Raw genomic sequence first — 135,096 nt, forward strand, 5'->3', positions numbered from 1 at the left:
ACCTAGCACCCAGCCCTGCCCAATCAACCAGCCCATGGCACTCAGTGCCCCAGCCAGGCTTGGCTTCAACACCTCCAGCCACAAAGACTCCACCACCTCCCTGGGCAGCCCATTCCAGCGCCAATCACTCTCTCTGCCAGCAACTTCCTCCTCACATCCAGCCTCAACCTGCCCTGCCACAGCTTCAGCCTGGGTCCCCTTCTTCTGTTGCTGTTTGCCTGGCAGCAGAGCCCAACCCCAGCTGGCTACAGCCTCCCTGCAGGCAGCTGCAGGCAGCAATCAGCTCTGCCCTGAGCCTCCTCTGCTGCAGGCTGCACCCCCCCAGCTCCCTCAGCCTCTCCTCACAGGGCTGTGCTCCAGGCCCCTCCCCAGCCTTGCTGCCCTGCTCTGGACATGCTCTCTTCACTCTGCTCCCTGCTGGCCGTTCCTCAAGGACTGAGCAGAGCTTCACCTCCTCCTTCACCTCTCTTTGCAGACCTCCCACGAGGGGAAAAGAGAAAACGAAATCTAGAGGATGAAGGAGAGGAAGACCCAGAAGATGAAGAGGATGATGAGGATGACTGATTCGAGGGAGCCAAGCAGTTTTACAGACTCTGACTGTGCTTTGTCTTAACCTCCCCGTTGTGTCTATGTGAGACTGTAAACCCCCATTCTCCTCTTCCTCCTCCTCCTCTTCCTCCTCCTCCTCCCCCCTTTGTATGGCTGCAGCCTCCACAATATATTTTTTTAAGATGTAGAATACTGTAGGCATTCAGGGGAAATCTTCCATCCAAGGCTCACTTTTCTTTTTGGGTTTATTTTTTATGGTTTTGGGGGTTTGGTTTTGTGTTGTTTCCCCACCCCCGCCCCCCCCCCTCCACCAAGTATCTCATGACCAAAGGCTTTCTCCTTCCTGTGCTTCGTGCAGCAGTTTGCAAAACAAAGAAATGAGACAACCCCTCCCGCCCAGAAAAATACAAAGGACTCCCCCCCCACCCCAGAAGGGACAGAATCCTCCTCCCCTCCCCCCCAAGAAGGGACAGAATCCTCCCCCCCCAAGAGAAAGGAGAGTCCTCCCCAAGGACAGAATCCTCTCCCCCCCCCCCCCCCCCAAGAAAGGACAGAATCATCATCCCCCCCTAAAAGGACAGAAAAAGGACAGACTCATCCCCCCCCTAAAAGGACAGAATTTCCCCCCCCCAAAAGGGACAGAATCGTCTCCCCCCCCAAAAAAAAAGGACAGAATCCTCTCCCCCCCAAAATAGGACAGAATCCTCCCCCCTAAAAATAGGATAGAATCCTCCCCCCAAAAAGGACAGAATTCCACCTAAAAAAGGACAGAATCCACCCCCAAAATAGGACAGAATCCTCCCCCCCCCCAAAAAGGACAGAATCCTCCCCTCCAAAATAGGACGGAATCCTCCCCCCCAAAATGGGATGGAATCCTCCCCTCCAAAATAGGACGGAATCCTCCCCCCCAAAATGGGATGGAATCCTCCCCCCCAAAAGGACACAATTCCACCTAAAATAGGACAGAATCCTCCCCCCAAAAAGGACAGAATTCCCCCCCCCAAAATAGGACAGAATCCTCCCCCCCCCCTAAAAAGGACAGAATCCTCCCCCCCCCAAAAAGGACAGAATCCTCCCCCCCCAAAATAGGACAGAATCCTCCCCCCCAAAATAGGACAGAATCCTCCCCCCCAAAATAGGACAGAATCCTCCCCCCCAAAATAGGACAGAATCCTCCCCCCCAAAAAAGGACAGAATCCTCTCCCCCAAAAGGACAGAATTCCACCTAAAAAAGGACAGAATCCTCCCCCCCCAAAATAGGACAGAATCTCCCCCAGAAGGACAGAATCCTCCCCCCCCAAAAAAGGACAGAATCCCCCCCAGAAGGACAGAATCCTCCCCCAGGAGACACACAACTCCCCAGATGCACCAAGAAAAAAGGACCACAAAAAACCCAACCCCCTCCCCCCCCAAAAAGAAGACCCCAAGGAAAGGTCCTCCCAGGGTGGTTGTGGTGTCTGGGCTCAGCCTGGCCACGCTGCACCCGGAGCTGCTTCTCACCTCCCGGCAGCCTCCGAGGCCTCTCTGCTCCCCACCTGCCCTCAGCCCCAAAGCTCTCTGAAGATCCACCTGGAGCAGTCGAGTTCCAAACTGCTTCCTCTGCCTCTGGACTCCCAAGCTGAGCTCTCTCCCTCTCTCCCTCTCTCTCTCTCTGATGGTGATGTGATCTCTGGAGATGCTGCAAGATACTTTAGTGATGGGGGGTCTGGGGGTGGGGGGGGAGATGCCTGAGGATGGGGTGGGCTCGGGGAGAGGAGGGAGGTGGCTGCTTGCAAGCCCCTGGTGCCAGCCCTGCTCTTGCTTTCCTGGTTTGGGGGGGGGGGGGGGGGGAGGGTTATTTTTTGATGATAAACTGGAATGTTGTTGTTTTTTTTTTTACTGGTGGCTACCTAAGAAGTCTGATTTTGGGGGCTGTGAGCTACGAGGAGGTTCTTCCACCCCCTCCTCAGCTACCTCTGCCTTTAGGAAGGGCTAGGGAAGAGCAGGTGAAAGGGATGCTGCAGCCTGGCAGCCTCCGTTCCTCGCTGTACAGAACACGTTCAGCCAGTAGCACTGTGATGCACCTAACTCGGCGTGCCCCAGGAGCCCACCGTGTTAGCCTCTATCTTCTCAGGGTCCTTCTGCTAGCCAGAACCAGCTCTGGACAGCTGCCTCACCATCAGCCTGGGCTGCACCTCCTCCTCTTCCTCCTCCTCCTCTGTTCTCCTTCCCAGCGCCATGAGCAGAGATGCAGCACCCACTGGGCACTCAGCAGCGTGGCAGCACAGATGGTGGTGCCCTCAGAGCACCACCACTACCCCGTGGTGTTCCTTCCACCCACCCGCGGTGGCTGGAAGGTTAGGGTGGGACTCTAACCAAGGTTGCCTCTTCCACCGGAGAGATTTCTGCCTCCTGGTTTTGCCCCTTTCTTGCCCACCCTTCCTTAACCTGGAGGACGTTCAGCTGCCCGCGGCTGGGCAGAGCTGGCCCTTGGGGAGGGAAGGTGCTGGGGATGAGCGAAGCGCTGCTCTGGGAGCTCTCCCAGTGGCACTTTGTGGCATTCCCGGTGGGATCTGTCGGCTCTCCCTCGGGGAGGGGAAGGAAGGGGGGGTGGGGAGGGGAGAGAGAGAGAGAAAGGGAGGAAGGGAAGGGGGTTGGGAGGGAGGAGCAGGGTGGGTGTCGCAGCAGCAGAGCTGAGTTCCTGTCGCTTTGTCCTCTCCTCGCCGTCCTCCTCTCGCTTTGTACAGTAGCTCTTAAACCCTTGGGAGAAGAACTTTAGTCCTGTAAAATGCAAACACGGAGTTAACTTATAAATGTTAAGAGGGGTAAGGAAAAAAAAAGGAGTTTTTAAGAAAGGAAATTTCAGAGCAGCAGCTGCTTTAATTTTGATTTAGTTTGGGGTTGGTTTTGGTTTGGTTGATTATTTTTTTTCCCCCCCCTGTTCTTTTGGGGTTTATTTTTGGGGTTGGTTTTTTTTTTAGTTTATTTTTGGGGGGGTTGGTTAATTTTTTTTTTGCCTGCATTTTTTTAGCAGATTGAAAGGATTTTATATTAGCTTAGGAACTGTTGGGTCTTCATTTGTCAGACTTAGTCCCAGGAAGAAGAAGAATTAATAATAATTAATAATAATAATAATAATAAAAATAAATCTCCAACCCTTTTGTATCTTTTGTTATAAATAAAAGGAAATGAAAAGGAAAAAAAAAATTGGATTTAAAAAAAAAACACCAAAAAAACCCAAAAAAATAAAAACCTTTTAAATAAAGACTTCAGTTTTTCAAAAGTCACTGTCCTGAGCATCCCTCTTTGCTGCCTCTCTGCTTCTGGACCAGCTCAGCTGCAGCTCTGCCTGCAGCAAACTGCACCTGCTGGAATCGTTGAATTGAGCAGGGTGGAAGAGAGCTCCAAGCTCAAACAGCCCAACCCAGCCCTGGCCAATCAACCAGACCATGGCACTCAGTGCCCCAGCCAGGCTTGGCTTGAAATGTCAACTTCTTAACATCCAGCCTGAACTTCCCCTGGCACAACTTGAGGCTGTGTCCCCTTTTATTGCTGCTTCTGTTGCACCCAGCCCTGGCCAAGCACCAGACCATGGCACTAAGTGCCCCAGCCAGGCTTGGCTTCAACACCTCCAGCCACAGCCACTCCACCACCTCCCTGGGCAGCCCATTCCAGTGCCAATCACTCTCTCGGCCAGGAACTTCCTCCTCACATCCAGCCTCAACCTGCCCTGCCACAGCTTCAGCCTGGGGCCCCTTCTTCTGGCCCTGGCTGCCTGGCAGCAGAGCCCAACCCCACCTGGCTACAGCCTCCCTGCAGGCAGCTGCAGGCAGCAATGAGCTCTGCCCTGAGCCTCCTCTGCTGCAGGCTGCACCCCCCCAGCTCCCTCAGCCTCTCCTCACAGGGCTGTGCTCCAGGCCCCTCCCCAGCCTTGCTGCCCTTCTCCAAACACCTTCCAGCACCTCAACATCTCTCTTGAATTGAGAAGGCCCAGGGCAGCTCTTCATGGATCCATGGAACAGACAGGTTTGGAAAGGACCTTAAAGGTCATCCAGCTCCAACCCCCCTGCCATGGGCAGGGACACCTCCACCAGCCCAGGTTGCTCAAGGTCTCATCCAGCCTGGCCTTGAACACCTCCAGGGAGGAGACATCCACAACCTCCCTGGGCAGCCTGTGCCAGGGTCTCCCTGCCCTCACTGGCAAGAATTTTTTCCTCTTCTCCAAGCCTCAACCTACCTTTTCCTGCAGGAACCTCCTGGAAGACTTGGGGCTGCTTTTCCTGAGCTGCTGCTGCAGGTGGTGCCTCTCCTGTGTCCTGAGCCCCAGCTGGGGCTATCCTTGGTAAGTACAGCTCAGCTCTGATGGGGCTGATGTGGGCACCTCTGGGCTGGGCTGGAGTGGGAGAGGTTCTCTTGTGGGGTGGCACAGACCATGCCAAGTGCTGGTATGGCTGTGTCTGCAGGACCTGCACAGGCTGGGGCAGCTCCTGCCTTTGGAGGTAGCCACAGCTTGGGTAAGGAGAGGTTAGGAGAAGATCTCACTGCTGGCTTTTAGGGTGGACACCTACCCTGCCCTGGAGAGGAGGAAGCTGGGTGGGTGCTGGATGCATGAATGCAAGGCAAGGAGGAGAAACCCCCTGCAGGCTGAGCTGAGGGGAGGAGGGGGGGGTCAGGGAAGCTGCCTGTGCTCGAGCTGGGGGGGTCCCAGCTGTGCCCAGTGCCAGGGTGCTCCCCCTTCACTGGGGCTGGAGGCTCCCAGCTGTGCCCAGTGCCAGGGTGCTCCCCCTTCACTGGTGCTGGAGGGTCCCAGCTGTGCCTGGTGCCCCTTCACTGGTGCTGGAGGGTCCCAGCTGTGCCTGGTGCCCCTTCACTGGTGCTGGAGGGTTCCAGCTGTGCCTGGTGCCCCTTCACTGGTGCTGGAGGGTCCCAGCTGTGCCTGGTGCCCCTTCACTGGGGCTGGAGGGTCCCAGCTGTGCCTGCTGCCCCTTCACTGGGGCTGGAGGCTCCCAGCTGTGCCTGGTGCCCCTTCACTGGGGCTGGAGGGTCCCAGCTGTGCCCAGTGCCAGGGTGTCCCCCCCTTCACTGGGGATGGGGTCAGTCCCAGCTGTGCCCAATGCCATGGCAGGCAGCAGGGACACCTCCAATTAGATCAGGTTGCTGAACCCCCACCTTGAATCTCTCCAGGGCTGGGCTGTCAACCACCTCCCTGGGCAACTTGTTCCAGTGTTTCACCAACCACATCGTGCAGAACTTCCTCCTGATGCCCAACCCCAAACCCCCACACCAGGCTGGGCAGTGAGGCCACCAGCACATGGCTACAGGAGTGAGCTGTGGGTGGTCTGTGATGCTACTCCCCCAGCTGCAGGGACTGCAGTGAGAGGATGGCATGGCCAGCCCTGCCAGGCAGCCTTCAGAGCCCTCCTGAGTGCCCATCGTGGGGCACTGGGGGCTTGGCTCTTGTGTGCTCCCTGCTTGGCACAGCCACACTGGGCTGCAGGCTTGCTGCTGGCTCCAGGAGGGGAGGTGTGAAGGTGGAAACAGCTCCTTGGGAAGGTGAAAGTAGGGAAAGGGATGTGGTGGAAGCAGGGGAGGTTGGAAGGTGAAGCTTCCCCTCAGGAGCTGCCTTCTGGGGTGAATGTTTGGGAAAGAGGCTGAGTTTGGGGGGGGGATGGGGGGGAAATCATCCCCTGGGGGCTGTGTCCCCTCCCAGGGCTGGCAGCAGCCTCCCACCCACACCGGGGAGCAGAGCAGCAGGATGCCAGTGCTCTCCTCTGCACCCAGAGAGGCTGGCAGCAGGCCAGAGCCAGCGTGGGCACTGGCAGGTGGGGGCAGGCCTTTGCCCAAACCAGTTTGGTGCAAACCTCACCTGGCTGGCACGGGGCCAGCACCTGCAGAGGCAGAGCTGGGCCTGGGGAGCTCCAGGGTGGGAATGTGCAGCAGCTCCGCTCCCACGGAGGCTGTGGGGGGTGGTGCAGCCCCCCCCCCCCCACCCAGGGCTGGGGGCCAGGGCACGGAGGAGCCTGTGGGGTGCAGCAGGGGCTCTGTTCCCTGCCTGCTGCCTGGCACCGAGTGGCCTCCTGGCACCTCTGCCCGTGGTGGGGAGGGCACAGGCACTGAGACTGGCTGGGTGCTGGAGGAGGGAGCTGAGCTCCTGCCCTGGTTTGGGTGCCCAGTCGAGATGTTTGGGGTGCTCCAACTCCAGGTGCCAAAGCAGGTCGAGGGAGGTTCTGCTCTGCCCTTAGGGAGGGCACAGCTGCAGTGCTGGGTCCGGTTCAGGGCTCCCCAGCTCAAGAGGGGCAGGGAACTGCTGGGGAGAGTCCAAGAGAGGTTGCAGAGCTGCTGAGGGGCCTGGAGCAGCTCTGGGAGGAGCAAAGGCTGTGGGTGCCCTGCTTTAGCCAGGGGTGGGAGGGACTGGAGGGGCTCCAGAGGTCCCTTCCCACCTCTCCGTGTTGGCATTCTCTGTCTCTGCTCCTCAGCAGCCCTTCAGGGTTTGGGATGTGTGGCTACACCACCTGCACCCCACCCTCACCTGGCCCTTCTTTTGGGCTGGGGCATCCTTAGAGGTGGCACTGCTGTGCCATCACCTTCCTCCTCCCCCCAGCCACCCTGGCACTGGCAGAGGCTTTCCTGTACCATTCCCATTTATTGTTTCAAGCCCTCACTCCAGAGAAGTCCTCTAAGTCCTGAGCAACCTACTGGGCTCCCTGAAAGGAAACCTTCAGGGGAGGGAGAGGTGAGGGTCCAAGTGCTTAGAGTTTCCAAGAAATAAAAGGGAGGGGGAAGAAATCCAAGAGGCAGCAAAGAAAACAAAGCCCCTTTGCCACCCAGCACAGTGGCACAGGGCTGGGCAGTGCCCCCCACCCCCTCTGCCCAGCTCAGGGTGGGGAGGTGCAGCAGCAGTCCCATGGGAGCTGGGTTGGGGGGGGAGGCATCAGAGCTGGGAGTAGAGAGAGTTCTCCATCTCTGGCGTCAGCTTGGTGTGGAAGGAGGTGAGGCCCACCCCGAAATCTGGAGAGAGAGAAGGGAGAAGCTGTGAGCTGCGGCAGAGCCCCTGGCAGCCTGGCTGCCCTCTGCCCTCAGGGGGCACAGGGAGGGCACCTGAGGAGCTCCCACTCCGGGTACCAAAGCAGGTCGAGGGAGGGAGGTTCTGCTCCTCCTCTGCTCTGCCCCAATGAGGCCACCCCCTCCATACACCTTCCCCTCCCACCCCCTCCATACACCTCCCCCTCCCATACACCTTCCCCTCCTATCCTCTCCCCTCTCCATACACCTCCCCCTCCCACCCCCTCCCCATACCTCTTCCCCTCCCATCCCCTCCCACCTCCCCATCCCATTCTCCCCCCAATACACCTTCCCCTCCCCCCATACACCTTCCCCTCCTATCCTCTCCATACACCTCCCCCTCCCCTCACACCTCCTTCTTCCTTCCTCTCTCCCATCCCCTCCCCATACACCTCCCCCAGCCATCCCATCCCCTCCCCGTACACCTTCCCCTCTCCCCTCCCATCCCCTCCACCCCCCCACACACCTCCCTCTCCCCATACACTCCCCATACACTCCCCCTCTCATCCCCACCCCTCCATACACCTTCCCCTCCCCACACACCTCCTCCTTCCCTCCCCACACACCTCCCCCTCCCATTCAAAAATCCCAGGAACATTCAGGTTGGAAAAGAGCCTCAGGATCAAAGAGTCAGGGAATGGTTTAGGTTGGAAGGGAGCTCAAAGCTCAGCCAGTTCCAACCTCCCCTAACCCCTAGGCAGGGACACCTCCCTCTTCATCCAACCTGGCTTTGAACACCTCCAGGGAGGTTGTGGAGCACAGAAGCACAGAATGGGATCTTTGATCCTGTGCTCCACAACCTCTCTGGGCAGCCTGTGCCAGTGTCTCACACCCTCAACCTGTGCCAGTCTCTCACCACCCTCCCTGCAAACAACTTCTTCCTAACATCCACTTTCAATCTCCCCTCTGCCACTCCAAACCCATTCCTCCTCCTCCTCTCATTCCAAGCCCTTCTCAATAGTCCCTCCCCAGCCCTCCTGTAGCCCCCTTCACATCCTTGAAGGCCACTCCCAAGACCTCCTCCAAGCCTTCTCCAGAACTCCAACTCTCATCCTCGCAGGATCACCAAGTCCTAACCCATAAAGAGCTGCAGGCTGCTCCCCTACCCCCGCAGGCTGCTCCCCTCCCCCTGCAAGCTGCTTCCCTACCCCTGCAGGCTGCTCCCCTACCCCTGCAAGCCGCTTCCCTACCCCTGCAGGCTGCTCCCCTACCCCTGCAAGCCGCTTCCCTACCCCTGCAGGCTGCTCCCCTACCCCTGCAGGCTGCTCCCCTCCCCCTGCAGGCTGCTTCCCTACCCCCGCAGGCTGCTCCCCTACCCCCGCAGGCTGCTCCCCTACCCCCGCAGGCTGCTCCCCTACCCCCGCAGGCTGCTTCCCTACCCCTGCAGGCTGCTCCCCTACCCCGGCAGGCTGCTCCCCTACCCCCGCAGGCTGCTCCCCTACCCCTGCAGGCTGCTTCCCTACCCCCGCAGGCTGCTCCCCTACCCCTGCAGGCTGCTCCCCTACCCCCGCAGGCTGCTCCCCTACCCCCGCAGGCTGCTTCCCTACCCCCGCAGGCTGCTTCCCTACCCCCGCAGGCTGCTTCCCTACCCCTGCAGGTTGGCACCCACAAGCGAAGGGTTGTGTTGTCCTCTTTCCCCGTGGTGCCACCCACCCCTGCCCGTACCCATCTCAGCATCCAGGTGCCCGGGCTGGGAAGGGTTCTTGCGATGCTCCTCGATGTGCAGAGTCATCTCCTGGCGAGAAGCCGCGGAGTAGGCACACTGCATGCAGGTGTAGCGGCCCCGAGTGTGCTCCCAGACGATGCGGCTGTTGGAGGAGTGCCCTGCAGGGATGGGCCAGGAGGGATGCACAGAGCTCACCTGCCTGCCAGCCTCCCCCACCCCCTCCCAAGCACCAAGCGGGGAGGGCACAGGGCTCCAAGTGCCCAGGAGCACCCCCGCGGACCGATGGCAGCCGTGCCAAGCTGGCAGCACTGGGTGCCAGCTGTGCTGTGGGGCTCAGGCAGGTCAGGGATGGGGGGGGAGGAGGGGTGGGCAGGTGGCCACCCCCCAGCTCCAAGCCTCTAATACGCAGAGGTCTCCTTCCCGGGGTGGAACCCCAAATACCTGGGAGCAGGGAGCGAGGCTGTGCCGCTGGGCTCTGCCCTCCCTCTGCCTGTCACCTGCCTGCACCCGTGGAGCACAGGCAGCAGTCCCCAGCCCCATCTCAGTGCTGGACACACACACACAAGCCCAGGCCTCTGCTGCAGCTCCTTCTGCCCTTGGGTGCTGGATGAACCAAGCTGCCTGACTCCTGGCAGGGGAGGGGGCCACAGCCAATAACTGCCCCCTGCCTCCGAGCCTACCTGTGTGGCTCCTGAACACGAGTGAGCCTGCCCCCTCCTCCCTGCTCCCTGGGCAGCGTCGTGGCACCACCCCCTGGGGCCATGCCCATCAATCACAGGATGGGTTAGGTTGGAAGGGACCTCAAAGCTCAGCCAGTTCCAACCCCCCTGCCACAGGCAGGGACACCTCCCACTGGAACAGGCTGCTCAAGGCCTCATCCAACCTGGTCCTGAACATCTCCAGGGAGGGAGCATCCCCTGGGGCCCTCTCCACCGACCTCCCACCCCCACCTCGCCCTCCCCACCAGTGATGGAAAGCAGCCCCCACCCCAAACTAACCTGGAGTCACTCCTGAGCCAAAGCATGGGAGGAGTGGGCTGACGCTCACACCTGCGGAGGGAATCGAGGGGGGAGGCAAGCATTAGGGCTGCCCCTCCCCTGGGTGGGGGCACACGGGTGGCAGGGCAACCCCTGCCTGGCCCTGAGCACGCCACTGAGCAGCAGCAGGGCTGGCTCGGCTTGGAGCCTCCGCTGCTCCCTGACCCTTTCTCCACTTGAGCATCCCCGAGAGAGGGGTGGAGTTGGTGGGAAGGAGGTGGGCAGAGGTGGGATGGGGGTTGGGGGGGGGACCAGGATGACCCCAGCGTGGGGCTGGAAGGAAGCAGCGGGGAAGTAGGGCTGGGGAATCCTCGGCTGGCCGGCGGTGAGGTCCTCCCCTGGGAGCCGCTGCGGGGGGAAGGGGCAGCAGCAGCAGGTTTGGGGCTGGCTCCGCCGCGGGCTCACCTTGGCTCTTCTTCCAGACGGCGTTGGAGGCGCCGTGGGCAGGCGCCAGGGGCCGCAGGCGGTGCTGAGCCGAGGGCTGGGGCAGGCTGTAAGCCGAGGGGTGCACGTAGGGCAGGAACGGCCCCGGCACCGAGGAAGGGGGCGGTGGAGGCGGGGGCGGAGGTCCCGAGAAGCGAGTCAAGGAGGACGGCCCGAAAAGGTTGGGCTCCAGCAGCGGGAAGGGATGCGCAGGGGGCGGCGGCGGCAGCGGCAGCGCCTCCAGCGAGCCGGGCGGCTCGGGCAGGCTGGTGGGCAGCGAGCCGGGGGCCGTCGGGGCAGCGTCCGCGCCGGGGGGGGCTGCAGCTTCTTTCTCCGGGGGTCGTAGAACGCTCGGGAGTTTGGGGAGCCCCTCGGGGGCGGGGGGTGGCTTGGCCGGGGGCTGCTTCTCCAGGGCAGGTCTGTCGGGGCGGGGGGGCGGCGCGGGGCTGCCGGCGCTGTCGGAGCAGACGTGCAGGTGCTTGAAGAGGGAGCGGTGCGTGCGGAAGCGCAGCAGGCAGTTCTCGCACCTGCGGGGGCAGCGAGCAGCGGCGGCCCTCAGACTCCCCGCGGCACCCTCCCAGCCTGGTCTTAGGGGTGGTGAGCCCCCTCCATGCCACCCTCCCACCCTGGCATCAGGGGTGGAGAGCCCCCTCCATGCCACCCTCCCACCCTGGCATCAGGGGTGGTGAGACCCCTCCATGCCACCCTCCCCACCCTGACGTCGGGGGTGGAGAGCCCCCTCCATGCCACCCTCCCACTCTGGTGTCAGAGGTGGCGAGTCTCTCCACATCACCCTCCCACCCTGGCATCAAGGGTGGTGAGTCCCTTCCATGCCCCTCTCCCACCCTGGCATCAGGGGTGGTGAGCCCACTCCATGCCACCCTCCCGCTTTGGTGTCAGAGGTGGTGAGTCCCTTCCATGCCACCCTCCCACCCTGGCATCAGGGGTGGTGAGCCCCCTCCATGCCACCCTACAACCCTGGTGTTAGGGGTGGTGAGTCCCTTCCATGCCACTCTCCCACCCTGGCATCAGAGGTGGTGAGCCCCTCCATGCCACCCTACAACCCTGGTGTTAGGGGTGGTGAGCCCCTCCATGCCACCCTCCCACCCCGGTGTCAGAGGTGGTGAGCCTCTCCACATCACCCTCCCACCCTGGCATCAGGGGTGGTGAGCCCCTCCATGCCACCCTCCCAACCGAGCCCCAGCATCTGCAGAGCTGTTTGGGAGCTGCCAGGTGGCCACAGGTAGGCCATGCCAGGAGAGAGGTCTGCAGGATGGCACAGGACAGGGGGGCAGGGAGCAGTGGCACTCACTTGAAGTAGCGGTTTGGTTTGTAGTGCACCTTCATGTGGGCCATGAGGTCCTGCATGCTGGGGAAGGTCTCTGTGCAGCCCAGCGTGGGGCACTGGAAGGTTTTGCCTGAGCAGAGAAACAGGGCAGAGATTCAGCAGCACCCCCAGGGGTTGGGGGCAGCCCCACCAGAGGCTCTCCAGCACCTCCCAGGCTCTTCCCACTCCGTGCAGCGCTGTGCAGCTTCTCCTGGAGGCGCTGGCACCACCACCAGCAGAGCTGCCTCAGCTTCAAGCCCCCACCCCAGCCAAAACAAAAAGGCTCCCTGCAGCCACGTGGGGGTGTCCTGGCCTTACCCTCGAGGGACTGCGTGGGTCTGTAGTGGACCTTCAGGTGGTCCATCAGCTCCTGCATGCTGGAGAAGGAGAGCTTGCAGCCGTAGCTCGAGCACTGGTAGTGCTTCCCTGGAAGGACAGAGGTCTGTTGGCACCACCCTTGCCCTGGGCACTGCTGCCACCTCCCCGGGGGGCAGGGCAGAGGCTCACCTGGGACTGGTCTGCGCTTCAGCGGCCGCAGCTCCTGGGCTGGGGTCCCTCCACTCCCTGGCACTGGGCCACCAGGCAGAGCTGCTTCTCTGGAACCTGCTGGGGAGAGGCTGTCAGGCAGCCCCCAGCCTCGGCCCTACCCCAACCTCACCCAACCATCACCCTCCCTCAGACCCCTACCGACAGGGGTGCAGGACACTGGGGGGCTCTGGTGGGGTCTGGTTTGGAAGGGGCCAGACAGGCAGAAGCCTCCCAGGGTGGTTAGAAGCAGGAGGGCCTTTGCTCTAGGAAAAGCTGCTGGGACAAAGGCAAAGCTGCTGGTGGCTTCAGAACCTGGGTGATGCCAGCTTCATGCCCATGCAGACCCTCAGAGTGCTCCCAGCCACCCCTCTTGGGTGGGGCTTGGCCAAAGGAACCACACAGCTAGGGGAGGGGAAGTTTTTCTCCTCAGTCTTGCCCCAGTTCCTTTCACTCACCCCACTGTGGCACCAAGGACTCACCTGCCCCCTCTCCAGCATATTTACCCCCCATGGAGAAGCTGGGCACAGCCTCCTCCTTCTCTGTCTTCATGGCCTGGGCAGTGGTGGGCACAGGGTGAGGTAAGTGCTGCTGCTGGTGTCTGCTCCTGGCAGTGCTGCACCAAGCACAAGGGAGAGAGGTTAAATGCCAGCATGAAGCACTGTTAGTTGCCTTCCCCTCCTCCTCGGTGCCCTGTGGCTGTGGGACCTCCAGGGCCAAGCTGGCAGGAGATGCCAGTCCCTGGGGCTTTGCAGCACCTCTGCACAGCAAAGGCAGCACCTCACAGACTGGCAGAAGCAGTCTAAGCAGAAGAGATCTGTAAGAACAACTCGAGCTCTTAACCCAGCACTGCCAGGGCAGCACCAAACCATGGCCCTCAGCACCACATCTCCACAGCTTTAAACCCCTCCAGGGATGGAGACTCCACCACTGCCCTGGGCAGCCTGGGCCAGGCCTTGGCAACCCTTTGGAGAAGAAATTGTTCCTCACAGAATCACAGAACCAAGCAGGTTGGAAGAGAGCTCCAAGCTCAAACAGCACAACCTAGCACCCAGCCCTGGCCAAGCACCAGCCCATGGCACTCAGTGCCCCAGCCAGGCTTGGCTGCAACACCTCCAGCCACAGCCACTCCACCACCTCCCTGGGCAGCCCATTCCAGTGCCAATCACTCTCTCTGCCAGCAACTTCCTCCTCACATCCAGCCTCAACCTGCCCTGCCACAGCTTCAGCCTGGGTCCCCTCCCCAGCCTTGCTGCCCTTCTCTGGGCACCTTCCAGCACCTCAACAGCTCTCTTCAACTCAGGAGCCCAGAACTGGACACAGCACTCCAGGGGTGGCCTGAGCAGTGCTGAGCACAGGGGCACAAGAACCTCCCTTGTCCTGCTGCCTACACTGCTCCTGAGCCAGCCCAGGATGCCACTGGCTCTGCTGCCCACCTGGGCACTGCTGCCTCCTCTGCAGCTCCTCTCTCCCACCACCCCCAGCTCCCTCTCTGCCTGCCTGCTCTCAGCCCCTCTGGCCCCAGCCTGCAGTGCTGCTTGGGGTTGTTGTGGCCAAAGTGCAGAACCTGCCCTTGGCCTTGTTCAGTCTCATCCCCTTGGCCTCTGCCCACCCATGCAGCCTGGCCAGGTCCCTCTGCAGGGCTCTGCTCCCCTCCAACAGCTCCACAGCTGCTCCTAGCTTGGTGTCATTTGCAGACTTACTGCTGCTGGACTCAATCCCCTGCTCCAGATCACCAATAAAGACATTGAACAGGACTGTGCCCAGCACTGCTCCCTGGGGCACACCACTGGTGCCAGCTGCCAGCTGTGCCACCATTCACCACCACTCTGTGGGCCCAGCCTTTCAGCCAGTTCTTGACCCATTTCAGAGTCAATCTGCCCAAGCCAGGAGCTGCCAGCTGTGCCAGGAGCTGCTTGTGGCAGATGGTGTCAGAGGCTTTGCTGAAGTCCAGGCAGACTACATCCACAGCCTGCCCTGCATTCATGTCCAACCTAACCCTCCCCTGGGGCATCCTGAGCTCATTTCCTCTCCTCCTATCCCTTGTTCCCCAGAAGAAGAGGCTGATCCCCACCTCACTGCACCCTCCTGCACCCAGCCTGTGGCACAACAGCCAGAGTCTGCCAGAGCAGAGCTGCTCACCATGGCTCAGCAGTGCACACAGAGTCCAAACATCAGCCTAAGACCACCATGGCCATTAAGCCATGTCCCCAGGTGCCATGTCCACACAAAGACCTCCCTGGCAGCACTGTGGCATCACAGTGTGCTCAGCCCAGGGCCTGTTCTTTTGGGGGAGGAGCTGGTGGCACCTGTGCCATTTGGTTGTTATTTGCCACCTCCAGGACCCTCCATTCTGCAGCTCTCAGCATGATGCTCCAGCCCAGGTGCTGCTGCTCTGTCACTGTCCCCATCCCCAGTGACTCCATCTGGCTACTGACAATGTGACCCTCTCCCCCCCTACCCCTAGTGCTGCTGCAAACCCTGCTTTGGAAACCCAAATTATGGGTTGGAAAGGACCTTCAAGATCATCCAGTTCCAACCCCCCCCCCACCCTGCCATGGGCAGGGACACCTCCCTCTAAACCAGCTTAGCTCAAAACCTCATCCAACCTGGCAACACCTCCAGGGAGGCAGCATCCACAACCTCCCTGGGCAACCTGTGCCAGTGTCTCACCACTCTTCACTCTAAAGAGCTCAAATTTGGTGTCCCTGAGATGATTTTCAGTCCTCTGGCACCGAAGTCCCTCAGTCCAGCCTGGAAAAAGCCTTTCTGTGTGGGATTGACAAGGCTGAGCAGGAGGGTTTGCAGCTCCTGGTCACCCACAGCAGCTTCTGCTACTGACTCAGTTAATAATTAATACAGCTCATCTGCCTCTAACGAAGCAAGGGCTGGGGTGGGGTCTTTATAGCCATTGCCCAGCCCAGAAAACCTTCACAAAGCCACCCTGGGTGCTTAAATAGGACAAAGAAATCCTGCGGGAGCATCTGGCCAGGATGCTGCTGCTGCTGCTGCTGTTGCTGCTGTTGCTGCTGCTGGAGGTTGTGGAGGTTTCCCCCAAAAGGCAGCTCCAGGCTGTAGGAGATGAGAGACAAAGGCTGCGGAACAAGGGACTCGTGATGGCTCCGGCGGTGGGAGGGAGGGAGGGATGGAGGGAGGGAAGGAGGGAGGGACCCAGGCTGTGACAGCAGCACAGTGAGCCCCGTGCCTGGCACTGCCCAGGGGGTAAACCCCAGGTCCTACATCCAACATGCCCCCAGCATGCGCTGTGAGAGAAGAGAGGGTCCCCTGAATCCCGTGGGGAAGGGCAAAGAGGGTCCCCTGAATCCCACGGGATTGGGGTAGAGAGGGTCCCCTGAATCCCACAGGATCAGGGAAAAGAGGATCCCCTGAATCCCATGGGTCAGAGTAGAGAGGGTCCCCTGAATCCCATGGGATTGGGGAAGAGAGAGTTCCCTGAACCCCATGGGGAAGGGTAGAGAGGGTCCCCATAATCCCACGGGATTGGAGGAGATGGTCCCCTGAATCCCACAGAACAGGGAAGAGAGGGTCCCCTGAATCCCATGGGTCAGAGTAGAGAGGGTCCCCTGAATCCCACAGGATCAGGGAAGAGAGAATCCCCTGAATCCCATGGGTCAGAGTTAGAGAGGGTCTCCTGAATCAGGGAGAAGAATCCCACAAATCAGGGTCAGAGTAGAGAGGGTCCCCTGAATCCCACAGGATCAGGGAAGAGATAGTACCCTGAATCCCACAGGATTGGAGGAGAGGGTCTCCTGAATCCCACAGGATCAGGGAGGAGAGGGTCCCCTGAATCCCACTGATTTTGGGCAGAGAGAGGTTCCTGAATGCCAGGAATTTGGGCAAGAGAGGGTCCTTCGAATCCCATAGGGAGAGGGCAGAGAGGATCTCCTGAGTCCCATGGATCAGGGTGCCCTGAATCCAAGGGGATTGGGGCAAAAAGAGTCTCTTGAATCCTGGGGGATCAGGAGAGAAAGGATGCCCTGAGTGCCAGGCTGGGGCAGAGAGCTGGGGAAGGGGGGAAGATGCTTTGGGCATCTTGGGCACCCAGCAGCCCTGGGCTGCACTGTGCCACCTCCCAACTCAGGTTCCCTAATCCCAGCTTTGGGCTGGAGCAAAGCTGCTGCCTTGATGCTTTCCTCCTCTACCTCACTCCAAGGGTGGGCTCCCAGCTTTCCAAAGCAGAGATCCCCGTGGAGCCCACCCTGAACCCTACCACAGCTTCTGCCAGGGGCAGTGTGGGCACCCAGGGGGATGAGCTCTGAACCTTGTGCCCAGCCATGGTGCCACGTCCCCACAGTGGGGATGGCTCAGCTGAGGCCTTCCAGTGATGTGGAACATCCATCAGCCACCCTGGGCTCCCTGCCACCCACCCTGCAGCTTGCTCCAAGCCACTGCTAACCCTGGTGGCGGGCAAAGAGGGCAGAGCCATCCTGGTGCCCACCTTTACCTGCATGCCCACCACTGCTCCAGCAGCTCTTCAGCTGGGAAATACAAAACCACTTTGCTCTCAGGAGCCACCTGGGGAGGAAGGAGCTCCCCTCCTGAGCCTGGGCAAAGCTCCCTCCTGAGCCTGGGCAAAGCTCTCTCCTGAGAGGGCAGCCCTGGCATGGGTCAAGTTCACATCACGGCCAAGGGGACAGAAGCAAACAGCTCCCACGTGTGTGGGAAGATGAGGAGAGCCTGGGAGAGCCTGGGAGAGCCTGGAGAAAGCCCAGGGAGAGCCCGGGAAGAGCGTGGGAGAGCCCAGGGAGAGCCCAGGGAGAGCCTGAAGAAAGCCCAGGGAGAGCCCGGGGAGAGCCCAGGGAGAGCCCAGGGAGAGCGTGGGAGAGCCTGGGGAGAGCCTGGAGAAAGCCCAGGGAGAGCCCAGGGAGTGCAGCCTCAGGATGCTTGGCAGCAGAGTGTGGGGGGGGAAATGGGTCAGGGGGCTCCCACGAGCCACAGCTGCCCTCAGAGCTAGCAGCTTCCATGGCTACCTGTCCCTGTGCTACCAGCCCCCAAGTAGGAACCCCATGGCTAGCACCCCCACCACGGCTACCAGCCCCCCAAGGGCAATACACCCATGGCTACCAGCCCCTGTGCCCACAGCTAGCAGACCCCCATGGTTGGCACCCTCCACAGTTAGCAGCTCCCCATGGTTGGCACCCTCCACAGTTAGCAGTTCCCCATGGTTGGCACCCTCCTTGGCTAGCAGCCCCCCATGTTTGGAACCCTCCACAGCTAGCAGCCACCCATAGTTGACACCCTCCATAGCTAGCAGCCCCCCATGGTTGGCACCCTTTAGCTGTCAGCCCCCCAAGGCTGGCACCCTCCTTAGCCAGTATTCCCCCGTGGTTGGCACCCTCTAAGGTAAGTGGTTTCTGTGGCTAGCAGCCCCCTCCCCAGCTCGGGTCCTACACCCCCGGGGTGCTGGCACTGCCATTCTTAGCTCCCCTACAAGCAGTGCCCCCCCATAGTCCCGGGCAGGGAGGCTTTGCCCGGAGCTCCCCTCGCAAGCATCACCACCCGGCAGGCCCCGGTGCACGTCCCCGCAAAGCCCTGGCACTCCAGCCAGGTACCCGCTCCGGTGCCGGTACACTCCCGGTGCCGGTACCCCCCTCCCGGCGCTGACAGTCCCCCCGATGCCATCACCCTCCCTATACCCCGCGTTGCCTGCACACTCCCGGTACCGGTACCCCCCTCCCGACGCTGACAGTCCCCCGATGCCAGCACCCCCGCTATAACCCCGTTGCCTGCACTCTCCCGGTACCGGTACCTCTCTCCCAGTGCCGGTTTCCCGCTGGTGGCAGCACACCCCCGGTGCCTCTACCACCTCCGGTGCCGGTACACTCCCGGTGCCGGTACCCCCCTCCTGGCGCTGACACAGTCCCCTGATGCCAGCACCGCCTCTATAGCCCCCGTTGTCTGCACACTCCCGGTACCGGTACCCCCCTCCCGGCGCTGACACAGTCCCTCGATGCTAACACCCCCGCTACAACCCCGCTGCCTGCACACTCCCGGTACCGGTACCTCTCTCCCACTGCCGGTTTCCCGCCGGTGCCAATCACACCCCCGGTGCCTCTACCACCTCCGGTGCCGTTCCCTTCCCCTGGTGCCGGCAACACCCTACGATGCCAGCACCACCTATGCGTGCCGGTTCCCCCATCCCAGTGCCGGTTCCCCCATCCCAGTGCCGGTCGGCTCCTCGGTACCATTTCACCCCGGTTGTCGGTACCGTCCGAGTGCCATCAACCCCCTCCCCCCCCGCCCCGCCTCGGTGTCGCTCGCTCAGCGCCTCCCCCACCCCTTCCCGTGCCGGTGCCCCCCTTCCCTGTGCCGATGCCTTTGATGTCATCCCCAGCGTCGCCCCCCGCCGGTGCCGTCCCGCACCTACCGGGGCCGCGGCGGGGCCGGTGCCGCCCGGACGCGCATCAGCAGCGGCGGCGCCGCGGGGCCATTTTCTGCGCGGAGCTGTCGCGAGAACGGGGGGAGGAGGAGGAGGAGGAGGCTGGGGGGGGGGGTGGGGGTGGTGGGAGGAAGGAGCGATGCGGAAGGGGGGGGGGGTTGAGAGTTAAGTGGGGAGGGGCTGGGCCCGGCTCCGCCCCGGGGCTCCCCGGTTGTTTTTATCGGGGGGGGGGGGGTTCGCAGCCTCTGCCCCTCCGCCGCCGCCGCCTCCTCCTCTGCCGCCAATGGGAGCTCCGCACCTCGACGTCTGCCGGAGCATCCCCAGGGGCTCGGAGGATCCCGGGACGGGAGGGGTCTTTGAGGCATCCTGGGGTAGGGGTGCGAGAGCTCGGCGCATCCCGGGGGCTTCTGGAGCATCCTGGGGTCCTCCGAGCATCCCTTGGGAAGTCCTGGAGCATCCCAGGGCGTTGCTATGGAGCACCCCAATGCCCTCGGCACAGCCTGGACCGCTCAGAGCATCCCAGGGCCCTCTGAGCTCCCCCAATTCTTTGGAGCACCATGGGGACGCTCCTGGCCCTTCAGATCACTCAAGTGCCTTGGAACCCCCCTCCCAGGGCCCTCAGAGCAACGAAAGCCCCTCAAAGACACCCCCCACACCCCCCCCAAGTTCTCCGGAGCCCCTCTGAGCATCCCAAGCCCCTCTGAACACCCCAGTAAGTGCCAAGCTGTCCCAGCAGGACTAACTGGGAGCATCCCACTCGTACAGCACCCACTGCCAGGATGCTGCCCCTCACCCCAAGCCCCAGAGAAGGGCTGGAAGGCACAGGAAGGAGTTTCCTAAAGCCTCAAGAGTTTCCAAAGCCTTTTTTTTTAATCCCCTGCCGTGGAAATAACCCCCAGAGGCTGTGTCTGCTCCCCCGTGCCAAACTGCAGTGCAAAGACTCCTAAACCCCGGGGATTCCCAGGAAAAGTCACCCCCGGGGGGGGGTCACAGGGCTTGCAGAATCAGAATTCCCATGGCCATGAAGCCCAACCCAGCTGGAGGCTGTGCAGGACTCTCCAGCCCAGCAGCAGCCTTCTGCCCTGGGCCATCCTCGGTCTCCCCCGAGCTGCTTTCCGCCTGCGGGGCAGGGGTTTGCCTGCTGGCAGGCAGCTCTGGTGGAGGGAGGAAGAGGAGGGATGGGAGGCGAGGCTGAGGAGCGGCTGGCGTCACTTCCTCCATCTGCCCTGCGCAGGGCTCGGCGGGGGCAGCAGAGGGCACCCAGCATGTTGGCACCGTTTGGCTCTCTGCCTGCTGCCAGCCTCCTGCAGCAGCCCCCCGGCAGAATCGGCAGCCCCCACCCTCGGCCCCAGCTGTCTGCCTGCCCTGGGGGTTGGGGCAGAGTCCCCTGAATCCCAGGGGATTGGGGCAGAGTTCCCTGAATCCCAGGGGACTGGGGCAGAGAGAGTCCCCTGAATCCTAGGGGATTGAGGCAGAGAGAGTCCCCTGAATCCCAGGGGATTGGGGCAGAGAGTCCCCATAATCCCACGGCATCAGGACAGAGAGGGTCCCCTGAATCCTAGGGAACTGGGGCAGAGAGAGTCCCCTGAATCCTAGGGAATTGAGGCAGAGACTATCCCCTGAATCCTAGGGGATTGGGGAAGAAAGGTTCTCCTGGATCCCAGGAGACTGGGAGCAGAGAGTATCCCCTGAGTCCCAGGGGACCAGAGGAGAGGGGTTCACCCCCAAATCCCGGGGTGCTAGTGCAGAGAAGGTGCCCCAAACCCTGGCAATGGTGCAGCCACCGATGGTGGTCTCCACCCCACACATCGACCCTGGCCCTCAGCTGTGGCTCAGGGGACTTTGAGCCCTCTCAGCTTTTCCACCAAGGAATCAGGGCATGGTGGTGGCACCTGGGATCCTGCTGCACCTGGGGTCCTGCTGCACCTGGGGTCCTGCTGCACCTGGGATCCTACTGCACCTGGGGTCCTGCTGCACCTGGGGTCCTGCTGCACCTGGGGTCCTGCTGCACCTCGGTCCTCCTGCCCCCCAGGGCCCTGCTTTGCCTCTCCTGGCTGTGTCCTGTGGTTCAGAGCTGTGCTGGGCTGTGGAGCCCCCGGAGCTGGGCTCCTGGAGGAGCTGCTTTCTCTACCCAGCATCTTCTGGAGGGTTCAAGATGGGGTGGGCAGGGCTGCCTCTGATGTGTGTCCTGCCGTGTAGTGGGGGGACACACACACGTGGGTGCAGGGCACTTGTCACCAGCAGCAGGGTGAAAGACAAAGCCTGGACTCGATTTCTGAGTCTGATTATTTCCCCTGATTATTAACAAGAGTTCTTGTTTGTAGCCCAGATCCACCGGAGCAGCTCCACTGCCAGGCTGTGAAGCAGCAGCCAAGTGCCAGTCTTCGCTGCGGGCAAGGTCACTACCTGAAGCAGCTGCTGGAGCCCATCGGTTGGCACTGGTCCAGCCCAGCAGCCAGCCCAGCCCGTGGTTGGGGTGGGGGTGGGGGTGTGTGTGTGGCTCACCAGGAAGCATTTACTCAGTGCCAACCTTGGTGGAGAACCACCACAGAGCCACCACCGGTCCCTGAGCCGTGACCTCAGCCGGTGGGGAGATGGTGACCTCCTCCTTGCCTCTGGCTGTGTGGGCACTGTGCCCGGGCTCAGATCTTCTGCACGTAGTTGCCAGGGAAGAGCCCCTCCTTGCCATGCAGCCTGCCTTTCCACCAGCCCGAGATATCTGGGGAGGGAGGAGAAAGGAGCTGGCACAGGGGCGGCGCAGACCTCCCCAGCGGGCAGGAGCTGGGCAGGGCAGGGCAGGACCCCGCTGGTACCTTCCAGTAGGATGTCGATGACGTCGCCCGCGTTGAAGCTGAGCTCGTCCACGTCCTGCCCGATGTACTGGTAGAGAGCCTGGCAGCGTGGCATGGTGGCCTTGGGCTGCGGCTTGGGACGTCGGGCCGGGGGCGGCCGCTGGCTCAGGCTGCGCCGGCGCTGCATGCTGCAGGGCGGATGGCAGTGATGGGGGAGGAAGGGGAGGTCCTGCACCCTCCCTGCCCATCCTGCTCTGCCCTACCGACAGGATGCTTTGTCACCTCAGCTGGGCACTCAGTGTGCTGGGAATGCCCAAGGGAGTGTGGAGTCACCATCCCTGCCTTGGAGGTGACCAAAAATGAGGTGTGGTGCTGGGGACCACACGGCCAGGTGGGCATGGAAGTGGTGGGTGGAAGGTTGAGCCTGGTCTTAGAGGTCTTTTCCAACCTTCCTGATTCCATGTCTGGGAGAATTGGGGTGTGCAGGAGATTTGGGGATGCCAGTGAGGCATTGGAGGTGCCAGTAAGGAGTTGGAGATGGCAGTATGGCCTTGGAGATGCCAGTGAGGCATTGGAGGTGCCAGTAAGGAGTTGGAGATGGCAGTAAAGCCTTGGAGATGCCAGTGAGGCATTGGAGGTGCCAGTAAGGAGTTGGAGATGGCAGTATGGCCTTGGAGATGCCAGTGAGGAGTTGGAGGTGCCAGTGAGCAGTTGGAGGTGCCAGTAGGTCCGGATAGTCCAGACCAGGTTGGATTTCTGGGCCCCACCAAACTGCCCTGGGCACTGGGACCAACAGGAGGGGAAGATGAGGCAGGGAGGGGGCTGCTGGTGCCAGCAGAGGACCTACCCAGCCACGCCCTGGTCGGGCACGTTGAGGAAGTCCATGTTGTGCCCGGAGGGAGGCCGTGCCCTGGGCTGGCGGGTGGCATTGCGGGGGGGAAGCGCTGCAGCCGGTGGCCCCCGCGCCTGCTTCTGGGGTGCTGTGTAGGTGTCCCTCTGAGCCCTGCTGTCAGCGTGGGGGAACTGGGGTGCCCCATTCCTGCATGCCCCTGGAAGACCCCACCCCAGCATGGTGTATTTTGAGGGAGGTGGTGTCCATGCTCAGCCTGCACCCCTGCTCTGGGAGCGCAGAGTGGGCTGCATCCAGGCTGGGGGTCCCCCCACGCCCCACCTTGGCACTGCCCTCCTCACCTCTGGGTGCTGCTGGGGCGCTTCGGGATGGTGCTGGATACCTGCTGCCACCCCTGCTCTGTGTCACTGCTTTCCTCGTGGGCTCTGGGGGGACATGAGCCCCCCTGTTAGGTGATGGTCCTCGGAGCCAGCTGGCGGGGGGTGTCCCCACAGTCTGCACCCAGCTGTGCCACCACCCGAGCAGGAGCAGGTATCTCCAGGGTGAAACATGGGGCCAGGCCACACGCTGCCTCACCCAGCTGTGACCTGTGGCTCCAGCATCCCTATCTCCCCCTCCTTTGATAGCCCCTCAGGTTCCCCCCTGGCACTCACTGGCATTCCTGGGGAGCCCATCCCCGATGCTGACCGTGAGGGTTTTGCCTCCAGCTTTGAGGGTGGCCACATCGCCCTGGCCCCTGAGGAAGGTGACGTTGCGGGTGCCACCGCCGCCCCAGCCCTCCTTCTTCACCCGAAACTGTAGTCTAGGGGAGAGAGAGAGGCTGTGAGGCCACGCTGGCAGCACCCAGCTGGCAGCACCCAGCTCTGCCACCTCTCCTGGCACCCGTCCTTACGTGTCCTTGAAGGAGAGGCAGAGCTTGGTGCGGGTGAGCTCCTCGTAGCGCTTGCACAGCAGACTGATCAGCTCCGTCTTGAAGATGGACTCCAAGAAGCTGTCAGTGTCATTCTCGTGGAGGATGAAGAAGTCATCCTGCCTGGTGCTGAGGGAGAAACCCCAGGGCAGGGGTGTCAGTGGGGGGCAAGGCCACCTGGTGTCAACCAGTTCTAGGGTGAGGGGGGGGGGGGAACTGGGAGCCTCGCTGGGTCTGGGTCCACCACGAGCAGATGTGGAGGGGGATTGGTAGAATCACAGAACCAGTTCATAGCATCACAGAATCAGTCAGGTTGGAAAAGTGCTCCAAGCTCATCCAGTCCAACCTAACACCCAGCCCTGTCCAGTCACCAGACCATGGCTGGTGAGAGGCTGGCAGGGGTTGCCCAAGGAGGTGGTGGAAGCCTCATCCCTGGAGGTGTTTGAGGCCAGGCTGGCTGAGGCTGTGGGCAGCCTGCTCTAGGGTAGGGTGTCCCTGGGCATGGCAGGGGGGTTGGAACTGGCTGACCCTTGTGGTGCCTTCCAACCCTGACTGATTCTAGGATTCTATGACTCTAACCAACAGCCCAACACTGCCAGGCCAAATTAATCTCCCTTTAAGGTCACCAAGTCCAACCAATAGCCCAACACTGCCAGGCCAAACGGAGCTCCCAGGCCTCCAAAGCACTCTATGGGGAATCTCCTCCCCATGGCAGTGTCCTGCTGCCTCTGCAGGTGAGTTGCTGGAGCCTGGGCAAGGACACCAAAGCCACAAGAGCTTGCTGGAGCTGCTGGGTGAATCTAGACCCCCTGGACCCCCTGGGCAGAGCCTGTGCTGAGGGACACACCTCAGTGAGACGCCGCTGACCGCCTGGAGCTCCACTTTCTTCTTCAGCACCTCCTTGATCTGCCCCTTCTCAGGACCTTTCTTCACCTTCTCCCTCCCGATCAGGTAGAAGCACTTGGGGGTGAGGATGAAGTCCCGCTTGATGGGCTGGGGAGAGGGGCCAGAAGCAGGGGGTGGGGTGAGGAGGTGTTTGGGGTGCACAGACACAATTCCCATCCAAGGGCAGCCACTGTGGCCTGTCCCAAGCCCAGGGGGGGTCTCCCTACCTTGAACCTGCGGTCGTACTTGGTGATGGAGTCGGCGAAGTCGACCCTCTCGCGCTTGGCCAGGAACCGCCGCAGCTCCGGGCGCTCCTCCATGCCCAGGTAGTCGCCCACGAAGTTCCTGTTGATGCTGTTCCTCCTCCTCTCTTTGAAGTTGTAGAGGATGTTGGATGCTGCCAAGGAGCCCAAAGAGATGCTGCTGGGACAGGTGGCTCAGCCCTCAGCCTTTGCCTGCCTGCCCAGCCGCTGCCTGGCTCTCCCAAAGTGTGTTCAGTTCTGGGCCCCCCAGTTTAGGAGGGACATTGAGATGCTTGAGCGTGTCCAGAGAAGGGCGACGAGGCTGGGGAGAGGCCTTGAGCACAGCCCTACGAGGAGAGGCTGAGGGAGCTGGGATTGGTTAGCCTGGAGAAGAGGAGGCTCAGGGCAGACCTTATTGCTGTCTACAACTACCTGAGGGGAGGTTGTGGCAAGGAGGAGGTTGCTCTCTTCTCTCAGGTGGCCAGCACCAGAACAAGAGGACACAGCCTCAGGCTGCACCAGGGGAGATTTAGGCTGGGGGTGAGGAGAAAGTTCTTCCCTGAGAGAGTCATTGGCCACTGGAATGGGCTGCCCGGGGAGGTGGTGGAGTCGCCGTCCCTGGAGCTGTTCAAGGCAGGACTGGACGTGGCACTTGGTGCCATGGTCTGGCCTTGAGCTCTGTGCTAAAGGGTTGGACTTGATCTGTGAGGTCTCTTCCAACCCTGGTGATACTGTGATACTGTGATACTGTGAAAGTGGCTGGAGGGGGGGATGTGGGAGCTGTCCTGTGGATCCTGGCGGCTTCATCATGTGGGTCAAGGGGCAGTGGGCACAAACTGGCACCCAGGAGGTTCCACCTGAACTGGAGGAGAAACTCCTTTGGTGTGAGGGTGCTGGAGGCCTGCAGCAGGCTCCCCAGAGAGGTTGTGGAGTCTCCTTCTCTGCAGAGCTTCCAACCCTCCTCTGGCCATTGTGCTCCTGGGCAAACTGCTGTGGGTGCTCTGCTTTAGCAAGGGGGTTGGGCTGGATGATCCCCAGAGGTCCCTTCCAACTCCCAGCATGCTGGGAATTCTGTGACCATTCTGCCTGTAGGAGAAAGACCCTGAGAGGGCTGCAGGGACGCTGCTGTCCCCAGCCTTGCCTGTCCTTACCCTCCTCTCGCATCTGCTCGTACTTGCGGACAGCGACGTGCCGGCGCCAGGCCTTCTGGATCACCCGGGCAAAGCCGTCGAATTTCCTCTCCCTCATCTCCTCGAGGAGGAAGAGCTGGGAAGGACAGGGGGTGCTGAGCACCAAGCCCCAGCTGCATCACCTCCCCTGCACCCCAAAGCCTCCCCAGCTTTGCCCAAAGCCCTGCTCAGCTCCTGCGTCTCTTTGTCACCCTCCCAGCTCTTCCTCCTCGGGAATCAGTGCACCCTCAGCAAGCTGGCAGATGGCACCAAGCTGTGTGGCACAGTCGACTTGCTAGAGGGCAGGGATCCAGCCAGAGGGATGTGGACAGGCTGCAGAGGTGTGCCCAGGCCAACCTCATGACATTCAACAAGACCAAGTGTAAGGTCCTGCAGCTGGGTGGGTGCAATCCCAAGCACAGCTCCAGGCTGGGTGGGGAATGGCTGAGAGCAGCCCTGAGGAGCAGATCCTGGGGGTGTGGGGTGAGGAAAAGCTCAACAGGAGCCTGCAGTGTGAGTGCAGCCCAGACACAACCCTGTGCTGGGCTGCAGCAAGAGCAGTGTGGGCAGCAGGGCCAGGGAGGGGATTGTGCCCCTTGGCTCTGCTCTCCTCACACCCCAACTGGGGTCCTGGGTGCAGTTCTGGAGCCCCCAGCACAAGCAGGACATGGAAGTGTTGGAGCCAGTCCAGAGGAGGCCACCAAGATGCTGAGAGTGCTGCAGCAGCTCTGCTCTGAGAACAGGCTGAGAGAGTTGGGGCTCTGCAGCCTGGAGAGGAGAAGGCTTGGAGGAGACCTTGGAGTGGCCTTGCAGGATCTAAAAGGGGCTCCAAGAGGGCTGGGGAGGGACTATTGACAAGGGCTTGGAATGAGAGGAGGAAGAGGAAGAATGGGTTTGAAGAGGCAGAGGGGAGATTGAAAGTGGATGTTAGGAAGAAGTTGTTTGCAGTGAGGGTGGTGAGACACTGGCACAGGCTGAGGGTGGTGAGACGCTGGCACAGGTTGAGGGTGGTGAGACACTGGCACAGGTTTCCCAGGGAGGTTGTGGAGCACAGAAGCACCCAATGTGATCTTTGATCACATTGGGTGCTTCTGTGCTCCACAACCTCCCTGGGGATGTTCAGGACCAGGTTGGATGAGGCCTTGAGCAACCTGTTCTAGTGGGATCTGTCCCTGCCTATGGCACAGGAGGGTTGGCACTGGCTGAGCTTTGAGCTCCCTTCCAACCTAACCCATTCTACGACACTATGCCAAACACCAAGCCTCAGCTGCATCGTTTCTCCTGCACCCCAAAACCACCTCAGCTGTGCCCAAAGTCCTACTCAGCTCCTTGCAGCATCTCCTGGGGGTGCAGGGCTTGGTTACTCACCGACTCAGGGTTCTTCACAAAGACTTTGCTCCGACCCATCTGGTACTGGTCAGGGTCCATGTTGACGGAGCACAGCAGGTGCTGCACCCCTTGCCGCTCATCCCCGCGCCAGGATGGCCACGTCTCGGGGGTGAGGATGGCATAGCTGTGGGGAGAGGGGCTGGGAGTCACTGCTGGGGAGCAGGACCCTCTCCCCAACCCCCCCCTCCACCCCCACCTGGCGCTCACTCACCGTTGCAGGAACTTGTGGAAGAGGCGGCGGTAGGCGAAGCCTGCCCTGCGCACGCGGATGTTCTCCTTCAGGCCCAGGTACTCCACTTGGTGCTTCACCCTGGGGAGCCAGGAAGTTGGCAGGTTGTGGGGAGGACCTGTTTGGGCCCTTCCACCACTGCTTTGCACGGGGATGCCCATGGCTGTGCAGGAGTGAGAGCTTCTGGGGCTCAGGTGGAGCCCTTCTGTGATGCACGTAGAGGGATGCCTGGTCCCAAGTCCTCCTTGCCAGTTCCTGGCCATATCTCTGTGGCTGGATCCCATTCCCCAGGCTCTGTGGGTTCCTTCCTGGCTATATCTGTGGCTGGATCCCATTCCCCAGGCTCTGTGGGTTCCTTCCTGGCCATATCTGTGCCTGGATCCCATTCCCTAGACTCTGTGGGTTCCTTCCTGGCCATATCTCTGTGGCTGGATCCCATTCCCCAGGCTCTGTGGGTTCCTTCTTGGCTATATCTGTGGCTGGATCTCATTCCCCAGGCTCTGTGGGTTCCTTCCTGGCCATATCTGTGCCTGGATCCCATTCCCTAGACTCTGTGGCTTCCTTCCTGGCCATGCCTGTGCCTGGATCCCATTCCCCAGGCTCTGTGGGTTCCTTCCTGGCCATGCCTGTGCCTGGATCCCATTCCCCAGGCTCTGTGGGTTCCTTCCTGGCCATATCTGTGCCTGGATCCCATTCCCCAGGCTCTGTGGCTTCCTTCCTGGCCATATCTGTGCCTGGATCCCATTCCCCAGACTCTGTGGCTTCCTTCCTGGCCATGCCTGTGCCTGGATCCCATTCACCAGGCTCTGTGGGTTCCTTCCTGGCCATATCTGTGCCTGGATCCCATTCCCTAGACTCTGTGGCTTCCTTCCTGGCCATATCTGTGCCTGGATCCCATTCCCCAGGCTCTGTGGGTTCCTTCCTGGCCATATCTGTGCCTGGATCCCATTCCCTAGACTCTGCAACTTCCTTCCTGGCCATATCTGTGCCTGGATCCCATTCCCCAGGCTCTGTGGGTTCCCTGATATCTCTGTGGGTTCCCTGGCATCACTGTGGGTTCCCTGGTGCCACTGTGGGTTCTCTGGTACCTCTGTGAGTTCCCTGGTACCTCTGTGCATTCTCTGGTGCCACTGTGCATTCCCTGGTACCTCTGTGGGTTCCCTGGTACCTCTGTGCATTCCCTGGTGCCACTGTGGGTTCCCTGGTACCTCTGGGTTCCCTGGTACCTCTGTGCATTCTCTGGTGCCACTGTGCATTCCCTGGTACCTCTGTGGGTTCCCTGGTACCTGCTCTCCTCCCAGTCCCGCGGTTTCTTGGTCTCGTTGGGTTTGATGCAGCGGATGTAGTGTGGGGTGCACTTCATGAGCCTGCTCACCAGGTCGTTGGCCTGTTTCTGTGGCAAGGATCAACCTCTGTAGCATCAAAGGTGCCGCTGGGAGCCTCTCGCCCTGCCCCGAGGGCAACGACTCCAAGCCCAACCTTCTACCCCACACCTCCGCGACCATGAGACGTGGGCTGGCGATCGTGGAGGTGCTGGGTGGAAGGTTGGACTTGGTGCTCCCCCCCCCCCCCCCCCGAGGTCTTTTCCAACCTCAGTCCTTCCATGGCTCTCTGGCTCTGCCGCCCTGCAGCCTCGTACCTTGATTTTGGAGCCGGCGGTGCTCGGCCGTCCCTTCTTGTCAGCATCAAGCTTTTCTGGGAAGAGCATCTGGATGAAGCCACTGAAAGGCAGGTGACAGTCCCCAGGTGAGAGCCTGCTGAGCTGGAGCCACCCAGGCCAAGCAGGATTGGTGCTGGTGGGTGAGGACCTCAAGCCTGCAGCCCTTGGCTGCTGTGCGCTCAACAAGGCGATGCCAGCGGTGCCCATGGGGAGGTGCAGGGCATGGAGTGCCCTTAAGCTGTGGCTCCGGCAGAAGCTTTTATGGTCTGGTGGGTGAGGATGCCACCTCCTGTCCCAGCCCTTTTGGGGTGGTCCCTGGGGCCCCCAGCAGTGGCAGGACTCACTATTCACTGCTCTGCATGAGCTCGATCAGGTCGGTGAAGAGCACATCCCGGTTGCGCTCGCAGAAGCCACTCACGTCGTAGGAGACCTGGAGGACAGGAGAGGGACCTCAGCCTTGTGCTGCTGTGGCCAGGGCCGTGGGGTGCAGGGTGTGGGGTGCAGGATACAGAGTGTGTGAGTGCAGGGTGCAGGATGAGTGGTGCAGGATGCAGGGTGGGGGGGTGCAGGATGAGGGGATTCAGGATGAGAGGGTGCAGGGTGTAGGATGAAGAGGTGCAGGGTGCAGGATGAGAGCTGTGGGGTGCAGGCTGAGTGATGCAGGGTGCAGGATGAGGGGATGCAGGGTGAGGGGTGCAGGCTGTAGGATGAGGAGGTGCAGCAGGAGGGGTGCAGGATGGGAGGGTGCAGGATGAGGAGTGTGGGGTGCAGGATGAGGGGTGCAGGATGAGGGATGTGGAGTGCAGGATACAGAGTGTGTGAGTGCAGGGTACAGGATGAGGGGCTGCAGGGTGAGGGGTGCAGGCTGTAGGATGAGGAGGTGCAGCATGAGTGGTGCAGGATGAGAGGGTGCAGGATGAGGGGTGTGGGGGTGCAGGATGAGAGGGTGCAGGGTGCAGGATGAGGAGTGCAGGATGAGGGGGTGCAGGATGAGGGGGTGCAAGGTGCAGGGTGAGGGATGAGGGGTGCAGGATGAGGGGTGCAGGATGAGGGGTGCAGGATGAGGGGGTGCAGGGTGTGGGGTGCAGGGTGCTGTACCTTGCCTGCATAGTGGTGGATGACGAAGCCTGAGCTCCAGCTGTTGAAGTGCTCGTGGGTGCCCACAGCTGCCTGCAGCTTCTGCAGCAGGGTCTGGTCTGCCCCCTCGCCGGTGGCATGCATGGTGGCACAGACATCATCCAGGACGCTCATGATCCCGGGGGGGTTCTGGGAGGGGGAGAACGAAGCCATGGGTGGCCAAAGGCTGCCACTCATCCTTGGCAGCACCCAGCCCATCCTGTGTTCTTCTCCCCGTGTGCCTCAGCTCCCCAGGAGAGCCTCCCAGGCTGGACAGGATCTCACTCACCAGCTTGTTCTCGATCAGGTCACAAACCACCTTGTTGTTGAAGTACTGGATCGGGGTCCACTTGATCCCCTCCTGCACATATTCCTCCTGGGGAAGGGCAGGGAGAGCTGTGGGTCCCCAGCCCCGTGATGTGCTGCAGCTCCCCCTGCTCCTGCCACGGGGCTGGGACTGACTGGCAGCAGGGACGCAGGGTGCAGGACTCGGGGTGCTGGTGCAGGACTCGGGGTGCTGGTGCAGCCCTGCAGCACCCTCTCAGCCCCACCCTGTACCTGCTCTGCCTTCAGGGTCAGCTCTATGAAGATCTGCTGCAGCTTCTCGTTCACAAAGTTGATGCAGAACTGCTCAAAGCCATTTTTCTGCCGAAGGACAGAAGATAAAAGAGAAGAAGGGGCTGAGGTGGCTGCCGGTGAGGACAGGCTGAGAGCCCTGGGGCTGTGGAGCCTGGAGATGAGCAGCCCCGGGAGGGGATCTGAGCAGTGCTCAGCAATATCAAAACGCTAAAGGTCAAATAGATGGAGCCAGACTCTTCTCAGTGGTGCCCAGTGCCAGGCCAAGGGGCAATGGGCACAAAGTGGAAGCCAGGAGGTTCCCTGTGACCAGGAGGAGAAACTTGTTTGGAGTGAGAGTGCTGAAAACCTGGAGCAGGCTGCCCAGAGGAGTTGTGGAGTCTCCTTCTCTGCAGAGCTTCCAACCCCCCCTGGCCATTGTGCTCCTGAGCAAGCTGCTGTGGGTGCCCTGCTGGAGCAGGGGGGTGGGCTGCAGTTGTTTGCAGATGGCACCAAGCTAGGAGCAGCTGTGGAGCTGTTGGAGGGTAGGAGAGCCCTGCAGAGAGACCTGGCCAGGCTGCATGGGTGGGCAGAGGCCAAGGGGATGAGATTGAACAATGCCAAGGGCAGGTTCTACACTTTGGCCACAACAACCCCAAGCAGCACTACAGGCTGGGGCCAGAGTGGCTGAGAGCAGGCAGGCAGAGAGGGAGCTGGGGGTGGTGGGAGAGAGGAGCTGCAGAGGAGGCAGCAGAAGTTGTTGGCAGAGAGAGTGATTGGCACTGGAATGGGCTGCCCAGGGAGGTGGTGGAGTGGCTGTGCCTGGAGGTGTTGAAGCCAAGCCTGGCTGGGGCACTGAGTGCCATGGTCTGGTGCCTGGGCAGGGCTGGGGGCTGCGTTGTGCTGTTTGAGCTTGGAGCTCTCTTCCAACCTGCCTGATTCTATGACCTCCAGAGGTCCCTTCCAACCCTCTCATGCTGGGCCACTGGGATTCTATTCCTCAACCCTGAGCCGCAGAGCTTTTGGCTGCTGCTCCAGAGAGCCTTCCTGGGGCACTCCAGGCAGGAGCAGGGAATTCCCTTCCCCAGCAGCACCCACCTGGAAGATTTCAAAGCCATAGATGTCCAGCACCCCGATGCTGTACTCCTCGTAGGGCTTCTGCATAGCCCTGTTGATAGACTACAAAGAGAGCTGGGCTGAGCCAACTGCAGCAGAGGCTGGCTGCACACAGGGCTGGGGTGGTGACCACCTCACTCTGTGCCATGGCCAGGCTTGGCTGAGCCCCCCAGGACCACCAACCTCCACCAGGAAGTCGAAGACTCGTGTGTAGAGCCCCTTGGCCAGGGCATCCCTGGTGTAAGCTGCCTGCTCCACGTTGAGGGTGACAGTGATGGACTCAGAGCGACCTCCCCACCTGCTGTCCATCTTCCTGCTGGTCACCTTCTGGTTGAGGCGGTCCTGGTCGATCCCCAGCAGGTAGGCAGGGAAGGCCAGGGCTGGGCAGAGTGAGGAGGGGTGCTCAGAGCTGCCAGCTCCCTGCCTTACCTCTTGCAGCCACTGCTGGACCCTCCAAGCCCTGTCCCAGTGCAGGAATTGGAGCTATGGGATGTGGTCCTCCCTCTGCTGAACCCAGCAAGTGGCTGCTGGCATGCATCCTCTTGCTAATTAAGCTCAGGCTAATTAACTGTGCTGTTTGCTCACTGCTTCAGTCTGAAATAATTAGAACCAGTGTGGCCAGCAGGACCAGGGCACTCTGTACTGGGCACTGGTGAGGCCACACCATGAGTACTGGGTTCAGCTGTGGGCTCCTCGCTCCAAAAAGGGCATTGAGGGGGTGGAGTAGGTCCAAAGAAGGGCAACAAAACTGGGGAAGGGTCTGGGGAGGAGCAGCTGAGGGAGCTGGGGCTGTGCAGCCTGGAGAAGAGGAGGCTGAGGGGAGAGCTTGGAGGTGTTTAAGGCCAGGCTGGCTGAGGCTGTGGGCAGCCTGCTCTAGGGTAGGGTGTCCCTGGGCATGGCAGGGGGGTTGGAACTGGCTGATCCTTGTGGTCCCTCCCAACCCTGACTGATTCTGTGATTCTATGACCTCATTGCTCCCTACAGCACCTGGAGCCAGCTGGGGGTTGGTCTCTCCTCCCAAGGAACAAGCAGCAGGACAAGAGGAAGTGAACTCAGGTTGCCCCAGGGAGGGTTTAGGTTGGCCATGAGGAACAATTCCTGCCCCAAAAGGGTTGTGAAGCCCTGACCCAGGCTGCCCTGGGCAGTGGTGGAGTGCCCATCCCTGGAGGGGTTCAAAGCTGTGGAGATGTGGTGCTGAGGGCCATGGATTGGTGGTGCCCTGGCAGTGCTGGGGCAAGGCTTGGACTCAATGTTCTTAAAGGTCCCTTCTGACCAAACTGATTCTGTGACCCTCCAATCCCATGACTCTAAGGTGCTGGACCCCTCCTCTCCTTTGCCAGGGGCGTTTGCACCATGGACACTTGGCAATTCCTTGCCAAGGGTCTCTGTGAGGCTCCCTCCCTCGCCCCCCTGGGGCAGAGCAAAGCACTGACAGCCAGGGCAGAGCAAGGGCACTGCTCACAGGGCAGAGCAAGGGCACTACTGACAGCCAGGGCAGAGCAAGGACACTGCTCACAGGGCAGAGCAAGGGCACTGCTCACAGGGCAGAGCAAAGCACTGACAGCCAGGGCAGAGCAAGGGCACTGCTCACAGGGCAGAGCAAGGACACTGCTCACAGGGCAGAGCAAGGGCACTACTCACAGCCAGAGCAGAGCAAGGACACTACTGACAGCCAGGGCAGAGCAAGGGCACTGCTGACAGCCAGGGCAGAGCAAGGGCACTGCTGACAGCCAGGGCAGAGCAAGGGCACTACTGATAACCAGGGCAGAGCAAGGACACTACTGATAACCAGGGCAGAGCAAGGGCACTGCTGACAGCCAGGGCAGAGCAAGGGCACTACTCACAGTCAGGGCAGAGCAAGGACACTACTGACAGCCAGGGCAGAGCAAGGGCACTACTGATAACCAGGGCAGAGCAAGGGCACTACTCACAGCCAGAGCAGAGCAAGGGCACTACTGATAACCAGGGCAGAGCAAGGGCACTACTCACAGCCAGAGCAGAGCAAGGACACTACTGATAACCAGGGCAGAGCAAGGGCACTACTCACAGTCAGGGCAGAGCAAGGACACTACTGACAGCCAGGGCAGAGCAAGGGCACTACTCACAGTCAGGGCAGAGCAAGGGCACTGCTGACAGCCAGGGCAGAGCAGGGGCACTACTGATAACCAGGGCAGAGCAAGGGCACTACTCACAGTCAGGGCAGAGCAAGGGCACTACTCACAGTCAGGGTTCTCCACCCGAGCGTAGTTGCCCTCCTCCCGAAAGCTGATGTTGCCCAGGTGGAGGATCCCTGCCACGATCTGCAGCACCAGCTGCTGGTCCTCTCCTCGGATGCCGATGACCTGCATGGCATTCTTGGGGGGGTGGGGTGGGGAGCGGGGACCTCATCAGCGCCTGCCCAGCCGCAGCTGGCCGCGGGGGTTGCCCCTGCCAGGCACTCACCATGGTCTCGTGGAAGTCGCTGCGGTCGTCGGTGCCCTCCACCTGGTAGGTGTCTGACTGGTTCAGGTAGTAATAGTAGTCTGGGTTCATGATGCCCAGGTTCTGCCTCTGCTCTTGGGATGCTCCTTCGACGAGCTGCTTGGGAAGCAGGAGCTGTGGGCACCTGGCCCCTGCCCCTGCAGTGCCCGGCTGGCTCCGTGCCCCCTGCCCTGCCACCTCCCAGCCCCGTACCTGGTAGTAGATGTGGAAATTCCTCTCGCCCTCGTTCTGGCTCACCACCCGCGACTTCTCCAGCAGGAAGTTGGAGATCTTCCCCCCGTCAGGTTCTCCCCCCCTGCTGAACTGGATCTCGAAGTACTTCCCCTGCAGCAGCACAGCTCCCGCTGAGAGCCATGAGCCCAGCTCCAGGGACCCTTCGCTCCCTCCAGCCCTGGCTCCTCTCCTGGGATCCCAGCGTGGGAAGGGACCTCTGGAGGCAGTTCCAGTCCAATCCCCCTGCCCCAGCAGGGCACCCACAGCAGCTTGCCCAGTCCAATCCTCCTGCCCCAGCAGGGCACCCACAGCAGCTTGCCCAGTCTGATGCCCCTGCTAAAGCAGGGCACCCACAGCAGCTTGCCCAGTCTGATGCCCCTGCTAAAGCAGGGCACCCACAGCAGCTTGCCCAGTCTGATGCCCCTGCTAAAGCAGGGCACCCACAGCAGCTTGCCCAGTCTGATGCCCCTGCTAAAGCAGGGCACCCACAGCAGCTTGCCCAGTCTGATGCCCCTGCTAAAGCAGGGCACCCACAGCAGCTTGCCCAGTCTGATGCCCCTGCTAAAGCAGGGCACCCACAGCAGCTTGCCCAGCAGCACAATGGCCAGGGGGGCTTTGGAAGCTCTGCAGAGAAGGAGACTCCACAACCTCTCTGGGCAGCCTGCTGCAGGCCTCCAGCATCCTTACACCAAACAAGCTTCTCCTCCTGGCTTCCAGTTCGTGCCCATTGCCCCTTAACCTGGCACCACAGAGAAGAGTCTGTCCCCATCCTCTTGCCCCCAAGCCTTTATCTCCTGCCCAGCATTGCTCAGATCCCCTCCTGGGCTGCTCTTCTCCAGGCTCATCAGCCCCAGGACTCAGCTTTCCTCCTCACAGAGACGCCCCAGGCCCCTCCCCACCTCCCCCTTCTCTCCCCTCGCTCTAGGACGATTGCTGGGATGGAACCTGGCCGTGGCACTGCCCCTCTGGCACTGCCCCTCTGGCACTGCCCCTCTGGCCCTGCCCTGGCAACTCACGAAGCGGCTGGAGTTGTTGTTCCGGACGGTTTTGGCATTCCCAAAGGCTTCCAGCAGTGGATTGGACTGCAGGATGATGTCCTTCACGTGCTGTGGGCAGAAGAGGGAGAGGGTCGAGCTGGGGCTGGGGAGTTACCCACCCACACCAGCTCTGGGCAGAGCTAGGGACAGCCCCAGGGCTCTGTGGGGTCTACCTCTGGGGCTGCTCCGTGGGGGTCTGCCTCTGGGGCTGTTCCTGGTGCCACCATCAGACCAAGGGGAGGGGTGGGGAGTGGTTGGGTGTGTGGTGGTGCTGGGGGCACACAGGGACATACCTGCACCTTCTCTCCACCCCCAGACACCTTGGAGATGTAGCCCATGATGTACTTGGCTGCCACTGTCTTGCCTGCTCCGCTCTCTCCGCTGTGCCAGGGTGGAAGCAGAGGAGATGTGAAATGGTCCCAGCAGAGACACCCAACCTGGGCTGCTTTGGGCTGGGATGCTGGGGAAGGGCCAGGGGTTGGCAGCAGGTGGCAGATGTGCCCCTCCCTCCTGCCAGGTCCTTTGAGCACACTGGGGATGGGGATGCCTCTGGGGGGTGATCAGAGCTTTAGAGCCATTGAACCGTAGGACTGGTGAGGTTGGAAGGGTCCTTGGAGGTCATCGAGTCCAAGTGCTCCCCCAGAGCTCACAGTGCCACCTCTGCTGCTAAGCCACTGCCACTGCACCACCTCCCTCAGCACCACATCCAGGTGGCTTTGAACCACCTCTAGGGATGCCCACCTCTGGGCAGCCTGGGCCAGTGCCTGAGAGCCTTTGCTGGGTGGAAATTTTTCCTGACACTCAACCTGAATCTCTCCTGGCACAACTTGAGGCTGTTCCCTCTTGTCCTTTCTCTTGTTGCCTGTGAGAAGATCCCAATCCCCAGCTGGCTCCAGCCTCCTTTCAGGGAACTGCAGGCAGCAATGAGCTCTGCCCTGAGCCTCCTCTGCTGCAGGCTGCACACCCCCAGCTCCCTCAGCTGCTCCTCACCAGCTCTCTTCTGCAGACCTTTCCCCAGCTTTGTTGCCCTTCTCTGGACTTGCTCCATCTCTTCAATGTGCTTCTTGGAGTGAGTGGCCCCAGACTGAACCCAGCACTCAAGGTGTGGCCTCCCCAGTGCTGAGCAGAGGGGCACAGTCACCTCTCTAGACCTCCTTTTTACACCCCCTGACCACACTACTCCTGCTGGAAGAAGGGGCCCAGGGCAAGGCTGGGTGTGGAGCTGCCCCAGGAGAAGATGTTGGGTTTCTCACTGCTGGATTTTGGAGGGGAGGAAGAAGACTTGGAAGCTCCAAGGGGAAGTCTGTGGCCTTGCCCCACATCCCCTTGCAACACTCAGCCGGAACAACTCCTTGCACAAGGCTTGGGCTCAGCCCAGGACCAGCCACTTGCAGCTCCTCTTGGTGCTCATGGCCAAGGCAATGGAGGCCCTCCAGACACCCCCTCAGGGCCCACCACAGATTGTCAGAGACTGGAAGGGACCTCCAAAACTCATCCAGTCCAACCCCCCTGCCAGAGCAGGAGCACCCAGAGAGGATCACACAGGAACACATCCAGGAGGGGGTTGAATATCTCCAAGAGAGGGAGACTCCAGAACCCCCCTGGGCAGCCTCTTCCAGGGCTCTGTCACCCTCACAGTGAGGAAATTCCTCCTCATGGTTCCATGACACTTCCTATGCTTCAACTCCCACCATTGCCCTCGTCCTGGCATCAGAGAATGGCTTAGGTTGGAAGGGAGCTCAATGCTCAGACAGTGCCAACCCCCCTGTGCCATAGGCAGGGACACCTCCCACTAGAACAGGTCACTCAAAGCCTCATCCAACCTGGCCCTGAACACCTCCAGGTTGGAAGAGAGCTCCAAGCTCAAACAGCACAACCCAGCCCCCAGCCCTGCCCAGTCACCAGACCATGGCACTCAGTGCCCCAGCCAGGCTTGGCTGCAACACCTCCAGCCACAGCCACTCCACCACCTCCCTGGGAAGCCCATTCCAGTGCCAATCACTCTCTCTGACAACAACTTCCTCCTCACATCCAGCCTCAACCTGCCCTGCCACAGCTTCAGCCTGGGTCCCCTTCTTCTGGCCCTGGCTGCCTGGCAGCAGAGCCCAACCCCACCTGGCTACAGCCTCCCTGCAGGCAGCTGCAGGCAGCAATCAGCTCTGCCCTCAGCCTCCTCTGCTGCAGGCTGCACCCCCCCAGCTCCCTCAGCCTCTCCTCACAGGGCTGTGCTCCAGGCCCCTCCCCAGCCTTGCTGCCCTTCTCCAAACACCTTCCAGCACCTCAATATCTCTGCAATTCAGGAGCCCAGAACTGGACACAGCACTCCAGGGGTGGCCTGAGCTGTGCTGAGCACAGGGGCAGGAGAACCTCCCTTGTCCTGCTGCCCACACTGCTGCTGAGCCAGCCCAGGCTGCCATTGGCTCTGCTGCCCACCTGGGCACTGCTGCCTCCTCTGCAGCTCCTCTCTGCCAGCACCCCCAGCTCCCTCTCTGCCTGCCTGCTCTCAGCCACTCTGGCCCCAGCCTGTAGTGCTGCTTGGGGTTGTTGTGGTCGAAGTGTAGAGCCCTGCCCTTGGCCTTGTCCAATCTCATCCCCTTGGCCTCTGCAGGAGCCCCCTGGGCATGCCCTGTGTGCCCCTACCTGATGATGACACACTGGTTCTCGCTGTCGATCAGCATGTTGCGGTACATGTTGTCAGTCAGGGCGTAGATGTGGGGGGGATTTTCATACTGAGCCTGAAAATAGGGAGGGGCAAAGACAACTGAGCACAGGTCAGCCAGCAGCTGCCTGCCCTCAGCCCCCTCTCTGAGCCCACTTCATCCTGCCCATGCCCAGCAGGCATGGGGAATTGGACTCTTGCCACAGAGGTGAGGTCAGCAGCAGCATGGCAGATGGGGTCAGAGAATCACAGAGCCAAGCAGGTTGGAAGAGAGCTCCAAGCTCAAACAGCACAACCTAGCACCCAGCCCTGCCCAGGCACCAGACCATGGCATTCAGTGCCCCAGCCAGGCTTGGCTGCAACACCTCCAGCCACAGCCACTCCACCATCTCCCTGGGCAGCCCATTCCAGTGCCAATCACTCTCTCTGACAACAACTTCCTCCTCACATCCAGCCTCAACCTGCCCTGACACAGCTTCAGCCTGGGTCCACTTCTTCTGGCCCTGGCTGCCTGGCAGCAGAGCCCAACCCCACCTGGCTACAGCCTCCCTGCAGGCAGCTGCAGGCAGCAATCAGCTCTGCCCTGAGCCTCCTCTGCTGCAGGCTGCACCCCCCAGCTCCCTCAGCCTCTCCTCACAGGGCTCTGCTCCAGGCCCCTCCCCAGCCTTGCTGCCCTTCTCTGGGCACTTTCCAGCACCTCAACAGCTCTCTTCAACTCAGGAGCCCAGAACTGGACACAGCACTGCAGGGGTGTCCTGAGCAGTGCTGAGCACAGGGGCACAAGAACCTCCCTTGTCCTGCTGCCCACACTGCTCCTGATAACAGGAGCAGGGTAACAGGGGAAGAGAGTATCAGGGTTCTGACTCTTTCCTCCTCCTTGAGGAGCTGGTGGAGGCTGAGCTACTGCCTTGGGCTGGATTTGAGCTATTTTTGGCTTGGAGTGGATTTCTGAGCTGAGTTCCCCAGGAATGTGGATCTGCTCCTGGGGCTCATTTGCTGACTCTTATAGATGAATCTGGTAGCAGTGACCCCTGGGGCACACCAAATGTCTTTTGGGGGGGGTATGGGGACACTCCTGGGACACTCCCCTCAGAATCACAGAATCATTTGAGTTGGAGGAGACCTTTCAGCTCATCCAGCCCAAGCCTCACCCCAGCACTGCCAGGGCACCACCAAACCATGGCCCTCAGCATCACATCTCCACAGCTCTGAAACCCCTCCAAGGCTGGAGACTCTGCCACCTCCCTGGGCAGCCTGAGCCAGGCCTGGACAACCCTTTTAGGGTAGAAAATTGCTCCTCATAACCAATCTAAAACCAGTTTGAGGTCATTTCTTCCTGTCCTATCACTTATCACTGGAGAGAAGAGATCAACCCTGCCTGGCTCCAACCTCTTCTCAGTCCCCCCTGGATCAGCTCCAGGCTGATTCCACCCATGGCATTGACATGACCCAAGTGCAAGACTCAGCACTGGATCTCACTGAACCTCATCCCACACCAGTGGAACTGATCTGCCCTTCCCAGATCATCCCAAAGTGATCCCAGTGAAGCTTTGGCTGTGTACCCCCCCCCACATACCCCCTCCCAGCCCCCCAGCTGGCAGCCTCACCGCGCCCTGGTAGAGCTCAACCTCTCGGTCAGTGAAGTAGGGCATCTGCTTGAAGGGGTTGACAGAGATGAGCACTGGGCCAATGTAGGTCTGAGTGGCAGGTTAAGGTCTGTCTGTCCTTGCTCATGTCCATCTGTCCTTGCTTATGTCTCCCCTCCCTGACTCAAGAGGCAAGAAGTTGGCTTGGGGAGGTCCTTGCCTCCTCCTGGAGGTATTGCAGCGGAGCTGCTGCCAGGACTTGGTGCTGCCAGAAATGGGTTGGGTTGGAAGGGAGCTCAAAGCTCAGCCAGTGCCAACTCCCAGCCATAGGCAGGGACAGATCCCACTAGAACAGGTTGCTCAAAGTCTCATCCAACCTGGTCTTGAACACCTTCAGGGAGGTTGTGGAGCACAGAAGCACAGAATGGGATCTTTAATCCCATTCTGTGCTTCTGTGCTCCACAACCTCCCTGGGCAACCTGTGCCAGTGTCTCAGCACCCTCAACCTGTGCCAGTCTCTCACCACCCCCCCTTCAAACAGCTTCTTCCTAATATCCACTTCCAGTCTCCCCTCTGCCACTTCAAACCCATTCCTCCTCCTCCTCCTCTCATTCCAAGCCTTTGCCAATAGTCCCTCCCCAGCCCTCCCGTTGGTCCCAGTGGGGTGTCCCTCATGGTGTCACCCAAGCAAGGTACAGCAGCAGCATCCCCTCATCTCCCTGGCCTCTGGGAAGTGAACTTCCAGCATCCTGGAATCCATAGACTCACAGAATTGTTGTGGCTGAGGCCAACCAGCAACTCAACCTTCCCACCCCTCCATGGCCACCAAACCATGTCCCCAAGTGCCATGGCCACAGGTTTCTTGAAGACCTCCAGGGATGGGGACTCCATCACCTCCCTGGGCAACCTCTGCTAATCCTTGACCACTCTTCAGCTTGGAGCAGAGGAGCCTGAGGGCTGCCCTCGTTGCTGTTGATAAAGATGTACAGGGCAGTGTTGGGAGGACAGAGCCAAGCTCTGCTCAGGGATGTCCAAGGACAGGCCAAGGGGTGCTGGGTGCCAGCTGCAGCAGAGGAGGTACCAGGGGAACAGAAAGAGAACCTTTGTCACTGTGAGGCTGCTGAAATCCTGGAGCAGGCTGCCCAAAGAGGCTGTGGAGTCTCCTTCTCTGCAGGCATTCAAACCCCACCTGGGTGTGCTCCTGTGTGTGAGCTGCCCTGGGTGTGCTCCTGTGTGTGAGCTGCCCTGGGTGCCTCTGCTCTGGCAGCAGGCTTGGGTTGGATGATCTCCAGAAGTCCCTCCTAACCTTTACCATTCACTACTGAGGTGATGGAAGCTGAGGCCAGAACAGTGCTGCTTGGGTCACTCCTGAGCCCTGGTTTAGTCCTACCTGATGCTGGGCTGGGGGAAGAGCAGCAGCAGAAGGGCTCTGCTGGGAAATGCAGAAGCTTGGGGTGTTGAGTCACAGCTCAGCAGGGTCTGGTGCTCAGCAGCACCAAAAAAAGGAAGAAGGAGGCTGCCTGGGGCAGTCTGGGTTTGTTGTTTGGTTTGTTGGTTTTTGTTTCCTCCAAAAATAAAAGAAGAAGAAGAAGAAGGGGAAAAAAAAAAGTCAACCCCCAGAGCCAAGCCCTGCAGACACTGAAAGAGCTCTGAGAGAGGCAGTGTCACCACCAGCCCAGGACACAGCATGGCCTTGTAAGGACAGAGCTCATCTTCAGGGAAACCACAACCCTGAGTGAGCAGCTCAGTCCCCGTGGCCACCAGAGCCCCACTTGGGCCAGCTCTGCATGCTGAAGAGGTTGTCCTCTTGCAGCAGAGCTGAGCTGCAGGTGAAGTGTGAGGCTGAGCTGGGTGGGATGAGGTTCAACGAGGCCAAGGCACAGGTCCTGTGCTTGGGTCACAGCAACATCTGCTGCAGCTGTGTGCCCATGGCACTTGGGGACATGGTTTAGTGGCCATGCTGGGGTTAGGTTGTTCTTAGAGGGCTTTTCTCCACCTCAAACTGTGGCCCATGAGAACATCACAGCACAGAGCCTGAGAGCCACCAAGCCTCACACATAGTGCTCATCAGGGACCACCTTGTGGTGACAGCCAGCAGCCTCTGGGCTGGGCCAAGTGCCCATGGCACTTGGGGACATGGTCTAGTGGCCATGCTGGGGTTAGGTTGTTCTTTGAGGGCTTTTCCAACCCAAACTGTCCTAGGAGGCTCAAACTGTGGCCATGAGGACATCACAGCACAGAGCCTGAGAGCCACCAAACCTCACACGTGGTGGTGCTCAGCAGGGACCACTCTATGGTGACAGCCTCTGGGCTGGGGCATGGTGCAATGGGGACAGCACTGGGCAAGGTGAAAGCTTTGCCCCCTGCCTTGTCTTGCTGGTGTGCCATGTGTCCTGGCAGGTGAAGTGTGAGGCTGAGCTGGGTGGGATGAGGTTCAACAAGGCCAAGGCACAGGTCCTGTGCTTGGATCACAGCAACATCTGCTGCAGCTGTGTGCCCATGGCACTTGGGGACATGGTTTAGTGGCCATGCTGGGGTTAGGTTGTTCTTTGAGGGCTTTTTTCCACCTCAAACTGTGGCCCATGAGAACATCACAGCACAGAGCCTGAGAGGCACCAAGCCTCACACGTGGTGGTGCTCTGCAGGGACCACCCTATGGTGACAGCCTCTGGGCTGGGCCAAGTGCCCATGGCACTTGGGGACATGGCTTAGTGGCCATGCTGGGGTTAGGTTGTTCTTAGAGGGCTTTTCCAACCCAAACTCTCTGTGGTCTCCGGGCTGGGGCATGGTGCAATGGGGACAGCACTGGGCAAGGTGGCAGCTTTGCCCCCTGCCTTGCCTTGCTGGTGTGCCATGTGTCCTGGCACTGCTGAAGGGTGAGGGGTGGCAGCTCCTCCACATGCCCACAGAGATGCTGCTGCTTCATCCAGAGCCTGCTATGGGTGCAGAGCAGCTGTGGGCATGAGGGCAGGGGGAACAGTTGGGTGACAGCCAGAGGGGATGGTGCTCACTGCTGCCCCTGGGGTCCAGCTCTCTTAGCACAGGCTCTCCAGTGCGGGGGGGACAGAAGATGAGAGACTTCCCTTAGGGCTTTGTGGCCACGAAGGAAGGACCAAAATGGGTCCTACCTCATGGTGGCAGAGCCTCTGCTGGCCTCTAGCAGCATTCCCTTAGCTGATCCCAACCCTGTCCCGCCACAGTGTGGCGATTGGACACTCTGCAAGCGCTGCAGCACCCCAGGCTTGGTCCCCAGCCTGGCAGAGCCCTGAGGCAGTGCCCTGAGTGCTGCTGCGGGAAGGATACGAAGATGTAATCGTCCATGAAACGCTTCCTGAGGTTCTCCACGATGGCCTCCTCGGAGATCTTGGAGAGCAGGACCATATCATCCACTCCACTCTGCTTGACGTTGTGGCTCTGCCAGTGGAAGTGTTCCTTGCTGCCCTGCAGGGACTGCACCAGCACCCTCCAGCCATGGCAGTGAAGCTTCTTCCCTCCACACCCCAAAGCTGCCTCCAGCTCCAACTGCTCCCTGCCCAAGCCCTGGCTCTAAACCAGGCACCTTTGGTGGTGCAAACCAGGATGTGTTTGGAGAGCAGGACCATGTCATCCACTCTGCTCTGCTTGGTGGTGTGGCTCTGCCAGTGGAAGTGTTCCTTGCTGCCCTGCAGGGACTGCACCAGCACCCTCCAGCCATGGCAGTGAAGCTTCTTCCCTCCACACCCCATAGCTGCCTCCAGCTCCAACTGCTCCCTGCCCAAGCCCTGGCTCTAAACCAGGCACCTTTGGTGGTGCAAAGCAGGGTGCATGGCCATGCTGAGAAGCCTGCAGAGCTTAGAATGCCAGAGCTTGGCCTTTCCCCATCCCTCTGGCCAGATCTTGCCTCTCCATGGGGCTGTTACTCTGGAGAGGCAGCACTGGCAGCCTGTGAGACACTGGCACAGGTTGAGGGTGGTGAGACACTGGCACAGGTTGAGGATGCTGAGACCCTGGCACCCCACTGGGACCAACGGGAGGGCTGGGGAGGGACTATTGGCAAAGGCTTGGAATGAGAGGAGGAGGAGGAGGAATGGGTTTAAAGTGGCAGAGGGGAGACTGGAAGTGGATATTAGGAAGAAGCTGTTTGAAGGGGGGGTGGTGAGAGACTGGCACAGGTTGAGGGTGCTGAGACACTGGCACAGGTTGCCCAGGGAGGTGTTCAAGACCAGGTTGGATGAGACCTTGAGCAACCTGTGCTGGTGGCAGGAACTGGCTGAGCTTTGAGCTCCCTTCCAACCTGATCTCTGTAACCTCTCTCCTGCTCCTTATGGAGGTAATTGGATTGGATGTGGCACTTGGTGCTGGGTGTTGAGCCATAAGCTGGACTTGATGATCTCAGAGGTCTTTTCCAGCCTCAAATGATTCTGTGGTTCTATAACCAAGGACTAACAAAGCATCTGCCACTGAGGTTCTGCTCCTGAGGCAAAGGGGCAGCAAAAATAACCCAGGGGAAGGGCAAAACGTGCAGCTGGTGGCACCATGCCTGGCACTGGGCATCCTCTGCACCCCTGTGTCCCATTTACAGCAGGGCTGAGGTGCCTCCATCACCCTTTCCTCCCTGCCTAAGGAGACAAGGGGGCACAGCCATGGAGTTACCTTGGCTGGAAGAGAGCTTTAAGATGATCGAGTCCAGTGCTTGGCTCAAAGGATTCACAGGCTGGAAGGGACCCTCCAAGGGCATCTTGCCCACCCCCCAGCCTGCAGTCACCTCCAACTAGCACAGGCTGCCCAGGGCAAGTCACCACCAAACCACGATGCCAGGACCTGCCTGGCTCCATCCTTGGCAGGGGGGGGGGGGGGGGGGCTGTGATTTAACCCCTTATGGGGCAGGAACAGCGCTGGGCGGTGAGGGAGGGGGGGCGAGGGGTGGGGAATGAGTTTTCACCCTGCAGGAAGAGCTCCCAACTCAAAGGCTTCTTGTCCATGGTGCTGCAGAGGAAGCCTGCTGGATGCAGCTGTGGTGCCCAGGAGGGGACAAGCCCACCTGGAGCTGCCCCTGGCCCCTGTTCCGCTTTCACCCCAGCGCTCCCAGTACTGATTTCACTTCTCCTCCTCCTCCTCCTCCTCCTCCTCCTCCCTCCCCACCCCACCATCACCCCCAGCCTCTTACTCTTTCCATTTCCCTTTTCTTCTCTTCCCCTTTTGCTTCATTTTCCTGCTGGCTCTCAACAATTCAGACCTCCAGCCCCTGCCGTCTGTGAGCCCCGAGGGTGCTTGGCACACCCCAGCACCATCGCCATCGATGGAGGGGGGAGGTGGGGGTGCAGAAAGACCATCCCGGAGAGGATGCTGCTGCCCCTCCCGGCTGCATCACTCCCTGCTGGGCTTAGCAACCTAAAATACCACCCATGCCCCCCCCCCCGACCCCTCACCAAGTGCAGCTCAAGGCCCCCCCCGGAGCTGGGAGGGCTTTGTGGGGCAACCCAAGCCCTGGGGCAGGGACCTTTGGCTTGGTGTGGCATGCATGGGCTTGGGGCAGCTCAGGGGGTCCGGGGTTGGGGGGGGGGCTGCTCAGAGAGCCTGAAGCCATGTGAGGAGTTTTTGCTCACCCTCCTGCTCAGGAGCTTTTTTCCCTTGCCCTCCTCTCCTCTTCCTCCCCTCCACCCTAATAAGCCCCTAGGAAAGCCAGCAGGAAAACCACAGCTGGGCTCGGGTCACCATGCTGCCACCCAGGCAGCTCTTGGGGGGCCCAGGGAGCTGCTGGTGGCCCCAGGGAGCTGCTGGTGGCCCCAGGGAGCTGCTGGTGGCCCCAGGGAGCTGCTGGTGGCCACAGGGAGCTGTTGGTGACCCCAGGGAGCTGTTGGTGGCCCCAGGGAGCTGCTGGTGACCCCAGGGAGCTGTTGGTGGCCACAGGGAGCTGTTGGTGACCCCAGGGTGCTGCTGGTGGCCCCAGGGAGCTGCTGGTGACCCCAGGGAGCTGTTGGTGGCCCCAGGGTGCTGCTGGTGACCCCAGGGAGCTGCTGGTGGCCACAGGGAGCTGTTGGTGACCCCAGGGCACTGCTGGTGGCCACAGGGAGCTGTTGGTGACCCCAGGGCACTGCTGGTGGCCACAGGGAGCTGCTGGTGACTTCCAGGAGCTGCCCAGCTTGAACCCAACCTGGCCAAAGCTTTGTGCTTCGGGTGGAGAGGAGCAGGTGAGGAGGAGCCTGCAGAGAAGCCAAGCCCCTGCCTCCAGCACGCTGAGCCTGTTGGTACAGGCACCTGGGCTGGGCTGGGCACTCAGGGCACCAAATGAAGGCAAAGCAGAGCATCTCCTGGGCTGACCTCCAGGGGTTCTCTTTCAGTCAGAGCTCTCAGCAGTGGCCTTCACCACACCTCCTCCTCTTCTGGGCATAGGTTTGGGGCTTTCCTGCCTGGGCTGGGGCACCTGGTGCCAGCCAGCTGCAGGGCAAACATTGCCTGGCATTAGAGGAAGGCTCTGTCTGGGGCTGTTTCCACCACATTTCTGGGGGGGCAGGAATGTGCCCTGGCCCCCCTCAGCATGTCCTGAGAGGTGGCACAGGATGCTCATGGGGCTGGGGCTCACTGAGACCTGTGAGGAGGGTGAAGAGGAAGGACATCCCCTCAAAACCAGGGCACTGCCCAAGCTCAGTGCCCAGCAAGCCCTGGTGGGATGGGTGGGCAGCATCCCACACACTGCATTTGCTTTGAGAGGTTTGGGGCAGCAGCTCCTCTGTGCCCTCCTCTGCTCCAGGCCAGCCTCAGGGATGAGCCAGAGAGCAGCAGAGCAACAACCACCACCCTGGTGGAGGTCCCCAGGGAAGGTGACCTGGGCCAAGCACCTTCATTTCATCCTCAAGCTGAGCCCAGCAGAGTTCAGCTGCCCTTGGCCTGGGCTTCCAGGAGCAGTTTGCAGCTGCTTTGCACAAAGGACTTTGCTTTGATGTTGGAGAGCCCCCAACAAGACCCTCAGGAGCCATAGAAGGGTTCAGGTTGGAAGGGACCCATAAAGGTCACCCAGTCCAAGCTCCCCCTGCCACGGGCAGGCAGATCTGCTGCTAGGTGCTGCTGTGCCCAGCCCCATCCAACCTGACCTTGAGCATCTTTCACCTCCCTGGGCCAGGCTCTCACCATCCTCAGGGTAAAAAAAGGTCTTCCTTGTGCCCAGCCTAGATCCACCCAGCTGAGGGCTGTGGGCTAGAGACTGTCACCATCACTGTCACCATCACTGCCACCGCCTGTGGCCGCTGGGGCAGGGAGGGGAACAGCCCCGGGGCAGAGATGACAAAACATCATCTGCTGCTCAGATCTGAGCCACCAAGCCCTGAGAGGGAAGCAGAGGGAGCCCAAGGTGGAGATAGACACAGCTCAGATGCAGCCAACACCTTCAAACCACAGGAAGCCTTGAGAAGAGCAAGTGTGGGGGGGGTTGGGTGGATGTGAGGTGTGTGTAGGGGTGAGGATGTTTGTCGTGGTCACTACCCCCCCCCAGGCACAGGCAGGCTTTGGGGCTGGGAAGATTTCTCCTGCATTTTGGGGCTGGGGGCTTGGCCACGGAGCTGAGGTTGAGGTTGTGGCTGTGGAGCCCTTTGCAGTGCCACAGAACACCTGCAGGTCTCGGGTGGCAGTGGGGAGGGGACAGTCTGCATCTTCCTGGGGACAGCATCTGAGCAGCCTCTCTCAGTGGTGGCAACAGAAGGGGTGGGGAAGGCTCCGTTTCAGCCTGGCCACCAACCCCTTCCTGCCCTGGGTGTGTGTGTGTGGGGGGGGGTCTGGGGACAGCATCACCCCCAGCTGGGCAGGGAGCAGAGCTGTGGGTGAGGGGCACAGCTGTGCCCACGCTGGGCAGACCCTTGCCCTGTGCCTGAGCATCTCCTTGCTTTGAGAGCTTTCACCTTCCTCTTCTGCCTCCACATCAGGCTCTGGCTGCTGCCCTCCCAGCAGCTCTGTGTCCTGCACCTGCCAGGGGGCAAGGCCCAGCCCTTGGCAATGATACCCAAAGGGTCCTTCCAGACATGATCTGGCCTGGGAGGGTGAGGATCCATCTGCCCCCAGCACCTCCTGCCACCCCACAGCCCTCTGCCCACATCCTGCCAGCACCATGAGCCCTGAAACCAGAAGCACTGGTGAGAAGCTGGGACAGGAGGAACACAAAGCTTCTCCTGTGGGGGCACCCCCAGCAAAATCCACCCCTCTGTGTGCCAGCCTGGCCTCACCCCCTCCACGTCCTCCATCTGCTGGGGTCAGCTGCCAGCTTCTGGAGGCATCGACCCTGCACCCATCCCCAGCTGCTGCATCCTGCACCAGTGCCTCACCCGGCCCTGCTCCCTGCCCCCTGCCCCCAAGCCTGGGCAGCACTGTGCCCACTCCAGAGGGCACATTGGGTGGACTCCTGGCACCTCCCTGAAAGCAGCAAAGGAGCACGATGGGTGCAGGAGGGGACAGTGCCAGCACTGAGGTGGCAGGAAGAGAGGGTAAGATGCCCAAGGTGCCTGAGGGTGACAGGGTGGGGGGGAGCCCAGCAAGGCCCCCCCCTTGCACTCACCATGGTGTCCCTGTGTGCTGGGGCTCCTGGCTGCTGTCACCGAGGGCTGGAGGCCATCCCCTGGCACTTTGCTTTCCTGCTGCTGCTGCAACTACAAATTGCTGCTTTGCCTTTCTGGTTTTTTCCTCCTCCCACTTCCTCATTTCAAGCTGCTTTGAGGGGGGTGGGGAGGATGAGGGTGGCTCTTGGCTGCTGTGGAGGGGGGGGGAGGGCATTGAGATGGCACCACCCACGGGTGACCCCCATCTGTGCTGCAGACGTGTGCTGGGTGAGCAGGTGAGGCACTGGGTAGAGGCTGGCAGGGATGCTCAGAGCATCCTCCACCCCTACGGTGACAGTTTGGTGTCCAAGGTGACAGTTTGATGCCCCAAGGTGACAGTTTGATGTGGCTCCAGGAGGGAGCTTTGCTTCAAAATGCTTTTAGGAGCAATGGGGCTGCCCAGAGAGGTGGTGGAGTGGCTGTGCCTGGAGGTGTCGAAGCCAAGCCTGGCTGGGGCACTGAGTGCCAAGGGCTGGTTGATTGGCCAGGGCTGGGGGCTAGGTTGGGCTGTTTGAGCTTGGAGCTCTCTTCCCACCTGCTTGAGCCTATGATTCTAAATGAGCTGGGCCCAGGCTGGCTGCTGGAGAAAGAAGAGGAGCAGCAGGAGGTGCACCCGGGGGTGGTAGCTACTCCTTTATTATAGATCATGCCGTTACGTTGCCCCTCCTCAGAGTTAGTAAGTTAAACATTGTTCATGATATAGCTATCTAGATAAAAAGGTGAGAACCTCCCCTGCCCTCCCCTGCCTTCCCCTGCCCTCCCCTGCCCTCCCTTCCCTTCCCCTCCCCACTGCCCCAGCAGGGAGCGTGGCACCGGCGAGGGCACACAGCCAGGGCAGGGTTGTTGCTGGGCACCAGAGAAGCTGTGAAGGGGCTGGGGAGTGAAGACTCAGCTGGGTGAGGGGGGCAAGGGAAGGCTGGCAGGGTGGAGAGGTTTGCTGAAGGGACAGAGAGTTGCTCACCTCTCTGCACCCTAGGGGTGACCTCCCCCAGCCCGGAGGAAGCCAGCATGGCCTCGGGCAAGGTTCTCCATGTTTGTGATGCAGAAAGGGTTGGGAAATCTTCATCCTAAGGCCAGCAGTGGTCACGAAAAAGCAGGGTTTGGAGAGCTGGAAGTGTCCTCTGCAGGCTGTGGTGCCCCACGGGGAAGATGTGTGCTGGCCCACGGCTCTGTGGCTGGCAGGTGACCTGCAGCAGCTTCAAGCCTGCTCTTTTCCCATCACTGGAGGTCTCCTCGGGGCAGAGGAGTGGGGGGCACTGGGACCAGCACCCATCCTGCCTTGGGAGGCAAAGCACCTTTTGGAGGCAAAGCACCTTTGGAAGTAAAGCACCTTTAGAGGCCAAGCAGCCACAGAGGCCACAGCCTTCAGTGGGGAGAGCCCTGCAAGGACCAGGCAAAGTGGTCCTGGGTCATGGCTCAGGGATGGGGACACTGTGACCAAGGAGGTCTCATCCTGCATCCTCCTGTGCCTCCTGCAGCCCAGCGTGTCCTGAGCACCCACGAGGCCACCGCAGCCCTGGGCACATCTCAGCCTTGGCCTCTTGCTTTGAGCTGTCTCTGAGCTAAGTTCTGGTGAGGGCAGTGACCAGGGCTGGCAGGGAAAGTGAGGCACACCCCAGGCAAAGCAGACCTCCAATTGCCCCTCCCAGCTCACCTGGTGTCCCCACTCTGCTCCCTGCCTGACCTGCTCCCTGCCCCCCACTCCACGTCCCACCCAGCTCCTGCCCCACCCCCACTCCACAGCAGCTCCTCTTCATCCAGCACCCAGCCATGCTGGGCACCTGTGGCACCTGAAGCCTCCTCCCTGTCTCCTCTGGGATGCCCACCAAGGGAAGGGCAGCAGCCCCTGAGGGTGCTTGTCCTCCCTGAGGATGCCCCCATGATGCCCACTGGAGCCCTTGGGCTGTGGGCACAGAGCAGGGTGAGGCAGGATGGGGCAAGTGGTGCCTCTGTGGTGGCTCTCAGTGCCTGCAGGACCTGGGTCCTCTACTAATAAATAACAACATCAGGCTTCCAGGTCCTGTCCCTGCTGCCATGCTCTGCCCAGCTGCTCCCTCTCCACCACTCTTCCACTGGCAGCTGTGGGGCTGGGCTGTGGTGATCTCTTGCAGCAGCTGGCACTGATCCACTGGCAGCTGTGGGGCTGGGCTGTGGTGGTCTCTTGCAGCAGCTGGCACTGATCCACTGGCAGCTGTGGGGCTGGGCTGTGGTGGTCTCTGCAGCAGCTGGCACTGATCCACTGGCAGCTGTGGGGCTGGGCTGTGGTGGTCTCTTGCAGCAGCTGGCACTGATCCACTGGCAGCTGTGGGGCTGGGCTGTGGTGGTCTCTTGCAGCAGCTGGCACTGATCCACTGGCAGCTGTGGGGCTGGGCTGTGGTGGTCTCTGCAGCAGCTGGCACTGATCCACTGGCAGCTGTGGGGCTGGGCTGTGGTGGTCTCTTGCAGCAGCTGGCACTGACCCACTGGCAGCTGTGGGGCTGGGCTGTGGTGGTCTCTTGCAGCAGCTGGCACTGACCCACTGGCAGCTGTGGGGCTGGGCTGTGGTGGTCTCTTGCAGCAGCTGGCACTGACCCACTGGCAGCTGTGGGGCTGGGCTGTGGTGGTCTCTGCAGCAGCTGGCACTGACCCACTGGCAGCTGTGGGGCTGGGCTGTGGTGGTCTCTTGCAGCAGCTGGCAGTGGTTTGAGTGGGCACAGGCTCCTGGGAAGCTCGGGGGGCAAATGCTGCTTGTGTCTGGGGGCTGGGGCTGGGCAAGCCCAGCTCCCACTGGAAGCACAACCAGTGTCTGCTGGAGCCAGGGGAAGATTCCCGAGGTGGAGAGGGAGGGCATGGCTGGGTGAGCCTCTGGCATAGCTTCTGCCTTCCAGTTTTTCCCACGGCAGCTGGCACTGTCCCTTGTGCCCCTGGCACTGCCCCGAGTGCCCCTGGCACTGTCCCTTGTGCCCCTGGCACTGCCCCTAGTGCCCCTGGCAGGTTTTACAGCACATCTGTCGGAAGTAGGTCCGGCTGCAGAACTTGAACTTCAGCACCAGCGGGCAGTAGGCCACTTTGTTCACATCTTTGCACTCTGCATGGGGGACAGAGGGCAGGAGGAGGGTTACAGCTGCCCTGGGGGGCGAGGAGACCCTCGCAGGAACTTCTAAGTGTTGCCATGAGAATCTGGTTTGCTCCCTGGGGGGGAAGCTTCTCGCCAGGCAGGCAGCAAGATGCAGCCAGGCTGGAGAAGCTGCTGAGAAACTCACTGCTGAAAGCCTCTCTCTGTCGAGGTGCAGTTCAGAGCATCCCAGCCTGGAGGGGTTGGAAGGGACCTCTGGAGATCAACCCCCACCCTGCTCCAGCAGGGCACCCACAGCAGCTTGCCCAGGAGCACAATGGCCAGGGAGGGGTTGGAAGCTCTGCAGAGAAGGAGACTCCACAACCTCTCTGGGCAGTCTGCTCCAGGGATCTGGGAGCCTGCTGCAGGGATCTGGGAGCCTGCTGCAGGGATCTGGGACCCTGCTGCAGAGATCTGGCAGCCTGCTCCAAGGATCTGGGAGCCTGCTGCAGGGATCTGGGAGCCTGCTCCAAGGATCTGGGAGCCTGCTCCAGGGATCTGGGACCCTGCTCCAGGGATCTGGCAGCCTGCTCCAAGGATCTGGGAGCCTGCTGCAGGGATCTGGCAGCCTGCTCCAGGGATCTGGGACCCTTTAGGTCAACAATTTTCTCCTCACAGAATCTCCTGACTTCCACTTTGCTCCTGCTGCTCCTTTTCCAGTCTCTTGGCACCACTGCCTAGAGTCTGGCCCCAGGCTCTTGCCCCCCACCCTTTAGCTCTTGTTGAGCAGATCTCCTCTGGGGCTGCTCTTCCCCAGACTCAACATCCCCAGGGCTCTCAGCCTTTGCTCCTCACAGCTGTGCAGTGCCCTCAGCCAGCAGGGTCACATCCTGCCAGTTTGGCCTGGGAGCAGAGGAGCCAGCATCAGCTCCCCCTACAAAAGCCTTGCCTGTGCAGCTCTGGTGTCCCCCCCACACATGCCCCATGGCAGTGCTCCGTGTCCCCACCTGCCCCCTCCCCCCATCTCCCTCACCTTCAGGGTTGTCTGTGGGTCCTGATTCACACTTGGTCTCACACTGCTGCATGCTGGGTGGCTGCAAGACCTCCACGCAGTCGCTGGAGGGCTGCCCGGTGTGAGCCAGGCACTGGACGGATCTCCTCTGCTGGCCGAGGCCACACTGCGCAGAGCACTGCCAGGAGACAGCACAGCACTGACCTGCAGCCACCCCCACGGCTTGGGCAGTGTGGTGGCAGAGGCCACGGCCAGCTCTAGGAGGTGCAAAGGGCTGCTGGGTCCAGCACCCCCCCCAGCAGCTCTCCTGGACCTCCCCAGCCCAGCTGAGCAGTGGGACCTCACTCCCCCAAAGGCTTGTCCAGCCTCAACTTGACCTGGGGAAACTTGAGGCTGTTTCCTTTCATCCTGTTGCTTGGGAGAAGAGACCAAGCCCCAGCTGGCTCCAGCCTCCTCTCAGGCAGCTGCAGGCAGCAATGAGCTCTGCCCTCAGCCTCCTCTTCTCCAGGCTGCACACCCCCAGCTCCCTCAGCTGCTCCTCCCCAGCCCTCTTCTCCAGACCTTCCCCAGCTTCCTTGCCCTGCTCTGGGCTTGCTCAGCTGAGCAGTGTGACCTCACTTCCCCAGAGGCTTGGCTTGAGCCCCCAGGGCTCAGCAATGGTCACAGGCTCAGAGGCATTTTGCTTGCAAGAGACCTTTAAGGTCATCAAGTCCAACCCTTAACCCAGCTCTGTCCCACCAAACCATGGCCCTCAGCACCACATCTCCAGGGCTCTGACACCTCTCCAGGGATGGGGACACAGGGGAAGAAACTGTTCCTCATGGCCAACCTAAGCCACTCCTGGGGCAGCTTGAGGCCATTTCTTCTGTCCTCTCACTTCTTACTGGGGAGCAGAGCCCAAGCCCCAGCTGGCTCCAGCCTCCTCTCAGGCAGCTGCAGACAGCAATGAGCTCTCCCTCAGCCTCCTCTCCTGCAGGCTGCACACCCCCAGCTCCCCAGCCCTGCTCTATAGACCCTTCCCCAGCTTCCTTACCCTTCTCTGGACACTCTCCTGTGCCCTACAGACCCTTCCCCAGCTTCCTTACCCTTCTCTGGACACTCTCCTGTGCTCTACAGACCCTTCCCCAGCTTCCTTACCCTTCTCTGTGCACTCTCCTGTGCTCTACAGACCCTTCCCCAGCTTCCTTACCCTTCTCTGTGCACTCTCCTGTGCTCTACAGACCCTTCCCCAGCTTCCTTACCCTTCTCTTGGACACTCTCCTGTGCTCTACAGACCCTTCCCCAGCTTCCTCAGCCCTCTCTGGACACTCTCCTGTGCCCTACAGACCCTTCCCCAGCTTCCTTACCCTTCTCTGTGCACTCTCCTGTGCTCTACAGACCCTTCCCCAGCTTCCTTACCCTTCTCTGTGCACTCTCCTGTGCTCTACAGACCCTTCCCCAGCTTCCTTACCCTTCTCTTGGACACTCTCCTGTGCTCTACAGACCCTTCCCCAGCTTCCTCAGCCCTCTCTGGACACTCTCCTGTGCCCTACAGACCCTTCCCCAGCTTCCTTACCCTTCTCTGTGCACTCTCCTGTGCTCTACAGACCCTTCCCCTGCTTCCTTACCCTTCTCTGGATGCTCTCCTGTGCCCTACAGACCCTTCCCCAGCTTTCTCACCCTTCTCTGGACACTCTCCTGTGCCCTACAGACCCTTCCCCAGCTTTCTCACCCTTCTCTGGACACTCTCCTGTGCTCTACCCACGCTCTGAGCCTGGCAGCTGGGAAGTGGGATTGGAGGGGCAGGTGGGGCAGGGTCTCCTCCTTCAGCAACCCCCCGGCCAGGCTGGTGCCTACCTCTCCCCACTCGCCGGTCACCCAGCGCGGCGGGGGGCAGCGTCGCAGGTTGCACCTGATGCTGGTGGGGGGCTTGGTGCCCTCGTGGCAGTGGGAGGTGGGCAGGGTGGCAGTGTGGTCACCACTCTTGCAGAGCACAATGCGGTGCCGGAAGCCTGGCCCACAGCTGGGGGTGCACTGCAAGGAGAGGGCACAGAGGGTCAGGGCGCAGAGCCAAGGGCAGAGAGGGGCAGTGCTGCTCTCTCCCCCAGCCTCTGCTCCCAGCCTAGCTGCAAGAAGGATGTGAGTCAGGACCACAGACTGGTGTGGAAGGGACCTCCAAAGCTCTTCCAGTCTGAGTCCTCCCTCTGGAAGCAGTCAGCAGGGACACCTGTAGGCAGAGCAGGTTGCTCACAGCCCCACATAAGGTGACCTGGGGTGGTGCCAAGGATGGGGCAGCTCCCACCTCTGGGCCAGGCTCTCAGCATCCTCAGTGTCACCAATTTCTCCCTCCCCTTCAGCCTGAATCTCCTTTCAGTTCCAAACCATCCCCCCTTGTCCTGTCCCAACAGGCCTTGCTCAAATATGTCCCCCCAGCTTTCTGCTCGGTCTCCCAAGCGCTGAAAGGCCACCAGGAGGTCTCCTTGGAGCCTTCTCTCCTCCAAACTGAACAACCCCAACCCTCTCAGCCTGGCCTCACAGCAGAGAGCACCCAGCCCTCTGATCACTGCTGTGGTCCAGCTCCAACAGGTCTGTACTGAGGCCTCCAGAGCTGCAGCTCCCCACATCAGGCTCTCCGTTGGCCAGCAGCCATCACCCACGCTCCGACCTCTTGAGCTCTGGTGCCGACAGCCAGGTGAGGACTAATGTTAAGCACTTACCTCAGACCAGTCCAGAGCCACCCACTCTGGAGGACAGGTCTGGTTGTTGCAAGGCTCAAGCATCTTTGGCCGTGGCTGGCTGCAGGAAGCATCATCCAAGGTCTTCTCCTCGGAGGCAGAGATCTTGCGCTTGCAGAAGACGCTGCGCGTGCGGACGCCCTCGTTGCAGCTCCGGCTGCATTCAGACCAGTTCCCAATCACCCAGCTGCAGACAGGCAAAACAGCAAAGTTCTGAGGGGCAGAGTGCTCCCTGGATGCCCTCCATGCTCCTCTGCACAGCTCCAAGTGCTGCTATGGCCACAGCTTCCCCAGGTAGCTCCCAGGGTTCCTCCGCGTCTCCCTTTTCTCCTTCGAGCCAGCCAAGGAGGGGTGGGAAGAGGTTTGGGAAGGGTTGGCACCAAAACTCTGCTCTGCAGCAAAGGAGCAGCTGGGGAAGGCTCCTGTCTGCAAGGACAGCAGTGCAGGGAGGAGGTCACCCTGTGGAGAGCCCACACAGAGGGCTTGGTACCTCCCTCACCAAGGCAGCCTTGATGCAGCCTCATGCACATCGCCAAGGACCCTTCTCCGTGGTGATGCCCTTGGGCTCTGCCATGCTCGTGGGGGGCAGAGGAGAAAATTGCCCCCCCCCACCGACTGCAGAGTTGCTCCAGCAAGGTGGTGCCACCTGTGGTGACTGTAGCAGGGGATCCTGATTTTGGGAATCATAGAATCAAGGAATGGGTTGGGTTGGAAGGGACCTTCAAGCTCATCCAGTTCCAACTCCCTCTGCCGTGGGCAGGGACACCTCCACCAGCCCAGGTTGCTCAAGGCCTCATCCAACCTGGCCTTAAACGTGTCCAGGGAGGGGACATCCACAACCTCCCTGGGCAACCTGTGCCAGTGTCTCCTCACCCTCACTGGCAAGAATTTCTTCCTCACCTCCACTCTCACTCTCCTCTCTCCCAGCTCACAGCCATTGTCCCTCATCCTGGCACTCCCAGCCCTTGCCACAAGTCCCTCCTCAGCTCTCCTTTGGCCCTTTCAAGTCCTCTGAGGCAAAAGTGAAGCAATTCCTGGACAACAACAAACCCAAACCCAACTCCTTTTTTGCCTTTCCCTTCTGCATGCTCCTGACAGGCTGCTCTGAGGTCTGCCTGGAGCCTTCTCTTCTCCAGGCTCAACAGCCTCAGCTTTCACAGCCTGTCTCCATGATGGAGGTGCTCCCCTGTGGCAGAGCTGTGGGCATTTCACTCTCCTCCACTCTGCCTCCCTATACTGGAGGTGCTCCCCTGTGGCAGAGCTGTGGGCATTTCACTCTCCTCCACTCTGCCTCCCTATACTGGAGGTGCTCCCCTGTGGCAGAGCCGTGGGCATCATTCCACCCTCCTCCACTCTGCATCCCTATACTGGAGGTGCTCCCCCGTGGCAGAGCCGTGGGCATCATTCCACCCTCCTCCACTCTGCCTCCCTATACTGGAAGTGCTCCCCCGTGGCAGAGCCGTGGGCATCATTCCACTCTCCTCCACCCTGCCTGCCCCTCCCCACAGTGGAGGTGCTCCCCCGTGGCAGAGCCGTGGGCATCATTCCACCCTCCTCCACCCTGCCTCCCTATACTGGAGGTGCTCCCCTGTGGCAGAGCCGTGGGCATCATTCCACTCTCCTCCACCCTGCCTGCCCCTCCCCACAGTGGAGGTGCTCCCCGTGGCAGAGCCGTGGGCACTCCTCCCTCCTCCACCCTGCCTCCTCCTCCCCACAGTGGAGGTGCTCCCCTGTGGCAGAGCCGTGGGCATCATTCCACTCTCCTCCACTCCACCTCCCCCTCCCCACAGTGGAGGTGCTCCCCCGTGGCAGAGCCGTGGGCATCATTCCACCCTCCTCCACTCCACCTCCCCCTCCCCACAGTGGAGGTGCTCCCCGTGGCAGAGCCGTGGGCACTGCTCCCTCCTCCACTCACGCCGGCGGGCAGGGCTCGGTGTTGCACTGCCGCTGCCGCTCCTGCGGTTTGCTTTCGGGGCTGCAGAAGTGGCTGAGGACAGTTGAGCCATCAGAGGCTTTCTTACACACCACAGGCTGGACCTGGCTGCCTGTCGAGAGAAAGCAGTGAGGGGGCAAGAGAGGAGGGTCCTGCGCTGAGCCAGGCTGCAGCAGGAGCCCCACAGCCCTGCTGCCCCGTGGGCAAGTGATGGGACAAGCTGCTCGTCCCTGCTGGCACCTCAGCAGGCCTGGACCTACTTCTTTATGGCCATTCTCTACTACTACTTGTAGCCAAGGGCTCCTGCACCCCTACCACCTCCAGAACAAGGTGGCTGGGGCGGCTGAAGGCTCAGCAGCCAGCAGGGAGGACCCATCCAAAGCAGTCCAAGGGTCTTCTCCTCCAATAACCTTCTTCTGACCTTGGCCTTGTGACCCCTTCTGGGCAGTGCTGGGTGGAGTGGCTGGAAGAAGAGTTGGCAGCATCTTCTGGAAGCCTACCCAAGACCAGGCTGGGGCTCTTGCTTTGGAACTGCCTGTCCTGAGTGCCAGCTCCACTGCTCACAGCCAGCTTCTCCACAGCTTCCAGACTTGCTGCAGACCTTCCTGTTAGTCCCCAAGGGAACCAGCCCAGGGGATCCAGGGAAGCATCAGTGATGTTTGCTCTCACCCACACAGACCTGAAGGGCAGAGGGGCTGTTGTGCTGGGCTAACCTCTCCTGCATCCCACCAGGAAATGGATTTCATGCCACCTTCCATCACCTCTCCCACCCAGGCCTGTGAGCCAGCTGAAGAACAAGACCCAGGTTGCCCTCAGGACCACGCTGATGGCCACCAGCTTGCACGTGGCTGAGTGCCAAAGGGGGAGTGGGCAGAAGCTTTGAGTGCCCCTTTGTACCATCTAACACATCCATGTGCTGCCTCCCGAGGCACAGGCACAGGCTGTGGGGGGGGTCACAGGAGTGAAAGAATGGACCCCCCCCCCACCCCCAACCCCAGCCAGCACAGGGTCAAACCTCACCCCCTGCACACAGCACAGAGCACTTGGTCCATGGGCTGTAGTGCCAGGAGTACAGGTTGGAGCTGTCCCTCCCCACGGGGGCGTTGAACTTGTAGCGGATCCCCTGCAGCTCTGTCCGCACCAGGACCTGCGGAGAAAGGCACCAGCAGGGCATCAGTGCCCCCAAAGCCCAGCGTGGTCATAGCTGTCACCACCCCTGTGACCTCACTGTGCTCTCCAGGGCAGCTGAAATGTCCCCATTTGCCCTTTCCAGTCCCTTGCAACACCCATGCTGGCATCCAGCAGTGCAGAGGTGGCACCACCAGAGAAGGAATTCCCAGGCAGCAGGGCAGGAGAGGAGATGCTGCCACTTGACTCTGCTCTGCTCAGACCTGTCTGGCCTTGAGCTCTGTGGTTAAGGGTTGGACTTGATGATCTGTGAGGTCTCTTCCAACCCTGATGATACTGTGATACTGTGACCTCACCTCCAATCCTGCCTCTAGATCTGCTGTCCCCAGCAGAAGGACACTGAGCTGCTGGAGTGAGGCCAGAGGAGGTCGCAAAGATGATTCCAGGGCTGGAGCAGCTCTGTTGTGAGCACAGGCTGAGGGAGCTGGGGGTGTGCAGCCTGGAGAAGACCCAGGGGCACCTTAGAGCTGCCTGCTAATAGCTGAAGGGATCCTGCAGGGAGGCTGCAGAGAGACTTTTGCTAAGGGGCTCTGAGCCAGGCCAAGGGGGAATGGTTTGGAGCTGAGGCAGAGCAGGGTTGGACTGGAGCTGAGGGAGAAGTTGTTCAGCGTGAGGGTGGTGAGAGCCTGGCCCAGGCTGCCCAGAGAGGCTGTGGCTGCGGCTGCCTCCTCCCTGAGGGTATTCAAGGCCAAGCTGGATGTACCCTTCTGTGATCTACTCCAGATGACCCTGCTCTAGCAGGGGCCTGGACTGCATGACCTTCAGAGCTCCCTCCCACCCCCCACCCACACTGATTCTGCAGCAGGGGCTGATTAACTCAGCTCTCAGCTCACCAGGGCAAGATCTTTTTTGCTCCCCCCACCCCCAGCCCCAGAGCAGGTGTGGGTATGGAGGCACAGCGTTACCAACCATGACAAAGAGGGTGATGTTGGTGGGTCCCAAGGCTTCCAGGGACTCAGGCTCCTCTGGGGACCTCCTGTAGTGGAAGGTTGTGCCTGCGACGTCGAAGCGGCGCGGGGGGTCGATGGAGAGCTTCCCGTTGATGTAGAACTCCCCTCCCTCCCCTCGCAGTGCTGTGAGGGCAAGAGAGCAAAGGCACCTCCTGAACTTGGCACCCAGAGCCAGCCCCAGCTGGGCACTTCCCAGCTGCCAGGCTCAGAGCATCCAGAGAAGGGTAAGGAAGCTGGGGAAGGGTCTGTAGAGCACAGGAGAGTGTCCAGAGAAGGATAAGGAAGCTGGGGAAGGGTCTGTAGAGCACAGGAGAGTGTCCAGAGAAGGGTAAGGAAGCTGGGGAAGGGTCTGTAGAGCACAGGAGAGTGTCCAGAGAAGGGTAAGGAAAAATCACAGTATCACAGTATCACCAAGGTTGGAAGAGACCTCACAGCTGCCAGGCTCAGAGCATCCAGAGAAGGGTAAGGAAGCTGGGGAAGGGTCTGTAGAGCACAGGAGAGTGTCCAGAGAAGGATAAGGAAGCTGGGGAAGGGTCTGTAGAGCACAGGAGAGCATCCAGAGAAGGGTAAGGAAGCTGGGGAAGGGTCTGTAGAGCACAGGAGAGCATCCAGAGAAGGGTAAGGAAGCTGGGGAAGGGTCTGTAGAGCACAGGAGAGCATCCAGAGAAGGGTAAGGAAGCAGGGGAAGGGTCTGTAGAGCACAGGAGAGTGTCCAGAGAAGGATAAGGAAGCTGGGGAAGGGTCTGTAGAGCACAGGAGAGTGTCCAGAGAAGGGTAAGGAAGCTGGGGAAGGGTCTGTAGAGCACAGGAGAGTGTCCAGAGAAGGGTAAGGAAGCTGGGGAAGGGTCTGTAGGGCACAGGAGAGCGTCCAGAGAAGGGTAAGGAAGCTGGGGAAGGGTCTGTAGAGCAGGGCTGGGGAGCTGGGGGTGTGCAGCCTGCAGGAGAGGAGGCTGAGGGAGACCTCATTGCTCTCTGCAGCTCCCTGAGAGGAGGCTGGAGCCAGCTGGGGGTTGCGACGCTGTCCCCTGCCATGCCGGGTGAGAGGCGAGGGGGCAGAGGCAGGCACAAGCCTTGCCAGGGGGTTGCTGAAGGGGGAGACCCTGCCCCACCTGCCCCTCCAGTCCTACTGCACAGCAAGCTTTGGCCTGCCCAGCACAAGCCCATCTGGCCACCACAGCTGCCTGGGGCAGTGAGGGGCAGGAGGAGCAGAGCAGGGCAGGTTTGGGTCCCTCGCTGCAAGGAGGACATTGAGGAGCTGGAAGAGGTGGAGAGAAGGGCAGCAAAGGTGGGGAGGGAAAGGTCTGGAGAAGAGGGCTGGGGAGGAGCAGCTGAGGGAGCTGGGGGGGTGCAGCCTGGGGAAGAGGAGGCTGAGGGAGAGCTCATTGCTGCCTGCAGCTGCCTGAGAGGAGGCTGGAGCCAGCTGGGGCTTGGGCTCTGCTCCCCAGTAAGAAGTGAGAGGACAGAAGAAATGGCCTCAAGCTGCCCCAGGAGTGGCTTAGGTTGGCCATGAGGAACAGTTTCTTCTCAGCCCAGGCTGCCCTGGGCAGTGGTGGAGTCCCTACCCCTGGAGTGGGTTCCAGTGCTGTGGAGGTGTGGTGCTGAGGGCCATGCTTTGGTGGTGCCCTGGCAGTGCTGGGTTTAAGGTTGGACTTGATGATCTCAAAAGGTCTTTCCCAACCAAAACGATTCTGTGGCCACAAAAATAAACCACCCTGCATTGATCAGGTGGGGCAAATAAAGCAGGTGGCTGGGTCAGGGTCAGCCAGAATGTCACCAGCAGAGGTGGGATCAATGTCCCCTCCATCCTCTCTCAGCCTGCCCTCCAGCTGCCTGCGGGAGGATGCTGCACATTGGGCACATCTGGCAGGGTGACAGCTGTGCCCCTAGGAAGCCCAACTCAAATCCAGCTGTGCACACTGGGTCTTGGCTGCTTGGGGCTACTGGAGGAGGAGGAAGTTGGTGCCCAGCAGCCTGGCTGTGGTTGCCCAAGAGAGTCACTAGAGGGGGATCGGCTCCTGGCTCCTGCTCTCCCTCCCAGGCTGTCCCTGCTCGCTGCCTGCCACCAGCGCTGCGCCGGAGCTCAGCTCCGCACCGCTGCTGCCAACCGCCTCACTGCCAGCGTGCTCTGGGGTGCAGCGGCTGATGAGGATGGAGGATGCTCCCTCTGCTCCTGCTGGGGCATAGGGACAGGTCCTGGAGTGGGAGTGACTGGTGGCAGCAGTCAGTTGGGACACAAGTTTGGGCTGTGCCTCCAGTGCACACACATCCAGCCTGGGTGGGCACCAGGAGACCTCCAGTAGGGGTGGGCTGGGCAGGGAGGGAGGCTCTGAACCAAGCAAAGGGACCTGGCTTGGAGAGATGCCACCAGGAGAGCCCTGCTGTGACCTCCCACGGGTGTCAGCATCTAGCCAGGCTTCTGCTCCTGGAGAGCTGCTGCAGAGGCTCCCAGCAGCAAGCCAGCAGTGGGCACTCTGCCCACCCCTCTGCGACCACGGCTCGGAGGACAGACAGAGAAAGGGGAAGTGAAGCTGCCCGTGGTGAAAACCAGCCAGAGGCTGGCTGCAAGCTGAAGCCCAGGCACAGTCTGAGCAAGGCTTGGTTTTAACCCCCTGGCCCAAGATGCTGGTGGAGGGGGGATGCCAAGGAGCACAGGGGGCCAGGAACAGGGGGTGTGGGGTTTGCTATGGGTTATGCTGCCAAGCAGTGAGTGCAGGATGGAGGCAGTGACATGATGTGACAAGGGCTGTGTGGGCCACACTGGTACATGCCAGGGGCACACTGCCCTGCTGCCTTCCAGGGCCTCCAAATACTCAAGCTGAGATCCCCAACCCCATTCCCTGATAGAGAGAGAGGTTTGCCTTGCTGGTCCTCTCCCACACTTCAGATCAAAGGGTTCAGTCCCCTCCCCAGCCCCAGCTCACCGAGGTAGTTGGTGGAGAGGTTCAGCTCCCTGATGTCGATGTGGACAGAGCCCTTGGGAATCTGGATCACCTCCTCGTAACCTGTGAGACAACCCAGAGCTGGTCAGCAGTGGTGCTCAGCAGTGGTGCTCAGCTTCCAAGCCTGCAGGTGCTGGGGAGCTGCTGTGGGGCTGGGATCTCCGTGGGCATCTCCACAGCCTGGCTTGAGGGCAGCGTGAGCTGGGGGAAGAGGGAAGGAGCTTGGTGGCCTCTGCCAGGCTGCTGCTCAGCTGGCAAACAGCAGTGAGGTTCTCCCTGCTTGCAGCTGGGTCCTGCTCTCTGGAGTCTTAGTTCCTAGGGTCTTAGGTCTTAATTCCTAAGGGATCTGCCCCTGCTTGTCCTGTCTGTGCTACCAAGGAGCTTGGTGGCTTCTGCCAGGCTGCTGCTTGGTTGGCAGACAGCAGTGAGCTGCTCTCTGCTTGCAGCTGGGTCCTGCTCTCTGGGGGTGTCCTTAAGGGATGTCTTTGCTTGTCCTGTGTGTCCCACCAAGGAACTTGGTGGCTTCTGCCAGGCTGCTACTTGGTTGGCAAACAGCAGTGAGCTGCTCCCTGCTTGCAGCTGGGTCCTGCTCTCTGGGGTCTTAGTTCCTAGGGTCTTGGGTCTTAATTCATAAGTGATCTACCCCTGCTTATCCTGTATGTGCCACCAAGGAGCTTGGTGGCCTCTGCCAGGCTGCTGCTTGGTTGGCAGACAGCAGTGAGGTTCTCCCTGCTTTGCAGCTGGGTCCTGCTCCCTAGGGTCTTAGTTCTCAGTTCCTAGGGTCTTAGGTCTTAATTCCTAAGGGATCTGCCCCTGCTTGTCCTGTGTATTCCACCAGGGAGTTTGGTGGCTTCTGCCAGGCTGCTGCTTGGTTGGCAGACAGCAGTGAGCTGCTCCCTGCTTGCAGCTGGGTCCTGCTCTCTGGGGTCTCAGTTCCTAGGGTCTTAGGTCTTAATTCATAAGTGATCTACCCCTGCTTGTCCTGTGTGTTCCACCAAGGAGCTTGGTGGCTTCTGCCAGGCTGCTGCTCATCTGGCAGACAGCAGTGAGCTGCTCTCTGCTTGCAGCTGGGTCCTGTTCTCTGGGGGTGTCCCTAAGGGATCTGTTCCTGCTTGTCCTGTGTCCCCCCCACCAGCAGGGGTGTGCTGGGCTGAGGCTAATTGGGCTACTTTAATGGGAGAAGTGAGCTCATTGGCTGTAAGAAGAAGGTAACAGTGATGCCTACATCACCTACTGCTTTTGCTGAGGGGTATAAACCCAAGAGACAACAGCAAAGACAGGTCAGGCTCTGCCTGGCTGCCATCTGCTTTACTGTCTCTGCCTGAACCTACATAACTCCAACTCCTCAGTCTCTTGCTGACCTTTCTCAGCTCACTCTGCACTTTACTGGGATCCTGAGATACTGCAGCCAGTTCTGCAACCCCTGGGACAAGAGAGCTATGGAGGTGCTGGAAGAGGTCCAGAGAAAGACCATGAGGATGAGCAGAGGGTTGGAGCTGCTCTGCTGTGAGCACAGACTGAAAGAGTTGGGGCTGTGCAGGCTGGAGCAGAGGAGGCTCCCAGGTGACCTTCTTGTGGCCTGCCAGGATCTGAAAGGGGCTCCAAGAAAGCTGGGGAGGGACTTTTGAGGCTGTGAGGGAGTGGCAAGAGTGGGGGGGATGGAGCAAAGGTGGAGGTGGGGAGAGTGAGGCTGGAGGTGAGGAGGAAGTTGTTGAGCAGGAGAGTGGTGAGAGCCTGGCAGGGGTTGCCCAGGGAGGTGGTTGAGGCCCCATGGCTGGAGGTGTTTGAGGCCAGGCTGGCTGAGGCTGTGTGCAGCCTGCTCTAGGGTAGGGTGTCCCTGGGCATGGCAGGGGTTGGCAATGCCTGATCCTTGTGCTCCCTTCCAACCCTGACTGATTCCAGGAGTCCTTTTCTTACACCTCCTGCTGACCTTTCTCAGCTCACCCTGCACACAAGGGGGATCCTGAGATAAAGGAGGGAGGTTGGAAAGGAGCAGGAAGGAAGGGAGTTGGTTTGGAAGCTCTCCTGGGCAGCTCTGCTGGTGGGGAGGGGTTTTGCCTCTCTGCATTACTTTTAGCTTCTGTATTGCTCTGCAGAGTTGTAAATACTGCAGAGAGTTGTATAAAGCTGGGGAGGGCCTTTTGAGGCTGTCAGGGAGTGACAGGACTGGGGAGGGAGGGTGGAGAATGGAGCAAAGCTGGAGGTGGGGAGAGTCAGCCTGGCTGTTAGGAAGAAGTTGTTCAGCATGAGGGTGGGGAGAGCCTGGCAGGGGTTGCCAAACCTGCTCTGGGGGATGTGGAGGAGGGACTGATGGGTGGGTGGGTGATGCTGGCAGCCTGTGCCAGGCTGCTTGCTGCCTACCTCCCTCAGGCAGTGAGTGGTTGAAGACCCCCTCGATGGTCTCGCAGGAGCTGCCGTCCCCACCACACACTCGGCACTTGTCCTCCTTCGAGTCAGAGCCCAGGACTCGGTCACAGCCCACGTGCTGGAGGAGGAGGAGGAGGCAGCAGGCAGTGAGTGGCCCTTGGGGGGGCCCTTCTGCTCCCCCACACCTGACCTGCAGCACGTTACAGACCCCAGCCCTGCGCTCCACCTCACTCCCCTCCCTCATGCCCTACCCCAGGCAATGCTCAGCAGCAGCAGCAGCAGCAGAAGGGAATGGGCACAAAGTGCAAGCCAGGAGGTTCCACCTGGTCAGGAGGAGGAACTTGTTCAGTGTGAGGGTGCTGGAGGCTTGCAGCAGGCTGCCCTGAGAGGTTGTGGAGTCTCCTCTGCAGAGCTTCCAACCCACCCTGGGCATTGTGCTGCTGGGCAAGCTGCTGTGGGTGCCCTGCTGGGGCAGTGAGGCTGGACTGGATGCTGTCCAGAGCTCCCTTCCAAACCCCTCTGACCATTGTGCTGCTGGGCAAGCTGCTGTGGTGCCCTGCTGGAGCAGGGTGGACTTGGACTGGATGCTCTCCAGAGGTCCCTTCCAACCCCCTCTGGCCATTGTACTGCTGGGCAAGCTGCTGTGGGTGCCCTGCTGGGGCAGTGGGGCTGGACTGGATGCTCTCCAGAGCTCCCTTCCAAACCCCTCTGACCATTGTGCTGCTGGGCAAGCTGCTGTGGGTGCCCTGCTGGAACAGGGTGGACTTGGACTGGATGCTCTCCAGAGCTCCCTTCCAACCCCACCTGGGCACTGTGCTCCTGGGCAAGCTGCTGTGAGTGCCCTGCTGGATGCTCTCCAGAGGTCTCTTCCAACCCTCACCACGCTGGGAATTCTGTGACATGCTCCTGCTCCCACACTGGTGCTGGGCAGAGGGATGCCCATGTGCCCAGGGCTGTGCCCCTCCCCTCCCCGTGCCCAGGCTGCCCTGGCAGCACCTTGCACTCCCCGTTGACGCAGATGTCGTTGGAGTCCTGCCTGCAGGGTGTGCCATCCACCACAGCTGCTGCTCGTTCCGTGTAGAAGTTGAAACCCTCTGCCAGGCAGTTGAGGGAACAGGCTTTGACACCCCCTGGGCAAGGAGAAGAGATTCACATGATGCCACCCAGCAGAGGAAAGGAGGGAAGAGCCTGACCCAGAGCTCCTCCAGGCCTCCATCCTTGCTCCTGGCTCACTGCACAGCTCCAAGTGCCCAGGAGATGGAACCTACCAAGCCCCACAGAGGAACCAGGGCACTCTTCTCCTTGATCAGCACCAAATCAAGACCCTTGAACAGGACACCAGCCCATGGTAAGGGACAGCTCCTTCTGCACAGCCTGGCAGATACCTGCTCCACGTGCCAGGGAAGGACACAAACTGACTTGTTCTTCTCTGGGGTTGGTCTCTGCTGCATCTCCTGGCACTTTAGGAGGGCTGCCAACAGCCTCATGCCTGTTTTACAGAGAGGGAAGCTGAGGCAGCAGCTCTTAAGCCACTTGCCCAAGGCTTTTCAGCTCCTAGAGCAGAGCAACTGCTAGAGCAGCTGCCAGGCCATGGCTTCCTCTTCCTGGCTGCTGGGGACTGAGTCCTGCATGGCAAAGATGAGGACAAGGGAAGGAGGTTGAAGAACTCCTGCTCCCCACCCTGCTCCCCACCACCTTCTGCCAAAGGAACAGAGCCTGGAGAGCAGGACATTGCCTCACAGTGCCTGGGAGCAGGACTTGGGACTGCTTATGGAAGCAGATAGGAGCAGAGCAGTTTCCTGCCCCCATGACTGGACTTGAGCAAATGCTGGAGCAGATCTTGGCTTTTCCTGCCTCTCCTGAGCATCCCAAGGACATCATCCCACAGCCTGCAGGAGCCTGGCAGCAAGAAGCAAGCCTGGGCTGTGGCAGTCGAGTCCTGCAGGCACCAGCAGCAGTCATGAGGCTTTCAAAACCTGCCTGGACATTGTGCTCCTGGGCAATGGTTTGGGTTGGCAGGCACCTGGAAGATGATCTAATGCCCCTGCCACGGGCAGGGACACCACCCACCAGCACAGGCTGCTCAGTTCAAGGGCTGAAGTTCAACTGGGGCAACCATCCCCAGGATTCAAACCACTGGGCCATGCCTGGAAGAGGGAGAGAGATCCAAGAGAGGGCAGATGCAGCCCTGGGGGTTGTGTTTCCCCCTTGGGAAGCTTTTCTGTGACTTTCCTGCTTTGCAGTTTTCTCCCAGTCCTATGGATCCATCCCCTGCAGGCTCAGCACATCTGCTGCAGCTGGGAGCTGTGCTTATTTACCCAGCTGGGGAGGATTTCCCCAGGCAAGCTCATTTAACTCCACAGAGGAGATCTGCTCTGCCTCAGTAGGAAGAGATTCCTGCTACAGAGGCCTCCTCCTGCCCCATCTCCTCACCAGGGAGCTGCCATCAGCAGGGGCTTGTGCCTGCCCTCAAACCTCAACACAACAAGGACCTGGAGCTGCTGGAGCATGCCCAGAGGAGGCTATGAAGATGCTCAGAAGGGTGGAGAACCTCCCCTATGGAGACAGGCTGGGAGAGTTGGGGCTGTTCAGCCTGGAGAAGGCTCCAGGGAGACCTTAGAGCACCCTGCCAGGACCTGAAGTGGACTCCAGGACCCAGGAGAGCTGGAGAGGGACTCGTGACAAGGGCTGGAAGTGCCAGGAAAAGGGACAACAGCTTTGAGCTGGGAGAGGGGAGATGGAGGCTGGAGAGGAGGAAGAAATTCTTGCCAGTGAGGGTGGGGAGAGACTGGGACAGGCTGCCCAGACATTGCCCCCTCTCTGGAGGTGTTCAAGGCCAGGCTGGATGGGACCTTGAGCAGCCTGGGCTGGTGAGAGGTGTCCCTGCCCATGGCAGCTTGAAGGTCCCTTCCCAACCTACAGGACTAGGGGACACGGTGACTACCAGCCCAGCAGACCACTGGAGCACAAGGCCTGTCCCTGCAGGGAGCTGGGGGGCATGGAAGCCCCTGCCCAGCCCTGCTGGGGTCCTGCTGAGGGCCTCAGGCTGGCACTCACCTCCCCTGTAGGTCTTCCAGCTGTAGTACTTCCCTCGGAAGGGGACGTTGTCGAACTCGGCACACTGCAGCTCTCGGAAGTCCTGGGAGCCTGCTGGGCAGTCCTGTGGGCACACAGCCAGAGGTCAGGGGGCTGCCAGCAGCCTCCCTCCTCTGCTAGGAGACCAGCAGCTGCTCCAGGCATGCCAGCCACCACTAGCACCAACCCTGGGAGGAGATGGCACCAGCCCTGGCACCTGGACACTTCAGCACAGCAGGAGCATCCTTCTTGCTAAGCTAGGCACTGCTCAAGGCTCATGGCAGGAGCTTCCAGAGCCCTCCCAGCCACCACCAGCACCAACCCTGGGAGGAGATGGCACCAGCCCTGGCACCTGGACACTTCAGCACAGCAGGAGCATCCTTCTTGCTAAGCTAGGCACTGCTCAAGGCTCATGGCAGGAGCTTCTAGCAGCCTCCCAGCCACCACCAGCACCAACCCTGGGAGGAGATGGCACCAGCCCTGGCACCTGGACACTACAGCATGGCAGGAGCATTCTTCTTGCTAAGCTAGGCACTGCTCAAGGCTCATGGCAGGAGCTTCCAGAGCCCTCCCAGCCACCACCAGCACCAACCCTGGGAGGAGATGGCACCAGCCCTGGCACCTGGACACTACAGCATGGCAGGAGCATCCTTCTTGCTAAGCTAGGCACTGCTCAAGGCTCATGGCAGGAGCTCTTGGGCCCTCCTTGGGCTGTCTGCAGACACCACCTTTGCTCTGGTGAGCAAGCCTGGGTGCAAAGCCCAGGGGCAGCAGTGAGGAACCATCTTTTCTTCACTACCAGCCTGTGGATGTTTCCCAGGTCCAAAGCTTCCCCAGAGCTCCCCTGCAGCACAGTTTCTTCCTCTGCTCCTCTTCAGGTTCAACTCTCAGCCCTGGGAATTTGAGGAGCTGCTCTCACCTGCCCAGCCTGCACTTGCAGCACCCAAGAGGGAATCAATGTCACAGAACCACAGAATGTCAGGGGCTGGAAGGGACCTCCAAAGCTCATCCAGTCCACCTCTCCTGCCAGAGCAGGATCTCCCAGACCAGATCACACAGGAGCATGTCCAGGCAGGTTTTGAATACCTCCAGAGAGAAAATCTCTGTGCTGGATCTCTCTGATCTCTTCTCCTTCACCTCCTTATCTTTTTTGGGCCCCTTCCTGATGCTGAAGCCCTGCAGGCACACACCACCCACTCCTCACCCACCCAGCCACCCTCTGAGCCAGCTCAGGCGTGCAGCATCCTGCTCAGCCTGCCCCACTGTGGGCACACTGCTGGCACAGCACAGCTCACTCCCAGCCCTGGCTCCACACAAACAGCCCTGTGAGGGGGTTCCAGGAGGAGAATCACAGAATCAAGCAGGTATGGAGAGAGCTCCAAGCTCAGCCAGCACAACCCAGCCCCCAGCCCTGCCCAGGCACCAGACCATGGCACTCAGTGCCCCAGCCAGGCTTGGCTTCAACACCTCCAGCCACAGCCACTCCACCACCTCCCTGGGCAGCCCATTCCAGTGCCAATCACTCTCTCTGCCTAACATCCAGAAGGTCCTTGCTGTGACACAGCCCTGCTAAGAAGGTCCTTGCTGTGACACAGCCCTGCTAAGAAGGTCCTTGCTGTGACACAGCCCTGCTAAGAAGGTCCTTGCTGTGGCACAGCCCTGCTAGGAAGGTCCTTGCTGTGACACAGCCCTGCTAGGAAGGTCCTTGCTGTGACACAGCCCTGCTAGGCCACCCCTGCTGCTGGCTCTACTCACGTCGGTGTTGCAGGACCGGTAGCGCTTCCGCTCGCCCAGGCAGTACCTCCCTCCGATGGTTGGCCTGGCAAAGCAGCAAGGGGACAGCCAGCTGAGGGCACTGAGCTGTGCTGCTGCCAGCCCTGAGGCTGAAGGAGCACCAAAGCTTGCCATAAAACACAGAGTCAGAGAATGGTTCGGGTGGGAAGGGGCCTGCCAAGGTCATCTCTAGTCTGCAGTCACAGCAGGGACATCTGTGACTAGGGCAGGTGGCTCAGAGCCCTTCAAGCCTGACCTGGGATGATTCCAGGGGTGAGGCAGCTCCCACCCCTCTGGGTCACCTGGGGCAGGGTCTCACCATCCTCAGTGCCACAAATTCCTCCCTTCTCCCCAGTCCTAATCTCCCTGGTTTTAGTTCAAACCATCCCTCCCTTGCCTTGTCCCAACAGGCTCTGCTCAAAACTCTGTCCCCAGCTTTCTGCTCAACACTGCAAGGCCACCAGAAGCCCTCCCTGGAGCCTTCTCTTCTCCAGGCTGTCCAAGGTCAACTCTCTCAGCCTGGCCTCACAGCAGAGCCCTGCCAGCCCTGCTGTGAGCTCCTCTGGCCCCACTCTACCAGGTCCTGCTCTGTGCCCTGCTCAGGACTCCAGAGCTGCCCCAGCAGAGCAGAGCAGAGTGGCAGAATCTCCTCCCTCCACCTGCAGCAGCTCTGCAGCAGTGCAGCCCCCAGCAGCCCCCCCCCAGCCCCTCACTTCGGCTCTGCAGCAGTCAAGATCCTGCTGGCAACTGAACAGATAAGCTGGCAGCTGCCTTCCCCACTGCCCCCTCCACCAGCCATGCCCAGGCAGTGCCATGCTGAGGGGCACCTACCGTGGGCTGTCGCAGTGGCGAACGGACGAGGAGACTCCTCCACCACAGGTCCTGCTGCACTCCCCCCAGGAGGACCACGTCCCCCAGGCACCATCCACGCCCTCGGGGCGGGTGCCAAAGGGCACACACTCCCTCTTGTAGCACCACTGCGGAGAGACAGAGCTTGAGCCAGCCTGGGCACCTGCCAGCCTCCGCCGGGGCGGCAGGCTCAGGGTTGCTGCGGTGCGTGGGCACTGGCACCACTGTCTGCTGCCTCCCAGGGGCTGGGGTGAGAGCTTTGGGTGGGGGTGAGGGCTTCGTGGGGTGTGAGAGCTTCGTGTGGGTGTGAGAGCTTCGTGGGGGTGTGAGAGCTTCATGTGGGTGAGAGCTTCGTGTGGGTGAGAGCTTCGTGTGGGTGAGAGCTTCGTGTGGCTGTGAGAGCTTCGTGTGGCTGTGAGAGCTTCGGGTGGGTGTGAGAGCTTTGTGTGGGGGTGAGAGCTTCGTGTGGGGGTGAGAGCTTCGTGTGGGTGTGAGAGCTTCGTGTGGGTGAGAGCTTCGTGTGGGGGTGAGAGCTTCGTGTGGGGGTGAGAGCTTCGTGTGGGTGTGAGAGCTTCGTGTGGGTGAGAGCTTGGTGTGGGTGTGAGAGCTTCGTGTGGGTGTGAGAGCTTCGTGTGGGTGTGAGAGCTTCGTGTGGGTGTGAGCTTCGTGTGGGTGTGAGAGCTTCGTGTGGCTGTGAGAGCTTCGTGTGGGTGAGAGCTTCGTGTGGGTGAGAGCTTTGTGTGGCTGTGAGAGCTTCGTGTGGGTGAGAGCTTCGTGTGGGTGTGAGAGCTTCGTGTGGGTGAGAGCTTCGTGTGGGTGAGAGCTTCGTGTGGGTGAGAGCTTCGTGTGGCTGTGAGAGCTTCGTGTGGGTGAGAGCTTCGTGTGGCTGTGAGAGCTTCGTGTGGGTGTGAGAGCTTCGTGTGGCTGTGAGAGCTTCGTGTGGGTGTGAGAGCTTCGTGTGGGTGAGAGCTTCGTGTGGGTGAGAGCTTTGTGTGGGTGAGAGCTTTGTGTGGGTGTGAGAGCTTCGTGTGGGTGTGAGAGCTTCGTGTGGGTGAGAGCTTTGTGTGGGTGTGAGAGCTTCGTGTGGGTGAGAGCTTCGTGTGGGTGAGAGCTTCGTGTGGGTGTGAGAGCTTCGTGTGGGTGAGAGCTTCGTGTGGGTGAGAGCTTTGTGTGGGTGTGAGAGCTTCGGGTGGGGGTGAAAGCTTCGGGTGGGTTAGAGCTTTGTATGTGTGTGAGCTTCGTGTGGGTGAGAACTTTGTATGTGTGTGAGCTTGCTGTGGATGGGAGCTTGGTGTGGGGGTGAGAGCTTGGTGTGGGCGAGAGGGAGCTCAGGCTGCAGCTCCAGCAGTTAAAAGCTGCCCCTGCCCAAACCCACAGAGGCTCCAGGTTAAAATCAGGTTTGGGTTGTAACAGCAGCACTGTTGTGCCCTGTTCTGCCAAGGCTCCTTCAAGAACCTGCCTGTCCCTGTCCTGCTGAGTGACAGCTGCTGATGGCAACTTGCCTCTGCACTCTCTGCCTTGCAGCTGGCACCCCTGGAGTCAGTGGTGATGCAAGGAGCAGCACAGTGCCAGACTCGCTGCCGCTCGCCGGGCATGGTGCCAGGCACCAGAGCTCTCTCGGGGGCTGAGAGAACCCCAGGAAGGAAGGAACTGCTGTGTGCTCCTTCCAGGGGCTGATAACCCACCCTGGAGCTGCTGGCACAGCCTCTCCTGAGCCAGGCACAAACGAATAGCAGAGGACAAAGAGAAGCAGAGGAAGGTAACTGAGAGGTTCAGACTGGGTCAGCATCTTCCCTGGGCAGAGCTGCCATGGGGGCTGTGGCTGCTTTCTCACTGCTCTCAGGGCCATTTGAAGCAGCACAACTGCTGAGGGGGAGGAAAGAGAGCCCTAAAAGTGGGAGGAAAGCTGCTTACAGACCACGAGAGAGAAAACCAGAGGAGCAGTGGAAAAGAATTGCCATTGTGTAGGGTGAGTCTCCAGCAGCAGGGATGTCCAGCCCCAGGAGCTGTCAGCTCCTCTGCAATCCCATTTCCAGCAGAACCAAGAATGATGCCTTTGTGTCCCAGCCACTCCCTCCCCTCCACAGCAGCTTCTTAAGGATCTGAAATGGTTTCTTGGGAATGGTTTTCTTTCTCTTTTTTTTTATCCCTGCAGTGGATAAAAACCAAAACCAAACCCCAACACATCTGCGTTGAATGGGGAATGGCCCAGCCCTGACTCTCCTTTGTCCTACTCCTTGCTCGGTTTCTCTTTGCTTTCTCCTGGTGCAAATGGGTGTAGGAGGTGCAGGGAATGAAATGATAGCAACAAGCAAGCCCAAATTCACTCTCCAAATGGATGGTGATGAAAAGTCTTGCCCTCCTCCCTCAGCTGAGGCTGAAGGGTGAAGGTCTCCTCTCACCTAAGCTTGCCAGGCAGCTTTTCACCAGGTTCCTCTGAAAGCCTCTTACAAAATAGGGGCAAAAAAAAGAATCACTTTTCTCAGGCCAGCCAAGAGAGCTCAGCAAAGCTGAGGAGAAGTCACAGGAGCACACAATGAACCAGGCTGGGAAAGATCTCTGAGATCATCGAGTCCAACCTGTAGCCTAACACCTTCTAATTAGCTAAGCCATGGCACTAAGTGCCTCCTGCAGACTCCTCTCAAACACCTCCAGGAATGGAGACTCCACCACCTCCCTAGGCAGCCCATTCCAGTGCCAATCACTCTCTCTGCCAGGACCTTCCTAACAACATCCAGCCTCAGCCTGCCCTGACACAGCTTCAGCCTGGGTCACCTTCTTCTGGCCCTGGCTGCCTGGCAGCAGAGCCCAACCCCACCTGGCTACAGCCTCCCTGCAGGCAGCTGCAGGCAGCAATCAGCTCTGCCCTCAGCCTCCTCTGCTGCAGGCTGCACCCCCCCAGCTCCCTCAGCCTCTCCTCACAGGGCTCTGCTCCAGGCCCCTCCCCAGCCTTGCTGCCCTTCTCCAAACACCTTCCAGCACCTCAACAGCTCTCTGCAATTCAGGAGCCCAGAACTGGACACAGCACTCAAGCTGTGGCCTGAGCAGTGCTGAGCACAGAGGCAGAAGAATCTCCCTTGTCCTGCTGCCCACACTGCTCCTGAGCCAGCCCAGGCTGCCATTGGCTCTGCTGCCCACCTGGGCACTGCTGCCTCCTCTGCAGCTCCTCTCTCCCACCACCCCCAGGGCCCTCTCTGCCTGCCTGCTCTCAGCCACTCTGACTCCAACCTATAGCACTGCATGAAGTTGTTGTGGCCAAAGTGCAGTACTTGGCCTTGCTAAAACTCCTGGCACTGGACTGTGCCCATCTGTGCAGCCTGTCAGGTCCCTCTGCAGAGCCCTCCTGCCCTCTAACAGATCCAAATCTGCTCCCAACTTGGTGTCATCTTCAGAAGTCACTTATCTAAAGCTTGAGGTTACCTCACTGTGCTTGCTAGGAGCTTGCTGGAGAGGACACTTCATGCCCTGCATCTCCCTGCACCTCACTCTGCTTCCTTGGAGCTTGCTGGAGTGGAGACTTCATGCCCTGCATCTCCCTGCACCTCATTCTGCTTCCTAGGAGCTTGCTGGAGTGGAGACTTCATGCCCTGCATCTCCCTGCACCTCCCTGCACTTGCTAGGAGCTTACTGGAGTGGAGACTTCACGCCCTGCATCTCCTGCACCTCACTGTGCTTGCTAGGAGCTTGCTGGAGCAGGAACTTCACACCCTGCATCTCCAGCAGTGTCCAAGGTCTGGGGTGGTCCCTGGGGTGGTCCCTGGGGTGGTCCCTGGCACATTGTCTGTGCTGGAGGGGAGGGTGTGGTGGCTTCAGGCTCTGGGAGGCAGGGGAGGACAGGCTGGTGGGTTGCTCTTAAATCAATTCCATGCTCACTCAAGAGGGACAGTGGAGGAGTGGAGGAGGGATTCAAGCAGTGGCTGTGGTGGCCCAGGCCTCCTTACCCCCTTGTCAATGGTGTTGGTTTGGCAGATGGTGCCCTCGGCAGCAGGGATGCTGTTGGTTATGCAGCGATTGCTCTTACTCAGGCACCACAACTCACTGCAGACTTCCTGGAAAGAGAGATTTTGGGGGTGGGGGAGGGAAGGAGAGGGGAGAGGGAAAGAGGAAGAAAGAGACAAAGAAACAAAGCTGGGATTAGGATTGGCTTGGGCAGGGGGTGAGGAGGCTGTGACAGCAGTGCCGGTGAGCTGGTCTGGGGCAGAAGGGGACAGGAGGGGTTCAGCACGGTGGGGGGAAAAGTGGGGTCAAATCTTGCCAGGTGTTGCCAGCTGCAGTCACACAGCCCTCTGGGCAGCCTGAGACAGGGTCTCAGCACCCTCCCTTGACACAGTTTCTGCCTTTTCCCTTGCCTGAATCTCCTTCTTTCAGTTCCAAACCATCCCTCCTTGTGCTGTCCCAACTGGCCCTGCTCAAAAGGCTGTCCCCAGCTTTCTGCTCAGCCCTTTAAGCACTGAAAGGCCACCAGGAGGTCTCCCTGAAGCCTTCTCCAAGCTGAACATTCCCAACTTTCCCAACCTGTCCTCACAACAGAGAGCACAGCTCCTGCCACCACCTTAACTTCCAGCTTCAGCACTACTCAGAGAGTGACCACATCTGTACCAACCTCCTCTCCAGGGAGCATCTCTGCTTCCTCTCTTACAAGCATGGCAACCCTTGAGGCCACCACAGCTGCAAGCTCAACCAGGATGGAAGCCTCCAGCACAGCTGCCAGGACCACATCTGCTCTGATCACTGTTGTGGCCTCTGCTGGCCCCACACCAGCATGGCCTGAAGGTTTCTCTGTGCTCTGTGTGCTGCTGGCACAGTGACCTCCTGGCCTCCTGCCTGCCCCTATGGCAGCATGACCCAGAGGACAGCTGCCAGGCAGGTAGCAGCCTGCTCCTCACCCTGCAGGCTTGCTCCAGCCTTCCAGCCAGGCACTCTGCACCCTGCCAAGGGCTGGGCTCTCACCACTAACTGATACCCCTGCAGCAGCTGACTCAGCCACTGGGAATCCTCTGCACTGGCACCCAGAGGGGTGAACAGATGAGCTCAGGACTTCTCTGCATCCCTCCCAGTCCTAAGGCTGTGATAGCAGAGTGCCAGAGGGCAAGGAAACCCCCCCAGGGTCTGAGCCAAGAGCAGCTCCGAGACATGAAGGAGTTTTTGGATCCCAGCTCCTCTGCCAAAGCCCAGCTGCAGAGCAGAAAGTCTCTTCAGTCTTCAGAAGGCATCTCCCCCCCTCACTGCTCTGCAGAGCCAGGCAGGAGCTCCTCTAAGGTCACCAAGAGAGAGGACTTCCAGCACCTCAACAAGGCCACCAAGGCAAGAGGAGAGAGCTGATCAGCTGCTGGAAGGGGCTGTTGATCTGGATCATCTCCAGGAAGGATTCTTCAGCTCAAGTTGGCAGGGACAAACCAAGAGGAGCCCTTCCCTGTGCCAGCCACCCCTGGATTCACAGGCTCACAGATGTTAGGGGTTGGAAGGGACCCAAAGGGATCGTTGAGTCCAATCCTCCCTGCCAGAGCAGCACCACACAATCTAGCTCAGGGCACACAGGAACACATCCAGACAGGCCTGGAAAGGCTTCACACAAGGAGACTCCACAACCTCTCTGGGCAGCCTGTGCCAGGGCTCTGGGACCCTTCCAGACAAGAAGTTGCCCTTGTGCTGAGCTGGAACCTCCTGTGCTGCAGCTTCCATCCATTGCTGCTTGTCCTGTGCCAGGGAGCAGTGAGCAGAGCCTGTCTCCCCCTCCTGACCCCCAGCCCTCAGAGATTGATAAGCATTGATTCAATCCCCTCTCAGTCTTCTCTTCTGCAGCCTAAGCAGCCCCAGGGCCCTCAGCCTCTCCTCAGCAGGCAGTACTGCAGTCCCCTCCTCATCCTCACAGCTCTCCCTTAGACTCTCTCCAGCAGATCCCTGTCCCTCTGCAACTGTGGAGCCCCAAACCAAAGGCAGTGCTCAAGATGAGGTCTCAGCAGGTCACAGGGGTAGCAGAACTTCCCTGCATCTCCTGGACACACTCTTCCCAACACATCCCATCAGCAGCGAGTGATCGGAGCCTGTCCCCACCTCCCTCCTCCTCTCCTCGCTACCTTCCTTAAATTGAGGGGCCCAGAACTGGACAGCAAGCAGTGTGGGCAGCCCCCTGTGAGCCCTCCAGCCTCCCAGCCCACCCTGCATCCCCTGGGAACCATAGTAAAGCAGGAAGGCTCTCTACCCCGTATTTACACTGGCGGGATTTGACGCCGTACTGGAAGCGGCACTGCTCGTCCGCGTCGTACGCCTGCCCCGGAGCCACCGTCGGGTAGATGAAGTCCTGCTTGGGAGGAGCATTGTTCAGGCACAGTCCCATGCCAGAGCTGCAGACAAGAGGGGAGAAGCAGGGATCAGGCAGGCTTGGCTTGGAGGAGACTGTCCTGCAGGTGGAGGTGCTAGGAAGGGTTGTAGGAAAGTCCTGGAGGAGGAGGGGAAGGAAGGCGCATAGGAGAGTGTCAGAGAAGAGGAGGTGAAAGGAGGCTCATAGGAGAGTGTCCTGGAGGAGGAGGTGAAGGAAGGGTTGTAGGAGAGTCACAGAGGAGGAGGTGAAGGAAGGCTCATAGGAGAGTGTCCTGGAGCAGGAGGTGAAGGAAGGGTTTTAGGAGAGTGTCACAGAAGAGGAGGTGAAAGGAGGCTCATAGGAGAGTGTCCTGGAGGAGGAGGTGAAGGAAGGGCTGCAGCAGAGTGTCCTGGAGGAGGAGGTGAAGGAAGGGCTGCAGGAGAGTGTCCTGGAGGAGGAGGTGAAGGAAGGGCTGCAGCAGAGTGTCCTGGAGGAGGAGGTGAAGGAAGGGCTGCAGCAGAGTGTCCTGGAGGAGGAGGGGAAGGAAGGGCTGCAGGAGAGTGTCCTGGAGGAGGAGGTGAAGGAAGGGCTGCAGGAGAGTGTCCTGGAGGAGGAGGTGAAGGAAGGGCTGCAGCAGAGTGTCCTGGAGGAGGAGGTGAAGGAAGGGCTGCAGGAGAGTGTCCTGGAGCAGGAGGTGAAGGAAGGGCTGCAGGAGAGTGTCCTGGAGGAGGAGGTGAAGGAAGGGCTGCAGGAGAGTGTCCTGGAGGAGGAGGTGAAGGAAGGGCTGCAGGAGAGTGTCCTGGAGCAGGAGGTGAAGGAAGGGCTGCAGGAGAGTGTCCTGGAGCAGGAGGTGAAGGAAGGGCTGCAGAAGAGTGTCCTGGAGCAGGAGGTGAAGGAAGGGCTGCAGCAGAGTGTCCTGGAGGAGGAGGTGAAGGAAGGGCTGCAGGAGAGTGTCCTGGAGGAGGAGGCAGCAGCAAGCCTTGTAGGACCCAAACCCCATTCTCCTCTGCGACTTGTTCACACCTGGTAAGTCCTCCCCAGCACCTAGAGGAGCTGCCTATGCCAGGCAGGCCCAAGTCCTGCCTGCAAATCCTCCTTCCCTACCACACCAACCCTTCTCTGCAGCTCCTGGCTGATCTTCAGGAGCAGCCAAATGCCTCCAGAAGCTACTGAGCTGTTTGTGAAGTTTCTGGAAGTAGGAAAGCTAAACAAAGGTCTCATAGGTGCAAGATAGGTGGGATCAGGGTCTTCTGCAGGCAAGCAAGTCCAGGATGGAAGGAAAGGTCCTGGGATAGGATGAGATGCTGGGAGACAAGACAGGAGGTGCATGGGCTGTGCCCTCTGGGGACTTTGCCCCCTCCACCCAAGCGACCACAAGAGGCTTGGAGGTGCCTACTGGTTGTGAGGCAGAAGAAAGGGCAGTGAGGTGGGGTCCTTACTCCAGGAAGCTGGTGATGTAGTCCCTGCTGCAGGTGGACCAGACAAAGGGGTTGGTTTTCATGGTGATGTGGGCAGCCATCAGCTTGGCTGTCTCCTGCCCGCGGGAGCCGCAGCTGTTGCCGACCCCATCGTGGTTCATGCCAAACCTGGAGGGCACCACAGAAATCACAGAGTCACAGTCACAAAGTCACAGAATCAAAGTCACAGACTCACAGAGTCACAGAATCACAGAGACAGAGTCACAGAATGAACCAGGTTGGAACAGAGCTCCAGGATCATCCAGTCCAACCTAGCGCCTAACCCTTCTGACCAACTAACCCCTGGCACTAAGTGCCTCCTGCAGCCTCCTCTTCAACACCTCCAGCCACAGCCACTCCACCACCTCCCTGGGCAGCCCATTCCAATGCCAATCACTCTGTGAAGAACTCCTCCTCATATCCAGCCTATACTTCCCCTGGCACAGCTTGAGACTGTGTCCCCTTGTCCTGTCCCTGGCTGCCTGGCAGTAGAGCCCAACCCCACCTGGCTACAGCCTCCCTGCAGGCAGCTGCAGGCAGCAATCAGCTCTGCCCTCAGCCTCCTCTGCTGCAGGCTGCACCCCCCCAGCTCCCTCAGCCTCTCCTCACAGGGCTGTGCTCCAGGCCCCTCCCCAGCCTTGCTGCCCTTCTCCAAACACCTTCCAGCACCTCAACAAGGCCACCAAGGCAAGAGGAGAGAGCTGATCAGCTGCTAGGAGGAGCTGTTGATCTGGATCATCTCCAGGAAGGATTCTTCAGCTCAAGTTGGCAGGGACAAACCAAGAGGAGCCCTTCCCTGTGCCAGCCACCCCTGGATTCACAGGCTCACAGATGTTAGGGGTTGGAAGGGACCCAAAGGGATCATTGAGTCCAACCACCCCTGCCAGAGCAGGACCACACAATCCAGCTCAGGGCACACAGGAACACATCCAGACAGGCCTGGAAAGGCTCCACACAAGGAGACTCCACAACCTCTCTGGGCAGCCTGTGCCAGGGCTCTGGGACCCTTCCAGACAAGAAGTTGCCCTTGTGCTGAGCTGCAACCTCCTGTGCTGCAGCTTCCATCCATTGCTGCTTGTCCTGTGCCAGGGAGCAGTGAGCAGAGCCTGTCCCCCCCTCCTGACCCCCAGCCCTCAGAGATTGACAGACATTGATTCAATCCCCTCTGAGTCTTCTCTTCTCCAGCCTAAGCAGCCCCAGAGCCCTCAGCCTCTCCTCAGCAGGCAGTGCTGCAGTCCCCTCCTCATCCTCACAGCCCTCCCTTGGACTCCCTGCAGCAGATCCCTGTCCCTCTGCATCTGGGGAGCCAGAGGGAGGGCAGCACTCGTGGTGTGGCTCACGTGTGGCCGATCTCGTGGGCGATGGTGAAGGCTGTGGCCAGTCCAATGTCCTCGTTGATGCTGCAGCTCCGCTCCCGCTCACACATCCCCCCCACGGGGGCCAGGCCTAGGGAACCACAGAACCAAAGAGTGTCAGGGGCTGGAAGGGACCCTCCAAAGCTCAGCCAGTCCAACCCCTGCCAGAGCAGCATCTCCTGTAGCAGAGCACACAGGAACACATCCAGGAGGGTTGTGAATGTCTCCAGAGAGGGAGACTCCACAGCCCCCCTGGGCAGCCTGTGCCAGGCTCTGGCACCCTCACAGGCAAAAAATTCCTCCTCATCTTTAAATGAAGCTTCCTCTGCCTCAGCTGCCACCCAGTGCCCGCTGAAGCCAGACAGAGACTGTCACAAAGGCCACAGAGGTGTCACAGGAGGTCAGCACAAAGCAGCTGTAGGGCACATGGGTGGCATTGGAGGAGGAACTGCTCTGCTTTGTGCTCACCAACCAGAACCTGCTGGTTTCATAGAATAACAGAATCCAGCAGGTTGGAAGAGAGCTCCAAGCTCAAACAGCCCAACCTAGCACCCAGCTGCTGCCATTAGTGTTTGCAGGAGAAAGGAGGCTCCAGCCCAGAGGATGGGAGCTGGAAAGCACAAGGCTGCTCCTGCCCAAGGGTAGCCTTGGGCCCTGGGCTTCTCCTCAGCCTGGTAAAAAGGGGGATGGCACAGCCCATCCTCACCAGGCACCCAAAGATGTGCCCACAAGGTCCCACCACCTACCCAGGATGTGTCTGCAAGGTCCCACCACCTACCCAGGATGTGCCCACAAGGTCCCACCACCTACCCAGGACATCTGCAAGGTCCCACCACCTACCCAGGATGTGTCTGCAAGGTCCCACCACCTTCCCAGGACATCTGCAAGGTCCCACCACCTACCCAGGACATCTGCAGGGTCCCACCACCTACCCAGGATGTCTGCAAGGTTCCACCACCTTCCCAGGACATGCCCACAATGTCCCACTACATTCCCAGGACATACCCACAGTGTCTCACCACCTATCCAGAATGTGCCTACAAGGTCCCACCACCTACCCAGGATGTGCCCACCAGGTCCCATCACCTACCCAGGATGACTGCAAGGTCCCACCACCTACCCAGGACGTGCCCACCAGGTCCCACCACCTACCCAGGATTTGCCCACAAGGTCCCACCACCTACCCAGGACATCTGCAGGGTCCCACCACCTTCCCAGGACATCTGCAGGGTCCCACCACCTACCCAGGACATCTGCAAGGTTCCACCACCTTCCCAGGACATGCCCACAATGCCCCACTACATTCCCAGGACATACCCACAGTGTCCCATCACCTACCCAGGATGACTGCAAGGTCCCACCACCTACCCAGGATGCGCCCACAAGATCTCACCACCTACTCAGGATGTGCCCATTTGGTCCCACCACCTACCCAGGACGTGCCCACAAGGTCCCACCACCTACCCAGAGTGCCACAGGGTTTGTTCTTGTAGATGCAGATGTCATATCTGCAAGGAAGAGAAGGCAGCAGTGAGAGCCATGGGATGGGTTGGGCTGGAAGGGACCTTTAAGAGCGTTGCCATCACTGGCGGCTCCGAAGCAGCTGCACTTTACTGGTGGTGTGCTCACACCCAAAGCATTTCAAACCAGGCTCTGGCTCCTGCAGCACTTTGTGGGGTGGAAAGTACCAAGTGTAAGAGCTGAGACCCCTCTGGGCCATGCTGTACCCCAGCCCTGACCTGGTGATGAGCACGGCGGTGTCGTGGTTGGCGATGCCGCTCTCGGGGATGGCGTTGCCGTTGCCGTTCCTGTTCACGATGGACTTCTGCCACTTGCAGAAGCTGTCCAGGGATTTCCCAGCGTGGTGATTGATCTCCAGTGTGGGCTGCAACAGAAGCAGCAGGACAGGGGCTGTGCCCAGGCAAGCTCTGGTGTGAAGGCACTGCCTGTTGCCACGCTGGCAGAGCGCTGATGCCAGGCCAGGTGCCCTCACCTTGCATGCAAGCCAGGAGAATCAGAGAGTCATAGAATCAGGCAGGCTGGAAGAGAGCTCTGAGCTCAGCCAGTCCAACCCAGCCCCCAGCCCTGCCCAGGCACCAGACCTAAGTGCCCCAGCCAGGCTTGGCTTCAACACCTCCAGCCACAGCCACTCCACCACCTCCCTGGGCAGCCCATTCCAGTGCCAATCACTCTCTCTGCCAGCAACTTCCTCCTCACATCCAGCCTCAACCTGCCCTGACACAGCTTCAGCCTGGGGCCCCTTCTTCTGGCCCTGGCTGCCTGGCAGCAGAGCCCAACCCCACCTGGCTACAGCCTCCCTGCAGGCAGCTGCAGGCAGCAATCAGCTCTGCCCTCAGCCTCCTCTGCTGCAGGCTGCACCCCCCCAGCTCCCTCAGCCTCTCCTCACAGGGCTGTGCTCCAGGCCCCTCCCCAGCCTTGCTGCCCTTCTCCCAACACCTTCCAGCACCTCAACATCTCTCTGCAATTGAGTGGCCCAGAACTGGACACAGCACTTAAGCTCCTTAAACCTCCCTAGAGCCACCTAATCACACCCCTCAGAGGCCCAGAGATCTCAGCCCATCACCTGGAGCCAGTCTCCAGCTGCCATTGGAAGGCTGTGGTGCACCCAAGGGTGGCATCCAAGGGGAACACAGAGATGATGATGGAAGCAGCTCAGCAAAGGCCTCCTTACCTGGTCTTCAGTGAGGAGGATCAGCCTGGTCACCAGGATATTGACAATATTGCCCAGACTCGAGTCCTGGAAAAGTTTGGCAACCTGACCTCCAAGAAACAAGAAAAGAGGAGTCTTAAAAATGAGCTCCCAGGCTGGGCAGTGGTGTGGTGAGCTGGCATGGGCTGGGCACCCAGTGGAGGGCAAGTGGGCTGCTTCCTCAGCGTGGGCTGCAAGGTGATCTTGTTGGAAAGCAGCACTGAGTATGGGGGTTCAGGCAGAAGCTGGGCTGCAGAACCTCCTAAACCATGCTCAGACCTCCCTGCTGCCTTCTGGGGAGAGATTGGAGCAGTGAAGCCAACATCAACCCAGCTCGGTAGGGGCAGGGAACTGCTGCAGAGAGTCCAGTGGAGGCTGCATTGATGTTGAGGGGCCTGGAGCAGCTCTGTGAGGAGCAAAGGCTGAGAGCCTGCAGGAGAGCAGCCCCAGAGGGGAGCTGAGCAATGCTCAGCAACAGCTGAAGGATGGAGGTGATGAGGATGGGGCTGGGTTCTTCTCACGGGGTGCAGTGGTAGGCCAAGGGGCAGTGGGCACAAACTGGCACCCAGGAGGTTGCATCTGAGCAGGAGGAGAAACTCCTTTGGTGTGAGGGTGCTGGAGGCCTGCAGCAGGCTGCCCAGAGAGGTTGTGGAGTCTCCTTCTCTGCAGAGCTTCCAACCCCCCCCCCCCCCCCATGGCATTGTGCTGCTGGGCAAGCTGCTGTGGGTGCTCTGCTGGAGCAGGGGGGGTTGGACTGGATGAGCTCCAGCGGTCCCCTCCAACCCTCCCTGGGCATTGTGCTGCTGGGCAAGCTGCTGTGAGTGCCCTCCTGGAGCTGGGGGGTTGCACTGGATGCTCTCCAGAGCTCCCTTCCAACCCCCCCTGGGCATTGAGCTGCTGGGCAGGCTGCTGTGAGTGCCCTGCTGGAGCTGGGGGGTTGCACTGGATGCTCTCCAGAGCTCCCTCCCAACCCCTACCATTCTCTGTGGTCTCACCACAGCTGCTCCCTTGCCTGGGGCTGAGGTGGGGAAGCTTCCCTGGTCCCGGCTCAGGCAGGCACTGGAGGCAGCTCTGCTGTGTGCAGGGCACAGAGAGCATCCCTCGCAGCCTGCCCCCAGCCCGTGGCAGCGGCAGCCGAGGCAGGCAGGAAGGAGACTGTTTGAAATCCTGGCATCTGCTTTACAAATGCAAACAGAGCAGCAGCGAAAGGAGATCCTGCAGAGGCCAGGACAAAGAACCATCACAGAGAGGCTTTCAGCTGCTGATGGATAACTTCCAAGCCTATCTCATCTCACAGGAGGACTCAGCATGGCCAATTCAGGCTGTCAATGCATCCAGCCTGGTGGTATCCTGCCACCAGCACCGACCCAACTCATCGGAGGAAGCTTCTCTGCAGTGGGTATGGGAGCAGGAGGGTAATGGTCCCTACCCCTCACACCCACCAGCCCCCAGGCGTGAGAGCTTCAGGTCCTTCTGCCTTCCCAGGTGCTCCTCAGCCCTATTTGCAATGCTAATGTGAGAGGAGAGATGCTGCCCGAAGGGAGGGCTTTGTTCTGCGGATCCAGGCTGTGGCACAGGTCAGGCAGCCCCCTCCTGCAGAGCCTCCCCCTCACAACTCCTCCCTGCAGGCTCTAGAGCGTCCCAGCTCAGCACCACCAGCACCACGCTGGCAGTTTCGACCCAAACGTCTTGCTCTGGGGATGGGGAGAAGCCACAGCCAGAGAATCACTGAATCATGGAATCCTTCAGGCTGGGAAAGACCTTTAAGAGTCCAAGCATTAACCCAACACTACCAAACCATGTCATGGAACCCTGGAATCAGTCAAGGTTGGAAGGGACCACAAGGATCAGCCAGCTCCAGCACCCCTGAAGAGACCTCCAAGGTCATCAAGTGCCACCTGTTACCTAAGCCTGCTAATTAACTAACCCCTGGCACTGAGTGCCTCACCCAACCTCCTCTTAAACACCTCCAGCAATGAAGACTCCACTGATGCTCTCTAACCACCCTGCTGCAGAAGGGAAGAGCTGTGTGTAAAAGTGATAGGTTGGGCTCAGTGAGCCAATCTAAACCCCCCCAGGGGCGACGTGAGGCTATTTCCTCTTGTCCCATCACTTGTCACCTGGGGGCAGAACCCAATCCCCACCCCCCTGCAGCCTCCTCTCAGGGAACTGCAGACAGCAATGAGGTCTCCCTCAGCCTCCTCTTCTGCAGGCTGCACACCCCCAGCTCCCTCAGCTGCTCCTCCCCAGCCCTGTTCTCCAGACCCTTCCCCAGCTTGGTTGTCCTTCTCTGCTCACCCTCCAGCTCCTCAATGTCCTTCTTGCAGTGAGGGGCCCAAACCTGAAGGCAGGGTGTGAGATGTGGCCTCACCACTGTCAAGTCTAGTCCTGTTCTCCAGACCCTTCCTCAGCTTTGTTGTCCTTCTCTAGACCTTCTCCAGCTCCTCAATGTCCTCCTTGCAGTGAGGGGCCCAAACCTGACCCTAGGGTGTGAGATGTGGCCTCACCACTGTCAAGTCCAGTCCTGTTCTCCAGACCCTTCCTCAGCTTTGTTGTCCTTCTCTAGACCTGCTCCAGCTCCTCAATGTCCTCCTTGCAGTTAGGGGCTCAAACCTGACCCCAGGGCTTCAGATGTGGCCTCACCACTGTCAAGTCCAGTCCTGTTCTCCAGACCCTTCCCCAGCTTTGTTGTCCTTCTCTAGACCTGCTCCAGCTCCTCAATGTCCTCCTTGCAGTGAGGGGCCCAAACCTGACCCCAGGGCTTCAGATGTGGCCTCACCACTGTCAAGTCCAGTCCTGTTCTCCAGACCCTTCCCCAGCTTTGTTGCCTTTCTTCGGAACCACTTCCATCACCTCAACATCCTTCTTGGAGTCAGGGTCCCCAAACTGAACCCAGCACCCAAGCTGGGTGGCATCCCAGAGCAGCTCTCCCTTCCTCACCACCTTCCCACCCCATCCTCTCCTCTGGCAGGTAGTGCTCCTGGCACCTCTGCCAACTCCAGCGCCGGGCGGGGGGGGGGGGGGGGGGTGATGTGCGGCATCCAATTCCTGCCTGGGGCTGCCACCCCCCTTGCCCTGCTTCGTGCTGTGGTTATAACACTTACAATATTCATGATGGCCAGGATGTACTGCTCGATGTCCCTCCTCCCGTGGTACCCAACCATCATCTTGTCAGCCACCACCAGCGTCTCCACGTAGCGCTCTGTGCTCACCGACCTCTTGAGGGGCAGCTGCCCACGCTGGCTGTGGTTGCCTGCTGGCTTCAGAGGAGAGGGCTTCAGTGACCTCAGCCACCAGTGTCTGCCCTTCCATGGCTTCTCGTCTGAGGAGGGGAAAGGATTCGTGGAGGGGTTTGAGTTTGGAAGGGACCTCAGAGATCATCGTCCAGTTCCAACCCTGCCCTGCCATGGGCACCGCTGCCACCCGCCCAAGGTGCTCGAGGCATCATCCAGCCTGGCCTTGGGTACCTCCAGGGAGGAGGCAGCCACAACCTCCCTGGGCACCTACAACCTCCCTGGGCACCTACAACCTCTCTGGGCACCTACAACCTCCCTGGGCACCTACAACCTCCCTGGGCAGCCACAACCTCCCTGGGCACCTACAACCTCCCTGGGCTGGAGGTGTTTGAGGCCAGGATGGCTGAGGCTGTGTGCAGCCTGCTCTAGGGTAGGGTGTCCCTGGGCATGGCAGGGGTTGGCACTGCCTGCTCCTTGTGCTCCCTTCCAACCCTGACTGATTCTAGGACTCCTCTTCTTACACCTCCTGCTGACCTTTCTCAGCTCACCCTGCACACAAGGGGGGTCCTGAGATAAAGGAGGGAGGTTGGAAAGGAGCAGGAAGGAAGGGAGTTGGTTTGGAAGCTCTCCTGGGCAGCTCTTCTGGTGGGGAGGGGTTTTGCCTCTCTGCATTACTTTTAGCTTCTGTATTGCTCTGCAGAGTTGTAAATATCTCTATCTATTGTCTATAGAAATGCTTCTACATATTGAATGCATGGCCAGTGTGGGCAGCAGGACAAGGGAGGTTCTTCTGCCCCTGTGCTCAGCACTGCTCAGGACACTCCTTGAGTGCTGTGTCCAGTTGTGGGCTCCTGATTTGCAGAGAGCTGCTGAGGTGCTGGAAGGTGTTTGGAGAAGGGCAGCAAGGCTGGGGAGGGGCCTGGAGCACAGCCCTGTGAGGAGAGGCTGAGGGAGCTGGGGGGGTGCAGCCTGCAGCAGAGGAGGCTCAGGGCAGAGCTGATTGCTGCCTGCAGCTGCCTGCAGGGAGGCTGTAGCCAGGTGGGGTTGGGCTCTGCTGCCAGGCAGCCAGGGCCAGAAGAAGGGGACCCAGGCTGAAGCTGTGTCAGGGCAGGTTGAGGCTGGATGTGAGGAGGAAGTTGCTGGCAGAGAGAGTGATTGGCACTGGAATGGGCTGCCCAGGGAGATGGTGGAGTGGCTGTGGCTGGAGGTGTTGCAGCCAAGCCTGGCTGGGGGACTGAGTGCCATGGGCTGGTGCTTGGCCAGGGCTGGGTGCAGTTTGAGCTTGGAGCTCTCTTCCAACCTGCTTGGTTCTCTGGTTCTATGCTGTACCTATAGATGCCTGTGAGCTGTGCCATGCTGTAACTGCAGCTTCAAGCCCTCACTCCCAGCTGGCTAACTTAGCCTGGTGAACTCCTGGCCATGGCAGGGTGGGGGCTAACTCCCACAGCTGCACACTGAGATCCTGCCAGCCTGCCCTGGGGTGGGGTGAGGGTGTGTTGGTGGAGGACAGAGGTACCTAGCACGCCACAGGCTGCATCCATGTGTGGGTACTGCAGAGATGACCTCTTGTAGACGACGTGGGGGCTGCCCTTGCCCTCGCTGCCTGCACTGACGTTGGCCCCCGGGCTCAGCGGCTCGATGAAGTATTCCTCCTCATCTGCCACGATCACCCCATGCTGCAGGAGGAAAGGGATGGAAAGGCATTGAAAGAGGTGGAGGAGCACTGGAGTGACCCTCCTCCAGTTTTGGGCTCCCCAGTTTAAGAGGTACAGGGATCACAGGATCACAGATGTCAGGGGCTGGAAGGGAACCAAAGAGATCATCCAGTCCAACCCCCCCTGCCAGAGCAGGATCATCCAACCCAGCTCAGGGCACACAGGAACACATCCAGACAGGCCTGCAAAGGCTCCACACAGGGAGACTCCACAACCTCTCTGGGCAGCCTGTGCCAGGGCTCTGGGACCCTTCCAGACAAGAAGTTGCCCTTGTGCTGAGCTGCAACCTCCTGTGCTGCAGCTTCCATCCATTGCTGCTTGTCCTGTGCCAGGGAGCAGTGAGCAGAGCCTGTCCCCCCCTCCTGACCCCCAGCCCTCACAGATTGATAAGCATTGATTCAATCCCTTCTCAGTCTTCTCTTCTCCAGCCTAAGCAGCCCCAGAGCCCTCAGCCTCTCCTCACCAGGCAGCACCTCCTGTGCTGCAGCTTCCATCCATTGCTGCTTGTCCTGTCCCAGGGAGCAATTTCCCCCCTAAAGTTGTTTTTCTCTTTGCTTTGGTTTGTTTTTTTTCCTGATGGTAGGACACAGGTCCTGGAGACCTTCTGCAGGCAGAGAGATGAATCCTGACTGCAATTTCAGCTCCTGGCCAGGCTATGGCAAAGCTGCCCCAGGGCTGCTCCCTGCAGGTTCCAGCTTGGCTCTGCTGGCAGCTGACAGCTCTGAGTGTCCTGCAGGGACCATTTCACCCTCTGCTTCCAACAGCTAAAGCCTGAATGACCTTCACAGGCTAACAGAATCGTTTGGGTTGGAAAAGACCTTTAGGATCCTTGAGTCCAACCACTAAGCCAGCACTGCCAGGCCACCACTAAGCCATGGCCCTCAGCACCACAGCTGCACAGCTTTGAACCTCTCCCCAAGGATGGAGACTCCACCACTGCCCTGGGCAGCCTGGGTCAGGCCTTGACAGCCTTTTTGGGAAGGAAATTGGGGTCTGGAGAGGAGCAGCTGAGGGAGGTGGGGATGTGCAGCCTGGAGAAGAGGAGGCTGAGGGCAGACTTCACTGCTCTCTAGAGCTCCCTGAGGGGAGGTTGCAGGGAGCTGAGGGTTGGGCTCTGCTCCCAAGTGACAAAGTGATAGGACAAGAGGAAATGGCCTCAAGCTGCCCCTGGGGAGGTTCAGGTTGGACATTAGAAGAAAATTCTTCCCTGGGAGGGTTCTCAAACACTGAAAGAAGCTGAAAACCCCCTCCCTGGGGGTGCTGGGAACCCCCTCCCTTGGGGTGCTGGGCACCCCCTCCCTGGGGGTGCTGGAAAGCTGTGGTGCTGCCTTGGCAGGGAGGGAGAGCAGGACTGGATGACCTCCAAGATGTTTTCCAACCAAAGCCATTCTCTGCCTCTCAATTTCTGACCCTACTGCCCTCACTAACCCAGAAGACCTCCCCCTCCTCCCTGGCTGATGCCCATAGCTCTCGAGGGCAGAAGGGCAGAGTTCAGCTAAAGGAGAGGTTGCTGCATGACTTCTCCAAGCATCTCTGTGCCTGGCTGCAGTCAGCCCCTGGTACCTCCCCAGAGCTAACCAAAGCCTCTGGGCTGAGTTGCTCAAGTGCTTGTTGGGGGGGGGGGGGGGGGAGTCATTGCTTGCCCTGGACTTGCTCCCCTCTGTAGGCAGGTTAACAGCAGACCCCCTTCTGAGCCAGCAGCATCCAACTCACCCTTCAGTGCTTCTGTGAGCAGCAGAAAACCATCTTGGGCTTCAGCACATCTAAACAAAGGGCTAAGTGGGGACTGGAGAGCTTATGGAGCAATGAGTCTTGGCCCAGGGGTGGAAACATTAAACTCAGTGATAGAATGAGTCAGATTCTCATCTCTCTTCATAACCCACAGCACTCTTCTGGCACTGCACTGGAGCAATAAATCCAACAGGAATTCATTTCCATTTGGAAGCTCTTCCACCCTGCCAGAAGGCTGCAAAGATTTGGGACCATGGCATAAATAGGGATGTGGCCTGCAGAGGCTTTTTGCTCCATGTTACCCTTCCCAAAGGGAGTTTGCAGCCTTGGGGTTTTGCTAACAGGGGTGGGGGGGATGTTTGCTCCATGCTTTCATCTGGCAGGGCAGGAAAGGTCAGGAAACTCACACAGCAATCAGGATGGAAGCTTTTAGTCTATGGCCAGTGCTGGATGAGCTCCTGAACCACACCTGCAGGGGTTCTGAAAGGCCCTCTTAAAGATCACAGACTGGGTTGAGTGGGAAGGGACCTTCAAGATCATCCAATGCCACCTCCCCTGCCATGGGCAGGGACACCTCCCACTAGAACAGGCTGCCCAAGGTCTCATCCAACCTGGCCTTGAACACCTCCAGGGAGGCTGTGGAGCACAGAAGCACCCAATGGGATCAAAGATCCCATTGGGTGCTTCTGTGCTCCACAACCTCCCTGGGCAACCTGTGCCAGTGTCTCCCCACCCTCAACCTGTGCCAGTGTCTCACCACCCTCAACCTATGCCAGTGTCTCCTCACTGTAAGACCTGCTGTGCTGCAGAGGCCATGGCACTCTCCAAGCACCCCCAGCCCAGAGCTCAGCTTCCTTACCAGTGGCACAGCATCACAGAAGAGGCTGGAAGGGACCTCCAAAGCTCAGCCAGTCCAACCCCTGCCAGAGCAGGAGCACCCAGAGCAGAGCACACAGGAACACATCCAGGAGGGTTTTGAATGTCTCCAGAGAGGGAGACTCCACAGCCCCCCTGGGCAGCCTGTGCCAGGCTCTGGCACCCTCACAGGCAAAAAATTCCTCCTCATCTTTAAATGAAGCTTCCTCTGCCTCAGCTGCCACCACTGCCCCTTGGCCTGGCACTGGCATCCCCCAGCAGAGCCTGGCTGCAGCCTCCTGCCACTCACCTGCACATCTTGAGAACCACTGCTGAGGTCACCTCTCAGCTCCTCTGCTCCCAGCTCCCAGCCCCAGCTCCCTCAGGCTCTGCTCCTAACAGAGCTGTTCCATTGCCTTCAGCACCTCTGTGGCTCTGGGCTGGGCTCTCTCCAGCAGTTCTGTGTCCCTCTTGAACTGGGTGGCCCAGAACTGGATTCAGTGCTCCAGATGTGGCCTCAGCAGGGCAGAGCAGAGGGGCAGGAGAACCTCTCTTGACCTACTCACCGCAGCCCTCCTAACCCACCCCAGAGTGGCACTGGCCCTTTGGCCACTCACCAGTCCCTTGCAGTTGCTGATGGCCACCTTGGAACTGAGCTCCTGGTCCTGCAGCTGCCTCTTAACCCATCCCAGAGTGGCACTGGCCCTTTGGGCCACCTTGGAGCTGAGCTCTTGGTCCTGCAGCTGCCTCCTAACCCACCCCAGAGTGGCACTGGCCCTTTGGCCACTCACCAGTCCCTTGCAGTTGCTGATGGCCACCTTGGAGCTGAGCTCTTGGTCCTGCAGGTGCCTCTTAACCCACCCCAGAGTGGCACTGGCCCTTTGGCCACTCACCAGTCCCTTGCAGTTGCTGATGGCCACCTTGGAGCTGAGCTCTTGGTCCTGCAGCTGCCTCTTAACCCACCCCAGAGTGGCACTGGCCCTTTGGCCACTCACCAGTCCATTGCAGTTGCTGATGGCCACCTTGGAGCTGAGGTCCTGGTCCTGCAGGTGCCCTGCGTAGTGGCAGTCCTCGTGGAAGTGGTGCTGCCAGTCCATGCCATCTCTCCTCCAGTACTCCACGGTGAAGTGCTCAGCCAGCAGGTTGGAGTGCAGGGTGAGGTTGAGGAGGAAGTGGGTTTGGTGGGCAGAGACTTTGTAGAAGAGCTGCTGCTCCGAGGGCTGGTAGGGCAAGGGGCCCAGGCTGCGGCGCGGGCGCGGCTTCAGCTGCCTCCTCACGTCGAAGGTGAGGAAGTCTCCATTCTGGTCCACTTGGATGGGGAAGGCAATTTCATAGTGATCCAGGCTGGAGAGGAACTCCTCTGGGGGAGGGAAAGCAAACAGAGAACTGGAGATGAAAGGTGGCTGGAGTGCAGCATCTCCTTTGAACAGAGGCAGAGCTACTCTTCGGAGCACGCAGAGCGCTGATGGAGACTCAAGCAGGGGGGTTTGGATCCCAGCTCCTCTGCCAGAGCCCAGCTGCAGAGCTGAAAGTCTCTTCAGCCTTCAGAAGGCATCTACCACCCTCACTGCTCTGCAGAGCCAGGCAGGAGCTCCTCTAAGGTCACCAAGAGAGAGGACTTCCAAGCTTTAGCCAGCAACTTTTGCTTGCTCTGTCCTCATTATCCCTATCAATTATCTGCTCTGTCCCAGCAGACTGCCCAGAGAGCTGCCCCATCCCTGGCACCATTCCAGGCCAGGCTGTTTGGGGCTCTGAGCAACCTGCTCTAGTTGCAGATGTTCCTGCTGGCCACTGCTCTTGGATCTCTCCTCCTTGGCCTCAGCTTCCAGAGTGACATCCTTGAATCATAGAATCAAGCAGGTTGGAAGAGAGCTCCAAGCTCCTCCAGCCCAACCTAGCAGCCAGCCCTGGCCAAGCAACCAGACCATGGCACTGAGTGCCCCAGGCAGGCTTGGCTTGACAAGATTCTGCCTCAGGCTCACATGGAACCTCCTATGGCTCAACTGCCACCCACTGCCCCTTGGCCTGCCACTGGGCATCACCCAGCAGAGCCTGGCTGCAGCCTCCTGCCACTCACCCCTTACATCTTTATAACCTCTGATGAGGTCACCTCTCAGGCTCCTTCTCTCCAAGCTCCCAGCCCCAGCTCCCTCAGGCTCTCCTCACAAGGAAGATGTTCATCTTCCTTCATCATTTTTCTGGCTCTGTGCTGGACTCTCTCATAGAATCATAGAATCAGGCAGGTTGGAAGAGAGCTCCAAGCTCAAACAGCCCAACCCAGCCCCCAGCCCTGCCCAGCCACCAGACCATGGCACTCAGTGCCCCAGCCAGGCTTGGCTGCAACACCTCCAGCCACAGCCACTCCACCACCTCCCTGGGCAGCCCATTCCAGTGCCAATCACTCTCCCTGCCAACAACTTCCTCCTCACATCCAGCCTAGACCTGCCCTGCCACAGCTTCAGCCTGGGTCCCCTTCTTCTGGCCCTGGCTGCCTGGCAGCAGAGCCCAACCCCACCTGGCTACAGCCTCCCTGCAGGCAGCTGCAGGCAGCAATCAGCTCTGCCCTGAGCCTCATCTTCTCCACACTCCCAGCTCTATGATTCTATGAATCCAAAGAAGAAAGGAGGTCATCAGAGCTGCCAAGCTGTGCTGAGCAGACAGCAGGAACAGAAGGCAGGCAGCACAGCTCCCCAGCCTGGGCTCTCTATCTGTGACAGCCTCCTGACTTCCCAGCTTGGTGCTCTTTAGCACATCAGCCTGGCTTAGCACCTTCTCCTGGGGCACTTGAGCTTCTGAGCCTGTCTCAGACCACTTAGGAGCTGTGCTCTGGCAGGGGCACTGTCAGCCCTGTCTGCCTGCACTCACCCAGCAGCACTTCTGCCTGTCAAACAAATTGGCACTCTGAGCCTCGACAGAAATCTCTCCTTTCTCTCTCCTGTCTCAAGCAAAATGCCTCAGGGGCTGCCAGCCTGGATGTGGCTGCAGCTCTGCTTTTGGCACCAGAGACCTCCAGCAGAGGATGGAAAAGCTCCCATGGCGTGGACAGGACATCTGCCTCCATCACTGCCTGTTCTGAACCCCTCATGGCTGGAGGTTGTTTGCTCACAGAATCATTCTGGTGGGAAAAGACTTTTAAGATCCTCCAGTCCAACCATTCTGTAACCCTGCTAAGGCTGAGGCTAAGCCATAGAATCACAGAAGCAGTCAGGGTTGGAAGGGAGCACAAGGAGCAGGCAGTGCCAACCCCTGCCATGCCCAGGGACACCCTACCCTAGAGCAGGCTGCACACAGCCTCAGCCAGCCTGGCCTCAAACACCTCCAGCCATGAGGCCTCAACCACCTCCCTGGGCAACCCCTGCCAGGCTCTCACCACTCTCCTGCTCAACAACTTCCTCCTCACCTCCAGCCTCACTCTCCCCACCTCCAGTCACTTGGGACTCCCTAGGACACTCTGTCCACATGGCACCAGTGGCAGCTTGCTTTTTCCCCTGGTGTGTTTCCACAGAATCACAGAGTCACAGAGTCAGAGAGTCACAGAATCAGACTCACAGAATCACAGCCACAGAGTCAGAGTCACAGCCACAGAGTCACAGAGTCACAGAGTCACAGAGTCACAGAGTCACAGTCACAGAATCATAAAGTCACAGTATCACAGTCACAGAGCCACAGAGTCACAGTCACAGTGCCACAGAATCAGAGTCACAGTGTCACAGTCACAGAGCCACAGTCACAGTGTCACAGTCACAGTCATAGAGCCACAGAATCAGAGTCACAGAGTCACAGTGTCACAGTCACAGAGCCACAGTGTCACAAAATCACAGAGCCACAGAGTCACAGTCACAGAGTCACAGAGCCACAGAATCACAGAGTCACAGAGTGAGAGTCACAGTGTCACAGTCACAGTGCCACAGAGTCACAGTCACAGAGCCACAGAATCAGAGTCACAGAGAGTCACAGTGTCACAGTCACAGAGCCAGAGTCAGAGTCACAGTCACAGAGCCACAGAGTCACAAAATCACAGTGTCACAGTCACAGAGCCAGAGTCAGAGCTACAGAGTCAGAGTCACAGTCACAGTGTCACAGTCACAGAGCCAGAGTCAGAGCTACAGAGTCACAGTCACAGAGCCACAGAGTCACAGTCACAGAGTCACAGAGCCACAGAGTCAGAGTCACAGTCACAGAGTCAGAGTCACAGTCATAGAGCCACAGAGTCACAGTCACAGACCTCCAGGATCATCCAGTCCAAGCTATCACCCAACCCTCCTAATTAACTAACCCCTGGCACTAAGTGCCTCATGCAGCCTCCTCTTAAACACCTCCAGGGATGGGGACTCCACCACCTCCCTTTAGCAAGAGGCTGGGGCCAGACTCTGTTCAGCGGTGCCCAAGGACAGGACAAGGGGCAAGGGGCACAAACTGGCACCCAGGAGGTTGCACCTGACCAGGAGGAGAAAGCTGTTTGTTGTGAGGCTGCTGGAGGCCTGCAGCAGGCTGTCCAGAGGGGCTGTGGAGTCTCCTTCTCTGCAGAGCTCTTAACCCCCCTGGGCATTGTGCCCCCGGGCAAGCTGCTGTGGGTGCCCTGCTGGAGCAGGGGGGCTGGGCTGGCTGATCTCCAGAGCTCCCTTCCAACCCCTCCATGCTGGGATTCAGTGAAGCACAGACTCCTAATGCCTCTGCAGGTGTGATGTGCAGTGCACAGGTTGGCAGGTAAAGACAGCTGGGGCAAGCCAAGACCTTGGAGGTGTTTCCAGCTCTCCTCCTCCAGAGAGAAGCAATGAAGACACTAACCCATGGGTGCAGGTGTTCACCCCCAGGGCTGATGCAGTGTGAGCCAAAGCAGGCACCACCTCCTGCTCTCCTCTCATCTTCTTTTCCACCTCCTCTTCTGGGTGAGATCTGCCCTCATGCCACTGTGGCAACCTGACAGGGTAGCTTGCTTGGCCACCAGGAACAGGACAGACCCTCCCAGCAGCTGGCTTTAGGGGTTAGCCTCCCATCCTTCCAGACCAAAAGCAGTCCTGGCACCTCTCCTTTGCCTCCACAAGCCAGAAATCATTACTACTTCTTTACCTTCCTGTGCTTCAGCTTCTCCTGCATCCCCCCCTTGCAGGCAGGCAAACAAGAGCCACTATTTGCACTTCACCATGACCTCAGGCTTGGAAAAAAATGCTCTAGGAAGTGTCTTGTTTTTCTTTTTCCTTCTCTGCAGCCCACGTGGGCTTGCAAAACACTGAACTGGGAAGGAGGTTTGGGTAAAGAAACAGCTAGAAAGGACCTGGGACCTTAGGCTGCAATCTCTGACCTGCAAGGTACCTCCAGGAGGTAAATGAAAGTGCCCAGAGCCTGGAGGGTGAGGCTGTGTGTGAGAAGCTGCTTCTGCTGTAGTGCTGAGCACCTCTCAATGGTCAGGGGAGCCAGGGGCATCCTGGCCTGGATCAGGAAGAGGCTGGATGGGTGGGGAGAGGCAAGAGAGCCTCAGCTCTGCAGCCAAGGCAGCCCAGGCATGGTCAGGTTGGTGGCTCTGGAAGGCTCTGGAGAGCATCAAGGAGGGAAGCTCTGGGATCCTGGAGGGACATCCCAGCTAGGCTCTTGTTAGCCTGAAGCAGCTGCAGATGTGAGATGAGATTGAAGAAGGCCAAGGGCAGGTTCTGCACTTGGGCCACAACAACCCCAAGCAGCACTGCAGGCTGGGGCCAGAGGGGCTGAGAGCAGGCAGGCAGAGAGGGAGCTGGGGGTGGTGGGAGAGAGGAGCTGCAGAGGAGGCAGCAGTGCCCAGGTGGGCAGCAGAGCCAATGGCAGCCTGGGCTGGCTCAGGAGCAGTGTGGGCAGCAGGACAAGGGAGGTTCTTGTGCCCCTGTGCTCAGCACTGCTCAGGCCACCCCTGCAGTGCTGTGTGCAGCTCTGGGCTCCTCCATTGCAGAGAGATGCTGAGGTGCTGGAAGGTGCCCAGAGCAGGGCAGCAAGGCTGGGGAGGGGCCTGGAGCAGAGCCCTGTGAGGAGAGGCTGAGGGAGCTGGGGGGGTGCAGCCTGCAGCAGAGGAGGCTGAGGGCAGAGCTGATTGCTGCCTGCAGCTGCCTGCAGGGAGGCTGTAGCCAGGTGGGGTTGGGCTCTGCTGCCAGGCAGCCAGGGCCAGAAGAAGGGGACCCAGGCTGAAGCTGTGGCAGGGCAGGTTGAGGCTGGATGTGAGGAGGAAGCTGTTGGCAGAGAGAGTGATTGGCACTGGAATGGGCTGCCCAGGGAGGTGGTGGAGTGGCTGTGGCTGGAGGTGTTGAAGCCAAGCCTGGCTGGGGCACTGAGTGCCATGGTCTGGTGGCTGGGCAGGGCTGGGGGCTGGGTTGGGCTGTTTGAGCTTGGAGCTCTCTTCCAACCTGCTTGGTTCTGCAATTCTCCTCTCCCCTCTGACCTCTCAGCCACCTCAGGCTGTATTAATAGCTCTTGGTCTGCAACGTGCAGTGCTGCACCCATGGTATCAGTGGGGCTTGTGCCCATGATAAGCAGCTTGGTGTTCCCAGAGGGCTGTCAGACTGCTTGGGAAGAGCTGATATAAAAAGCCTTTCTCCAGGAAAACCTCCTCATGGCTCCGTGGGGACCTCTCAGGGATCACAAATCTGCCAGGAGAAGGCAGAGCAGGAGGAAGGGAAGCAGGAGGGAAGGGATGTGGGGAGAGCTATCTCTGCCCACTCACAGAAGCCTGTGTAGGATCCAACCTTGCTCCTCCAGCAGCCTCCTTTGCACCGGCAGAGCCCATCCCTGCAGGCACAGAGCAGCCCTCCCCGGGACAAAGCCTCTATTCATCTGAGGATGAGCAGCTCCACGCCAGGGCAAGGGAAGCTTCCTCTGCTGCTGCCACATCTCCTCCACCTTTCCTTGCTTGCCCATGGCTCTTTTCTTACACAGGCTCCACTGCTCTGATGCAAAAAAGTCAAGGAAGGGAACATCTGAGAGCTAAACACACCCCAGAGTCCCAGCATGGTGGAGGTTGGACCTCTGGAGGTCATCCAGTCCCACCCTGCTCCAGCAGGGCACCCACTGCAGCTTGCCCAGGGGCACAGTGACCAAGAGGGGGTTGGAAGGGACCCCTGGAGCTCCCCCAGTCCAATCCCCCCTGTTCCAGCAGGGCACCCACTGCAGCTTGCCAAGGGGCACAGTGACCAAGAGGGAGTTGGAAGGGACCCCTGGAGCTCACCCAGTCCAACCCCCCCTGCTCCAGCAGGGCACCCACAGCAGCTTGCCCAGGAGCACAATGCCCAGGGGGGGTTGGAAGCTCTGCAGAGAAGGAGACTCCACAGCCTCTCTGTGCAGCCTGCTGCAGGCTCTCAGCCCCAGGGCTCTCAGCCTCTTCTCCTCACAGAGCTGCTCCAGGCCCCTCAGCATCCTCAGAGCCTCTGCTGGGCTCTCTCCAGTAGTTCCCTGCCTCTCCCTTGAACTGGGAATCCCAGGACTGAACCCAGGACTCCAGGTGTTGCCTCATTAAGACAGAGTAGATGAAGAGAACCTTCCTCAACTTGCTGTCCCCACTCTTCTTCATGTTGCTGCCCCCCTGGGACTGCCAGGTCCTTCTCTGTGGAGTTGCTTGCCAGCAGGCCACCCCTTCACCTGCACTGCTGCAGGCATTTATTCTTCCTCAGGTGCAGAACCCTATGCTTGCCCTTGCTGAACCTCATGAGGTTCCTCTCCACCCTCTTCTCCATCCTGTCCAGCTCCACATCTGTCCCTTGGAGGTGAACTCAAACCTCCTGCAAACCCAGGGGCAGGAGGAGCTCTGCAGTGCTACAACGAGCAGGGTCTGAGGGGTCTCCACCTGCTTCTCAGCACAGCATCCCCCCCTCACAGCTCCCTCGAGGGCCAGCACTGGGCTTTCTGGCTGGGTCTAGCTTCCCTGACCCCCCTCAAACCTCGAGCCCTACCTTGTGACTGGAAGGTGTAGCCGGGAAAGCCGCACAGAGCCGCAGTGAAGGTGACAGTCCACATGAGGAGCCTCCAAGCTATTGCCATGGTTGGTGCTGCTTGTCTCAGTGCAGGGAGTCTTGTGCCAGCTGGAAGGGCACTGTCCCAACATGTCTCTCCCTTGGCCAACGCCTATGTGGGGACAGGAGTCCTCAGGCCCTCCGCAGGCATCCTCAGCTGCTCCGTGGCGTCCCCAAAGCAGCGAGGCTGATGTGTGGCTGCTGGGTCTTGTGCCCAGGCCCAGGCCAGTGGGGTGGGTGCTGGCTGCTGTGCCCAGGCTGGTGGTGTGGGTGCTGGGTGCTGTGTCTGGGCCAGCACAGTGAGCTCAGCCTGGGCTCAGCCTGGGCTAGTTGGAAGCGCAGGATCTCGGTGGCATCGCCCCTGCAATGGAGAGGGTGGGGATGAGTGAATGGAGAGATGGGGAACAAGGGATGGGGGAGAGGGAGATGGGAAGCAAGGGATGGGGGAGAGGGAGATGGGGAACAAGGGATGGGGGAGAGGGAGATGGGGAACAAGGGATGAGGGAGAAGGAGATGGGGAACAAGGGATGGGGGAGAGGGAGATGGGAAAGTGGTGAGCAGGGTGGAGGAGGAAAGCCTGATCGAGGAGAGGAGAGGACGAGGAGAGGAGAGGACGAGGAGCAAATGCAGCTCACAGCATGGGAAGCCTCTTCCCCTGCCACTAGGACACCACACGCCCAGATGCCTTCCCAGGAGAGAGCTCTGTTGCCAGCCCAGCCCCTGCTCTGCTCTCACAGCAGCACTGAGGGGCTGGAATTCACCTCACACCCCAGGGAAGGAGCTGACAGTGAAGGGGAACCCTTTGTCCTGTAGGAACAGCCATGAGGAAGCACAGAGCCAGGGGTGACCTGGTCTCAGTTACCTGATCCCTTAAAGGAGAGCAGGAAATAAAGGCACTAGGAGGGTGGTAGCCAGCAGCAGCCTCAGAACCCTCCCTCCTTCGGTTTCCCTGGTGTTAAAATCCCCTTTTAATGACAGTCCCTGCATGGAGACAGGCGCTGGCTCCCAGAGTGCCTTGGCTAAACCTACACCAGTGCCTGCGAACAAAGGAAGCATTCAGGGAACTCACCCCCTGCTCCTCAGCCCCATCCACAGACAGATCAGGAGATCCCAATTGTATTTCTTGTTTTAAATGATTTGCTAATTGCTCCAGTGAAAGGTTGTTGGCTTGAGAGAATTTCCACTCAGGCTGAGACAATTACACAGAACTCACAGAGTGCTGGAGAAAGCCTCTGGGGTTCGTTCCTAGCCAGGGAGCAGATGATGGATGAGATGAGCATGGCACAAACCTAACCACAGCCTGGACAATCCCCAAGGTCTGAGCAGTGATGCCAAGGAATTACCAAATATCTGAGCAGTGATACCAAGGAGCTACTGGGGAGAGCACAGCAGAGGCTGTGAAGATGCTGAGAGACCTGGAGCAGCTCTGTGAGGAGGAGAGGCTGAGAGCCCTGGGGCTGAGAGCCTGCAGGAGAGCAGAGCTAGAGGAGAGCTGAGCAATGCTCAGCAAGAGCTAAAGGGCAGAGGGCAAGAGGATGGGGCCGGACTCTGCTCAGTGGTGCCCAGAAATGGGACAAGAGGCAATAGGCTCAGGGCCATATCAAGATTGACCTTTAATGTCCCCAGGGATGGAGCCTCAACCACCTCCCTGGGCAGCCTGTTCCAGTGTCTCCCCACCCTCACTGTGTAGAACTGCCTCCTGCTGTCCAACCTCTCCATGGTCTGGTATGGGAGACTCTGCTCTGGCAGGGGAGTTGGACTGGATGAGCTGTGGAGGTCCCTTCCAGCCCCTGACATTCTGTGACTCTGTGGGAGGTTCTTGTGCCCCTGTGCTCAGCACTGCTCAGGCCACTCCTGCAGTGCTGTGTCCAGTTCTGGGCTCCTGAATTGCAGAGAGATGTTGAGGTGCTGGAAGGTGTTTGGAGCAGGGCAGCAAGGCTGGGGAGGGGCCTGGAGCAGAGCCCTGTGAGGAGAGGCTGAGGGAGCTGGGGGGGTGCAGCCTGCAGCAGAGGAGGCTCAGGGCAGAGCTGATTGCTGCCTGCAGCTGCCTGCAGGGAGGCTGTAGCCAGGTGGGGTTGGGCTCTGCTGCCAGGCAGCCAGGGCCAGAAGAAGGGGCCCCAGGCTGAAGCTGTGGCAGGGCAGGTTGAGGCTGGATGTGAGGAGGAAGTTGTTGTCAGAGAGAGTGATTGGCACTGGAATGGACTGCCCAGGGAGGTGGTGGAGTGGCTGTGGCTGGAGGTGTTGAAGCCAAGCCTGGCTGGGGCACTTAGTGCCATGGTCTGGTGATGGGACAGGGCTGGGGGATAGTTTGGACTGAATGAGCTTGGAGCCCTCTTCAAACCTGCTTCATTCTGATTCCAACTCTGCCCTGCTCCAGTTTCAAACCCTTGCCCCTCTAACATTGCCCTCCCCCCAGCCTTCCTGTAGGTCCCCATCAGATATTAAAATGCACCTCCAAGGTCTCCCTGGAACCTTCCCTTCTCCAGGCTGAACGGCCCTGAGCTCTCCCACCCAGGAGGATGCTGAGAGCAGCAGCACTGTGGCTCTCTGAGGCTATGCCTAGCTGGGCACAGAGGGGTCAGAGGCAGGACCGCAGCAATGCACAGCCAAGCTGCTGCCTGCCTGCTCCCTGCAGGGCTGCAGGAAGTCAGCTGGAAAAGAGGGAGGTGGTGACCTGCCAGCCCTGCCTGCAGCAGCCCTCTCCTCAGTCAGCGTTTTTCAGCATCTATTAAAGGCTGAGATTCCAGCTTCTAACTCCTGTCATGGCTCCAAGGTCTGTGGACAGAAAGCTGCTCAGCTGAAGTGTATTTTCTCCTGGGCTTCACACTGCTAATTTCCCCTTGTTTCCCAGCTGTTGAACTCAGCTTCCTCAGGGCTCTCCTGATTTGCTGTCCCTTCCTCAGCCTCTCCACGACCCTGAGCTGTGCCAGTCACCGCTGGTGCCTTTTGTGTCCCATTCTCCCCTTCAGCCCTAGCTCCTCTAAACGAAGGGCTGGGGAGAGGGCTGCAGGCACCCAAGACCCTTCAAGCCCCAAGCTTAGGTGGGGGAAGGAGGGAACTTTGGAGCAGCACAACTGTCAGGAATCACAGCTGCAAAATTCCCACCCGCAGGGCTGCGATGCCTCCAGCAAGGCGAACCTGGCCCCTTCCCAGCAGAGCTTCACCTCCCAGGCCCTTCCCTGCAGGAGAAGCCCCCCACACACACACCCCCACTCCATCCCACTGGGGAGCAGCAAGCAGGAGCAGTTTGGCCTCCACAGCTCCTCAATACCTACAAACTGTTCCATAACCTCACTTTGCAGATGGTTTGTTTGGCGAGCGGGCAGGGGCGGACATGCCCCAAGGAGCCCAAAGCCCACGCTGAGGGCAGTGGGGATGGAAGGGGCCACGGAGAGGACTTGGGGCACGAAGTGACCTCTCTGCTCTCGTGCCTCCTTCCACTGGGCCTTGTCCCAATCTGCTCCTTCCCAAGGAATTCGTTGTCCTTGGCAGCAGCCCGCGGGCGGCCGCCGCTGCTGCCGTCCCCTGCGCCAAGGTGGCTTGAGCCGCCCTGAACCCGTGGGCAGCAGGGACCAGGATGAAGGGGAGCTAAAGGGAGGAGGAGGAGGAGGAGGAGGAGGAAGAGAAGGAGGAGGAAGAGGAGGAGGAGGAGGAGGAGGAGGAGGAGGAGGAGGAGGAGGAGGAGGAGGAGGAGGAGGAGGAGGAGGAGGAGGAGGAGGAGGAGGAGGAGGAGGAGGAGGAGGAGGAGGAGGAGGAGGAGGATGCCACAGCTGTGTGGCTTCAAGGTCACATCTTCCCGAGCTGAAAAGGGGGGGGGGGGGGGGGGGGGGGGGGGGGGGGGGGAGGTTTGCAAACTGGAGCTGGGCTAAAGCAGAAAGGAGAAGAGAAGCAAAAGCAGAGCAGATGACAACTGTTACTAATTCCAACATCGGGGCTGCAGACAGAATTCCCTGAAAGCCTGGCTTGGCCGGAGAGAGAAAGCTTTATGGGAAGGTAATAGGAAGCAGATGGGCTCCACTAGGGGCCAAGAGGAAGGTTCAAGGTGCCTCCTAGTGCAAAGAAAAGGAATTTAACTGCTTTTTAAAGATGCAGGGCCCGGCAGCTTCCAGGTTTCTCGTCCAGCTTTTGCACGGGATGAGCTCAGGTGTCCTTTTCCTTAGGTTTTAGGGAGGTGGGGTTGAGAGAGAAATGCAAACACAGATTGCTGCTTCCAGCTTGCCCTGGTGGGAGGAAATGCTCGCAGGGCACTCCCCTGCCTTCCCCCACCCCCCACCCCAGCCCTTCCACTGTCATCTCCTCTCTTCGCAGAGCCTGCGAGCAGCCTCCCACGGCTGCACCACTTCATCCCAGCAGCGTTTCTGGGAGGTGCCATCAGCAAGGGCAGGCTGCCAAACAGCTTGGCCTAGAAGGGTTCCAGGGTTGGGCATCTCCCACCTCTCTGGGCAGCCTGGGCCAGGGTATCACCACCCTCAGCATACAAATGTCTTCCTTCTCTCCAGTCCCAATCTCCCTCTTCTCAGTTTCAGACTATCCCCCCCCTGCCAAGCCTTGTCCTGTCCCAACAGGCTCTGCTCAAAAGCCTGTCCCCAGCTTTCTTCTGGCTCCTTTAAGAACTGAAAAGCCACCAGAAGGTCACCCTGGAGCCTTCTCTTCTCCAGGCTGAACGCTCTCATCTCTCAGCCTGTCCTCACAGCAGAGGGGTCCAGCCCTCAATTAGGTCTCCAACAGGTCCCTGTCCTTCTTCTGCTGAGCTGGAGGGGATGGGTCACAATAGAAAGTAGAAAGCCACCACCTGCCACCCCTGCCTCCTTTCTCTTAAACCCTCCCAAATCACTGCTCCCCACTTCTACCTCCCTCCTCCTCACCACCTCAAGCCAGGTCCCTCCCTCTGGGGCCAGCTCTGCGTTACCCAAGGCAGGTGGGGGCTGGGGGGTGCCGCTGTGTGTGCCAGGTGTGCACAGCCACCACCCCTCACCTCTCAGCAGGTTCCTGCACCTTCCTGAGGCCGAGAGCTCACAGCGCTGCCCCTCCTCAGCCTGCTGCCCTGGGTGATGAGCCCGCTGGTGGATGCAAAGCTTCCTGAGACCTCCTCAGCTTCCAGCAAGAGGCAGCCCTGATACTCCTGAGCAAATATTTGGCTGGATTGCTGAGCTGGAAACATGCTGAGCTGCAGATGGTAGGGCTTGGAGGGGGGGGGGGGCGATGTTTGGGTGAGTTTCTTTTTGCAGTCATCCTGCCAGCAGGACAGGATTTCCACCGGGAAGTCATCTCTCAGCTCCAGAGCAGCAGGATGGGTTCAGCCCAGCAGCGATCGGCTGCGAGCTGCTGCGGGAGCGTTGGCGAAGGGGTTAAAGTCTCTGCTCCGCAGGACCGAAAACAAGAGCTCGAACCTTCAATCTGCTTCGCTTGCTCCAAGCCTGGCCCCTCTGGGGGCACGGCGAGCGAGGAATGAGAAACACGTAGTTATCACTGCTCACCACAACGCAGCAGCCTCCGGCCGCGGGATGCTTCTTGCCTGCACCGCTCCCTGCCTGCACCACTCTCTGCCTGCACCGCTCCCTGCCTGCACCGCTCCCTGCCTGCACCGCTCTCTGCCTGCACCGCTCCCTGCCTGCACCGCTCCTTGCCTGCACCGCTCCCTGCCTGCACCGCTCCCTGCTTGCACCGCTCTCTGCCTGCACCGCTCTCTGCCTGCACCGCTCTCTGCCTGCACCGCTCCCTGCCTGCACCGCTCTCTGCCTGCACCGCTCCCTGCCTGCACCGCTCCCTGCCCTGCACCGCTCCCTGCCTGCACCGCTCCCTGCCTGCACCGCTCTCTGCCTGCACCGCTCCCTGCCTGCACCGCTCCTTGCCTGCACCGCTCCCTGCCTGCACCGCTCCCTGCTTGCACCGCTCTCTGCCTGCACCGCTCCCTGCCTGCACCGCTCCCTGCCTGCACCGCTCTCTGCCTGCACCGCTCCCTGCCTGCACCGCTCCCTGCCCTGCACCGCTCCCTGCCTGCACCGCTCTCTGCCTGCACCGCTCCCTGCCTGCACCGCTCCTTGCCTGCACCGCTCCTTGCCTGCACCGCTCCCTGCCTGCACCGCTCCCTGCCTGCACCGCTCCTTGCCTGCACCGCTCCCTGCCTGCACCGCTCTCTGCCTGCACCGCTCCCTGCCTGCACCGCTCTCTGCCTGCACCGCTCTCTGCCTGCACCGCTCTCTGCCTGCACCGCTCTCTGCCTGCACCGCTCCGCAGCAACCCTTTCGGCCCCCTCCTTGCCACCCGCTCCGGGCTGCTTCTGGAGCAAGGGCAAGGAGCATCAGGAATGGTGTGGCCAGCAGGAGCAGGGAGCTCATTCTGCCCCTGTGCTCTGCACTGCTTAGACCACACCTTGAGTGCTGTGTTCAGTTCTGGGCCCCCCAGTTTAGGAGGGACATTGAGATGCTTGAGCGTGGCCAGAGAAGGGCAATGAGGCTGGGGAGAGGCCTTGAGCACAGCCCTACGAGGAGAGGCTGAGGGAGCTGGGATTGGTTAGCCTGGAGAAGAGGAGGCTCAGGGCAGACCTTATTGCTGTCTACAGCTACCTGAGGGGAGGTTGTGGCCAGGAGGAGGTTGCTCTCTTCTCTCAGGTGGCCAGCACCAGAACGAGAGGACACAGCCTCAGGCTGCCCCAGGGGAAATTTAGGCTGGAGGTGAGGAGAAAGTTCTTCCCTGAGAGAGTCATTGGCCACTGGAATGGGCTGCCCAGGGAGGTGGTGGAGTCGCCGTCCCTGGAGCTGTTCAAGGCAGGACTGGACGTGGCACTTGGTGCCATGGTCTGGCCTTGAGCTCTGTGGTAAAGGGTTGGACTTGATGAGCTGTGAGGTCTCTTCCAACCTTGGTGATACTGTGACACTGTGATACTGTGATACTTGAATGCAGCCCACCCTGCCTGGAGAGCCTGCTGCAGCTCACCCTGTGTGTGGTTCCCTGCAGACACCCAGCCCAGTGCCTTGAGGGGTCTGCTTTGGAGCTTGCCCGCAGCCAGAGCTGTTGCTGTATCCCTGTCAACACAGGATCCCAGGATGTCAGGGGTTGGAAGGGAACCAAAGAGATCATCCAGTCCAAGCCCCCTGTCAGAGCAGCACCATCCAATCCAGCTCAGGGCACACAGGAACACATCCAGACAGGCCTGCAAAGGCTCCACACAAGGACACTCCACAACCTCTCTGGGCAGCCTGTGCCAGGGCTCTGGGACCCTTCCAGACAAGAAGTTGCCCTTGTGCTGAGCTGCAACCTCCTGTGCTGCAGCTTCCATCCACTGCTGCATGTCCTGTGCCAGGGAGCAGTGAGCAGAGCCTGTCCCCCCCTCCTGACCCCCAGCCCTCAGAGAATGACAGACATTGATTCAATCCCCTCTCAGTCTTCTCTTCTGCAGCCTAAGCAGCCCCAGGGCCCTCAGCCTCTCCTCAGCAGGCAGTGCTGCAGTCCCCTCATCATCCTCAGAGCCCTCCCTTGGACTCTCTCCAGCAGATCTCTGTCCCTCTTCAACTGGGGAGCCTCAAACTGAAGGCAGTGCTCAAGATGAGGTCTCAGCAGGGCAGAGGTGGAGGAGAACCTCCCTGGCTCTGCTGGACACACTCTTCCCAATACATCCCATTAGCCCTCATGGCCCCCAGGGTGCATTGCTGAGCCCTACAAACCCCAGCCCCATCCAAAGGCAACTTGGGAAATCCGAACTGCTGCTGCCCATCTGAGCCTGAGAGGCAAAGAGTCTGAGCCCAGGTCTCCAGCCCCCTGCTGGCTGCCAGGGTGAGCAGGGGGTCACCCTCACTGCCCTCTCCCCAGCTGGCTGCTGTGCTCCAGGCTGCGCTGGAGCCGGGCACACCCTCCAGGCCTTTGTGCAAGCAACTTCAGAGGGCTTTGGGCTCCCTCCAGGACTGTGTGGGAGTGGACTAGGTTTGGGCTTTGCCTTTTTTTCTTCCCCCCCCCCCTCTTTCAAACACAAGAATTGTTTTACAGCTGAGCCTATCCCCTGCCAGGGTAGTGAGGCAAGGACTGAGTTGCCCCTTTGCTCCTCTCCGAAATCCAGTGGGATCTTGAATTTCACCTGCCCAAGGGGCAAAAGAAACCCAGAGGCCAGGGAGGGAGAGGGGAGAGCTGAGAGCTCCAACCTCTCTCTGACAGCAGCTGCTTTGCTTTCTGGAAATCCTATCTCTGTGTTACATAAGGACCTGGCCCTATCTGGGGTCACTGCACCGCTGCGAGTGTGGCAAACTGCTCCCAGCTCCTCCACAGCAAAGCAGGAGAGATGAACCAGCTGGTAGCAGGAGCAAGGGAGGGCTGTCCAGCAAGGGGCAGTGCCCCAAACCCAGCTGCTAGACCAAACAGCCTCAGCCAGGTGTAAAGTGGCCACTGAGCAAGCCCCAACGCTCCCAGTCCTGGACTTCTTTTGCTTTAAGGAGAGGTCTCCCCCAAGCAGGTCTGCTTTCAGACGGCACTTATGCAACAGCTTGGAGCTGCTCCCTGTGACCCAGACTTGCTGGCCCCCTGCCACTGCTCTCCTTGCTGGCTTCAGCCCTGCACAAAACACTGGAATTAAACAGACGACCAAGCAGTCATTAAAAGCAAGTTCATCTGCCCTGCCATGCAGTCACACACGCAGGGCTTGGAAGGGACCTCTGAAGATCAGCTCCTCCAACCCCCTCCCCCCTGCTAGAGCAGGGTCACTTAGGGCAGGCCACACAGGAACACGTCCAGGAGAGTTTGGAACCTCTCCAGAGCCAGAAGACTTCACCACCTCTCTGGGCAGCCTGCTGCAGGGCTCTGCCATCCTCGAAGTGAAGAAGTGGCAAGCACAGAACAAGGGGGAATGGCTTCAAGCTGAGGCTGGGGAGGTGGAGATTGGACATCAGGAAAAGGCTTTTCACAGAGGGAGTGGAATGAGCTGCCCGGGGAGGTGGTGGAGTCACCCAGCCTGGATGTGCTTCAGGGTGGTTTGGATGTGGTGCTCAGGGAGATGGTTTAAGGTGAATCTTAGGTAGGCTTCTAGGTTGGACTTGGTGATCCTGAGGGGCTTTGCCAAGCTGGGTGTTGGTGAGGGTGGGCACAAGCATGCAGAGCAGGACTGCAGCTCTGGGTGTGTGTGGCTGTGCACAGGGACACACCTGCCTGCACCAGGATGTGCACTGCCTGCACAGTTGGGTACCCACACCATCATGCACCACCCCATGCCATCATGCACCACCTATGCCTTTGGATATGCCAGGCAGGGATGTTGGCTTGAGAGAAGGAATCATGGAATGGTTTAGGTTGGAAAGGAGCTCAAAGTTCAGCCAGTTCAAACCCCTTGCCATAGGCAGAGACACCTCCCACTAGAACTGGTCACTCAGGGCCTCATCCAGCCTGGTCCTGAACACCTCCAGGGAGGTTGTGGAGCACAGAAGCACAGAATGGGATCTGCAGGCAGTGTGAGCAAGAGCAAGGGGACCCCTACCATGAAATCATAGCACCATAGAATCAAGCAGGTTGGAAGAGACCTCCAAGCTCACCCAGTCCAACCTAGCACCCAGCCCTGTCCAGGCAACCAGACCATGGCACCAAGTGCCTCAGCCAGGCTTTTCTGATCACCCTGCTCATGCAAAGCAGCTCACAACAGGGAGCACTCACAGACCCCAAACCACATTAGGAGACTCCAAACCACGTTAAGAGACCCCAAACCACATGGAGGAACATACCAGGGAAGCTCTGCAGGGGGATGAAATCTTGCAGACCACATCGAGCTGTGGACTCCCTCCAGCCCTTCAGGACCTGGAAGATCTCTGCAGATCGTTTCCAGGCTGCAGCTCTCTTAAGCAAGCTCAGAAAGTTTATGAGCCCTTCTTCCCCTCCTTGCAGGTTCTCTGTTCAGGCAAACAGATGGCCCAGATGGTTTGGATTTGGGGGGGGATGGCAGAAATATGCCGACTCACAGGCACATGTGGCCTCCTAACAAGCAGGCTGTGGTCCAGAGGCCACCAAGTGCATTTCTCCCTGGGCCTGGCTGTGGAGGAGCTGCCTCATCTCCTAGCCAGAAAATGCAGAGCTGCTAACCCTGGTGGGGCTGAACTCATCTCTGGCACTTTGGGCTCGACTGGAAGCTGCTCTGGGGTGAGGCTCAGTGGAGGCTGGTGGCAGGCAGGCAGCAGGGAGCTTCATGGAATCACAGGGCTGGGGAAGCTGGAAGTGACCTTGGAGATCAGCAAGTCCAACTGCTCAGCCAGAGCTCACAATGCCACCACTGCCACCAAACCACATCCATGGGGCTCTGAAACCCCTCCAGGGGTGGAGACTCCACTGCCTCCCTGGGCAGGCTGAGCCAGTGAAAGAAAGCTGGGGAGGGACTTTTTAGGCTGCAAGAGAGTGAGAGGACTGGGGGGGGGGGGGGGGGATGGAGCAAAGCTGGAGGTGGGCAGAGTCAGACTGGATGTTAGGAAGAAGTTGTTGAGCAGGAGAGTGGTGAGAGCCTGGCAGGGGTTGCCCAGGGAGGGGGTTGAGGCCCCATGGCTGGAGGTGTTTGAGGCCAGGCTGGCTGAGGCTGTGTGCAGCCTGCTCTAGGGTAGGGTGTCCCTGGGCATGGCAGGGGTTGGCACTGCCTGCTCCTTGTGGTCCCTTCCAACCCTGCCTGATTCTATGACTGAAAACCCTTGCTGGGAAGAAATTGTTCCTAATATCCAACCTGAACCTCCCCTGGCACAACCTAAAACCATTTCCCTTTGTCCTGTCACTTGCTGCATGTGAGAAAAGACCAACCCCCACCTGCCTCCTTCCAGGCAGCTGTAGAGGGCAATAAGGTCTCACTTCAACCTTTTTCTTCTAAAGACTAAACCACCTCAGCTCCCTCAGGTGCTCCTCACAGGACTTGTGCTCAAGGCCTTCCACCAGCTGGGTTACTCTTTGGACATGCTCCATCCCCTCTGTGTCCTCACTTCACCTGTTGAGTTCAGCTCAGAAGGATTTGCACAACTGCCCAGGAACAAACTGGTTCTAACTCAACTGACCCTGTGAAAATTAAGCTACAATGGAAGAGTAGGAACCAGAAGAGCAGCAACAGTGCTTTGGAGTGATGACCAGAAGGTAAAGATGCTGAAGAGTCAGGCAGGGCACACCTCAAGCAGTCTTTTCCCAGCCTGGCTGAGTGCAGAACAGCAGCAGTGGAGCAGCCGGATGGAGATCCTGCACTTAACCACAGCTCCTGACATTGCTCCACTCAAGTCATAGAACCACAGACCCATGGAAGAGCTCTTCAAGAGCATTAAATCCAACAGTCATAGAATGAAGCAGGTTGGAAGAGAGCTCCAAGCTCAAACAGCCCAACCTAGCACCCAGCCCTGGCCAACCAACCAGACCATGGCACTCAGTGCCCCAGCCAGGCTTGGCTGCAACACCTCCAGCCACAGCCACTCCACCACCTCCCTGGGCAGCCCATTCCAGTGCCAATCACTCTCTCTGCCAGCAACTTCCTAACAACATCCAGCCTCAACCTGCCCTGCCACAGCTTCAGCCTGGGTCCCCTTCTTCTGGCCCTGGCTGCCTGGCAGCAGAGCCCAACCCCACCTGGCTACAGCCTCCCTGCAGGCAGCTGCAGGCAGCAATCAGCTCTGCCCTGAGCCTCCTCTGCTGCAGGCTGCATCCCCCCAGCTCCCTCAGCCTCTCCTCACAGGGCTCTGCTCCAGGCCCCTCCCCACCCTTGCTGCCCTTCTCCAAACACCTTCCAGCACCTCAACATCTCTCTGCAATTCAGGAGCCCACAACTGGACACAGCACTCCAGGGGTGTCCTGAGCAGTGCTGAGCACAGGGGCACAAGAACCTCCCTTGTCCTGCTGCCCACACTGCTCCTGAGCCAGCCCAGGATGCCATTGGCTCTGCTGCCCACCTGGGCACTGCTGCCTCCTCTGCAGCTCCTCTCTCCCACCACCCCCAGCTCCCTCTCTGCCTGGCTGCTCTCAGCCACTCTGGCCCCAGCCTGCAGTGCTGCTTGGGGTTGTTGTGGCCCAAGTGCAGAACCTGCCCTTGGCCTTGTCCAGTCTCACCCCACTGGCCTCTGCCCACCCATCCAGCCTGGCCAGGTCCCTCTGCAGGGCTCTCCTATGCAGGTGGAGCTAAAAATCACCTTGGCAAAAACTCTCAGTGGACAATCTCGCAGCTGTTCAATTGCTTTGCAGACCTTAACTGATTGCTGCCAGTAACCAAGATGGGAATATTTGCTCTGATGGTGAACCTTTGAAACCTCCTTCAGTGCTGTAGAAGGAGTCTGGATCCAGGTGATTTTTCCATGTTTCCCACTCTCCAATCCCTGCATCAGACTCCACCTGCTTATAATTTCCCAGGATATGTAACTGCTCACCCTGCAAACATCTCCCAGGGCTCAAGAGACCTTTTTGACTTGCTTTCCCCCCCCCTCCAGCACATCTGAGGTGCCACCAGCTGGCTCCCCAGTGAAAACCTGGCAAATTTGGTCCAAATTCTGTTTCTTTTAAGCTCATTTGTGTTCACTTCAGATCCAGGCTAGGACAGGATGTGACAAACACATCCTGGGGTGTTTCTGGCTTAGAATGAACTAATTGCTGGAAACTTGGCAAGAAAAGTGGGATTTGGAGTTGGGGGTTTCAGATAAGCTTTAGAGAAGCGTTTTGGATAGGAACATCCCTTTGGGTGGGCCTGATGCAACCTGCATTGGAAAGACCTCGGTGGAGCTGGGTCCTGTGGGCAGCCGAGCCCCTGGAGCAGGGTTGCAAGTGGTGATGAGCACACTCAGTCCTCTCTGGGTGGCCATCAGAGATAAGAGAGCCTCTCACGTTACAGCTTTGCATGGTGGTACTTAAAAGGCTTCTCCCCTGCCTGGCAGACACTTCCCTGAGGGCTCCACTTCGAGCCCCATCCACTGCTCGTCGGGTTGCGGCTTATCGCGGGTGGGTGGGTGGGGGATGTGTGTGGGGGTCTTTGCCAAGTGAAACAGCTCAGCCCTCAGGTCTTATCTGGGCAAAGGCTGATTTACAGGAGGTGACAGGACCTTGCCCATTCCAGCTGCTTGGGGAATGCAAGTGGAGACGCAGCGCCGGGTGCGGGATGCTCTGGGGGAGCTGAGGAGGAGAGGGGAAGGAGAGGCTGCGGCCGTGGGGCGAAGCAGGAGCGAGGGGGAGCCGAGGATGGAGCAAGCAGAGCGCTCGGCACGTCCCATATATGGAGAAGCTTTGTCGCACTGCAACAACCTCCCGGGAACTGGAGGAAGCTTCCCTGGCAGAGGCATTCCAGGCTAGTCCGGGCAAGGCTGCGGCGAGCAGAGCCCAGGGGAACACCTCTGAGCCGGCTGGGGAATTACCTGGGCGCCGGCAAAGCCTTTCCCCCCTGGGACATTTGGGTTGTTTTATCTTTGAGGGAGGAAGATCACAAATGAACAAAGGCTTCAAAGCTCTCCTTGCTCCCTCATCTACCAGGCACTAGGCCACCTGGGCAAGGCTGTGGCAAGCAGAGCCCAAGGGAACAACTCTGCTCCAGCTGGGGAATTACCTGGGTGCCTGACAAAGCATTTCTCCCCTGGGACATCTGTTCAGGGCTGTGTGTGGGGAAGACCAGAAGTGAACAAAGGCTCCAAAGCTCTCCTTGCTCCCTCACCCACCAGGCACTAGATCATCTGGGCAAGGCTGTGGCAAGCAGAGCCCAAGGGAACAACTCTGCTCCAGCTGGGGAATCACCTGGGTGCCTGACAAAGCATTTCTCCCCTGGGACATCTGTTCAGGGTTGTGTGTGGGGAAGACCAGAAATGAACAAAGGCTCCAAAGCTCTCCTTGCTCCCTCACCCACCAGGCACTAGATCATCTGGGCAAGGCTGTGGCAAGCAAAGCCCAGGGGAGCATCTCTACTCCAGCTGGGGAATTACCTGGGTGCCTCACAAAGCATTTCTCCCCTGGGACATCTGTTCAGGGCTGTGTGTGGGGAAGACCAGAAGTGAACAAAGGCTCCAAAGCTCTCCTTGCTCCCTCACCCACCAGGCACTAAACCCTCACCCTCCAGGCACTACACTGCAGGCTGCCACCACGTGAGCTCCGCTAAGGAGAACATTAATGAAGGGAGCAGGAAAACAGAGCCCTGATGTGGCTGAGCTCCCTCCAGCCAACACAGGCATCGGCATGGAGGGAAACAGGAAAACAAACAGCCCCCGAGGTTCACAGGGGATGGTTTGAACCTGGAAAGTCTCCCTAAAATAAATCTCCATGATGAAATTTTGCCTGAAAGCTGTGGGGGTGCCTGCCCTGGAGAGCAGCTCCAACCACCATGGCTCCCCCCACTCCCCTCTGGGTTGATTTCTTCTCTCTCTGGGTTGATTTCTTCCCCCTCTGGGTCGATTTCTTCCCTCTCTGGGTCGATTTCTTCCCCCTCTGGAAGTTGTTTGCCAAGGTTATTTTATAAACTCCTATCTATTTATAGCACAGCTCCTTCAGCTCTAATGAGATAATCTTCTGGCGTGCCCCCATCACTAATATCTACTTTGATGTTTAAAATAACATCTTCAGAGGGATTGATCTCCTAAGGGAAAAGGGGGGAAAAAAGGCCTTGAAAAGACAAGCAAAGCACAGAAACGAACGATGCGAGCGGTGGGGCTGGCTGCCTGCTGCTGCACACAGAGTTAATGACACCGCAGCTCCTGCCAGGGCAGGCAGTTTGCGATCCTCTGAGCACACCAAGACGGGAGGGGAGAGAAGAAGAGGCACTGGCAGCTGCCGGAGATGGGGAGAGGCAGGGAAAAAGAGGGAGAGGGAGCAGAAGCTGTGTTTATCCTTAGGAATGAGGACAGCAAGGAACGCCTGGATCAGCTGCAAGAGATTCAAGCTGTTGTCTCCTGCAACCCAGAGCTTTGCCTGCAGCAGCTGTGCTGAGGAGGTGGTTTCAGGGCAGCAAAGATGGGCTCTGCTGCCTCAGTGCAACCCAGAGCTTTGCCTGCTAAGGAGATTTCAGGGCAGCAAAGATGGGCTCTGCTGCTTCGGTGCAACCCAGAGCTTTTCCTGCAGCAGCTGTGCTGGGGAGAAGGAGATTTCAGGGCAGCAAAAATGGGCTCTGCTGCCTCGGTGCAACCCAGAGCTTTGCCTGGAGCAGCTGTGCTGGGGAGAAGGAGGTTTCAGGGCAGCAAAGATGGGCTCTGCTGCCTCGGTGCAACCCAGAGCTTTGCCTGCAGCAGCTGTGCTGAGGAGGAGGTTTCAGGGCAGCAAAGATGGGCTCTGCTGCCTCGGTACAACCCAGAGCTTTGCCTGCAGCAGCTGTGCTGGGGAGAAGGAGATTTCAGAGCAGCAAAGATGGGCTCTGCTGCCTCGGTGCAACCCAGAGCTTTGCCTGCTAAGGAGATTTCAGGGCAGCAAAAATGGGCTCTGCTGCCTCGGTGCAACCCAGAGCTTTGCCTGCTAAGGAGATTTCAGGGCAGCAAAAATGGGCTCTGCTGCCTCGGTGCAACCCAGAGCTTTGCCTGGAGCAGCTGTGCTGGGGAGAAGGAGGTTTCAGGGCAGCAAAGATGGGCTCTGCTGCCTCTTGTACAACCCAGAGCTTTGCCTGCAGCAGCTGTGCTGAGGAGGAGATTTCAGAGCAGCAAAGATGGGCTCTGCTGCCTCGGTGCAACCCAGAGCTTTGCCTGCAGCAGCTGTGCTGGGGAGAAGGAGGTTTCAGGGCAGCAAAGATGGGCTCTGCTGCTTCGGTGCAACCCAGAGCTTTGCCTGCAGCAGCTGTGCTGGGGAGAAAGATTTCAGGGCAGCAAAGATGGGCTCTGCTGCCTCGGTACAACCCAGAGCTTTGCCTGCTAAGGAGATTTCAGGGCAGCAAAGATGGGCTCTGCTGCCTCGGTGCAACCCAGAGCTTTGCCTGCTAAGGAGGTTTCAGGGCAGCAAAAATGGGCTCTGCTGCCTCGGTGCAACCCAGAGCTTTGCCTGGAGCAGCTGTGCTGGGGAGAAGGAGGTTTCAGGGCAGCAAAGATGGGCTCTGCTGCCTCGGTGCAACCCAGAGCTTTGCCTGCAGCAGCTGTGCTGAGGAGGAGATTTCAGAGCAGCAAAGATGGGCTCTGCTGCCTCGGTGCAACCCAGAGCTTTGCCTGCTAAGGAGGTTTCAGGGCAGCAAAGATGGGCTCTGCTGCCTCTTGTACAACCCAGAGCTTTGCCTGCAGCAGCTGTGCTGAGGAGGAGATTTCAGGGCAGCAAAGATGGGCTCTGCTGCCTCGGTGCAACCCAGAGCTTTGCCTGCTAAGGAGGTTTCAGGGCAGCAAAGATGGGCTCTGCTGCCTCGGTACAACCCAGAGCTTTGCCTGCTAAGGAGGTTTCAGGGCAGCAAAGATGAGCTCTGCTGCCTCGGTACAACCCAGAGCTTTGCCTGCTAAGGAGGTTTCAGGGCAGCAAAGATGGGCTCTGCTGCCTCTTGTACAACCCAGAGCTTTGCCTGCAGCAGCTGTGCTGAGGAGGAGGTTTCAGGGCAGCAAAGATGGGCTCTGCTGCCTCGGTGCAACCCAGAGCTTTGCCTGCAGCAGCTGTGCGGAGGAGAAGGAGGTTTCAGGGCAGCTAAGATGGGCTCTGCTGCCTCTTGTACAACCCAGAGCTTTGCCTGCTAAGGAGGTTTCAGGGCAGCTAAGATGGGCTCTGCTGCCTCTTGTACAACCCAGAGCTTTGCCTGCAGCAGCTGTGCGGAGGAGAAGGAGGTTTCAGGGCAGCTAAGATGGGCTCAGCGCAGCGCAGCGGCGCCGGGAGGGAGGCGAAGCAGGCGAGCGCCGCTGCCTGCCCGCAGCCGCTGCCTTGAAACACAACCCCTGGCCCCGCATGGAAACTCTGAATGTTGGAGCAGGGCGAACAGGGTTTTCATTCTCAGAAATGTGGTGGGGTTTGGGTGGTTTTTTCTTTGCCAGTGTGCAGTGCTCTTCGGGCTCCTTCCTTCTCCAGGGAGAAGGTTTTGATTTCAAAGAGCATTTCCCCTGCCCTCCACCTCCAGACCACCCCCACTCCAACCTCAAAAGAGCCTCCGATGGGAAAAGGAAAGAGTGTTTTACCTTTCTGAGTGTTTTTCCTCTTCTTTCTTCTTCTTTTCCCCTCCTCCTTTAATTCCTTCAGCTTTTTTCTTTCTTAGTTGATGTTTCCTTTTTGTCGCTTTTTTTTTTTTTCCCTCCCTTTTCCCCCAACAGCAGCCAAAAAAATAACAATAAATCTTCTCTCTCTTCCTTCTCAAGTCCTGTGCGTGTCAGAAAGTTTCCAGGCTGAGGGTTTTATGTCGCCTGCCTCAATAAGCTTTCTTCTGTCAGACCCAAGGCAGCGCTGGAGCTAAAGGGCTTCGCTTCAAAAGTCTCCTTTCAGGAAGTGAGCAGTAATAAGAGAGCAGCTCGGGAGGCAGCATGTAGAGGGGCTGCTCAAAAAGGGAAAACACCAAAAAAAAAAAAAGGGGGAAAGGAAAAGAAAAAAAAAAGAGAGAAAAAAAAAAAAAAACAAAGAGAGAAGGAAAAAAAAAAAAAACCCAAAGGGAGAAGGAAAAAAAAAGGAGGAAAAAAATTAAAAGGAAAAAAAAAAACTTAGCTCAGAGATTTTGCCAGGATTAGGCAAGGAGGAGGGAGGGAGGGGGGGAAAAAAAAGTTAAAAAGTAAATAAAAGCCTCAAAAATGTCCAAAGCTACAGGGCTGGGGGAGGGCCGCCCTGGCTGTGACATCACCGCAGCAGGCAGGGCTTGCCCGCAGCGGTATAAAGCTTGTGGGTGAAGAAGGAGCAGGCAGAGCTCAGAGGAGATCCTCCCCTGACTGATCGAACAGCCCAAAGAGAGAGAGAAAGCAGAGGGGAGCAGGCAGAGCTCAGAGGAGATCCTCCCCTGGCTGATCGAACACCCCAAAGAGAAAGAGAAAGCAGAGAGGAGCAGGCAGAGCCCAGAGGAGATCCTCCCTGGCTGATCAAACAGCCCAAAGAGTGCAGAGAGGAGCAGGCAGAGCCCAGAGGAGATCCTCCTGGCTGATCAAACAGCCCAAAGAGTGCAGAGAGGAGCAGGCAGAGCCCAGAGGGGATCCTCCCTCTGCTCCCACCCTTCATTTTAACCGTGGCCTTCAGAGTGCTCTGATGGGAGGCAGCTGAGCTCTGCTGCCAGCTGAAGGAGCTCTCCAGTTCGCTGGTGTTGGAGGGAGGCACTGGCAGGGGCTGCCCAGGGAGGTGATGAGGTCCCCACCCCTGGAGGCTAGGGGCCATGGTTTGGTGGCCATGCTGGGGTTGGCTTGCTGGTTGGACTCTATGATCTTAGAGGGCTTTTCCCACTCCATGCTTCTCTGAGCCCTTTCCCTCCCCAGGCACATCATATTTGCAGCTCTTGGGCTGCCATCATTGCTCCTGTGCTGCTGGCACTGTGGAGTGTCCCCCAAGAGGACAAAGCACTCCTAAAGCAAAGGATAAACACTGCGAGGGCTCCAATGCTGCCTGCTGGAAAACAAAGCCCTCTCAGGATACACCAAAACAATAAGCAGCAAGAAAGGGCAGGAGCTCATTTCCTCCTTCCTTCTGAAGTCACCTTCTGAGATTGGAGAGCTGGTAGCAAAAGGAGCCCTTCCAGGCTGCCCTGTGCTGCTGGGCACCAGAGAGGGGCACCAGGAGCGGACAGCAGCATGAGGAGCTCCTGAGCCCAGCTCTGGGGACAGGCAGACTCCAAAAACCATCCTCAGAGAGTCCTTTAGAATCATAGAATACCTGAAAGGGAGCTCTAGAAGTGACCAAGTGCAGCTCCCCTGCAGTCAGGAGGTTTGCTTTGGGAGGATCTGAAGGAAGAGTAAGAGGATCACTGGGGAGAGCTTTCAGCTCCCTGCTGAGACCCCAATTTGAGCACTGCCTTCAGTTTGGGGCTCCCCAGTTGCAGAGGGACAGGAACTGCTGGAGAGAGTCCAAGGGAGGGCTGTGAGGATGAGGAGGGGACTGCAGCACTGCCTGCTGAGGAGAGGCTGAGGGCCCTGGGGTTGCTTAGGCTGCAGAAGAGAAAACTGAGAGGGGATTGAATCAATGTCTGTCAATCTCTGAGGGCTGGGGGTCAGGAGGGAGGACAGGCTCTGCTCACTGCTCCCTGGCACAGGACAAGCAGCAGTGGATGGAAGCTGCAGCACAGGAGGTTGCAGCTCAGCACAAGGGCAACTTCTTGTCTGGAAGGGTCCCAGAGCCCTGGCACAGGCTGCCCAGAGAGGTTGTGGAGTGTCCTTGTGTGGAGCCTTTGCAGGCCTGTCTGGATGTGCTCCTGTGTGCCCTGAGCTGGATTGGATGGTGCTGCTCTGGCAGAGGGGTTGGGCTGGATGATCTTTTGGGTCCCTTCCAACCCCTGACATCTGTGATCCTGTGACAGAGAGACTCCAAAACCATCCTGAAGGAGGCTTTTAGAATCACAGAGTACTTGGAGTCATAGAATACTTCAAAGGTCACCCAGTCCAGCTCCTCTGCAGTCAGTAGAGTGTCTGAAGAGGAATAAGAAGGTCACTGGGGGAAGCTGTCAGCTCCCTGAACCTCAGATGGCTTTGCCCAGCAGTAGATAGCAAGGGGAGGTTGTGGGAGGCAGCTGGAGGCTCTGCAGCCCTGTGAAGCATGGCATGGATGCCAGGCCTGGAGGACAGCCAGGCTGCTCCAGACTGTGTGTCCTGCTGTGGCCCTTCTAGGTACAGTCACTGCCAAAGCCACAGGATCCAGCCTGGCACCCTGAGCAGCCAGGGCTGTTGGCAATGCTGCTGGGTGCCACCCAGGCTGACCTAGCACTTAGTCTGTAACCAGTAGATGAGAACAGAGGGAGAAAAAGCCACAAAGATCTGGGCAGCAAAACGTCCTGATCAGATGCTGCTCATGGTCAGGCTAAGGAAAGGGATTGGAAGAGGAGCAAGAAGCTCTTTGTGTCCAGAGAAGGGCAGCAAGACACCTTCCAGCACCTCAGCATCTCTCTGCAATTCAGGAGCCCAGAGCTGGACACAGCACTCCAGGGGTGTCCTGAGCAGTGCTGAGCACAGGGGCACAAGAACCTCCCTTGTCCTGCTGCCCACACTGCTCCTGAGCCAGCCCAGGATGCCATTGGCTCTGCTGCCCACCTGGGCACTGCTGCCTCCTCTGCAGCTCCTCTCTCCCACCACCCCCAGCTCCCTCTCTGCCTGCCTGCTCTCAGCCCCTCTGGCCTCAGCCTGTAGTGCTGCTTGGGGTTGTTGTGGCCCAAGTGCAGAACCTGCCCTTGGCCTTGTTCAGTCTCATCCCCTTGGCCTCTGCCCACTCATCCAGCCTGGCCAGGTCCCTCTGCAGGGCTCTGCTCCCCTCCAACAGCTCCACAGCTGCTCCTAGCTTGGTGCCATCTGCAAACTCACTGCTGCTGGACTCAATCCCCTGCTCCAGATCATCAATAAAGACACTGAACAGGACTGTGCCCAGCACTGCTCCCTGGGGCACACCACTGGTGCCAGCTGCCAGCTGTGGCACCATTCACCACCACTCTCTGGGCCCAGCCCTCCAGCCAGTTCTTGACCCATACCAGAGTGAATCTGCCCAAGCCACTTCAAAGAGACCTCAGCAGTTGCTGGGCTGGACTGTTGGCTGCTTCCCTGGCTGGGTGGAAAGAGGTTTCCTTCCTCCCCAGGCTGTGCTGGCTGCCATCTGAGCCTCCCCCCCCTGACCAGCACACACACAAAAGAGCAACTAAACAATTTGGGGGTTAATTGAATGGTGCCACTTTGGGCCAGGGAAGAGAAAGAATTGCTGAAAGGGTGGCCCAGAGCCATGCCAGAGGCTTTCTGCCTGCTGAAGCTGCTCTCCAAGCACAGCCTGCACCCATCTGCCCTGCTCAGCAGTGAGCAGCTTGGCTCTGCCTGGCCCTCTCCCTCCCCTGGCCCTCTCCCTCCCCAGGGGAGTTTGTTTTTCCCTGCTGTGCAGGGTCTGCAGCTCCTCATGGATGGTAAAGAGGGTAAGCAGGTTGAGATGACCTCACCTGGCATGGGGCATCTCCCACCTCCCTTGGTAACCTGGGACAGGCTCTCACCAACCACCAGCATAAAGAATTTCTCCCTTTCTCTCCAGCCTGAACCTCTCTCTGTTAGTCTCAAACCATCTCCTCCTGTCACAACAGGACCTGCTCAAAAGTCTGTCCCCAGCTTTCTGCCCAGCCCCTCTAAGCACTGCAAGGCCACCAGGAGGTCTCCCTGGAGCCTTCTCTTCTGCAGGCTGAACGCCCCCAGCTCTCTCAGCCTTCCTCCATCAATCACTGCTAACCATTTGCTTCCTCTTTCTGAGGCCAGGAGATGAGGGCACACTCCCAGGAGACATTTGATATCCTCTCTCCCTCCAGCTCCCCTCTATCCTCTCTCCCTCCAGCTCCCCTCTGACCTCTCTCCCTCCAGCTCCCCTCTATCCTCTCTCCCTCCAGCTCCCCTCCATCCTCTCTCCCTCCAGCTCCCCTCCATCCTCTCTCCCTCCAGCTCCCCTCCATCCTCTCTCCCTCCAGCTCCCCTCTGTCCTCTCTCCCTCCAGCTCCCCTCTGTCCTCTCTCCCTCCAGCTCCCCTCTGTCCTCTCTCCCTCCAGCTCCCCTTTGTCCTCTCTCCCTCCAGCTCCCCTCTGTCCTCTCTCCCTCCATATCCCCTCTGACCTCTCTCCCTCCAGCTCCCCTCCGTCCTCTCTCCCTCCAGCTCCCCTCCATCCTCTCTCCCTCCAGCTCCCCTCTATCCTCTCTCCCTCCAGCTCCCCTCTGTCCTCTCTCCCTCCAGCTCCCCTCTGTCCTCTCTCCCTCCAGCTCCCCTCTGTCCTCTCTCCCTCCATATCCCCTCTGACCTCTCTCCCTCCAGCCCCCCTCTGACCTCTCTCCCTCCAGATCCCCTCTGACCTCTCTCCCTCCAGCTCCCCTCCATCCTCTCTCCCCCCCGGGCTGGAGGCAGGGAGCTCTGTGCTCAGCTCAGCACCAGGTGCTTGTTGCTCACAGCCTGGTCATGCTGCACCCTCCTGTGGCTACAGGTGGCAGAGGCTGTGTGCTCACATCCTGCCTCGGCCAGGCTCAGCACCAGGCTGGCAGGAACCCTGCAGGGATGGTGCCTTGAACCCTGGAGAAACACAGAGAGCAGCCAGTCAGGTCTCAGTGGTGCTGCCCGGTGCCCAAGGTGCCCAGCTGCAGTGCCAGCTTGCATGGCACAGAGGCCAGGGACCATTTTAAGACTTGTAAGGCTGGAAAGTCTCCTTTGGTCACCCTCAACATGTGCAGGGAACAACCCTGAGGGCTGCTGGGGGTAAGCCTGTGTAACATTCTGTAGCTGAAAGCAAAGCATTCTCTCCCTTGAGCTGTCTGCCATGCAGGGGCTGGGCAGAGTTCCCCAGCTCTGGCACAGCATCACAGCCTGGCACCGGGTCCATGCTGGGATCAGCTCCTTGGCCCCCCAGCTTGCCCTTTCCATGGCTCTACACCACCTTGCAGAGGGACCTGGCCAGGCTGGATGGGTGGGCAGAGGCCAAGGGGTTCTGCACTTTGGCCACAACCCCAAGCAGCACTACAGGCTGGGGCCAGAGTGGCTGAGAGCAGGCAGGCACAGAGGGAGCTGGGGGTGGTGGGAGAGAGGAGCTGCAGAGGAGGCAGCAGTGCCCAGGTGAGCAGCAGAGCCAATGGCAGCCTGGGCTGGCTGAGGAGCAGTGTGGGCAGCAGGACAAGGGAGGTTCTTGTGCCCCTGTGCTCAGCACTGCTCAGGACACCCCTGGAGTGCTGTGTCCAGTTGTGGGCTCCTCCAGTCAAGAGAGATGTTGAGGTGCTGGAAGGTGTTGAGAGAAGGGCAGCAAGGCTGGGGAGGGGCCTGGAGCACAGCCCTGTGAGGAGAGGCTGAGGGAGCTGGGGGGGTGCAGCCTGCAGCAGAGGAGGCTCAGGGCAGAGCTGATTGCTGCCTGCAGCTGCCTGCAGGGAGGCTGTAGCCAGGTGGGGTTTGGGCTCTGCTGCCAGGCAGCCAGGGCCAGAAGAAGGGGACCCAGGCTGAAGCTGTGGCAGGGCAGGTTGAGGCTGGATGTTGTTAGGAAGTTGCTGTCAGAGAGAGTGATTGGCACTGGAATGGGCTGCCCAGGGAGGTGGTGGAGTGGCTGTGGCTGGAGCTTGAGCACAGCTTGGGGTTTGCTCTCTGACCTTACTGCTACCTACTGCTAACTTACTGCTGCTTGTTTCTATCCCAGCCTGTGTGCAACAAGGAACTGTGGAGTGGTTTGGCTTGAAAGGACTTTTAAGGACCCACTCCAACCCCCTGCAGCCAGCAGGGACATCTGCAACCAGAGCAGGCTGCTCAGAGCCCCAAACAAGCTGACCTGGAATGGCTCAGGGGATGAGGCAGCTCCTACCTCTCTGGGCAGCCTGGGCCAGGCTCTCAGTGTCAATCATTTCTCCTTTCTTTCCAGCCTAATTTCCCCTCTCTTAATTAGAAAACCTCCTCAGCCAGCTCAGCCTGCTCTGATTAAGGCTCTGGGCCCCAACTTCTTCTGCAGCACAGAGTCTTGTGCCCAGGGCAGTGAGACCCTTTGGGGTCTCCTCGCTGGGACTCCTCTTTGCATTCAGCAGGGGTCCTGGTGCCAAAGCTTTCCTCCCAAGCCAGCACCAGCAGTGTTCTGCTGGCCATGGACATTTCTCCCTTCTGTTAAGGGAGGAGCACCTGAAAGCCCTGCCAGAAACCAGCACCCTTTGTTGGGACTGCTGCTGGGCGACTCCCAGCCCAGCTCTTGGAGCCTTTTGGCTTCCTCAGCCTGAGTCTTCACCATCACAACTCCAAAGCAGCCCTCCAGAGGCTGTCTCTGGCCTGGCTGTGGAAAACCCAAAGGAGCAAACCCTTTCTCACCCACCTTGTGACTGCCAAGGGCCAGAGATGCCCACAGGGAGCCGCTCGCTGCCCCACGAATACCTCTTCAGCGGGCAAAGGCAGAGGCATCTTCACTCAGCTGCTTTGTCCAACCAACAGGAGGTCTCTACCACTTCTGATTTCCTTTCTTCCATAGAAGACCTTGGCCCTGAGAAGGTCTCAGAGCTCTTTCAACCCTCCTCAGCTCTTTTGTTCTCTCTTCTTTCCTTTCCTGTGCGAGAAGGAAATAGGTCACGTTACGGAGGAGCGAGGCTCAGCCAATGCCAGGCAGCTCACTGCCTGCTGTGGGCCCTCCTCACCTCCCCAAACCCACTCATTTCTCACTCACTGGAGGACATTTCCCTTCTTCTCTCCTTTCTTTCTCCCAAACTGCTGCCAACAAAGCCCCCAAGACGCCCTCAGAGCAGGTAAGAGGCACTCTGTGGGCCGTGGGTACCGCTGGCGGCTGTTAGGTGCCATGGCTGCTCTCTGCCTTCTCTTGTGCCTTCTGCACAGCCCTGCTGGCATCGAGGGGGTGAGTGGTGGGAGAGGAGGACCTGGGCAATGCTGGGGGTGGGCAGGTTTGGGTTGCTTCATCATGCCACCAGCTTGGCTTTTCCTGCCAGGGTCGGGCGAAGTCTGCTCTCTGTCAGGGGCATTGTGCTCTGCTTGGGGTTGGCATCATCAGATGGGTGAGGCTGAGGAGTTAGAGAGGTCAGGAGGTGTAAGCAGGTGGCAGAGACTGTTTGCTGCTGTGCAGCTCACCCCAGCCAGCAAGAAGAGGTGATTCTGGACTTCAAGGATTCTGGAATGAGAGGGCTTTGCCCTCGCTGCCAGTCCAAGACAACCAAAAAGCTTCTGCCCTCGGTGCCCTTCAGCTTTCCCTGGAGCACTGAGTGACCTGGCAAAGCACATGGGCCAGAGGAAGGAGCTGAAAGCTTCACTTTCCCTAATGGAACCTGGAATTGCAGAACTTAGCTATGGGAAAGTCCAATTAGCTCATCCTTCCCTGCCTGCCTGCTCCCTGCGCTGCGTGACCAGCAGTGGGACTTCCACTGCCTCCCCTCTTCCACCCCATGGTGAGTCACAGGAATAGAGAACTGTGTGGGTTGGGAAAGCTCTCTGAGATCATCTTTAGGTCCCTTCTGACCTAAACCATTCTATGAATCCTCCAGTCCAACTTGCAAGCCAACTCCACCACAGCCACTAAACTGTGGCCCCAAGTGCCACAGCCACAGGTTTGTTGAGCAGCTCCAGGGATGGGGACTCCACCACCTCCCTGGGCAGCCTCTGCCAGTGCCTGAGAACCCTTCCTGGGAAGAATCCTTTTCCTAATCTCCAACCTAAACCTCCCCTGGCACAGCTTGAGGCCATTTCCTCCTGCCCTGTCGCTTGTTGCAGGTGGGAAGAGCTCAACCTCCACCTCACTGCAGCTTCCTCTCAGGGAGCTGCATACAGCAATGAGGTCCCCTTCAGCCTCCTCCAGGCTGCACACCCCCAGCTCCCTCAGCTGCTCCTCCCCAGCCTTGTTCTCCAGACCCTTCCCCAGCTTCATTGCTCTTCTCTGGACCTGCTCCAGCCTCTCCATGTCCATCTTGGAGTGAGGGTCCCCAAACTGAACCCAGTCCTCCTTTCCTCAGCTGACTTCTATCCCTTCCTCCTTCAGCTCTTCCTCCTCCTGGGCTTTTCAGGACAAAGGCTGCAGACTCCTGGGTGGCTGAGATCTTCCAGGGAGTCTTTAGACCTCTCAGAAAGGAACTCTGCTGAACCTGGAAGCTCAGCTCTTAAGTTTCTTCTCGAGTGGCAAAAGCAAAAACACAGTGCAGCTGTTTCTGCAGCAGAAACACCCCCACTCTGTGGTTGGAACTAGAGCTGTCAGCCACCCCACCACCTGGAGCAGGGAGAGGGGGTTGGGGGGGTGAGAAGGGTACCGTGTTCAGAGCTGCACCAAATCTGCTCAGCAAGCTTCAGCCCTTCCAAGGTGTGGCAACTGCTAAGCACCATCAGAATCGTGGTGCGGCTTGGGTTGGAAGTGACCTCCTCTCATCTCCAGGCTGAGCAAAGCAAACTCTCACAGCAGAGTCCCTCCAGCCCTCCCCATCGCTGCTGTGGTCTCCTCTGGCCTCTCTGTGCTGGGCTGAGGACTCCAGAGGTGGCCCCAGCACTGCAGGGGGGTTCTGAGCAGAGCAGAGCAGAAAAGAGCAGTGCAGAGCAGAGCAGAGGCAGAATCCCCTCCCTGCCCCTGCTGCCCAGGACAATCACTGCTGTGGTCTCCTCTGGCCTCTCTGTGCTGTGCTGAGTACTCCAGAGCTGGCCCCAGCACTGCAGGGGGAGGCCTGAGGAGAGCAGAGCAGAGCAGAGAGAAGAGCAGAGCAGAGAGAAGAGCAGAGCAGAGCAGAGCAGAGAGAAGAGCAGAGCAGAGCAGAGCAGAGAGAAGAGCAGAGCAGAGGAGAGGAGAGCAGAGCAGAGGCAGAATCTCCTCCCTGCCCCTGCTGCCCAGGACAATCACTGCTGTGGTCTCCTCTGGCCTCTCTGTGCTGTGCTGAGTACTCCAGAGCTGGCCCCAGCACTGCAGGGGAGGCCTGAGGAGAGCAGAGCAGAGCAGAGAGAAGAGCAGAGCAGAGAGAAGAGCAGAGCAGAGCAGAGCAGAGCAGAGAGAAGAGCAGAGCAGAGCAGAGCAGAGAGAAGAGCAGAGCAGAGGAGAGGAGAGCAGAGCAGAGGCAGAATCTCCTCCCTGCCCCTGCTGCCCAGGACAATCACTGCTGTAGTCTCCTCTGGCCTCTCTGAGCTGTGCTGAGTACTCCAGAGCTGGCCCCAGCACTGCAGGGGGGTTCTGAACAGAGCAGAGCAGAGCAGAGCAGAGGCAGAATCCCCTCCCTGCCCCTGCTGCCCAGGACAGGCTGGCTCTGGGCTGGCAGCTCACACTTGCTCACCATCCTTTGGCTCAAGGGACTCCTCTCAACCTCTTTGACCTCCTGGCTGTGGCACTGCAGAAACTTCTGCCCCAGCCTCTTTGAAGGGGGGGGGTGAGGGGCAAGCACCAAGCCCTGCTTCAAGCTGCCCCTGGCAGCTGCCCTGCAGGCTCACAACCACCAGTGCCAGGCTGAGGGGAAGCAGGGGAGCAGCAGAAAGCTGCTTTCTGGGAAGGAGCTGATCCCAGCCGTTACACCAGCAGCCTGAACAGCAAAAGGCAGAGAGTTTTACCCACCAGGACCTCTTGCAGGTGGCTTTCTCCCTGCCCAGCCCCCTCCTCATCTCCTGCTCTGGGAGCTGGGGGAGCAAATTGCTTCCGCTCGTTAGCATCTGACAAATAAGCACCGAGGGGAAACAAGTCCCCAGCAGGAGATGAATGAGCTCAGGCCTTTATTGCCATCTGACTGCACCAGACAAGCAGCTCATCGATTTCCCATGCTCTGTTGCCCCCTTGCTCCCTTCTGGCTCAGCGTCAGCCCCCCCACACCCACTTGGGCAGGTTCGGAGGGGCCAAGGCAGAAGGGGAGCAGCAAAAGAAGGAAGCATCTGAGAGCTGCCAGGTAGGAGTAGAGGTGACACATGGCAGCTCCAGGGCCTCTGGGCACAGGCACAGGCTGGCTCTGCAGGAAGGGCTGGGAGCAGCTCAGGCACTGCCCCTCCAACACTACCTGCAGGAGGGCATTGGTCCTGGGTGTAAATGTTAGAGCAGAGCTGAGGGGACCCAAGGCAGCCTGCCCAGCTCAGACCCTGGGTGGGCAGAGGGGCAGGGAACCAACCACCCACTGCCCTGGCACTGGGTCAGCACTGGCTGCTTCTGGCATAGCCAGCCCAAGGCCATCAGAGCAGAACCATCCTCTCTGCCCAGTGCTGTGATGGGCAGGAACTGGGTCTCTGGCCAGGAATTCAGAAGGGGCAAAAGGACCATTCCAGGTCAGCTTGTTTGGGGCTCTGAGCAGCCTGCTCTGGTTGCAGATGTCCCTGCTGGCTGCAGGGGGTTGGAGTGGGTCCTTAAAAGTCCTTTCAAGCCAAACCACTCCACAGTTCCTTGTTGCACACAGGCTGGGATAGAAACAAGCAGCAGTAAGTTAGCAGTAGGCAGCAGTAAGGTCAGAGAGCAAACCCCAAGCTGTGCTCAAGCTTTACTCACTCTGTGGCATTTCATTGCCAAGTCAAAGAATGGTAGGGGCTGGAAGGCACCTCCAGAGCTCAACCACTCCCTGCCAAAGCAGGATCACCTGGGACAGGCCACACAGGATCACAGATGTCAGGGGTTGGAAGGGACCCAAAGAGATCATCCAGTCTGACCCCCCTGCCAGAGCAGGACCACACAATCCAGCTCAGGAACACAACCAGACAGGCCTGGAAAGGCTCCACACAAGGAGACTCCACAACCTCTCTGGGCAGCCTGTGCCAGGGCTCTGGGACCCTTCCAGACAAGAAGTTGTCCTTGTGCTGAGCTGCAACCTCCTGTGCTGCAGCTTCCATCCATTGCTGCTTGTCCTATCCCAGGGAGCAGTGAGCAGAGCCTGTCCCCCCCTCCTGACCCCCAGCCCTCAGAGACTGACTGACATTGATTCAATCCCCTCTGAGTCTTCTCTTCTGCAGCCTAAGCAGCCCCAGGGCCCTCAGCCTCTCCTCAGCAGGCAGTGCTGCAGTCCCCTCCTCATCCTCACAGCCCTCCCTTGGACTTTCTCCGGCAGATCCCTGTCCCTCTTCAACTGAGAACCCCAAACCTGAAGGCAATTCTGAGCTCCACAGAACCAACTTATCTCAGAGCCTGTGACTGGCACAGTCCTGTCCCTGCCAGGAGCCTCCACCCCCGTGAGCACCGCAGGTGTTGGCTCTGGCACTGAACAGGTTTGGGGGTTCCCTTCCAGAAAGGAGTGTGGATGGTCCCCAGGTGGCTCCTGTGTCCCACCTAGAGGGAGGAGGATGAAGAGGAGGACGAGGAAGAGGAGGAAGAGGAGGAGGAGAAGGAAGAGGAAGAGGAGGAGGAGGAGGAGGAGGAGGAGGAGGAGGGGGAGGGGGAGGAGGAGGAGGAGGAGGAGGAAGAGGAGAAGAAGGAGGAGGAGGAGGAGGAGGAGGAGGAGGAGGAGGAGGAGGAGGAGGAGGAGGAGGAGGAGGAGGAGGAGGAGGAGGAGGAGGAGGAGGAGGAGGAGGAGGAGGTGGTGGTACAGGAAGCATCTCTACCCCTGGCCTGGAATGCACAGGCAGAGGAGCAGCAGTTTGGGCTCTGCTGCTTGCTGCAAGGTCAGCAGGAGCAGAGGAGGTCCTTGGTGGAAATGAGGCAGGTTTGGCTGTGGAGTTGCTGTAAATGCAACCACTGCAGGCAGGACTGAGTCAGTGACCTCCCCCCCCCCCCCCCCCGGGAAGCAGAGGAGGTGATTATCTTCGAGGGCAAGCAGAAGGCTCTGCTGGTAATGAGTCCAAACACCACCGGGCTCACACCTTCATTAACTCCCACTCGTGGGCAGCTGATTGGGGAGCTGAGATTCTAATGAGCACTCAGCAGGGAGGGGAGGAAAGCAGGGATCTAAGTGGGCATGAGGAAATCTGGGGAGGGGCTGCCACAGAGGGCAAAAATAACAATTAAATGTTAATCAGAGGCAATTAGAAGGTCAGGGCTAAGCTTTTTCAGTTCTTTTCTCTGGCCTAAAAAGCATCTCAGGTTGGATCGAATTTATTTCAAGCCTTTTGTTCACAGAATCACAGAATGAGGAAAATTGGGAGAGAGCTCCAAGCTCAAACAGCCCAACCCAGCCCCCAGCCCTGCCCAACCAACCAGACCATGGCACTCAGTGCCCCAGCCAGGCTTGGCTGCAACACCTCCAGCCACAGCCACTCCACCACCTCCCTGGGCAGCCCATTCCAGTGCCAATCACTCTCTCTGCCAGCAACTTCCTAACAACATCCAGCCTCAACCTGCCCTGCCACAGCTTCAGCCTGGGTCCCCTTCTTCTGGCCCTGGCTGCCTGGCAGCAGAGCCCAACCCCACCTGGCTACAGCCTCCCTGCAGGCAGCTGCAGGCAGCAATCAGCTCTGCCTTGATCCTCCTCTGCTGCAGGCTGCACCCCCCCAGCTCCCTCAGCCTCTCCTCACAGGGCTCTGCTCCAGGCCCCTCCCCAGCCTTGCTGCCCTTCTCCAAACACCTTCCAGCACCTCAGCATCTCTCTTGACTGGAGGAGCCCAGAACTGGACACAGCACTGCAGGGGTGGCTCCTGCAGCCACTTGTCCCTCCACAGGGACCAGCCAAGCTCCTGCAGCCACAGCACAGTGCTCAGGGGAAAGGAGGATTCAGAGAACCTTGGGGGCAAACCTGTCACAGAAGCACAGCTGTGGGGGACTGGCTCTAGATGCACACAAAATGGGTTTGGGTGTGCTGAGAACTGGTCAGATCCAGGCAGCTGCTGGTGGCTCTCTGCTCTCCTCTGCTCTCCTCTGCTATATTTAGAGCTGATTGATTGACATCTCAATAGCTTCCTGCCTGCCTTTCCTGTGTGTCATGGGGTGCAGATCTGACTCCTCTGCATGTGGCTGTCAACTTTTTCCAGCCCACCTTTGCATCATGACACCAATTCACAGACCAAGCCCTGGATTCATGCTCTGCTCTCCCTGGGTGCTGTTTCCAAGCTGGGGTGGGGGAGCACCCAAAGCCAAGCAGAAGACTCAGATACAACCCAAGGGATAGGGGATGAAGCAAATGCTGGGGAAAATCATTGCAACACAGAATCAGTTTGGGTGGAAAAGACTTCTTGGGGACCCTCAAGCTCATCAAACCCAACCATCAGTTGAAATTAATGGTGGGGGAGGTTGCCCTGTACAGCTTCTTCCAGGCACCAGTTGATGTTCAGGAAAGACACTCATGAAATTAGGTCTTGTTGTCAGCTTTCAGTGTGGGAAACCAAAGCTGGGTGAGCTTTGTGTAGGTTGGGTGAGCTTGTGCCAGGGCTGCTCAGGACCATGTGCTAAAGAGCAGAGCTGCAGCACTGAAGAAGAGCAGAGGCAGAGCTGCAGCGTGGAAGAGGAGCTGGAGCAGTGTGGGCAGCAGGACAAGGGAGGTTCTTCTGCCCCTGTGCTCAGCACTGCTCAGGCCACCCCTGGAGTGCTGTGTCCAGTTCTGGGCTCCTCAGTTCCAGAGAGGCACTTGGTGCCATGGTCTAGCCTTGAGCTCTGTGGTAAAGGGTTGGACTTGATGATCTCTGAGGTCTCTTCCAGCCCTGATAATACTGTGATGCTGTGATACTGTGATGCTGTGAGATGTTGAGGTGCTGGAAGGTGTCCAGAGAAGGGCAGCAAGGCTGGGGAGGGGCCTGGAACACAAACCCTATGAGGAGAGGCTGAGGGAGCTGGGGGTGTGCAGCCTGCAGAAGAGGAGGCTCAGGGGGGACCTCATTGCTGTCTACCACTACCTGAAGGGAGGCTGTAGCCAGGAGGGGTTGGTCTCTTCTCCCAGGCAACCACCAATAGAACAAGGGACACAGTCTCAAGCTGTGCCAGAGGAGGTCTAGGCTGGATGTGAGGAGGAAGTTGTTGGCAGAGAGAGTGATTGGCACTGGAATGGGCTGCCCAGGGAGGTGGTGGAGTGGCTGTGGCTGGAGGTGTTCAGGAAAAGCCTGGCTGGGGCACTTAGTGCCATGGTCTAGTTGACTGGCTAGGGCTGGGTGCTAGGTTGGACTGGATGAGCTTGGAGCTCTCTTCCAACCTGCCTGATTCTGTGATTCTATGATCTGTGCTGTGCCTGGCCTGGGTTACACCAGTCCCATGCCCAAGCTGCAGACTCCACTGACAGCTTCCTGCTGTGGTTTCCTGTCTCGGCTAAACCCCCCCTCAGCAGAACCTGCTCTCCCTTCCTGTTCTCACCAGGGCCATCTTGGGGCTTAATGAAGACAACAACTAGATAGGATCACAGAGTGGGTTGGGTTGAAAGAGACCCCCCCCAAGCACCAGGCAGTCCAACCCTCCTGCAGCCAGCCTGGAGAGTGATTGGCATTGGAATGGGCTGCCCAGGGAGGTGGTGGAGTGCCCATCCTTGGAGGTGTTAAGCCAAGCCTGGCTGAGGCACTTAGTGCCATGGTCTGGTTGATGGGATAGGGCTGGGGGCTGGGTTGTGCTGGATGAGCTTGGAGCTCTCTTTCCTACCTGCTTCATTCTATGGTTCTATGACATCCCCAACTAGAGCAGGTTGCTCAGAGCCCCAAACAACCTGACCTGGAATGGTTCCAGGGATGGAGCACTGTGACTCTGTGACTGTGACTCTGACTCTGTGACTCTGACTCTGTGACTGTGACTCTGTGATTCTGGGACTCTGGGACTCTGACTGGGACTCTGTGACCCTGTGACTGACTCTGGGACTCTGTGATTCTGGGACTCTGGGACTGACTCTGGGACTGACTCTGGGACTCTGACTGGGACTCTGTGACCCTGTGACTGACTCTGTGACTGTGACTGACTCTGGGACTCTGTGATTCTGGGACTCTGTGATTCTGGGACTCTGGGACTGACTCTGGGACTCTGACTCTATGACTCTGACTCTGTGACTCTGGGACTGACTCTATGACTCTGACTCTGTGACTGAATGACTCTGTGACTCTGACTCTGTGACTCTGTGATTCTGGGACTCTGGGACTGACTCTATGACTCTGGGACTGACTCTGGGACTCTGACTCTATGACTCTGTGACTGAATGACTCTGTGACTCTGACTGTGACTCTGTGATTCTGGGACTCTGTGACTGACTCTGACTCTGACTGTGACTCTGACTCTATGACTATGATTCTGTGACTCTGTGACTCTGACTCTGTGACTGACTTTGTGACTCTGTGCCTCTGTGACTGACTGTGACTCTGTGATTCTATGACTCTGACTCTGACTGTGACTCTCTGTCTCTGACTGACTCTGGGACTCTGACTCTATGACTCTGGGACTGAATGACTCTGTGACTCTGACTCTGATTCTGTGACTCTGTGACTGACTCTGACTGTGATTCTGCGACTCTGTGACTGACTCTATGACTCTGGGACTGACTCTGACTGTGATTCTGTGACTCTGTGACTGACTCTGGGACTCTGTGACTGACTCTGACTGATTCTGTGACTCTGTGACTGACTCTGGGACTCTGTGACTGACTCTGACTGTGATTCTGCGACTCTGTGACTGACTCTGGGACTCTGTGACTGACTCTGACTGATTCTGTGACTCTGTGACTGACTCTATGACTCTGTGACTGACTCTACGACTCTGTGACTGACTCTGACTGTGATTCTGTGACTCTGTGACTGACTCTGGGACTCTGTGACTGACTCTGACTGATTCTGTGACTCTGTGACTGACTCTATGACTCTGTGACTGACTCTACGACTCTGTGACTGACTCTGACTGTGATTCTGTGACTCTGTGACTGACTCTATGACTCTGTGACTGACTCTGACTGTGACTCTGACTCTATGACTCTGTGATTCTGTGCCTCAGTGACTGACTGTGACTCTACAAGTCTGACTCTGACTGTGACTCTGTGTCTCTGTGCCTGACTCTGGGACTCCCTGCCTCTGTGATGCTCTTGCAGCCCGAGCCCCAGCCCCGCACCAGCTGCCCCCCAGCCGGCGCTCGGAGATGCCAGACGCCGCAGCTCACCTGCCCTTCTACTACGGCAGCATCGGCAGGTCGGAAGCGGAGGAGCACCTGAAGCTGGGGGGGATGTCGGATGGGCTGTTCCTGCTGCGGCAGTGCCTGCGCAGCCTGGGGGGCTATGTCCTCTCCATGGTCTACGAGCTGCAGTTCTACCACTACGCCATCGAGCGGCAGCTGAACGGCACCTACGCCATCGCGGGGGGCAAAGCCCACTGCGGCCCCGAGGAGCTCTGCGAGTTCTACTCCAAGGATGCCGACGGCCTCTGCTGCACCCTCCGCAAGCCCTGCAACCGCCCCCCCGGCATGGAGCCCCAGGCTGGGGTCTTCGACAGCATCAGGGACAATATGGTGCGGGAGTACGTGAGGCAGACCTGGAAGCTGGAGGTACTGCACAGGGAGCAGGGGGGCTGGGGGGGGAGCTGAGCCAGGAGGCAGCTTAGGAAAGGTGTGGAGGAGCTGGAAGGGGTCCAGAGAAGGGCAGCAGGGATGGGGAAGGGACTGGAGCACAGCCCTGTGAGGAGAGGCTGAAGGAGATGGGGGGGTGCAGCCTGCAGCAGAGGAGGCTCAGGGCAGAGCAGCATCCAACCCACCCTTGCAGCAGCCATGACAAAGAGCCCAGGGACTTCAGTTCTGAGACCTTCCAAGTCTCCTGTGTCACTTGCCCCAGAGGGTGCAGAGAAGGCTGTGCTGAAGCCACGCAGCAGGCTGGCAGCAGGTCTCATTTCTCCCTCTTTCCCAGGGGGATGCACTGGAACAGGCCATCATAAGCCAAGCTCCACAGGTGGAGAAGCTCATCGCCACCACAGCCCACGAGAGGATGCCCTGGTACCATGGCAGCATTGCCCGGGATGAGGCTGAAAGGAGGCTCTACTCAGGAGCACAGCCTGATGGGAAATTCCTGTGAGTGTGCCAAGGCCTGGCAGGTGCTGTGCCCCTGGGCTGGCTACCAACCTCTGTGGGTGGCAGCTTCGTGTTGCTGGGAGGAGAGGTTGGGCAGGCTGTGGGTACAGATCTATCACAGGCAGGGGTAGTGATCTGGTTTAAGCTTCCCAGGGACTTAAATGCCTACCAGAGACTCAAATGCCTACCAGAGTGGGTACAGATCTATCACAGGCAGGTGTAGTGATCTGGTTTAAGCTTCCCAGAGACTCAAATGTCTACCAGAGACTTCTCCTGCCCCTCTACTCTGCCCTGCTGAGACCTCATCTTGAGCACTGCCTTCAGTTTGGGGCTCCCCAGTTGAAGAGGGACAGGAACTGCTGGAGAGGGTCCAAGGGAGGGCTCTGAGGATGAGGAGGGGACTGGAGTACTGGCTGAGGAAGAGAGGCTGAGGGCCCTGGGGCTGCTTAGGCTGCAGAAGAGAAGACTGAGAGGGGATTGAATCAATGCTTATCAATCTCTGAGGGCTGGGGGTCAGGAGGGGGGGACAGGCTCTGCTCACTGCTCCCTGGCACAGGACAAGCAGCAGTGGATGGAAGCTGCAGCACAGGAGGTTGCAGCTCAGCACAAGGGCAACTTCTTGTCTGGAAGGGTCCCAGAGCCCTGGCACAGGCTGCCCAGAGAGGTTGTGGAGTCTCCTTCTGTGGAGCCTTTCCAGGCCTGTCTGGATGTGTTCCTGTGTGCCCTGAGCTGGATTGTGTGGTCCTGCTCTGGCAGGGGGCTTGGACTGGCTGCTCTCCTTGGGTCCCTTCCAACCCCTGACATCTGTGAGCCTGTGAACTTTGAGCCTGGTTTAAGAGTTCTGCTTCCCTCCAGGTTGAGAGAAAGGAAGGAGAATGGTGCCTATGCCCTGTCCCTGGTCTATGGCAAGACTGTCTACCACTACCGCATAGAGCAGGACAAGTCGGGCAAGTACGCCATCCCCGAGGGCACCAAGTTCGACACCCTCTGGCAGGTACCAGCCTGGGATGCTTGGACCTAACAGCAGCCTTCCAGGACCTGAAGGGAGCCTAAGGAAGGCTGGAGAGAAGCTGTTTGCAAAGGCCTGCAGTGACAGGACGTGGGGCAATGGGTCTGAGCTGGAGAAGAGCAGATTTAGATTGGATGTTAGGAACAAGTTCATTGCTGTGAGGGTGGTGGAGCACTGGAACAGGTTGTCCAGGGAGGTGGTTGAAGCTTCTTCCCTGGAGACATTCAAGGTGAGGCTTAATGAGGCCCTGGGTGACCTGGGCTGGTGGGGATGTCCCTGATGACGGCCAGGGGGCAGGACTGGGTGACCTCTGGAGGCCCCTTCTGGCCTGGACTAGTCTTTGAGCCCTTGAGTCTGTGAGTTCTTGAGTCCTTGACTCTATGACTCTGAGTCTTTGAGTCCTTGAGTCTTTGAGTTCTTGAGTCCATGAGTCTTTGAGTCCATGAGTCTTTGAGTCCATGAGTCTTTGAGTCCATGAGTCCTTGAGTCCATGAGTCCTTGAGTCCATGAGTCCTTGAGTCCATGAGTCCTTGGGTCCTTGAGTCTATGAGTCTTTGAGTCCTTGAGTCTTTGAGTCCTTGAGTCTTTGAGTCCTTGAGTCTTTGAGTCCTTGAGTCCATGAGTCTTTGAGTCCTTGAGTCTTTGAGTCCTTGAGTCTTTGAGTCCTTGAGTCTTTGAGTCCTTGACTCCATGAGTCTTTGAGTCCATGAGTCGTTGAGTCCTTGAGTCTTTGAGTCCATGAGTTCATGAGTCTATGAGTCTTTGAGTTCATGAGTCTATGATTGTCTGAGTCTCTGCTGCCCACTGTGTGCTCACAGAGAAGCCACTTTAGCCCCTGGCAGCAGGTCTGGGACTTGATGTTCTTCAAGCTCCCTTCTGCCCCAGACCTTTCTGTGGCTTGTGCAAAACACTGCCAGAGCTGAGCTTGGTCAGCCTGGAGAGAAGGCTCCAGGGGGACCTCAGAGCTGCCTTCCTGTGCCTGAAGTGGGCTACAGGAGAGCTGGAGAGGGATTTGTCACAAGGACTTGTGGTGATAGGCTAAGGGACAATGGCTTTGAGCTGGGAGAGGGGAGATTGAGGCTGGAGAAGTCTTCAATGAGACCTTGGAGTGGCCTTCCAGGATCTAAAGGGGGCTATGGAAGGGCTGGGGAGGGACTATTGACAAGGGCTTGGAATGAGAGGAGGAGGAGGAATGGGTTTGGAGTGGCAGAGGGGAGATTGAAAGTGGATGTTGGGAAGAAGTTGTTTGCAGTGAGGGTGGTGAGAGACTGGCAGAGGTTGAGGGTGGTGAGACACTGGCACAGGTTGCCCAGGGAGGTTGTGGAGCACAGAAGCACAGAATGTGATCTTTGATCACATTCTGTGCTTCTGTGCTCCACAACCTCCCTGGAGGTGTTCAGGACCAGGCAGGATGAGGCCTTGAGCAGCCTGTTCTAGTGGGAGCTGTCCCTGCCCATGGCAGAGGGTTGGAGCTGAATGATCTTGAAGCTCCCAACCCATTCCATGAATCTATGAACCCACAGAGCTCCTCTGGGCAAACAAAAGCCTTCTCCCAGGCTTTATCAAAGACAACACAACTCAGAATCCTTTCTGGCTGGGACAGCAAGAACACCCTCCTGAAAACACTCTTCTCCTGCTGGGGCTTTTCCTTTTCCCTGGCTCTTATCTAACCTCCCAAGTTCTTCCCAGCTCTGCAAGAGCTTAGGAGAGTAGAGAGATAGGAGAGGAGAGAAAGGAGAATTCTAGTCCCTCTCTGCCATCCATCTGAGGGCTCACTGCCACCCAAGCTGGCTGCAATAAACAAGAGATGGTTTTCTCCTCACAATATAATCTCTTTTTCCCCCCCCTCCACTTCCTTTCCCAGTTGGTGGAGTACCTGAAACTCAAACCAGATGGGTTGATCTTCTACCTGAAGGAAGCCTGTCCCAATCCCAACATGCCAGGTGAGGTGACAGCTCTGAAAGCCATCCCCTGGCCTCACTTCCCCACCCAGTGGAGCCAGTTTGAGCAACACCAACCTGAGTTAGCCTTACTTTGGTGCTGAGGGGGCAGTGAGGTGCTCTGGTCAGATGGGCAGCTCTCATTTGATGTTGTCTGCTGAAAGTGGCCAAGCTCCAGCCTTGGCCTAGGGTGGCCCAAAGATGTGAGCAGATGTAGGAGGGGAATTGGTGCTCCAAATGGAGCTGCTGCTGCTGCTGCCAAGCAGAAGGCTTCTGA

General features: G+C 59.2%; 5 protein-coding genes across 14 annotated transcripts in view; 2 read left to right on the forward strand and 3 right to left on the reverse strand.

Annotated features, from left to right (window-relative positions):
• LOC135192107 (acidic leucine-rich nuclear phosphoprotein 32 family member B) overlaps positions 1-768 on the forward strand; it is a 9,040-nt gene extending 8,272 nt beyond the window's left edge. For both annotated transcript variants that reach the window (XM_064174975.1, XM_064174974.1), the window contains exon 7: positions 476-768. In XM_064174975.1, coding sequence (XP_064031045.1) covers positions 476-564 — 89 coding nt within the window. In that variant the 3' untranslated portion in view covers positions 565-768. The remainder of the gene's footprint in view (positions 1-475) is intronic.
• A 6,383-nt stretch (positions 769-7,151) lies between these two features.
• On the reverse strand, positions 7,152-19,058 carry ZNF414 (zinc finger protein 414). 4 transcript variants are annotated; one of them, XM_064175244.1, is made up of 9 exons: positions 18,957-19,058; positions 13,051-13,184; positions 12,551-12,646; positions 12,362-12,469; positions 12,029-12,134; positions 10,699-11,243; positions 10,255-10,305; positions 9,256-9,414; positions 7,152-7,536 (listed from the first exon to the last, which is right to left on the reverse strand). In XM_064175244.1, the coding sequence occupies exons 1-9, from the start codon at positions 18,992-18,994 to the stop codon at positions 7,460-7,462; spliced, it is 1,314 nt and encodes a 437-aa protein (XP_064031314.1). In that variant the 5' UTR covers positions 18,995-19,058; the 3' UTR covers positions 7,152-7,459. The 4 variants fall into 4 exon arrangements, with proteins under 4 accessions (XP_064031314.1, XP_064031313.1, XP_064031316.1 ...); XM_064175243.1 differs by having other exon boundaries at positions 12,551-12,649; XM_064175246.1 differs by lacking the exon at positions 18,957-19,058 and adding an exon at positions 15,242-15,506 and having other exon boundaries at positions 12,551-12,649.
• A 2,184-nt stretch (positions 19,059-21,242) lies between these two features.
• On the reverse strand, positions 21,243-48,440 carry MYO1F (myosin IF). Of its 3 annotated transcripts, XM_064174782.1 has the most exons (28): positions 48,379-48,440; positions 43,161-43,298; positions 39,879-39,968; positions 38,253-38,347; positions 35,906-35,993; positions 35,592-35,681; positions 34,555-34,686; positions 34,324-34,458; positions 34,103-34,235; positions 32,065-32,261; positions 31,864-31,944; positions 30,769-30,855; positions 30,500-30,586; positions 30,193-30,360; positions 29,439-29,524; positions 29,074-29,155; positions 28,721-28,827; positions 27,417-27,515; positions 27,185-27,329; positions 25,799-25,913; positions 24,633-24,802; positions 24,368-24,513; positions 23,503-23,649; positions 23,264-23,412; positions 22,952-23,035; positions 22,608-22,809; positions 21,782-21,948; positions 21,243-21,687 (listed from the first exon to the last, which is right to left on the reverse strand). In XM_064174782.1, exons 1-28 carry the CDS (start codon positions 48,379-48,381, stop codon positions 21,611-21,613), a joined length of 3,300 nt encoding a protein of 1,099 aa, XP_064030852.1. In that variant the 5' UTR covers positions 48,382-48,440; the 3' UTR covers positions 21,243-21,610. The 3 variants fall into 3 exon arrangements, 2 of the variants coding, with proteins under 2 accessions (XP_064030852.1, XP_064030854.1); XR_010308890.1 differs by lacking the exons at positions 21,243-21,687; positions 21,782-21,948 and having other exon boundaries at positions 22,723-22,809; positions 23,298-23,412; XM_064174784.1 differs by lacking the exons at positions 21,243-21,687; positions 22,608-22,809; positions 22,952-23,035 and having other exon boundaries at positions 21,825-21,948.
• Positions 48,441-50,139: 1,699 nt separating this feature from the next.
• On the reverse strand, positions 50,140-115,602 carry ADAMTS10 (ADAM metallopeptidase with thrombospondin type 1 motif 10). 2 transcript variants are annotated; one of them, XM_064175122.1, is made up of 25 exons: positions 114,595-115,602; positions 97,520-97,940; positions 90,608-90,972; positions 86,828-86,987; positions 85,180-85,397; positions 82,058-82,141; positions 81,105-81,250; positions 80,830-80,873; positions 79,351-79,456; positions 77,993-78,139; positions 76,466-76,596; positions 74,194-74,297; positions 70,235-70,380; positions 69,386-69,449; positions 67,613-67,715; positions 65,552-65,685; positions 64,550-64,673; positions 62,171-62,251; positions 59,209-59,372; positions 58,132-58,258; positions 57,094-57,223; positions 55,161-55,365; positions 54,301-54,477; positions 52,486-52,642; positions 50,140-51,485 (listed from the first exon to the last, which is right to left on the reverse strand). In XM_064175122.1, exons 2-25 carry the CDS (start codon positions 97,605-97,607, stop codon positions 51,376-51,378), a joined length of 3,315 nt encoding a protein of 1,104 aa, XP_064031192.1. In that variant the 5' UTR covers positions 97,608-97,940; positions 114,595-115,602; the 3' UTR covers positions 50,140-51,375. The 2 variants fall into 2 exon arrangements, with proteins under 2 accessions (XP_064031192.1, XP_064031191.1); XM_064175121.1 differs by having other exon boundaries at positions 74,194-74,301; positions 76,455-76,596; positions 114,595-115,601.
• A 15,350-nt stretch (positions 115,603-130,952) lies between these two features.
• LOC135192068 (tyrosine-protein kinase ZAP-70) overlaps positions 130,953-135,096 on the forward strand; it is a 15,828-nt gene continuing 11,684 nt past the window's right edge. For all 3 annotated transcript variants that reach the window (XM_064174901.1, XM_064174902.1, XM_064174903.1), the window contains exons 1-4: positions 130,953-131,354; positions 131,710-131,870; positions 132,726-132,864; positions 134,744-134,822. In XM_064174901.1, the coding sequence (XP_064030971.1) occupies positions 130,953-131,354; positions 131,710-131,870; positions 132,726-132,864; positions 134,744-134,822 (781 nt within the window). The remainder of the gene's footprint in view (positions 131,355-131,709; positions 131,871-132,725; positions 132,865-134,743; positions 134,823-135,096) is intronic.

This window comes from Pogoniulus pusillus, chromosome 41 (genome assembly GCF_015220805.1).
Source record: "Pogoniulus pusillus isolate bPogPus1 chromosome 41, bPogPus1.pri, whole genome shotgun sequence".
Taxonomy (NCBI): Eukaryota; Metazoa; Chordata; class Aves; order Piciformes; family Lybiidae; genus Pogoniulus; species Pogoniulus pusillus.

What these genes read in the sequence shown, in the direction of transcription:
- MYO1F (XM_064174782.1), bottom strand. An exon ending in GTCAGCGGCGTCTCACTGAG is followed by an intron (nt 23,650 to 24,367) that starts GTGTGTCCCTCA and finishes TTTCTCCCTCAG; the next exon opens with CACCAGGCAGGATGACTTCT. An exon ending in TGCCTCTCCTTCAAGGACAC is followed by an intron (nt 23,413 to 23,502) that starts GTAAGGACGGGT and finishes TCTCTCCCCTAG; the next exon opens with ACTACAGTTTCGGGTGAAGA.
- ADAMTS10 (XM_064175121.1), bottom strand. Translation starts at nt 97,607, where the DNA reads ATGGCAATAGCTTGGAGGCTCCTCATGTGGACTGTCACCTTCACTGCG. An exon ending in TACATCACCAGCTTCCTGGA is followed by an intron (nt 76,597 to 77,992) that starts GTAAGGACCCCA and finishes TCTTGTCTGCAG; the next exon opens with CTCTGGCATGGGACTGTGCC. An exon ending in ACCGGTCCTGCAACACCGAC is followed by an intron (nt 67,716 to 69,385) that starts GTGAGTAGAGCC and finishes GTGTGCCCACAG; the next exon opens with GACTGCCCAGCAGGCTCCCA.
- ZNF414 (XM_064175243.1), bottom strand. Translation starts at nt 18,994, where the DNA reads ATGCGCGTCCGGGCGGCACCGGCCCCGCCGCGGCCCCG. An exon ending in AAACCAAACCGCTACTTCAA is followed by an intron (nt 11,244 to 12,028) that starts GTGAGTGCCACT and finishes CTGCCCCCGCAG; the next exon opens with GTGCGAGAACTGCCTGCTGC. An exon ending in TGGCTCAGGAGTGACTCCAG is followed by an intron (nt 9,415 to 10,254) that starts GTTAGTTTGGGG and finishes CCATCCCTGCAG; the next exon opens with GGCACTCCTCCAACAGCCGC.